This window comes from Rhincodon typus, chromosome 5 (assembly GCF_021869965.1).
Source record: "Rhincodon typus isolate 14 chromosome 5, sRhiTyp1.1, whole genome shotgun sequence".
NCBI lineage: Eukaryota > Metazoa > Chordata > Chondrichthyes > Orectolobiformes > Rhincodontidae > Rhincodon > Rhincodon typus.
Window position 1 is genome coordinate 85902440 of NC_063336.1, and position 127141 is coordinate 86029580.

A 127141-nucleotide genomic window follows, 5' to 3' on the forward strand; every position below is an offset into this window, starting at 1 on the left:
ATCCTTCTTGATTTTGGTAATCTTATTGTTTTTTTTAAGAGTCCTGTTAACATCCTTTATAATAGACTCCAGCAATTTCCCTACTCCTGATATTAAGCTAACTGGTCTGTAATTCCCAGTTTTCTCCCTCCCTCCTTTTTTAAACAATGGTGTTATGTTCGTGACAACTCAATCTCCCAGGCTGTTACACAATCTACACTATTTTGGAAGGTGGCAAACAATACATCTATTATTTCCATGGCCACTTCCTTTAGGACGGAAGGATATGGATTATAAGCTTGCAGTCCTAGTACTTTCGTTTTGCCAGTACTTTTGCTTTGCTAATACTAATTTCCTTTAAATATTTCCTTCCCAAAGGACCCTTGCTTCCCTAGCACTTCACAGAATCACAGAAGTATTATGCCCATAAGCAGGCCATTCAGTCCATCTTGCCTGCACCAGCTTATTTAATGAGCATCATTACCTAGTGTCAATCTCCTGACTTTTCCCCATACCCTTGCATATTATTGTTATCAACTAATTCATTTCTGGAAAGATTTTTGTGTCTTCTTCTGTGAAGACAGAACAAAAATAATTGTTTTATTACTGTGCCATTTCCTTGCTGTCCATGATCAATTCTCCTATTCTACACTGTAAGGGGCTTACATTTGTCTTTACTTTTTCTTCTTTTTATGTACAGAGAAAGGCAGAGACAGCATAATTTCAATGGTGATAGATTAGGAAAGGTTGATATACAAACGTGGTTACCTTGCACACCACTGGTGTACACAGCTGGTCTTGTATACCTGAAAGGACTGGGAATACTGTAAATCAGGAACAAAAACAGAAGTTGCTGGAACTGAGGAACTGTGGAAGGCTCAACTGGACCCGAAATATTAACTCTGATATTTTTCTTCACAGATGCTGCCAGACCTGTTGAGCTTTTCCAGCAACTTCTGTTTTTGCCCTTGTACACCAGTCACTGAAAACAAGCAGGCAGGGGCAGTAAGCAGAGATAGTAGGAGGGTCTAGGCCCGAAACGTCAGCCTTCCTGCTCCTCTGATGCTGCCCGGCCTGCTGTGTTCATCCAGCTCTACACCTTGGTAGGGCAGGAAGCAGTTAGGAAGGCAAATGATATGTTGGCCTTCATTGCAAGAGAATTTGATTACAGGAGCAAAGAAGTATAAATGTAGCTGTACACAACGCGGTCTCCTCTACATTGGGGAAACAAAGCGTAGACTGGATGACAGCTTTGCAGAACATCTTTATTCTGCCGGCAAAAAAGACCCTGATCTTCAAGTTGCCTGCCACTTTTAACACACCACCCTGTTCCCTGGTCAACTTCTCTGTCTCAGGCTTGCTGCAGTGTTCCAGCAAAACTCAGTGCAAGCTGGAAGAACAACACCTCATTTTCCTCTTGGGGACCCTGCAACCCTCTGAACTCAACATCAAGTTCGGCAATTTTAGGGCCTGAACTTTCCCATGTCCTGGACCCCTACCCCACACACACCAGGCCTTGTTATCTCGTAGTCTGCCATTACACACCCCCTGTTGTTAGTCACTAATGGTCCCCATTAACAACTATTCACCCTCCTAGTCAGATCATTACCAACTCCTTTGTCTATCCAAATGCTTATCTCTCTTTTTGGACTCTATCCCCACGTATCCTTTGCTCCTTACACCCTCCCCCCACCCTATCTTCTGCACATAAACCAACACTTTCCTCACTACCATCAGTTCTGAAACATTAACTCTGACTTTTCCTAACAGATCCTGCCAGACCTGCTAAGCTTTTCCAGCAACTTCTGTTTTTTCAGCTGTACAGAGTCTTGGTGAGACCACGCCTAGAGTATTGTGTACAGTTTCAGTTTTCTTACCTAAGAAAATATATACTTGTCACAGAAGGACTGCAGCAAAAGTTCATCAGACTGACTTTTGAGATGGCAGATTTGTCGACTGAGGAGAGATTGGCTCAACTAGGCCTGTAATCTCTGAAGTTTAGAAGATGAGAGGGGATCCGATTGAAATGTTTAAAATTCTGACAGCGCTGGACAGATTGGATGCAGAGATAATATTTCCATGGCAAGGGCGGTCCACACAACTGGCCATGGTCTCAGCACATGAGATAGGCCATTTCGAACTGAGATGAAGAGATTCTTTTCACTCAAAGGATGTTGCACCTGAGGAATTCTCTACTACAGATGGCTGTGGAGGCAAAGTCACTGAATATATGTAAGAAAGAAATAAGTGGATTTCTAGAAGTTAAAGGTGTCAAAGGATATGAGGAAAGATTGGGGGGTAGCGTTGGGATAGAGGTCATGATCATGTTAAATGACGGAGTGGAATCAATGGACCAGACGGCCTACTTCTGCTCCTATTTTGTAAGTTTATTATGTCTTAGCCTGTTTTTTAAGTGCATAAGGTCTTTAGTGCCTATTTAAGGGCAGCCAGCCTTTGCATCTTAGCCTGCTTTTTTAGTGCATAGGCAGTTTAGCACTGAGTTACACGCAGCCAACCTTTGTGGGCTGACATAGCTTTTTGTACAGATGAAGCGGCAGGTAGTTTGTGGTGGTGGGAGCACTGAAGAGTAAATATATGTTAGACAGTGGATGTCACTATACGGCACCATGCTGTGTCAAGGTCACACTGAAACTGAGGCAGCATACATGCTGCATATGCTTTAAGTAAAGAGCGATGTGTGGCAACTGGAGCTTGGGGTCACGCTTAAGGATTGAACATGTGTTTATGGATCTTTGGTCCATCAGGACTCAAGTGAGAATGGGAAAATAGGCAGAAAAGTTATATTTAAATTGTTTCTCCTGAAACTATTGAGATAAAATAGTATTTGTATCTTAATTTGACAGACAGCGCTGCGATTACATTTAGATTTGATAGTGACACAGTTATTAACTTGAATTAGGATGTATTTCCACTCACTTCACATCCAGGATATTTGACTGGGGGAAACTGAATTATATCTTTACAGTTGAACTAAAGTGAAAACCTCGGTATAAAAATTTTTCAAAATTTAATCTAAATTATTCTCAGGTCTCTATTCCAAACAGACAATTGTTTGAAGGTTTGTTATGCAAAGTTTGAAGATTCTTCATATTGAATTGAATGGAACCTACATCGTTATCATATTTGAACTCTTAGTGGATGTCCAGCCTGTGTGGCTCTGCCAAAAATGAGTACATTCTAAGTGCAAGCGCAGAAAATGGGCAGCTTTGAGTTTCCTGCCAAGTGCTGACAAAACCTCAGATTTAATGAATCATTCTGGTTTGGTCATGTGCTTTTGCAGGCTGTCTCCAGTTGCAGGAGCAGGAAGTTGAGAGAGTTGTTTAATTCAGCCGATGAAATAAAACAGATTTATGGCTGGAGAGACTATAAAGAACGAAGAACAAATTTATGGATGTGAAAATGCCCCTTCCGACTCTGTCGCCTGCTGTCCCTGCCTTTGTGAAGCTGGGGTTGACTGTTGCTTACACTGCCTTTTACTCTTTGCTTTTTATTTTTGTGTATGCACAGCTCTGGCTTATTCTGCGCTACAAACACAAGAGGTTTAGTTACCAGACGGTGTTCCTCTTTCTCTGCCTGCTCTGGGCTGCTCTGAGAACCATCCTTTTTTCATTTTATTTCAAAGATTTTGTGCTAGCTAACTCATTTGGTCCCTTTGTTTTCTGGTTACTTTACTGTTTCCCAGTTTGCCTCCAGTTCTTCACCTTAAGTCTGATGAATCTATACTTCACTCAGGTGAGTAATGATGTCTTTGTTTTCTTGCCTCCAGAAGATTGCCAGTTGTTAAAATGAGTGGCTATCAATTTTCTGTTGAAATGTGTTTTTAAAGGATTGTTTTCTGAAGTTGGCCTGTTAAGTGGGAAGAAATTAAATTTGTTTTTCAAATACATTCTCTCTCTTTCTTATGACATTTCAAAAGCTGTCTTGCTCCTGTGAATCAGTTTGTGAGAAGATTTGTAACTGATCAAGAGATAATAGGCTTGCAGTATAACTGTGGTCCCACTGTGCTGGAGGGAGGCCCACAAATTTTGTGCAAGATGAGTTTGTGTCTGAAGGAAGTTTGCATTTCTGTAGCGCCTTTCACAACATCAGGCTATTCCAAAACACTCTGCAGTCAATGAAGCTCTTTTGAAGTATGGTCTCTGTAGTAATGTTTGAAATAAGGAAGCCAATTTACGCACAGCAAGCTCCCACAAACAACAATGAAATAAATGACTGGATCCTGATTGAGTGCCACCAGGAGAGTTATCCTTCTGACTGCAAATAACTCCATGGGATTTATCGCCTGAGAGGACACTACCATTAACACCCCTTCTGAAATATGGAGCTTCCATAGTAGTGCAGTGGAATGACAATCTGGATTATACTCTGAAGTTTTTGAAGTAGGTCTTTAATGATTTTCTGACTCAGAAGCCTGAGTAATGCCACAAGCTGCAACTGCAATCTTTCATCAATTGAGTGTTTCCAAGTCTAGAGACAGAAGGGAAATGGGGCGGGGAAGGTGCAAGGTAACCAAGAAGACAAATCCATGAGAATATTTGCCCAGATCGCTCTCTGAATATGAAACATCATCTATAAATTTATCAAGAAATATTTCCAGTCCTTCACCTGTGCTTCTTTCTAAGTTGGTGTCAGATAAAGGTTACCTTGCACTATATTCCACTGACTCCACATTTTTCCATGGTGTCTCCAACTGGAAGCTGCCCTCGTTAGCAGGATAGTGAACAGTGATTCAAATGCCCAATAGCATACCATTTCAGTCTGCTTTCATACCAACCTCATCCTGCTGGGTATTGACTCTCCAGTTTATTAGTTTTGTTGGTTGTTATGATGAAAGTACGAGTATCCAAAAAGTAAGCAGACAGATTTGCATTTATGACGTCCCTGGTTACTGAAGGTAGTAAATGGAGAGAATGTGTGATATGACTGTGGCTTGCAGGATTATAACATATTTCATACTGACACTGAGATGCAAAATGACAAGTACTTTGTGGTTTTTTAAGGATTGCGTGTAACCAACTGCAAACTATTTCCAGTTTTTAAAAAAATTAAAAACTGGATTTTCTTTTAATTGGAAAGATAAAGAAATGCAGAATGTGAAATTGATAAAGGTGAGGGAGACAATAGTAAATCACATTTAAAAAGCATTTTAAATTAAGAAAACATCCTGAGGCATTGTCACAGAAGCATAATTGACAGGAAATGGTCAAAAACTTGGTCAGAAAGAGATAGGTTTTAAGGTAAGTCATAAAAACCTAAAAAGAAGCTGAGAGGTTTAGGAAGGGAACTCTAGAGCTTAGGTCCTAGGCAGCTAAGAAATGGCACAAATGGCGAAGTGAAGGAAGTACAGACTATGCTATATAAACTCAAACTGAAGAAGTACACGTATTTCAGAGAAATGTGGGAAGCAGAGGTGTGGCGGGTTGGGGGTGTGGTGGTGGGTGCTGGCCTCAACAGCATTAATTACAGAAGTATGGTTAAGTGTTTCAAACACCATATGAGTTGAAGCAGGTTGAAAGAGGAGTGCTGTTACAATTCTGGTGGTCTTAGTGGTCTAGGGGATATGGGATTGGAACTTTAGATCAGGATCAATAGGATGCTGAAATTGCTGAAGAGATAGTAGCTGAGGATGGAGTTGACCACAGAATTCTTGTGAAGGGGCCACTAAATTGCTAAAAGAATAGAGTGTAAAACTATGGTAATGTTGCTCCGACCATTCAAGGCATTAGTGAGGCCACACTCGGAGTACTGTGTACAGTTTTGGTCCCTTTACTTGAGGAGGGATGTAGTTGCATTGGAGGCAGATCAGAGGAGCTTGACTAGACTGATTCCAGAGATGTGGACTTTGTTTTATGAAGAGAAATTAGGCTGTTTGGGCCTACACTGTGCAGAGTTTACAAGAATGAGAGGTGATCCAGTTGAGGTATGTAAGATGTTAAAGGGAATTTACAAAGTAGAAGTAGACCAAATGTTTCCCTTATTTGATCAATCTAAACCAAGAGGTCATTGTTTTAGGTTCTGGGGTAACAGATTTAAAACAGAAATGAGGAGGAATTAAATTCTCTCTAAGGGTTGTGATTCTGTGTGAAATTCATTATGCCTGGGTGGTGGATGCCGGAACACTGAATAAATTTAAGGAGAAGATAGACCCATTTTTAATCAGTGACAGGTTAAAGGGTTAGGGGGAGTGGACAGGAAAGTGGAGTTGAGGCCAAGATGAGATCAGCCATGATTGTATCAAATTACGGAGCAAGGTTGAGGGACTGAATTGTCTGTTCTGGCTCCTAGAGCTTAGACAACAGCTTTGACCTTCCCAGTGTTGAAGTGACTCAGTGATTCGGTGAAGGGAAGAATATTAATCTCTGACAGCCAGGATATCTGTCACTTATAACAAATTTTCACAGTTCTTGAAATCGCTGCAACACTTCTCTATTTCAAAGGATGTATACATGCAGATTGTACTTGCTGCAGTAACATAATCTCAAACTTCCTGTTGTTTAGATTGTGACCTACACTGAACTCTGAGAATGATATTAGACTGGTATTGGGAATTAGGTACTAACAATGCCATCAATAGTAAACATAAATCTATTTGTTGAACTATTTGGTTAACTGGAGGGAAGCACATTTTGTTAAGGGTATTTGTATGCTTGGGAAGAAGGACTACCAAATTTAGAGAGAAAAAAAATGATTAATTTGTGCAGGCGCAATGTTAAAGAATTTTCAAAGCTCAGTAGCTAAATAAAACCAGTCTTTATTGGCTAAAGCAAATCCATGGGAGGAGACAATATCACAAGAAAGTTATGGCAGGGTTGGGTGGTAATGTTGTTCAGATTCAACCTTCCCACGTTGGCTGTCATTACTGCTAATGAATTGGTAATTGCTGCAACAAGGATTGATAACATAGAAAAGGCAAGCTAGGTATGGTAAAGGGTCAGTTAGCTTGAACGGCTAGTTTGCAATGTACAGTAAGACCAACAGGGCAGGTTCAATTCCTGCACCAGCTGAGGTTACCATCAAGGACTCTCATTCTCAACCTCTCCCCTAACGTGAAACTTGGTGACCCTTAGGTTAAACAACCACTGGTCATCTCTCTTTATTGAGGGAACAGTGCCATGGTCTGCTAGGACTATGGTGACTTTACTTTTACAGGTACATCAATATAATCAGAAGACCTGAAAGTGTGTGTATGAAATAGGTTGAGAAAGTTTGTGAAAAGCGTTAAAGAGCCTTGGTTTTATAAATAGAGGCATGTGGCATAAAAGGGTTGAAAAAAACTCTGGCTGCGCCTCAGTTGGATTATTGTGACCACTTGGGCGACTGCACTTTGGGAAGGATGACAAAGCTTGGAGAATGTGCAGAGGAGATTTATTAGAATCATAGGGAGCATGCTAGACTTCAGTTATGTGGAGACTCTAGTGATTTTCCTCATTATGGCAGAAAATGTTAGGGTAGATTGAGTAGAAAGTTATATTTGGTTTTAAAAGGGAAGCTTGATAAGAGAATGGATTTAATGTCATTGTATTCTGGTAGAATATCACTAGGGGAAAGAAAGCAGAAGTTTAAACTGGGTTTTGACATTTCTCCAATGGCTGGTAATTTCAGGTCTGTTTTGTGCCTTCTGTAGTCTGTGGTGGATCTGTCTTGCTGCTTAACGTTGAAAATCATTTCTGCAGCTTGAGGACTTCAGTGCCTCCTCTACAGCCACTAGAGCTGGCTATTAATTCCAGACAGCACACAGAGGTCTGCACGGTCAACTTGTTGTTCTTAGAATGAAATAGTGAAAGCTTCAATTGGATAAATTTTGATTACCCTATGGCACTTTTTGAAAAGGAGAAGGGCTTCTGGTCACCTGACCAACATTGCTCCCTCAACAAACATCAGATGCAAATTAATTGAACATTTTTCTCGTTATTTTATGCTACACATGTAAGACTATCTCTGCAATATCATTCATTCCACTTGAAATGCTTCTGGGGATTTTCCAAGTTACATAATTGTTAGCAGGTATTCTTGGGGAATTCCGCTTTCATTGTATTCCACTTTAAAACAGTGGTTCTGGTAAATGATAGCATTTAATAGTGTTGATTACATACCTAAATATAACTATGGCAAAGGGATTACTGGAATTTTGGTCTGACATTTCCACTGACAGCAGACACAGGAACCTGAGCTAAATCCCTGTCAGAACCTCACTGAAAGCCTATGCAGCTCCTTAACACAGCCACGTGACCCTGCGTGCCTGTTTGCTAACCTGAATTTCACAATTACCCTTCACACTTGATCAGATGAGCCTGACAAAGTAGACTACCCTCCACAGGCAGCATGTCTTGATGTGAAACCCTTCTTATTCCCATCTCAGGCCAACATGACATGTACGTGAGATGGTAAAACTGTGAATTTATTGGTAAAGTCTTGACACAAACATTGAGACCACATAACCCACAGGCCGGACAAACTCTGATAGTGGTCTAATTTATTTTGTGAATCAAATGTGAATACCAAGCTTTATCAGCCTGGTTCAGTAGATTGTCCCCTCTGAGTCAGAAAGTTTGAACTTAAGGATCACTCTAAAGACTTGTGTACATTATCCAGGCTGTCACTTACAATGGACTAGATGAGTACAGGAAGAGTGGTTTGCTATTTTTCCACTCATCTGACTGCAGTAAATTTTTTCCATTTTTTTCTTCAATAAAAAGGTTATGCTTATGATTCAGTGAATGTTTAATTGTTGACATGACTATAAAAGACACAGGCAGACTTTTTTGAGTTTCTTAGAAAGAAGAGAATGACATTTGTTGTAATTAGCACGACTTAGGAAAATAAGAAAATGTTCCAACTTTCACAGATATAGTCAGAGTTCACACAAAAGGAAATGACAGTGTCAGGATAGGTTAAGCAACATAAAGTCTGGTAAAATAAAATGGTATATAAACAACATTAACAATAATTAAACAGATCTTGAAGATCAGTGGCTTGGTTGGCTCCAAGTTGAGCTCGGAGGTCCATCTGAAGTCAGCATCAGGGGTGGTTTAGACAAGATGTAGTCAAATGATTCATCTGGTGTTTTACAGAAAGCAGCTGCTGGAGTGAGCTCTTTTTAAAAATCTGTTGAGAGTCAAAAAACAGCAGGCAGGGTTCAAAATTTGCAAGTTATAAGGAGAAAGAAACGCCCACACAAGGATCTTGCTCTCTTGTGCAGAGAAAGTAAGTGTTGAAACAAAGGAGTAACTAATTTGTCACATGACCCTCTCTCCAACTACTCAATTACCCCGAATATGACAGTTTACAGTGGACTCCAGCTGTGTGGTTTACATGATTCGATGAAAAGTTGATAAATTCCTTCCATAGCAAGAGTCCCATTGTCCGATTCGTTACATCTAATGTAGAGGTAAAGTACAGCTGATCCTGGAGTTCTGAAATAGTAACAGAAAGCTCTGGAGAAAACTCAGCAAGTCTGGCAGCATCTGTGGAGAAAGAAACAGAGTTAATGTTTGGATTCTGGTATGACTTTTCTTCAGAACTGTGTCTAATAATTTGGCTTCACCCAGTTGAGTTTCCATGTGATTTTCTGGATGTTTTGCTAATGGGTTAAGAGATGGCTCCCATTCAAGGCTATTGTTCCTGGTGAGACTGTGCAGACATATGGGACTGAATCTTAAGGTTTTCTTTGGCTAAGTGCAAGCTACATGGAGTTTTTTTTTGAGAGATTCTTGCCACAAGGTCCAGTGAGCTTTCTTGCTATATCTTACCAAACCCTCCTCATTAAATACTTAACTCTCCACCAATGGCATCCCTCATAGCTGATTCCAGCTCCATCTTATCATGTGCCAGACCTGGAACAATTCCTCATCAGAACATATCCAGTGAAAGACTGGCCTCACTTATGACTGTGCCATCTTTAAAAGCCCACTGTGCACCTAGTCAAACACTGTCAGACCAGAGCTGTCCTGCATGGCTCTTGACATTTGCCCTCGATGTGGCAAAATTGTCCGCTTTACAGGCAGGGACCCGGAGGTCCTACTGGGTGAGGTAGTGCAGAGGCAGGACTTCCTCTTCCCTGAGGACCAGCAATGGAGGCCACACACCAGAATATGTCAGCCTGGTCTGAGGTTACCACCTGGGTTAATGCAGTCTCAGCTGTCTGAAGGAATGTCCAGCAGTGTGAGGAAAAGGCCAATTACCTTCTCCATCCCACCAGGTTAAGTATCTTCTCTTCAATGTCTCACACATACTCCATCTCTGCAATTGTACCCATTTGCCACCAAGGCCTATGCTCTACCACTCTCACCATTGCCTGCAACATTTTTCCTCCCTTGCTCTCACCCACCCAACCCTGATACCATTAACCCTGCACGTCATCTGCACTGTTTACTCACTCACTCAAGCATGTTACTTCCTTACCTGACCCAAAAGTGATAGCTATGACACCCTTAATTTCAACTCTCTTAAGACTGCCTCTCTCATTCTAGGAGAAAAACAGCCCACAATATGGCAGGAAGAGTTAAGATGGGTATTGAGCTGCCTGACATTTGCCTCTTCCTTATGTAGAGAGGATCTGACTCTGACCAGCTTAGCAGTAGTGTCAACATGTCCAAGTTCCTGGACTGGTACCTGAGGCTTCCCCTCACTTACTATGCTGGGAGCACCTCAGAAAAGCTTATCTCCTTTGACTTGTTTGACCATAAAATATAGGAACAGCAGTGAGCTATCCGGCCCCTTGATCTTGCTCCGCCATTCAATAGGATCATGGCTGATCCAACACTCCTCATGTCCAATTTCCCGCCTTTTCTCCATAACTCTTGATTCCCCTATTGAACAGGAATCTATCTATCTCAGCCTTAAATATGTACAAGAACTCTGCTCACACAGATCTCTGTGGCACTGAGTTCCAAAGACACTCAATCCTCTGAGAGAAGAAATTCCTCCTTACCTCAGTCTCAAATTGGCACCCCTAAATCCTGAGGCTATGTCCTCTTATTCCCATGAGGGGAAATATCCTCTCAGCATTTAACCTGTGAAGTCCTTAAGAATCCTATATGATTCAATGAGATCACCTCTCATTCTTCTAAATTCCAGTGAGTAGACCTGTTTAACCTGTGCTCATAAAACAATTCCTCCATACCAGGGAATTATCTTAGTGAACTTCTCTGAACTGCCTCCACAAAATAATATCTTTTCCTTAAATAAGGTGACCAAAACTGCTCACCGTACCCCAGATGTGGTCTCATGAGCACCTTGTACAGTTGCAGTAAGACTTACCTACTTTGATAGCCCAACCCTTTTGAAATAAGGGCCAACATTCCATTAGCCTTCCTGATTATCTGCTGCACTTGTGTCCTAGATTTCCATGTTTCATGCACAAATACCTTCAATTCACCTAGTGTTCCAACTTTCTGCAGTTTTTCTCTAGTTAAAGATACTCTGTTCCTTTTGTTCTCCCTTCCAAAATGAACAACTTTACATTTTTCCACATTACACTCCATTTGCCAACTTTTTGCCTAGATACATAACCTATCAATATCTCTCTGTAAATTGCTTATCTCCCTTTCGTAACCTGCCTTTCCACATATTCTTGTGTTGTCTTCAAATTTGGCAACAGTACATTCGCTTCCTTCCTCAAAGTCATTAATGTATATTGGAAACAGTTGATGTTTCAGCACTAATCCTTGTTGAATCCCACTGGTTACAGGACGCCAACCTGTAAAGAAACCCCTTATCCCCACTCGCTCTTTCATGATCATTAGTCAATCCTCTATCCATGCCAATATACTACCTCCAGCATTATGGACTCTTTATCTTATGACTTAGCCTTTTGTGAGGAACCATATCCAATGCCTTCTGAAAGTCCAATACAACTTCCTCAAAATCTCTAATAAATTAGTCAGACATGATTTCCCTTTGATGAAGCCATGCTGAATCTGCTTGACTAGATTATGATTCTCTAAATGTTCAGCTCATGCTTCCTTAATAATTGATTCCAAAACTTTTCCAACAATAGATGTTAGGCTAATCAGCTTATAATTACCCACTTTTCAGCTCCTTCCCTTTTTGAATATGGGTGAGAATCCAAGGATTTTTAAAATATTACAACCAATGCATCCTTTATCACTGTTGCTAACTCTTTTGGGATCCTAGGATGCAAGCATCAGTGCCAGGCTATCTGCCTTTAACTCCGTTAGCCTGTCCAATACTATGGGTGATGGTGATGGTACTTAATTCCTCCCCCATATTTTTTAGCATTAATCGGACATTCAAAGTACCTTCCACCACAAAGACTGATTTTTAAATAATTTTTAACTCCTCTACCATTTCCTTGTTCCCCATAAATGTCTCCACAGATTCATTTTTGAGGGCCTATGTTCACTTTGATCTCTCTCATCCTTTTTATATATTTAAAGAAGCTCTTACTGTCAGTTTTTATATTCCTCATAACTTTGCACTCATAGTTTATTTTTCTCTGTTTATTATCTTTTTAGTCCCCCTTGCTGGCTTCTGAATTCATCCCAATCTTTGGGGCTTTTACTGACTTTTGCCTCTTTATATGCATTTTCTTGCAACTTAATACTCCCTTTACTATCTTTGGTTAGCCATGTTTACTTTATGCCTCTCTTAGAATCTTTCCTCCTTACTGGGATGTACTTTTGCTGAGAGTCATGAGTAACCTCCTTAAATATTTGCCACTGCTTGCATACTGTCAATATTGCTAATCTATCCATGTTAGCTAACTGTATCTCATTTCATTGTAATTCCCTTTATTTCAGTGGAACACAGTTGTTTTCAACACAACTTTCTCACTCTTAAGATGAATATTAAAGTCTATCATGTTATGATTGCTGTTTCTTAGGGGACTTTTTTTACTCTGAGGTCATTTAATAAACTTACCACTTTACCCATTACCCAATGCACTCAATGAATTTGTTGTCATAGCTACCCTTTCCAATTTGATTACCCCATTCAACATGAAGGTTGAAAAACATAAAGGTCACCCATAATTATTATTCAGCATTTTTACATGCTCCTACTATTTGTTGTTTTATAGACTTTCCTACAGAGTGGCTACTGTTTGGGGTGCTGTATGTTACTGCTACCAATGTCTTCTTTCCCTTGCTGTTCTATATCTGCCTAAATCTACATCATCTGAGCCCAGATTGTCTCCCACAACTCATTTCATTTCTTATTAACAGTGTTATCCCACCACCTTTTCTATCTGTCCTGTCTTTCCAAAAGGTTAAATATCTCCGAACGTTACGTTCCTAGTTTTGATCTGCTTGTAATCATGTTTCCGTAACGACTATGAGATCATATTCATTTGCTTCAATTTGGACCGTCAGTTCATCTACCATATTCTGAATTCTGTTTGAGGTCTGCTGACAACCATGGCAACCTTTATGTCTGCACTAATTGGCAAAGTAAGACTAAAGTAATGTGAGCCCAGTATTTCAGGCTGAGGGGTAAAGTTCCCAAAGGCAAGGCAATGCTAAGCAGGGATGCTGTGAACATCCAGGCAAACTCAAATTGAGTGAGCTCTATGACAGCAAGTGAAGAGCCTCGGGATTCAGCTTGGTCCAGTCTGTGAGCTGGGTGCATGTCCCTGAGCACACAGTGCCCTTGCTTCACCATTAGAATGATAGTTCCTGATGCAGCACTGAAGTGCAAAAGTGTATTGTAGGTGGATCAGAGATGTGCAATGATGCTTCTTGGAGGCTAGCATATGTCAGGTGAAAATGTCTATGAATGTGGCGCACATATGGCCAGTGACCAAGGAGTGTGCTCTGAGCCGAATGTCCAACATGGAGGTCCTTTGGAGTAATTGGTAAGCTGAAGTCACTAGGTACCCGCTACAACTTTCAGGTCATGATTTCCTGACATCTAGCTTGTTTGATGTATTGGGAAGATCGTATGCTGAATATTAATTAATTGAGTCGTGACTTTAATAGGCTATAATTCCCTTAAATGACAACTCGTTGCTGACTTACGAGAAACTCATCATGCCGCACAGCAAAAGCATAAAAGATGAAGCAAATGCACCTGACACTGAGATAGGCCTTTGCTGGATTCTCATCTGATTCTGCCCCAAATCTCAACATTGCCTACATTGCTTACATCTCTTTAAGATTCCATCTATGGATTCAATGGATTTGTAATATAGAAGGTGTACTGGTGCTTAATGCATGGCTGTCTTTGAGCAAGATTGAAAGTCATCAAAATGGGGTTTGGTCTTTCTAAAAGTTCAGTTGTTGTTTTCCACCTACCTGTATTAAAAATTCATAAATTAATTTTTCATAAAGCATGGCTTCATAACAGCATTCAATGCTGAGGTAATCATCAGCAACAATAGCCCCTCACAGAAGAGGATGACTCTCTTCCACTCTCAGGGTGGCTGTACAGATCAGTCTGGCTACCACAGGCTCTGTTACATTTGGGGCAGAAGGTGGTCGAGGAAAGGAGTGGGTGGGGCATTAGTGTGGCAACGAGCTCATTTCGCTGTTTTCGTCTGGCTCCCGCTTTTTCTTGACTGCAAGTCTGAGGTGCTCGATGCTGTTCCTCCACTTTGGACAGTCTTGGGCCAGGTGTCTGTGGGAATGCTGCACTTTGCCAATGAGGCCTTGAAAGTGTCACTGAAGTCCTTCTTCTGTTCACCTGGGGCTTGCCTGGCATTTCGAAGGAATGTTGACGGAATACTGCACAGTTGCAGGTACTATCTTTTGGGTGAAATGTTAAACTGAAGTCCTGACTACCCTCTCAGCTGAATGCAAAATGGATTATCTGTTCATTTATCGAATCAGCTAGTTTGTGGAACTTTGTACAAAATTTGTTCCCCATGTTTCGGTATTGACTATAATTAAAATGTATAAAAAATGTTTGCAAAGAGCTTGAGGATGCCTTGTCATGAAACGCACTATACAAACAACAGTCTTTCTTTACAGCCTGAAAAAAGATTGAGGTCTTGTTTGAATATTTCCTGGTTAAACATGAACTGAAATTATTCAAGTGACTGGAATTAACCTATTCAAACTGTTTCATGCTAATCTACTGTTACAAAGGATATTTTGTATTCCTTGCCACACTAATTCGGATCAAGCAAATCAGATCGTTGAAAAAAAGTTAAATGGAAAACTGAAACGAAAGAACAGAAGGACAAGTTCTTTGGAAGTGTTCCTGCACAGAATCTCCAGAACAGGAGCATATGCCAGGAAAAGGGCAGAAAATTGTGGGTAGTATAGAGATGATTTCTTGAGGCTCAGAAAAAATAAAATATTTGCATTTCTAAGGCACCTTTCACAACCACAAGACATCTCAAGCTACATTCCCTCTAATTTTTGCTGGCACTGCACAGACCGAGGCCTGTGTGGGGCAGCTACTTCTGGGATGGGCAGTCAAAGTGTTGGCATGCACACAACCTCAGAGCGGCCACACAGCCATACAGTACGAAGGGGACATTGATTTCAAGGTGCTTTGCAGTCACTTTCAGTTCGTCTGAAGTACAGTCACTGTCTTACTGAAGGGAAATGCTGCAACCAATTTACAATGAGTGCCCACAAATAGCAAACTGATAAACTGATAATGACCAAATAAGATTTTCTCAGTGATGGTGCTTGAAAGAATAAATTTTGACTAGGAAATGAGGAAGAATTGAGCTCAGTGGTTAGCACTCCTACTTCACAGTGCTGGGAACGGAGTTCGGTTCTCTTTGTGACTCTCTTTGTGGAGTTTGCACATTCTCCCCATGTCTGTGTGGGCTTTCACCAGGTACTGTGGTTTCCTCCCACAGTCCAAAGATGTGCAGGTTCAGGGGTTAGCCATGGAACATGCAGGGTTACATGGATAGGGTAGAATGCTGTTTGAAGGGTTGGTCCATACTCGAAGGGCTGAATGGCCTTGTTCCACATTGTAGGGATTCTAAGAACTCCACTGTTTTTCATCAAAATTATGCCGTTGCATCTTTTACATTTACCTGAGAGGGCAGATGAGACCTTGGCTTCCTGTCTCATGCAGCGAAATAATTTCACACAGAATGTAGTAAATGAGATTTAGACTTGTGAATGAACACACACAGGCATTATTGGACATAACTATATATAGAGATGTTAAGAAGAGGCATTTTACTTGAAGCCCTGCAAACCCAGGCTCCACTTTCATATGATTTGACATCTCTATGACTGCTCCTTTTGTGCATCACAGCATTGGTAACTATATTCAGAGTAGAGGTGTAATTCTCTTTACTGTGTGTAATTAAGATCCGCAGTTTTTTTTTCTTTATTCATTCATAGGATGAGGGCATCACTGGCTAGGCAGCATTTATTACCCATCTCTAATTGCCCAGAGGTCAGTTAAGAGTCAACCACATTGCTGTGGGTTTGAAGTCACATGTAGGCCAGACCAGGTAAGGATGGCAGTTTCCGTCCCTAAAGGACATTAGTGAACCAGTTGGGTTTTTCTGACAATCGACAATGGATTTATGGTCATCATTAGGTTCTTAATTCCAGATATTTATTGAATTCAAATTCTACCATCTGCCGCAGCGGGGTTCCAAACCAGATCCCCAGAACATTTTCTGGGTCTCTGCATTAACAGGCCATTGCCTCCCCTGCCTAAGTGCACTGCCTAAGAGTGTGATGGAGACAGATTCAATCATTCGGTCAAAGGGAACTGGAATAATTACCTGAAGGGAAATGATGCAGGACTACAGGGAAGAGGTAGTGAAGTGGGACTAGCTGAGCTGTTGAAACTCAGAGCTGTTCATGGGTTTAGGGGATTGAATAGCTTTCTTCTGTGTTTTACTCACTCCATAGTTGTAAATATGACATCTGCAAAAGTGGAGGAAGGGACACCGGCCTAGATTCTGAGCTCAAGTCAGTGAAGTAGGATTTGAAAATTCTAATTCCAGTCACAAGAATGCTGACCATAAAACCAACACTGACCATCATTAGTAAGGCTTTGGAAAACTACCCATAACACGGAACACAGTTTTACTAAAAAGGTTGCAGGGTCAAGGTAGTTTACACAAGCCATTCATTATCTTAATGGAAATATATTGCCATTCCTTCAGGTCAAAATCCTGGAAATTTTGAGAAGTTCATAGAGGCAGCTTATCACTACCTTCTCCAAGGTAACTAGAGATGAGCAATAAGTGTTGTCTCAGCCAGTGACACCCACTCCCACGAATAATCCAGAAAAATGTGAGCTAATGCATTTTGGAAGGTCTAATCCAGATGGAAAATATACAGTAAATGGCAGAACCCCTAAGAGTACTGATAGGCAGAGGGATCTGGGTGTACAGGTACACAGATCACTGAAAGTGGCAACGCAGGCGGAGAAGGTAGTCAACAAAGCATATGGCATGCTTGCCTTCATCGGCCAGGGCATTGAGTTTTAAAATTCGCAAGTAATGTTGCAGCTTTATAGAACCTTAGTTAGGCTGCATTTGGAATATTGTGTTCAATTCTGGTCGCCACACTACCAGAAGAATGTGGTGGCTTTGGAGAGGGGACAGAAAAGATTTACCAGGATGTTGCCTGGTATGGTGGGCATTAGCTATGAGGAGAGGTTGGAGAAACTTGGGTTGTTCTCACTCGAACGACGGAGGTTGAGGGGCAACCTGATAGAGGTCTACAAGGTTATGAAGGGCATGGACAGAGTGGACAGTCAGAAGCTTTTCCCATGGTGGAACAGTCAGTTACCAGGGGCCATGGGTTTAAGGTGTGAGGGGCAAGGTTTAAAGGTGATGTACGAGGCAAGTTTTTTATACAGAGGGTGGTGGGCGCCTGGAACTCGCTGCCGGGAAAAGTAGTGGAAACAGGTACGATAGTGACTTTTAAAGGGCGTCTTGGCAAATATATGAATAGGATGGGAATAGAGGGATATGGTCCCCAGAAGGGTAGGGGGTTTTAGTTGTGATGGGCAGCATTGGAGGGCCGAAGGGCCTGTTCCTGTAGCCTGCTGTGTTCATCCAGCCCTGCGCCTTGTTGTCTCTCTCCAGCATCTGCAGTTCCTACTATCTCTATAATTTTCTTTGTTTGTTCTTTGTTCTAAATTTTGTTAAAAATGAAAGTACTCAACAGCAGCTAGAAATGCCCATCAGTAACATGGCTGGACTTGAGTAGGAATCCCCCGTTAGTTTATGTACAGGAGTTCTTGATTAGACTGTCCATCCTGAGAGCTGCTGGTCCAATCCGTGTGGCAGCAGCTTAGTAGGAACATCAGTTCCAATAGGACCCCTGAAGAGAGAAGGGGCCTTGGAGGCTATACCAGGTATGTCAAAGGAAATGTTTAAAAAAAAAATTATGGGGGGGAAACCCTTTGCGCTCAGCACAGGCTCCACAGAAGCTGCCTCCCTGCGCTTTTTGAATAAAATAATGTTTCCCTGGGAAGCCACCTGCATGCAGCTGGTATTCCTGCCCAGGCACTGAGGAGAGTTGATCTGCCGTCAGCAAAATGCCAACAGCCTGGTGAAGTGACCCTTAATTGGGGCATTTCAGCACTGAGATTTGTTTCATGCCCCCTTGTGACAGCAGGCCTTTTGGAAGCAAGATCTTAAGTCGTTCCTTGCTGCAAGATTTGGTCAGGGTGAAATTCCTTCATAGCTTGTTAAACTGCTGACAGCCAGTTAGTGAATTCAAATCTTTACTTTTTGTCAATCTTTACTTTTTAAAATGTATTTACAGAATGAAACACTACAAATGTATCACTTCTAACTCTATTTCCACACAAGTGTCAATAAGTATCTCCTTGGATGTTTGCCCTTATTCTCGGTCTCCCTCACCCTGGTCTCCTCACCCTCGCTCTCCCTTGCTCTAGCACCCTCATTCTTGCTTTACCACCCTTGCTCTCACTGTGGCCCCCTTATCCTAGATGTCACTCACCTGCTCTCTGGTCCTCTCGATATCGCTTTCCCTCTGCCTTCCTCGCTGTCCCACAAAATGCATAGGTTTAGGAGCACTGCCCCACCATCCTCTCTGAAATTCTTTCAAGAGATGATGCTTTTGTAGGAAAGAGTCAGTCTCGTCTTTCCCTGATCTGTTCCTTCACTTGGAGCCTTTTCCCTTCACCTGTTTGGCGAGTCAATTCCACCCCCAACTTGCTTCCTGATTGAATGCCAGTTCACTTGCTAAGTTGATGCCAACTCCCATACCCAACAATTACTGCCATCAGCCCAACAGGCATCATATCTCTTGCAGTCTCCTGTAATCGTTCCCTCTGTCCAAGCTTTGGGCTAAATATTGGGAGGGACATTCATACCACTTACTGCTCCTCCAATTAGAGGGCATTTCTGTTCCTACCAGCAGTAAAGGAGGGAGTGAAATCGCCTCTGGTTTGAGGAGTAGCTCCTTGCAGAACTTTCCATTTGTACTTGTATTTGGAGTCCCGGTCATGTACCAGTTAGAGTTCCTCATTGGGCCGCATTCTGGCTCATTGGCCCCCTCTTGGACAGACCTGTGAGAGATGATCACATGCCTCTATCTTCCGGTAAGGAAGTTGTCAGCCTAGCAACAGCTCAGATTTGTTCTTATTAAGACACTGTTCATTAAGTAGTGACTACCTTCTTTGGAGAGAGCTAAAGAGGAATCTTTGAGGTTGAGTTGGCTTGAAGCTTGAATATCTATTCCTCTCTGGCAAAGTGAATAGGCCTTTAATGGTCATTAAGTGGTCAGTGGACAGATAGGCCCAAGCTTGATCTTCCTGCCCAGAATGTAATTCAGGCAGAGTTATGAATGTGGCAGGGTTCTGGGTTTTGAATCCTGTGCTTTTGAAAGAGGCCTGTAGTGTGGCAACTTTTGTGATGAGGCCACTTTTGGAGTACTGTGTACAATTCTGGTTGCCCTGCTATAGGAAGGATATTATTAAATTGGAAAGGGTGCAGAAAAGACTTACAAAGATGCTACCAGGACTGCAGGATTTGAGTTATAAGGTGAGGCTGAATAAGCTGGGACTTTTTTTCCTGGAGCATTGGTGGCTGAGGGGTGACCTTATACAGGTTTATAAAATCATGATGGGCATGGATAGGGTGAATATATGAGGTCTTTTCCTGAGGATGGGGAGTGTCCAGAGCTAGAGGGCATAGGTTTAAGGTGAGAGGGGAAAGATTTAAAGGGGACTTGAGGAGCAATTTTTTCACGCAGAGGGTGGTGCATGTATGGAATAAACTACAGAGGAAGTGGTAAATGCATTTACAGTTACAACATTTTAAAAAACATTTGGACAGATACATGAATAGGAAAGGTTTAGGGGGTAATGGGCCAAATGCAGGCAAATGGGACTAATTTAGTTTGGGAAATCTGGTCGGCATGGACAAGTTGGACCGAAGTGTCTGTTTCCATGCTGCATGACTCTAAGTAATCATCCAATTACTTTCCAAACCCAGAACCACTACCACCTAGAACAACAAGGGCAGCAGATATATTGGAGTGCCACCACCTACAAGTTCTCCTTGAAGAGACTCACCATCCTGACTTGGAATTATATTGCCAATCCTTTATTGTTGCTGGATCAAAATTCTGAACATTCCCCACCAGCAGCACTGTGTAGTTGCCTACACCAATGGTCTGCACTGGTTCAAGAAGACAGCTCAATATCATGTCCTCAAGGGCAACTAGTGATGGGAACTTGATGTTGACTCAGCCAGTTGTGCCCACATCCTATGAACAAATAAAGCAAAATGCCCTCCACTTGAAAGCGTTTATTTAACCTCAATTTGTACAATTACCATTTTACCTCCTGTTTCAATACCTCCACTCCTGCTGTGATCCCACCTTGTGTAGACCTGTAAAATTTTGTGGTGGTTTCAGCACAGAACTATAGATGAAAGCCAGGAAGAACTTGTGAGCAGACTGAGTTCTGAATCACAGAAATAGCAACATCATGCCTCTTATCAAAGCAAATTCTATCGTTGGAGTTGTTTACCGTAATACTAGTGTCTTGGTTTTTCTCCACATTCTTTATATGCTTCCTTTTCAAATGCTTATCCAATTCCCTTCTAAATTTCATTAGAGTTTCTGCATCAATAGCCACTTATGTGTTCAACAATTCAATATTCTAATAACTCTGTCTAAAGAGCACGAGATGACAAGGTAATTATATAAACCCTTTCGACTCATCAGTGGTAATTCATCCAAAAAGATATTACAGCTGGAAGATCTGTTACCATGTCCAGTCAGAATCTATCAATCCTGTCTTCAATTCTCTCCAGGAAAATTTGGAGATCTGAATAAATTGTGCATCATCTCTCTTTGGATTGATGCTGCATCTTAATGCCGTACATGTACAAATAATACTAAGAATGAAATACTAATCTCTTGAGCACCTCAACTTTTGGTATATTATTCTACCATTGGTAGCCATGCTTTCAGTTGTCTAGGCCTAAGCAATGGAATTTCCTCATAAGTGTCTTTGCATCTTGATTCCTTTTTTCACTCTTAAAGTATTCCTTAAAACCTCGCTTTTGATTATCTGTTCGTATACTTTATTTTATTCTTTCATGGGATTGGGTTCGCCATGCTGAAATGGACTTTCAGGTAGTTAAGAGATGACCACGTTGTTGTGGATCTGGAGTCACACGTAGGCAAGCTAGGTAAAGATTTCCTTCTCTGAAGGTCATTAGTGAGTCAGATGGGTATTTACAACAGGCTGGTTACCGAGACTAACTTTCTTTTTAGATATTTTGAATTAATTAATTCTACTTACATTTCACCGGTTGCCATGGCAGAATTTGAACACATAACCTCAAAAAATTAGTCTAAACCGCTGGATTACTAGTCCAGCAATGTTATAACTCCCTCTTATGTGGATTCCTATCACATTTTGTTTGATAATATTCTTTTTTACATTAAACATACCGTATAATTACAAGTTGTTTCCCTTCCATTATATGCTTATATTCCAGTCTGCCACTGAAATGCTGAACTGTCTAAATAATTGCACAGAGATTTCTCTGGTCCTTCAGATGCTTTAAACCAGTTTTATAGCAATGGAGAGCATTAAGTGACAGAACAGAATTCTCCCCCTAGAAGCCACTGGTGGATGCAGCATGTTTTAAAAATACTTTGAGTTTTTTTTTAAATGATGCAAAGATGTACATTACGTGGACAGTCAGGGACGAAAACCTTTTTTCTAACACAGTTGAGTTAGATTGCCAGATCATGAGGGGTGCATCTCAGGAGTTGCATTGGTGGAATGTGGGGATGGAAGATGTTGGACCAGGGCAAGAGGTAGGTGTCAGGCCAGTGGGTTTGGGGTATCGGGTAAGAGCCAATGTCAGTCCAACAGGGTCAGATCCAGCAGTGTTGGGTCAGGAGCTGTCATGCCAGCAGTGAGTGGGTATTGTTGTGTTTGGTGGGCAGGGTTATTGGGTCTGGGAATATCAAGGATCTGTTTGGATGGTGTTGTAGGGTGCCAGTGGTGAGTTGGGGTCTTACTCAAACTTTAAGGGATGCTTTTTGGGGATGCCAGATGCAAGTCATTGTCTATCAGAACTTTCCACCTACCAGCCAATTCCCTCGGAGTAAGGAGTGTCAGGATTTCCACATGGATTCCGGATTTCCAAAAGGCAACTCCAGTTTATCTTGCTGCCAACTACTGCCTAGTCATCGGAATTTCTGGGTCAGCACATAGGTTCTAGGCCTTTAGCCTTGTTTATGAAGCATATTTTTAGAAACAAAATCTAGATGACTCTTTAAGATGATTAAAGGAGTTGACAGGGTAGATAAAGAGAAATTGCACATTGCAGTAACTAATATTTGATGGCCATATGGAGACATGATTGCAGATGCCAAGGATTTGGACCTGAGTATCAAGGGGTATATGACATTCAAGAAAAGTAGGAAGGATGGTAGTAGAGGGATTAATCCAGGATGACATTTGTGCAATGGTTAAAAAAGATCTAGGTTCAGGAGGTGAGGATATAGAATCAGTTTGAATGGTGATAAGGAACAGTACAGGCAAGAGGTTTGTAGTGGAATGGTCTACAGGCCTTTTGACAGTAACCACAATATGGGGTAAAGAATAGTCGCCGAAATATTGGATGCTTGGGATAATTGGATAATAATCATATAATCATGGGTTGGAAACATTGGATTGGCTATCGAAGCCTGGATGAGGAGATTATATATGCTTTTGAGATAGTTTCTTAGAGAAGCATGTTTTAGAACTGACCAGAGAGCAGATTATATTGGACTTGGTAGTATCTAAAGTGACAGGATTAATGAATTACCTCGGAGTTAAGGTACCTCTAGATGGCCGCAATAAAAAAACTTAGTTTTACATGGAGTTTGAAAGGGAGACATTTGGGGCTAAGATTAGTATTTTCAATGTAAATAGGGGTAACTATGTGGGCATAAAGATGAGATAGCTGATGTGAACTGGGATACCAGACTAAGGATAGATCAACTGAGTCACAGTGACAGATACTCAAGGGATATAGACAATAGAAAATATTCTAAAAGGAAGACCTCATGTCTGTGGATAACTAAATAATTTGGGAAAAGCATCAAACTAAAGGAAAAATCATATAACAGCACAAAGATATGTAGCAGGTCAAGTGATTGGTCAGAATATGTAGCATGGCAAAATATGACTAACCAGGAGGAAGAAATGAGAGAAAGAGAGGAAGATAGCTAGTAATGTAAAAGCAAGTAGTATGAGTTTCTGCAGATATTTAAAAAGGAAAACTATAAGTAAAGTGTGTTGGTCCTTTAGAAATTGAGAATGATGAGTTAACAGTAGATAATAAGGAAATGGACATACAGGCAGGCGATTCTGTAATTGTGAATCTGCTGATGGTCAGGATGGTGTGTTGCCTTCCTGGTGCCAAGGTCAGGGATGTCTCTGAGTGGTTACTGAAAATTGTTAAAGGGGAGATTGAGCAGCCAGAGTTGTACACATCGGTACAAATGGCATAGGTAGGAAAATAGATGAGGTTTTGCAGAAAGAATATAAGAAGTTAGGAGGTTAAAAAGCAGGATCTCAAAGGACCTCAAATCTCTGGATTATCCAGTGCCATCTGCCAGTGAGAACAGGAATAGGAAGAATGGGCAGATAAGTGGCTGAAGATATGGTGCAGGGAACAAGGATTCAGAATTTTGAATCATTGGGATTTCTTCTGGAGCAGAAGAGACTTGTTGAAGAGGAATGGGTTTCACCTGAACTGAAGAGGGAACCAATATCCTAGTGGGGAGATTTGCTAGTGCTACTCCGAGGCTTTAAACTAGTATGGAGGGAGGTTGAGGGGATCCTAATTAGTACCGAGAATAGAGAGAAACCTGAGGATGATACAGAAGTTAAAGAGAGAAAGTTAATTAGACAAGGCAGGCAAAAGCGTGGCAGAGAATGAGGTAACTCTGAAGAATTAAAATAGGTAAGGTGGATGAACTCAGGGCATGTATGGGAACATGGGAGTGGAATATCATAGCTATTATAGAAACATGGCTGAGGAAGGGACAGGACTGGCAGCTCAATGTTCTGGGATTTAGACGCTATAGAAAGGATAGAAATGGAGGTAAGAGATGAGGGAGAGTGGTGTTTTTGATTAGGGAAAATATTACTGCTATACTTAGCCAGGATATTCCTGGGGGATCGTCCAGTGAAGCTATATGGGTGGAGCTCAGAATATGAAGAGGATGACTGCCTCAATGAAATTGTATTATAGGCCCCCCAGTGGTCAGCAGGAAACTGAGGGGCAAATATGTTGAGAGATCTCAGGTATATGTAAGAATAATAGGTTTGTTATAATGGGGGATTTCAACTTCCCAAACATAGACTGGGATTGCCATAGTGTTAAAGGCTTGGATGGGGAGGAATTTGTTAAATATGTTCAAGAAAATTTTATTTATCAATATGTAGACATACCTACTAGAGAAGGAGAAAAACGACTTCTCTTGGGAAATAAGGCAGGGCAAGTGACTGAAATGTTAATGGGGGAGCACTTTGGGACCAATAATAATCAGAATTAGTTTTAAAATCGTTATGGAAAAGGATAGGCCTTGTACAAAAGTTAAAGTTCTAAATTGGAGTAAGGCCAATTTTAATGGTATGAGATAGGAACTTTCAAAAATTGGTTGAGGTAAACTGTTTGCAGGTAAAGAGATGACTGAAAAGTGGGAGGCTTTCAAAAGTGAGATAATGAGAGGTCAGAGGCATTATATTCAAGTTACAGTGAAGGGTAAGGCAGGTAGATGTAGAGAACAACTGATGAGTAGAGATATTGAGACTCTGGTCAAGAATAAGGAGGAGGCATATGTCAGGGATCAAGGGAATTATTTGAAGAGTATAAAAGGAGTAGGGGCATTCTTAAGAAGGAAATCAGAATGGCAAGAAAAGGGAAATGAGATAGCCTTGGCAGATAAAGTTAAGGATAATCCAAAGAGATTCTACAAGTACATTAAGAGCAAAAGAGCAACTAGGAGGAGAATAGGGCCCCTTAAAGATCAAAGTGGTTGTCTAAGTGTGGAACCACAGGAGATGGGAGAGATACTAAATGAATATTTCACTTCAGTATTTACTGTGGAGAAAGATATGGAAGCTAGGGAACCCAGGGGAGTAAATATTGATGTCTTGAAAACAGTCCATATTACAGAAAAGGAGATGCTGGACGTCTTAAAAAAACATAAAGATAGATAAATCTCCAGGACCTGATCAAGTGTACCCTAGGATGTTTTGGGAAGCTAGGGAAGAAATTATGAGGCCCTTAGTGGAGATGCTTGTATCATCTGTAGCCACCAGTGAGGTGCCAGAAAACTGGAAGGTGGCTAATGTTGTGCCTTTATTTAAGAAAGGCTGCAAAAGAAGCCTGGGAACTTTAGACCAGTGAGTGTGGCGTGAGTAGTGGGTAGGTTGTTGGAGGGGATTCTGAGAGACAGGATTTACATGCATTTAAAGAGGCAAGGACTGATTAGGGATTGTCCGTGTAGCTTTGTGCATGGGAAATTGTGTCTCACAAACTTGATTGGGTTTTTGAGGACATGACCAAAAAGATAGATGAGGGCAGAGCAGTAGACATTGTTTACATGGACTTTAATAAGGCCTTTGACAAGGTTCTACATGGTAGACTGGTTAGTACATGGGATTCAGGGAGAGCTTACCAATTGAATACAAAATTGGCTTGATGATAGGAGACAGAGGGTGCTGATGGTGGGTTGTTTTTCAGACTGGAGGCCTGTGAACAGCAGTGTTCAGCAGGGATTGGTGCTGGGTCCACTGTTGTTTATCACTTATATGAACAATTTGGATGAAGATTTAGGAAGCATAGTTACTAAATTTGTAGATGGTGCCAAAATTCCTGATATGGTAGATAGTGAGGAAGGTTATCCTAGATTACAAAGTGATCTTGATGAATTGGGCCAATGGACAGATGGAGTTTAATTTAGATCAATGTGAGATGTTGCATTTTGGTAAGATAAACATGGGTAGAACTTACACAGTAAATGGTAGGGCCCTGGAGAGTGTTATCGAACAGAGACACCTAGGGGTTCAGGTACATAGTTCTTTGAAAGTTGCATCACAGGTAGACAGGGTGGTTAAGAAGGCATTTAGTATGCTTGCTTTCATTGCTCAGATCACTGAGTATAGGATTTTGGATGTCATATTGTGGTTGTACAGAACATTGTTGAGGCCTCTTTTAGAGTTCTGGTTGCCCTGCTGTAGAAAGGATATTATTAAATTGGAGGGGGTGCAAAGATTTACAAGCATGTTACTAGGACTGGAGAGTTTGAGTTATAAGGAGAGGCTAATTAGACTTTTTTCACTGGAGCATAGGAGGTTGTGGGGTGACCTTATAGAGGTTTATGAAATCATGAGGGCCATTGATAAGGTGAATAGCAAAAGTCTTCTCTAGGTAGGGGAGATCAAAACTAGGGGCATATTGAGAGGGAAAAGATTTAAAAGGGACCTAAGGGGAAACATTTTCACACATAATGTGGTTCGTATGTGGAATGAACTGGTGGATGAAGTAGTAGATGCAGGTACAGACAACATTTAAGAGACATTTGGATAGGTACATGAATAGGAAGGGTTTAGAAGGATATAAGCCAAGTGCAGGCAAGTAGGATTAGTTTAGTTTGGGAAACCTGGTTGGCATGGGTTGAAGGGTCTGTTTCTGGGATTTATGACTGTGAATGATGGATGAAATAGCAACAAATCAGGATGTGGAAGGGTTAGAGGAACTTATAAATATTACAATCATACAGGAAGTGGTGCTAGACAAACTGGTGGGAGCCGTGCCCTGTCAAGTCTCCAGGTCCAGATGGACTTTATCCTAGGGTTTGAAAAGAGTTTGCTCATGAGGTAATATATGCATTGGTGTTGACTTTCCAAAATTTCCTAGATTCAGGAAAGATTCCATTGGAGTGAAAAGTAGCAAATTCTAATCAAGAACTGAGGGACACAGAAAACAGGAAGCCATAGGCCAGTTAGCTTAACATCTATCATGAGAGTATGTTGGAATTGATCATTACAGAGATTATAGCTGTGCTTTTAGAAAATCTTAAGGTAATTGGGAACAGGGTTTTATCAAGGGGAACTCATTGGGAACAGGGTTTTTATCAAAGGGAACTCATGTTTAACCAATTTACTGGAGTTCTTTGAAGGAGTAACATGCACTGTGGATAAAGGGGTGCCTGTAGATGTATTGTAATTTGATTTCCACAAGGCATTTCAGAAGGTGCCACATCAAAGGTTATTATGGAGAATAAAAGCTCCCGGTGTAGGTGTAACATATTGACATGCTGGCAGAAAGTATTCATAAATTACTCTGTCTGATTGGCATGACACTTGGAGTACCTCAGAGTGTGCTGAGTCTAAACCATTTCACAATTTATATCAATTACTCAGATGAGGGGAGTGATGGAATGGTAACTAAATTCACAGACGACACCAAGCTACGTAGGCAAGTATATGGTGAAGAAGACATAAAGAAGTCACAGCTACAGAGAGAGAGGTTGAGTGAGTGCACAAAAATTTGGCAGATCGAATATAATGTGGCAAAATGTGAAATTCTTTACTTTGGCAGAAAAAAGCAGAGTATTACTTAACTGCGGAATTCTGAGGTACAGAGGGATTTAGGTTTCTGGTATATTAGCCACAAAACGTTAGCAGGTAAGTGTAGGAGGTAATCAAGAATGTCAATTGGATGCTATCCTTTATTACAAGAAAAAATGAGTATTAGCATAAGAATGTTGCACTTCAGTGATACAGGGTATTGGTTACACAGTATTTTGAATACTGTGCGCAGTTTTGGTCTACTTCAGATATTGCTCAATGGTTAGTATGCTTATTTCTGCCTGAGGCAGAAGGTTGTGGGATCAAGTTCCACTCCAGAAATTTATGCAAATAATCTAGGACGACATTTTAATTCAGCACTAAAAGACAGCTACTCTGTCGGGGGGGCTGACTTTCAGATGAGATATAATTCAAAGCCCTGTCTGCTCCTTAGGTTAAATGCAAAAGATCCTGTAGTACTATGGAAAAGCAGGCAAGTTCTCCCTGATATCCTGTCTAATAATCACTGACACACAGTGTCACTAGAACAGATTATCCGATCATTGGTGGTTATGGGATCTTTCACTGAGAAAAGTGACTGCTGCGTAACTAATATGACAACAATAACTACACTGCAAAAGTACTTATTTGATTGTAAAGCATTTTGAGGTAGTGTGTGGCTGTAAAATGTAATATGAATATGTTTTTATTTCTTCACCTCTGCAGAATATATTAAGAATGATACATCTATGTGAAAATGTTAAATTGTTCACTTTGGAAGGGAGGACAAAAGAACAGATTGTTATTTATGGATAAAAACTGCAGAAAGCTGCAACACAAAGGGACTTGGGCGTATTTGTGCATGAAACATGGTGCAGCAGGTAATCAGGAAGGCTAATGGAATGCTGGACCTTATTTCAAGAGGATTGGAGTATGAGAGTTGGGAAGTCTTACTGCAACTGGACATGGTGGTGGTGAGACCACATCTGAAGTACTCTGAGAAGTTTCGTCCCCTTATTTGAGGGATCGTATTGTTTCATTTGAGGCAGATAAGAGAAAGTTCACTATTACGATCCCTGGTATCAAGGGATTGTCTTATGAGCAAAGGCTAAACAGGGTGGCATGGTGGCTCAGTGATTAGCACTGCTGCCTCACAGCACCAAGGACGTGGGTTTGATTCTACCCTTGGCTGATTGTGCAAACTCTATACAGACATTCTCCTCGTGTCTGTGTGGGTTTCCGCCCACGGCCCAAAGATGTGCAGATTAGGTGGATTGGCCACGTTAAATTGCCCACAGTGTCCAGGGATATCTAGGTTCGATGAATTAGCCATGCGAATTACAGGGACAGTGTTGGGGTGGATGCTTTTTGGAGGGTCGGTATGAAATTGATGGGTTGAATGAACTACTTCACACTGTAGGCATTCTATGAGTTTGTGATCTACTCACTGGAGTTTAAAAGAATAAGAGGTGATCCCATTGAACTATATAGGATTCTTAAGGAGCTTGACAAGGTGAATGTTTTCTTTCATGGGAGAGTCTAGGACCAAAGAGCAATCTCAGAATAAAGGGTGCCATTGATGAGGAAGAATTTCTTCTCTTGAAGTGTTCTAAGTCTTTACGACTCCTTGCCACAGGCAGCTGTGGGGACAGAGTCCTACTGTATATTTAAGGTTGAGGTAGATTTTTGAACAGGAGGGGAATGAAGGGTTATAGGGAAAAGGCAGGAAACTGGACAAGAAGAATATCCAATCAGCCATGATGGATGGCCAAAGGGTGTCAAAAGGCTAACTCCTGCTCCTATTTCCTATAGTCTATCTTTCTAGTGGACCACCACTACATAAACATCATTTTTTTGTAATTGGTATAATTTGGTTATGAAAAAGGAAATTCTCCAAAAATCTACTTGTTGTAGTTGTCAGGTCTTCAACAAATGATCAAAATGCCTGAATTAGCTTTGTACAATGAAACAAGTGAAGCTGCTACTATTCCTATCAGCTACTTAACCATCAATAGCATTACACATGTTTAAGCAAATTGTGTAACTGCCAGACATATTTCAATACATTTGGGTTAATTTTACCAACAGTTTGAGAGTGAAATAAATTCTGAATATTGTAAAGTTTAAATAGCTAAACAGTTTTTTTTATAATTCCAGGTGATTTTCAAAGCAAAATCTAAGTACTATCCAGAGCTTCAAAAATACAGGTATAGTTTACTCTTTATTATCATTTTATGATAGTCCTATTCTACACGATTACTATTGCATAATAATCAGTCCATACTCTATAGTAACAATCTATGTTTTATCACTATTATATAGTACAGTTGCAATTTACATCCTTGTTAGTGTTATATGCTAGTCACGGCATAGACTCTACTGCCATGATATAATAGTCTATATTACCCTTATATAGTCATCACAGTCTAGAATTAATACTCTACAGTACAATATAGTCTGCTGTACAGTCACAGTCTATATTACCTTTACATAGCACAGTAACTGAATAAATTACACAGGTGAACAGGTCAGATCTTAATTATGCAAACTGAGAGGAAAAATGTAATTTAGTATTATTCTGAAGGAAATAACATTTACTATAAAATGATAAACAGGAATATATGAATGCTTTGTAAATATTGCAAGTTGAAAACTCAACAAAGTTTATACAGGGCTAGTAACGTTGCAAACCATCTCAAGGTGCTTCAGAGGAATAAAAGTTTTCGCACTGATTTGCATAAAGAAATATTAAGGCAGGTGATCAAAGGTTTGGTCAAATTTTAACATGGAGAGACAGAGAGGTTTGCAGAGAGAATTCCTGTGCACAGGGTCTGGACTGATGAAACTATAACCACAATAGTGAGTGGTGTGATGAAAATTGGGATGTGCATCGTGGCTGGAATTGGAAATAAGCAGAAAACTGTGGGCCTGGAGGAGGTTAGACAGATAGGAAAGGGTGAGAACATGGAGGAATTTGAACTTAGGACAAAAATTTTAAATACAAATTGTTGTTGAACTGTGGGACCAATTTGGTACAACCAATCCAGTGGTGATGGGTGACTGAGAGGTGGTGAGATTTAAAGTATGGGAGTTAAAGTTTCAGGTGAGGGACATGGATAAGATCTTTTCCCTGGGGTAGGGGAGTCCAAAACTAGAGGGCGTATGTTTAAGGTGACGGGGGAAAGATTAAAAGGGTCCCAAGGGGTAATTTTTTTCATGCAGAGGCTGGTGTGTGCATGAATTACCAGAGGAAGTGGTGGAGGCTGATACATTTACAATATTTAAAAGGCATCTGGAAGGGTTTAGAGGGATATGGGTCAAATGCTGGCAAATGGGACTAGATTTATTCAGGATGTCTGGTCAACATGGACAAGTTGGACGGAAGGGTCTTTCTCCATGCTGTACATCTTTATGATACTATGTGTCCAAGTTTAAAGAGGGTCAGTTGAGAGGCTTGCGAGAACTTTGGAGTTGCTGAGTTTGGAAATAATTAAAGTGTGGATGAGGATCTTAGCAGCAGATGGGTGAGGCAGGTTCTAGCAATGTTTAAGTTGTGTTAAATTGATGTTTCTTTTCCATTTTAGGTTGCCCCTTCAGCTAATTTTCCTGTTGGCCAGTCTCCTATTTCTTGTGGTTAACTTGACCTGTGCATTGCTTGTGAAAATCGCACATACTGAAATGAAGACTGTTGTGTTTGTCCGTGTTGCAATCAACGACACCCTCTTTGTGTTGTGTGCAATCTCACTGTCTGTGAGCCTCTACAAGATTGCTAAAATGTCTCTGGCCAATATATATTTAGAATCTAAGGTTTGTTTTCTCATATAAAGTTATCAGAAATAACTTCATTTTCCTGTTAAGACTTTACAGAACATTTTCTTGTGATCATTTCCTATCTTCTCAGAAGTGAAATATCTACAAAAACATCAAGTCATGGTGTTTCAATAGAAACAAAATGATTGGTAACATTGGTGACATCTAATATGTTGCAGGTGGGTGGGAGGTGGCACAGATGGAAAGTCACAGACATTTTGTCAATGCAGAATCTAATTGAGATGGTTCTAATTTCAGTGTCACAGTTTTACATTTACCGCAATAGCATGATTTAACCAGAATGAACTGAAACAAACTAGTGAAATAAAGAATTGTAGATGCCGGAAATCTGAAACAAAAGCAGAAATTGCTGGAGACCTCAGCAGGTCTGGCACTACCTGTGAAGTTAAAACAGAGTTAATATTTTGAGTCCAGTTACCTATCTTCAGATGAAGGGTCACTGGACCTAAAATGTTAACTCTGCTTTCTCTCCACAGATGCTGCCAGACCTGCTGAGTTTGTCTAACAATTTCTGTTTTTGTTGATGCAAATTGCTACTTGTTTCAGAATCAGCCTATTGGGATTAATACTGAGGAGATCTTTTTTGGCAAGTTGTGTGTTAAAACTTCTAAATTGGTGCCCTATACCATCTCTTCAGATCACAATGTGCTTTGGTTTTATATCTGTAAAAGTGGCTTGTTCTCATTGTATTTATAATTTCAAACCTGGGAATCTTAAATTCCTGCTTTCGGACTATATTTCAGTAGTGAATCTGGCATGAATAAAAACATGTTGTAAATACCCAGCAGGTCTAGCAACACCTGTGAGGAGAGAAACAAAATTAATATTTCACGTCACTGACCCTTCATCAGACCTGGGAATGGAGATGTAACAGAAGGCAGTTGTGGAGATGGTGATTATGTGAGATCAAGAATGAAAGGGAAAGTCTATAATAGGGTGGAAGGCAGAAATTGAAACAGCTTTATTGTCAGATGTACTCAAATAAGTACAGTGAAAAGTTTACAAGTCACCACTTATGGCACCATCTTAGGTACAAGGTACCTAGGTTACAAATTCTTCAGTATAAGTTCTTAGGAAAAAACATTAGAAAAATGAAGAAATAAAAAGTCCAGTGTTACAGATCATGGGAATAAATTAGAAAACAGAAAAATAAAAAGTTCAGAACAATGGTCCTTCCAACCTAGCCCATGATGGCAACTAGCCTCCAGACCACGCTGGGCCTTGACCCCATAAGGCACTGGTCTTCACCTTGAGGCTCGAGGCCTGGAGACCTCTCTGCAATCACCTCAAGACTGGAAATCCAAATAAGAATAAAGGGTGACAATGAAATTAGTAAAGAAATAAAAGATGTATTGGGGAGGTGAGAATAGCATTATTACAAATAGCTACTTTCTAAAAGCAAAGTGGCGTAAACAATGGAGAAATAAGACAGAAAGAAAACAAAATCAGAAAAGAGAAATAAAATGAGATTTCAAACACGATGATCAAGAGAGATTATAATCTAAAATTACTTAACACAATGATGAGTCCAGAGGATGTGAGCTGCCCAGTTAAAAGACGAGCTATTGTTCTTTATGTTGGTACACTGCAGGAGACCAAGGTGAATTAAATTGACAGGTGACTAGAAGCTCAAGATAACACAAAGCAGTTACTCATACTGCATTTGTCTCCCCAGCAGCAAATACGGCATAGTAATGGAAAGTGGTACAAATAAATACTTGTTTCAGCTGAAAGGAATGGTTGAGGCCTAAAAGTGAGAAACAAGATTAAAGCACCCGATGTTCCAACTCCTTTGTTTATATTAAAGGGGGCCATGGGAATGTTGGGCATGACAGAGGAGTTGACAAGGCTATTAGGAAATTTGGGAACAAGTATCCAATTGGTTTTGCAGAAACATCACTCCAATGGATCCATTTCATTGCTTGGTACAGGAAATATTTCAATTCCATTTTAGGGTAATTTCATGATGCCGACAAGCCAAAGCATCTTCTCTCCCTCTCCTTGATACCATCAGTTTAACGGAACCATATCACCTCCTCAATTTCCCATATTTCCCCTGAAGAATATTTCCTATTTTCCCAGAAAGTAAAACAAGTAAGGCTTGCAAATGATACACAATGGTCTGATTAATCTTGTATACCTCAAAAATGGAGCTTCAGAATGACCAGTACATTCATTTCCAACTATTGCTGCCTTAATTTTACTGTTTTTGTCCCCTCTGAGATATCATTACATCTTGATGGTGTTTTTACCCTTATTCACATTTTGATACAAATTATTCACGAAACCAACTCAAGCACCTTTCTGCCCTCAGGAATACAAGGAGTATGGTTTCTTCCTATAGCCACCATGCTCAAGTAGAATATGCTCCCTCAGGCCTCAAGTTATCATCTGTCGTGTCAAACGATGATCTAGTTTCTGAAATTCAGTTAGAATGATGGGATTATGAACAATTCCCAACAATTATTCTGCCTCTTATAACCCAATGGGGAGAGCTGGAATAATCTTCTACACTGGATGTAGAGTCAGTAGGCTAGTAATGTTGGGACTTGTACAGTCTGCACTCTTGCAATTTGTAGTATGTTTATTGAAAACTGCAAACTAATTGCATGAAAAATTCAGGACACATCAGTTTTGAAATCGCCTGGTATACAGAAGTATTACACTCCTGGTATTAACGTGCTTCATCTTGATGCATACAGAATCAAAAAAATTCTGTTTTCTCCTTGAATTATCATTGTTGAAACCAAATCAGAATCAGAGTTATTGCTTACTGAAATAGTTCACTGTACTGAACCTACCAAGACTCCAGACCCACCAAAGAGCTTCAAGTATTATTGACTATAGTGTGAAAGAAGTAACGATAATTTGTGCATTCCAATGGCTAGAGCACTGTGTAAAATGCTGGGTGCTGAACTATGGAAAGAATGAATGTTAAAGTAAGAGATACCAAACATTCATTAGGATGATTCCAGAAGTTAGAAACTGGAGTTATGGAGAGAGATTTGAGATACAGGGGCTTTTCCACTGGAACAAAGATAGTTAATAAGCAACTAATGCTTTGTTTGGGTTGGTGGATAGGGAAGACCTTTTGATTTGATTTAATTTGATTTGATTTAGTTATTGTCACACATATTTTGTTATAAAATAGTGAAAAGTGTTGTATAGCGTCACCGCTCTCCCGTGCCAAGTTAAAGCAAAAATAAACTAAAACATTGGATATAGAGGCAGAAAAATGAAGAAGTATATTTAAAAAGTGTTCAGTTTTACAGTCCTTTTTAAGTGCTGCACCATGGGCTGTGGACCTGGAGGCCAGGCACAAGTCCCCTTCATCATGCTGATGCCGCTGTAATAAACATCACCGCTCTTTGGCACCAACTTGCCTCCACTGTTCTCACCAGTACAAGTCCTCGCTGGACCATTGATGCTGCATGGTACCACACCAGCCCAAACTCGAATCTGCTGCTGCCTCCATGAATCTGCGCTGGATGCAGACACTGCCAGGAACCCAAACTCGCCTCCAACAGCGCAGCCATGAGTTGAAGCTAGGACATCAAAAGCTGCTGGGAACCCAAACTTGTCTCCAATGCCACCACCACAAGACTGCGCTTCTGGGCCTATTTGAATCCGGCTGCTGGGCCTGTTCACCACCACCAATGGATGCTGGTGCCACAACTGAGCTTTTCCCAAGAGGCAGGTAAAATAACAGGGAAAAAATGAGAAGAGAGAGGCAAAAACAAAAATGAAAAATGAAAAGAGGCCCAGGCTCAGAAGATTTACTCCACCGCCATCTTACCAGATCTGTATTTTGTGTGTCAATGACAAGGGTCCAATTTAAAATTGTCACCAAGAGAAGACAGGCTGGGAAATTTTGTTTGTGTTCACGTCAGTTATTCATTTCTGAAATCTTTTACTGTAGGATGTGATCGAGGTGAAGGCCATTCTTAGAAGACTACTAGTCTGACCTGAACAATGCAAATTAATTTCAGTTGAAGACAGAGGCTACAACTCCACTGCATCACCAAGTGCTTAATATTTCAAAACAGAACACAAATATATTTTTTGAAAGTTATTTGGTATCAAATATTATTATTTGCCTATTTCAATGCAAATGTAAAAGGGACGGTATTGGATATTGAAGATCCTCCATTGTGTTTCTATTTTCAGGGGACCTCTCTGTATCAGACTGTAGTGGTGGGAGTGGTAATTATATTGCTATACACATCAAGGGCCTGCTACAACTTGGTTGCAATTGCACTTACCTCCTATAACCACATCAACACATTTGATTACGACTGGTACAATGTGTCTGACCAGGTCAGTATTTATCTGGGTCAGGTAAGTCTGGAGCTTATAATGAAAAGTTTTCATAGAATCACACAGCACTGATAGAGGCCATTTGGTGCATTATGCCTGTTTGGCTGTTGACAAAATCTATTCAGTTAGTCTCAAGCTCCTGCTCTTTCATCATAGTCCTGCAATTTTTACTCCGTTTAAGTATTGCAGGGGTATGTTAAAATCCCTTTTGAAAATGGCTAATGAGTCTTCTTCCACCACCCTTTCAGGCAGATTCTAGGATGCACTAGAGCACAGCAAATCAAAATGCAATGTCTCATCTTTCATTTAGCTTTTCTGCCAATTACTTTAAATTTGTATCCTCTGGTTACTAACTCTTCTGCCAGTAGAAGCATTTTCTCCTTATTTGTTAATTTTTTTAAAAACCCACAAATTCAAATATATCTACTAAATCTTTTCTGAACCATTGCTGCTCTCTGGAATAATTCCAACGTCTGTAGAGTCTCTCAAAACTGAAGTATCCAATTCCTGAGACAATTCCGGTGTATCTTCTGAATCCTTCGACAGTGTCATGCTCGGAATTGAGCACAATACTCTTGGCAAAGTCTAACTAGTGACTTATAGAGCATCAGCATTACTTCCGTGCATTTATATTCTGTGCCCTCCTTTATAAAAAGGTCAGAATTGCTTATACTTTTTGTTAGCAGCTTTCTCGACTTGTCTGGCACCTTCAACCATTTGTCAGCCCTCAGGAGTTGCTATTCTTGAACATTTTTCCAAGCCTCAATCACTGTTAAAATTGTACCAGAGTAATTCTGAACTACTGATTGAATGGTTGGAACCATTCAGTCATCACCTGATCATGGAAACCAAGCTGATGTCTTGGGTGTATTTGTTGCAAAAAATATTTATGGATTAATATTAATTAGTTCATGGATGTTTTAGCTGATTACAGCAATTGCTGCCTGGTGCAAATTAAATTTGTACCTTTTTCTTTTCAGGAGAGAACTAAGCAATTAAAAACCTACCCAACATATTTTGGCCAATACTTCCATTTTTATAAATTGTCAGGTGAAAGCTCATAAAGCAAGATTGTCAATCAATATAGTCTTAAAACTGAACAAACATTGATTTAAACAATTCAGATAATGCTTATTAGTTACAAAGGATATCAAAATATGTGGCAAACATGTGTCCTGGGCCTGAGATTTGCAGAAATGGTTTTGATTTCTTCTATAGACATGTCATGAGATTGATAGCAATAAGCCCGGATAAATTTTAGTTACACAAATAGTCATTTTTTAAAAAAGATTGTAAAGTCTCAGTAAAATGTATATCTCTGTTTTCCAAAGGGACATCCCCACTCATCAGCAAGCCTGTTATAGAGTCATACAGCAGAGAAACACACACTTTGGTCCGACCAGTCCGTGCCAAACATAATCCCAAACTAAACTAGTCCTACCTGCCTGTTCCTGACCCATATCCTTCCAAACTTTTCCTATTCATGTATTTATCTAAATGTCTTTTAAATGTAATTGTACCCACATTTACCACTTCCTTAGGAAATACATTCCACATGCGAACCACCCTCTAAAAAAATTTGCCTCTCACATCTTTTTTAAATCTCTCTCCCCTCACCTTAAAAATGTACCCCCTAGCCTTGAAATCCCCCATCCTAGGCAAAAAGACAATTACCATTAATTCTATCTAGAGCTCATTATTTTATGAACTTCTACAAGGTTGCCTCTCAACCTCCAATGCTCCAATGAGAAAGGTCCAAGCCTAACCAGCCTTTATTTATCACTCAAACCTTCCATACCTGGCAACACCCTGGTAAATCTCTTCTGAACTCTCTCAGGCATGATAATATCCTTCCTATAAGTGGGCGACTAGAACTGGACACAGTATTCCAAAGAGGACTCACCAATGTTCGGTACAACCTCAACATGACTTCCCAACTCCTATACTCAAAGGATTAAGCAATGAAGGCAAACATGCCAAATGCCTTTTTAACCATTCTGCTTATGTGTGATGTAAACTTCAAGGAATTATGTACCTGCACCCCTAGGTCCCTCCGTTCTACAACACAACCCGAGGCCCTGCCATTAATTGTATAAGCCCTACCCCTTGTTTGTCATACCAAAATGCAATTCCTTGTGTTTATCCAGTTTGAACTCCATCTGCCATTTTTCAGCCCATTGACCCATTTGATCAAGATCCCTTTGTAATCTTGGAAAACCTTCTTCACTGTCTGCAAAGCCACCAATTTTGGTGTCATCTGCAAACTTACTAACCATGCGTTCTATGTTCTCATCCAAATCATTTATCTAAATGATAAACAAAAGAAGACGCAGAACCAATCCCTGTGGAACACTGCTGGTGATAGGCCTTCAGTCCGAAAAGCAACCCTCCACCACCACTCTTGGTCTCCTGCTGTTAAGCCAATTTTGTATCCAATTGGTAAACTCACCCTGAATCCCATGTGACCTAACTTTGCTAATTAGTTTACCAGGCAGAACAATGTCTACTGCTCTGCCATTAATCTTTTTGGTAACTTCCTCAAAAAAAAAACTCGATTGAGTTTCAGACACAATTTTCCTCACACAAAACTATACGGACTATGCTGCGGAGGACAAAGTGTTAGAAGGAATTGTTCTGATCAGTCTTTTTGTTTGCTGACCTATATTGGCTCCTGGTTCACTAACGTCTCAATTTTAAAAATTCTTATCCTCGAGTTCCAATACCTACACCTCACACTCCATTTACATCCATGTCCTTTTCCATAAAACCAACCTGAACTCCTCCAATGTTGGCACTTTGTCCAGTCCCAATTGTATAACTCCATTACTGTAAGCCGGATTTACAGATATTGTAGCTGCAAGTTCTAAAACTCCCCCTCACTTCTCTAAAATCCTCCTTAAATGATTTCTCACTGGGGAATCACCTCGGTTAAAAATCAACATCTTGGGTACAATTTTGTTTTGTCTGATTACACTTGTGAGACACCTTAATGTATTTCATTATTTGAAAGCAATATTAATGTCAGTTCTTGTTGGGTTACTGATGTTATTTAATCTCACACAGGCAGATCTACAGATCCAATTGGGAGATAAAGGATACCTGGTTTTTGGGGTGATTCTATTCATCTGGGAACTGCTGCCCACATCTTTAGTTGTTCTCTTCTTTCGTGTAAGAAGACCTGTCCAAAGTCTGGTAAGTATATTAGAACTCAATCTTCAAGTCCTCAGCCCTTCCTGAAATGCATTGTGTGGTATTTGAGATTGCACAAATTTCCAGTACCAGAAACACAATTCAGACATTTGGGTATGGGAAATGTATGAATTGTAAGACATTCATTCTTGTACATTACAAGGGAGGTTCAGAGGAGGAATAAATAACAAGGTCATTCATTGCACCACAGACACAGAATGATTTGGAACATAGAAACAGGAATAGCCTATTCAGCCCCTGGCCTACTCTGCCATTCAATAAGATGATGGCTGATCTGTGGCCCAACTCCATGTGCCTGCATTGGGCATGTATCCCTTGATACCATTGCTTGTTAACACTTTGTCTGTCTTAGATTTAAAATTTAACAATTGAATTAGCATCAACCACTATTTGAAGAAGAAAGAGTTACAAACTTCCTCTACTCTTTGCGTGTAGAAGTGCTTTCTAACATCTCTCCTGAATGGCCTGGCCCTAATTCTTAGACAATGCCTCCAGTTCAGAATCTTCAACCAGTGAAAATAGTTTATCTAACCAGTCTTTTCTTGTTAATACCCTGAAGACTTCGATAGATCACCCTTTAATCTTCTAAATTCTAGAGAATAGAGGCCTAATTTGTCTAATCTCTCCCATAACTTAACCCTGAAGTTCAAGTACCATCCATGTAAACCTGTATTGAATTTCCTCTGGGGCCAAAACATGCTTCCTGGGGTGTGGTGCCCAGATCTGCTCACAGTACTCTAAGTACGGTTTTGTGTAACTGCAGCATAACCCTATCGTTTTTCAGACCGAAATGGATAACCTCACACTTGCACATTATAATGCATCTGCCATAGCTTTGCCCATTTACCTAATCTATAAATATCCTGTTATAATTTTATGTTGTCATCAACATGGTCAACAATGATCCCAATTTTGTCATCACCAAATTTGGATATTTGACTTTTTATACCATTATCCAAGTTGTTCATGAATATTGTGACTATTTGAAGGCCCAACACAGATGCCTGCAGACAGCACTAGTCATGTACAGCCAATTTGAGTACTTACCCATTTTTCCAACTCTGTTTCCTGCCACTCAGTTTCCTGTCCATGTCAGTAATTTGCCCTTAGTTCCGTGCACTTCCACCTTAGCTAACAATATCTTGTGTGGAACTTTATCAAAAGCCTTCTGGAAGTCCATATAAACAACATCCATTGAATTCCCTCTGTCCACCACCTTTGTCACCTCTTCAAACATCTTTGAGGTTTGACAGGCATGACACACTCTTCATGAATCCATGCTGACTCTTCCCGATTAACTGAAAGCTATCAAAAGATGATCAGTTACCCATTTTTGTTTATAGATTTCAACAGTTTCCTCACCACAGATGTCAGGCTAACTGGTCAGTAATTCTCTGGTTTCCTTCTGTCATCCTTCTTAAGGACTGGAGTGACATGAGCAAGTTTCCAATCCAGAAGTACAACTCCTGAATTCAGAAAATTCTGGAAGATTATGGTTAAGGCATCAGCAACGTGCTGTCCTACCTCCTTTGGCACCTGTGTATGGAAACCATCAGGCCCTGTGGATTTGTCACTCTTCAGTTCCTTTAATTTCCCCATTATTGGAAACTTACTTAAGTTAATTTTATTCAGACCATACCCCGATCCTCTGTTAATTTCATTGGGATTTTTGGCAGGCAATCTGTCCTTCTTTTCTGCTGTGAATACTGAAGCAAAATAAGCCATTAAGCATCTGCCAATTCCCCATGGTCATTGATTATATTCCCACTCTCAGCCTTTAGTGGGCCAATAATACACTTAACCAGCTGCTGTCCCTTTATGTAACTATAAAATCTCACTGTCTTTTATGCCCTTGCAAGTTTCCTTTTCTAATCCTTTTTAACCGCTCTTTCAAGCTGTTTTGTGGCCTTTTGGTCTTTCTATTTGTCCCATTCTGTGGGATCTGTACTGTTCTTTGCATGTTATAAACCATTTCTTTTAATTTTATGCCGTCCCTTACCTCCTTAGACATCCATAGCTTTTCCTTCTAGTGGGTACAAACTGCTTCTGAATAGCATTAAATCTTTCTTTAAACACCCTGTTATTTTACCTAATTAGCAGATCTTTCCACTTTGCTGTGGACAGTCTCTGTCTCACCCCTATTAAAATGTGCCTTATTCAAAAGCAAAAATCAAATACTAGAATTTTGGTTACGTCTTACAAATGCAACATGAAACTCAAATGCGTTATGATCACAATTTGACAACCAGGTCACTGATTCAATCAAGCTCATTGAATCTCGCAATGTTGCTTGTCCTTCGTTGCGTCCAAGACGTTGTTTCTTATGGCAATATCATAGACACTTGAGAAATTCACAACCTTTCTGGCAGATGCTCTCCCAGTCTAAGATTAAAATCCCCCATTAATACTACTCTGCCTTTGCTGCATAGATTTTATAAACACTGAAATTAAGCAACTAACACTTCTCACCTGCTACCAGGTGGTCTATATATGATACCTATTGTGGCTTTAGTTCCTTTACGGTTCCTCTATTCCAACCATAAAAGGTCTCCCATTGGGTGCTTTCCCTCATTACATCCTTCCTCACCCTAGAAGTCTGTTTCTAATCAGTAATGCTACTTCACCCTCTGCCGTTTTCTCTATTCCACCTTATAACCTAAACTATGTTTAGTTCCCAATCCTGACCATCCTGCAGCCACATCTCTGTAATGGCTGCTATATCATAGTTTCTAATTTGAATCTGTGCCTACAGCTCATTTAATTTGATCCTCACACTGTGAATTTACATAAAGAACTCTAAGAACTCTATCTTGTCCTTCAGCATCTTCCTCCTGTCTTACTAGAATTTTTATAGTGCCCCCGCCCCCCCATCCCCATTCATTAAATTGGCCCTGTTTTTTGTTCACCCCAATAACCTTTACATTCTCCTCATATGGTGACCTGCTGCTCTGGCTCCCATTCCCCATCACACTAGTTTAAACCCTCCCCAGTGGCACTGGCAAACCTCCCCAAAAGGATATCAGTGCCCCTCCAGTTTAAGTGCAACCCGTCCTTTTTGTACAGACCCAACCTTGGAAGAGATCCATGTTCTAGATATCGGAATCTCTCCCTCTTACATCAGCTCTTTAGCCATGTAACCAGTTGTACTATCTTCTTAAATTTGCATAATTAACCTTGCAGAATAAGCCAACATCTTGTGAGAATGGTGGCCAATGATTACAACAATGTTTATTTTTTTCAACATTTCTAATCTGAACAGGGATAAATGGTGTTTTATGGTAATGATGGCTTAAGTTTGGGCGTACTATTCTGCTAGTCTCACTGCTCAGGTTTTCTGTTGTTGCAGACAAAGAATGGCATATCGTCCACTCATGGATTCACCACCAGGGCCTTTTTCTTTGATAATCCTCGACGTTATGACAGTGATGAAGACTTAGCCTGGAATGGCATCTATCATAGTGCACTCAGCAGGTAATTGCTTAAAACTCTGGCTCCACTGGAACAACAGAGGGATGGATGGTACAGCATAGAAGGCCATTTAGCCCACTGTGCTTTTATCAGTTGGGTCTCTGCAAGACCATAAAACACAGGAGCAGAATTAGGCCATTCCGACCATGAAGTCTATTGTGCCATTCAATCACAGCTGATTGGGGTTGAGGAACCTTTCTCTTGCTTTCATCCTGTAAACTTCGATTCCCTTATTAAATCAAAAACCTCTGTCGTAAATACACTCAACGACATGGTGTCTGCAGCCTTCTATGGCAAGGAGTTCCACAGATCCAACATCCTCTGGTGGAAGAAATTCCTCCTCATCTCAGTTCTAGAGGGCTGTCCCTTCACTCTGACACTCTGATTAATCTTTCATGACCAGGATCATTCTTGTAATCATCCTGGCAAAAGCCTCCAAGGTCAACACATTCTTCCTTAGATACTGGGCCCAAAATTGCTCTCAATATTTCAAATGCTATTCAAGAGCTATCCAATTAACCCTACTCCTCATTCACAGGCCTATAGTTGAAGTGCAGTCTCCTTTTCAAGTATGTATCAGGCTTTATCAATGGGGATAAAATGAAGAATTTGATTAGGTGAGTTGCTCTTGCAGAACATGGGGACAACAGGCTCTGAAAGCCTTCTTTTTGCAATTCTATGACTACTGTTTAAAAGTAATGACTGAAAAGCTGTTCGAAGCAGATTCAGACAATGCATTTCAGATCACAATACACTGTGTTAAAACAAGATCACTTCCTCCTGTTCTTTTGCCACTTATCTTAAATCTACGTCTTCTGTTTACCAACCATCCTGCAAGTGGTGACTCTTTCTCCTTAATTACTCCATCAAACTCTTGAATGGCTTTGAAAAAAAATTGTTAAATTTCCTCTTGACCTTCCCTACTTGACAGAGAACAACAGTAACTCTTCCAGCATCATCTCAACTGAAATCTCTCACCCTTAATTTCATTCTAGTAGATCTTCCTGAAGTGATGTACTCAGAAATAAACAAACACACACTCCAGTTGGGACACAATAGATGAAAAGCTAAATACTCCTTGAAATTTTTTAAAATTTCATCCTATCCAATCTCTCCCAAAGACAATGGGCAAGTGTACAGTTTTGCAGCTAATCTGCCACATCCAATTTTTGGAATCCTGGACAGCCCAGTCGCTCTCAATGTTGATAACTGTACAGTACAAAGCAGCAGACTTCCCAGGCAGTGCATTCCAGATTGCCACCAGCCCTGGAGTTAAAATATTTTTTTCTCAAAAACTCCTGCCCTTTACCCTAAATGTCCCCTCATGGATTGGCTCCTCAATCAAGAGGAACAGCTGCTCTCTACTCACCCTATTCATACTCCTCATAAATCTCCTCAAACACCTCAATCATGTCCCCGTGCCCCCGCCCCCAGCCGTCTCTGCTCTAAAGAAAAGAATCCAAAGCTCTATGGTCTCCCCTTATAGCTCAATTGCTCCATCCCAGGTAACATCCTGGTGAACCTCCTTTGTACCACCTCTATAGTGCAATCACATCCTTGCTTAATGAGGTAGCCTAACCAATGCTCTTCCCACTGTTATTCCACTCAATAGACCTCTTGTATATTAGTCAATCTTTCTCTGCACCTTCTCTGTAGCTGTAACGCTATATTCTGCATTTTGCTCTATTACTATGGTGTACTTATATAAAGATACGATTTGTCTGGTTAGCATGCAAAACAATACTTTTCACTGTATCCCACTACATGACAATAATAAATCAAAATCAAAATCAAACATTATGTCTTGCTGTTATACTCTATGCCATGACTAATGAAAGCAAATGTCTCATAGGCCTTCTAACTATGCTATTCATGTGCACTACAGACTTAAAAAAGGACCTGTGAATAATTAACCAAAGTCCCTGTTCTCTGAGCTACCCAGTGTCCCACTATTCATTAAATACCCCCCCATCTTGTTTCTTCTTCCAAAGTGCATCACTTCACATTTATCAGGGTTAAATACCATTTGCCACTGTTCTGCCCATCTGACCAACCCATTTATATCTTCCTGTAACATACAACCATCTTCTTCACTATTTACCACCATACCAATCTTGGTTTTGTCTGCAAACTTGCTTAACATTTCCCCCTACATTTTCATCTACATCGTTTATAAATGGTCCCAGTACTGATCTCTGTGGTACACCACAGGACACCAACATCCAGTCACTTAAACAGCCTTCTACCACTACCCTTTATGTCCTATTACTAAGCAGTTTCTCATCCAACTTGTCAAGTTATCCTGAACTCCCTCAACCACACACCCAATCACATTTTTGAAAATTTCTAACAAGATTTGTTGGGTATGACCTCCCTCTGACAAAGCCACGATGGCTATCCCTAAATAACCTATGCTTTTCCCAGTGTACATTAATTCTCTCCTTCAGAATTTTCTCCAATACTGATCATCTAGAATCTAACCTCTACTGACGTTAGACTCACCAGTCTGTAATTTCTGGGTTCATCTCTACCATCCTTCTTGAAAAGTGAAGCCATATTTGCCATCCTGCAGTCCTCTGAAACTTGCCCAGTGGTCAGAAAGGAATTAATAAATCATGTCAAAGTCCTTGCAATTTCCTGCCTCGTCTCCCACGGTGGCCTGGGATGCAGTTCATCTGGGCCAGGGAATTTGTCCCTTTTCAAGCCCAAAAGAGCTTTCAGTACCTCCCAATTTCCTCAGTCCCTTTTCCTGAATTTCATACCTACTGCCTCCTTTTCTAAGAGTAAAGACTGAAAAGAAGTATTAACACCATTCTGATATCCTGCAGCTTCACACAATTGACTCCTTCATTCTCAATAGGTCCTACTGTTTCCCCAGTTAACCTCTTCCCTTTAAACGTATTTAAAAAATATTTTAGGATTCTCCCTAATCCTGCTCACAAGTCCTTTTTCATGCCCCATTTTTGCTCTTCTAACTGCTTTCTTAAGTTCCTTTTTGCACTTCCTATATTTCTCTAGTGCTGCAGCTGAATTGTTCCCTTTGGACTTGCTAAGAGCCTTTCTCTTCTTCCTTATCCAGCCCCAAAATTGTCCTTGACATCCATCTCATTTTGAGAAGATTAACTTAAAATGTGTGAATATAGTTGCTAGTCAGACGGCACGTGCCTTGGAGATGGCAATGCTCGCATGCATCAGCTGCCCTTATCCTGTTATAGGATGAAGGTCGTATATTTGGAAGGTGTTGTTGAAGGAATCATGTTAAGTTGTTCCAGTACATCTCAACAGTAAACACTGCTGCCACTGTTCACAGTGATGTCCCAAGGTGACATGGATGAAGGGCCTTTAACAGCCATAATTGTATTACTCCAAGCACAAGATAATTATACTCTAGACTCAAACGTCAGCTTAGAATTGATTCAGAGATAGTGGGAACTGCCGATGCTGGAGAATCTGAGATAACAAGGTGTAGAGCTGGATGAACACAGCAGGCCAAGCAGCATAGCTGACGTTTTGGGTCTAGACCCTTCTTCAGAAAATTAGAATTGATGGTGTTCAATGATGATTTAGGGTGTCTGAGATCATTCACACCACCTCAGATACTGAAGTAGTCTGCAGGCATACGCAGTAAGACTGGCACAACATTTAGGTCAGGGTTTAAGTAGCCCATAACATTCACATCATGCAAGAGCCAGCAATTATCACATCCAGAGAATCCACGTTTTTTTCCCCCCCACTTGCAATTCAATTGCCGAATTCTGCACCAATGGTCCAAGGCAGGATTTGGAGCCATAACCCCTAGCGGGGTGGCCTGCATCCCACCCCCAACTCCACGAAACATGTTCATTACTTATGTGGCATGTCAGGATTATGCCGAATACTCTCCGTTTGCCTGGATAGGTGTAACTCCAAAAACTCCTCATCCACAATAAGACAGTTTGATTGATTGCCACTCACATTAAAACATTTATTCCTTTCACACCAGTATCTACAAAAACCATTGCAGCAATTCTCCATGGATCTTCAACAGCACCTTCCAAAGCCCAGCCATTTTATTAGCACAACAGGGCAGCACACACATGGGAAGCCAATTACATGGGAGATGCCACCCAAATCATAGATCATTGTAACTTTATCACCATTTCTTTATTGTCACCGAGTTCATTATTTATTTATTCACCAGAACACCATATTCTAGCTTAATGGCCTGGTTTTGAGCTAGTGATATGGGGATCCCTGATGAGTGACCTGTAAAGTGAAAGCCATGTTAATATGGGTCACTGAAGCCAAATGTTTCACATTTAATGACTGTAAAAGCCAATTCAACTCCCATAACAATCAAAGATCACAGATCAAATTTAAAACTTTCAAAAGATCAAAACTTTCCCGTAGTCTGGCTAACCCAGGTGACTTTACTGTTAGAGCCATGTCAGAGTTCACGACAGGTTACTTCACGGTATTCTGACATAAAACACTTAATCACAATCCCCAAATTCACAGCAGTCTATCTTTTTAGCTCATCAAGCATCTCCCAAATAACCGATTACTATGGAACCAAGAACCAAAGTTACAATTACGAAGAATTTGCTTCCTTCGCTTCAGATGCCCATGTGTCAACACACGCAGAGATTCATTCATAAAACTCTCCTTCACTCATGATCTGGACAGGGATCATTTTTCAATAAGCTAATTAAAGACTACGCAACTATCAAATATTTCTAAAACAAGAATGGATGACAAATTGGTTTGTACAATGTGAGAAAAGTGAAATCTTGCACCAAATGCTATTATTAATGTAATGCTATCTTGGTAAATACAGTTTTAAAAATGGTTTTCCACATTTATAATTAAATAATAGACTTTTCAGAGAAATGTGATTAGGATGCTTCTGTAAATATTGTACAGTTACCACTTCAGAGTCTATAATGCAACGAATCATAATAAATTTTAGCCAGTTGATAATACCTTTCTGGAATTCATTATCTGTTTTATAAAGGCCTATAAAAACTACACTCAACTGTCTCTGACTGCTCTTACATTTTGTTAATGATTGGGTATGTAAAAGATTGTGAAATCTACCGAATTGCAAAACACCCACTTACCTTCAGAAAGGACATGAATTTGCATAGTACCTTTCATAACCTCAGGACATCGTGTTTTACTGCTCATTTGTGAACAGCAACATGGCAATAATCACATTTTGTTTTGAAAATATAGTGCTGTTGAGACAGTGGGAAAAACTTCCCAGTTCACCATTTAACATAGCCAAGGGGTCTTCAACAGCATCAATGACATGGGACCTTGATTTAAATGTGTCATGTCAAAGAATGCAACTTGACGAGTACACTGGTGCATTAGCCCAGAATTTCTGCTGAAATTCTTGGAGTGAGGCTTGAATCTGTAACTTTTTGACACTGACCATAATAATGCACTGACAGTGTGAAATAGTCTTGAGCTGCTTTGTTGTGGTCTGTGCTGCAGTTGGTGTACCTGAGACATGTAAATAATATATTACATTTGGGAAACCCTGCTTGATGGTAGTAGGCTCATGAAAAGAAAGGACAGTGGGTGCTCCAGAGTCCACAGCTCAGAGGATTGGTCTGTTGGCCAAATTTAAATTTTCTTCATATTGTCCAGTAATATTCCAAACTGCAAGTACATTTATTAAATATTCCATCTTCCTGGATAAAGGGAGTTTACATTCTTTAATTAATACTGTGACTTAAATATTCTTAACTACACCCTCTCTCAAGTTCTTCCCAAAAATCACTAAAATCTTTTACAAGTTTAAGAGCTTCACAAACATTGAGTCAATCTTCTCATTAACAAACCTTGATATTTTATTCTGATAGTGCACAATATGATCTTTAATTCTTTACACTAAGATAGGAAGATTATTCACAAACATTCAAAATTGACACTAAAAGGACCAGCCGGTACATCAACTGTTTCCCCAAATGATTAAATCATTTAACTAGTCTGGCACTTACAGGGGAAAATATTCAGCAAGAGGTGATCAAAACCAGTTTGAATTCACATTGTCCAAACCGTAACGATGAAAGTGCATTGTGAACTGGCATCTTAACCCTAAACATTTCACGAGGAAATTAACTTGTGATTATTTTTTAAAATGCTGCAGTGATAGTTGGAAGAGTAATATTTAAAAGAGATAGATTGCTGGCTAGGCTAAATTGCTCTAAGTTATGCAGTTAAGAGAGCTGATTGAGGTGTCAGGGGGTACAAGGCAGTTTCAGACTTGATTAATATACACACACACAATTTTCCAGTTTATTACTGCAAAAGGAACAATATTCAAAACTATATGAATTCATAAAGTAACATGCATCTCTAAATGAATGATGAAATGTCATCATATTGCTTGTAATATAGATCCTTCAATACGCAGTTCTTCTTAAAACAAGGTATCAGTTTTCAAAGTGGATAGCGAGGAAAATTTATTTTTCTTTTTAAATAAATACATCTGACAAGTGCAGTAAACACAAGGGGTGCGATTAAATATTTTCCAAACAATTTCAATCTTTATGCTGAACAGACATACAGTACATAATAACCAGGAAAAATAAATCAACTCATCAAGGTTTGGAACACAGGCAACTAGTGATCAAAGATTTTAAAAAAAATTACAATCAGTTTTGTCACATTGCTTAAGGCAGGGTACAGATGCACCAAAATATTAGTGCTGATCATGCAAAGGAAAGTCAGAAAGAACAACTTGGTGCAGCATCTGCAGCTGAAGGTGATAATTCTTGAAAGGAAACGTAAGAAGCTGTGAAGCAGTAGTTGCACAAAGGAAACGAAAGCTTGGTTCACAGTGCTCAGGTTATTCCAGTCAGCATTTGCAAGTATTCAAAACAAATTAATGATCAGTATTTTTTGTAGAATCTGCTGCAATTTAGAGCAAATATATGCAATTTTGTTACTCAGATTCCTGCTGTTCTCCAAGGAACTTCAAATCAATTAAAAACTGCACAATGCAGAAATTACAATGTCCCTTCATTGCTAGTTTCTACTGAATCTAAATGATGCAAAAGACTACAGAAAAAGACATTTCAGGATCTGGTTTGCTCCCCAAATTGATAACTTAAGTAAACTAATAATAACATTTGTTGCATTTGCTTGTTTAAATTTACATATTGAAAATATTGTGCGTGTAATGTTAAATTGTTTAGGTGCTTCTCAGTACATTGCCACCTATTTATATTATCTGCCCACTATTAAATTTATAGATGACTTCAGCAACTTGTTTCTCCAAACAGGAGAAGATATTTTTCACATTTCAAACCATAGCCGATCATTTTAAGGATTGCCATAAATGATTAATTGAATGATCTAGGATAGATGATCGTAAGTGGAGAAAATGGACACTTCCAATTGTAGCCTGAACCGACATGAATTCTCCAGTTCTTTAGAATCAATCTGTGCCATTAGGAAAAGAAAAGGTTCATTTAAACAACTTGTTTTAAGTAGATCATGGGTTGTAATAAAAGAACTTAAAAAATTTTTTTGGAACAAAATTAAGTTTAAAAAATGGCTAAACTCATCACTATAGACTAACGTCTCATTTAAAACTTGATTTTTCTCTAATTTTTCTGGCCGTTCAAATTACTTCTTTTTAAGAGCAGACTTTTGCTGTTCTCAGTGTACCATTCTCTAATGGAGATGCTGCCCGATTGGCCACACTTCCTAGATACAGATGTATGCATTTATGAAGGAGGTCAAAATTAGAAATGATAAATAAAATGGTCACTGATAAAGAAATTTGAGCAACCTCTTTAACCAGACTGTGGAACTTATTTCCAAATGGAATAGTTGAGGTGAACAGCATAAATGCATTGATGGAGAAGTAGACAAGTACCTCAGGAAGGAGGAACACGAGGAAGAGAAGTAGACTTCATCTCTAATTAAACATGCCTCGATCTACATTAACTCCCAATTAATTACATTTCACTTAATTAAGGCAACCTTTTATTATTCGTCTAGCATCCCCTTAAATATATTCATGCTATTCACCTTGATGACTCGTTGTGCAGTAGCTTTCCAATCATCTTCCTGCTCCAAGTCCTTTCTTCTGAATTCATAATTGAATTTAATAATGACCATCATATTCCTACTTTTCCCTGGATGATAGACTCAGTTTAGCATATGATGGGCATTATAATCACAATGGGTGATTGCTTTATGATACATGCGCAAGTAAAAATACAATGATAAAATTAGAAGAAAAAAATAGAGGGAAGCTCTTTTGCTGCACAAACTTGGACACGAATTAGATGGGGAGAATAGCCTGTGCTGTACGTTTCATGGAATTATAGGTTAATGGGTAAAATGAATAGCCCGGAGTAGTTGAGGTCAAATGACTTATTGTCTCCCTATGCCACAATGGCCAGGCTCTACTAGTACCAAGCAATAATCTAGCCAGATTGAAGAATACTCAGTTCAACTGATAAAGTTTGTAGTATTAGTTTATCGATAGAAAGGATTAATAGATTCAATCAACAAATTTTTTAAAGAGTAAGGTATACATGTAATAACTTATGAATGGTATAAACCTTTTTAAACTTTTATAGTAATGTTTTGAGCATGTGTTCAAGTGGACCAGGCAAAAGTTTCACACCAACAGTACAATGGCTGAACAGTTTCAGCAACCATCAAGGGGTTAAAACACAAACATACAGGCACAAAAGTACAGGTAACACAACAAAGCATGGTCACTATTATTTGTGATATATATATATAATATACATACACACACATATTTTATATATATATGACATCCTTGCTGCAGATGATCCAACAATAACTTGTGTTTTACCCACAAGTAGCTTTTAAAACACACAGTCACTTTGCTTTGATCCTTGCTTCCAAATGATTACTGCTCCTCAAGTACGCCAGCCGATGAGGCAGCTATATTTGGTCAATTCAGAGAGTAACCTACTTAATACAGGATACTAAAATATAAAATTAAAACAATCATTGGAAACAAATTACATGATATTGACATCTACCTGATGTAGAAAGCAAATATGAAGAATATCTGTACTCAAATATTATTGCTTTTTGATTTGAAGAAGTATTGTAATTTAGAAGTACCAAATTGCAATAGAAATATTTCTTCTATTTCACATCTGAAGAATTCCAAAAGATCCCTATGACACTCACAATGTTCTCTGAAGTGGTCTTAAAACCCTGTGTGAATTACGCAGATTTCCAATATTCAGAAACTGTTCTCATTTCTCCACAGGATTTATCTATACACAATCTTTTCTAAAAGGCCCATGTAGCACATTGTGCTGCAGCTCAAATTACACATTTTGAACAGTTGCTTTTATTTTTAAATTTTTTTAAATTACAAAAGTCTTGTCCTTAATGTAAAAGTGATAATCAACAGTCAGGCACGCTAGAATAACAGGGGTCATTTTTGAAGGGAATCTGATCATTTTAACACGGTCATTAAAATTTTTAGACATTGATCTGAAATACTGAAGTACTGTCCAAGAACATTCAGTTTGCAATACTGACACAGTTAAGCTCCAGGAAGTCCCCTCACGCCATTGGAGTTAAAAATAAAATTCTGCTTGAATTTTAATAGATTAGTGCAGACAAACCTAGAACTGTTCAGTTAATAATTTTCTTAATGAATAAGGCTTGGTAATATTTGAAATCAAATAAATTCAAACACATGGTTAGTTAACTAGAAAAAAAAAATGATCACAAAGAAACGCTATCAAATAAAATGCAAAAGGGTACACACTATTACCAAACCAAATTCATCTCTTTCATTCAATATAGTCCAGGCCAATGCATTACTGTAAAAGTGTGTAACAGTTAGCTACTGAATCCCTGAAGAGCCCGAATTTTCATCGAGTGCCAGGGACCAGGACAATATTAGAGTCTCTACCCAGCACCCATCTTGGCTGTCTCCACAGCATTTGTTACCTCTTGTCCTTTAACAGCATTTTGAAATTCTGTAATTCTTGAATACTTGTTGAAAGCCTGAAAGAGCAAAGTAGCAATACAAAAAGTTAGCTACTGTATATAACCCCTTGGTTTTGAGAATGACAAAAGTGAAGGTAACTGGAACGCTTCATTCGTTAGAAATTCTCACCCCACTTCAGTCTTTAAAAAATCTGCGCAGCTGATGGTACAATTAACAGATGTGTGATGCCTCCCTAAAGGTGAATGAGCACATGAGCATTGAGTATAGGAGTTGGGACATCATGTTGTGGCTGTACAGGACATCGATGAGGACACTTTTGGACTACAGTGTAGAATTCTGGTCGGTCTGTTACAGGAAGGATGTTGTTAAATTGGAAAGGGTGCAGAAAAGATTTACAAGGACAAGGACATTACTGGGACTGGAGGGTTTGTGTTATAAGGAGAGGCTGGGACTATTTTTCCTGGAGCATAGGAAGTTGAGGATGACCTTAGAGGTTTATAAAATCATGAGGGGAATAGATAAAGGTAGGTGACAAGGGGCTTTTCCCTACAGTAGGGGAGTTCAAAATTAGAGGGCATAATTTTAAGATGAAAAGGGAAAGATTTAAAAGGGACCCGAGGGGCAATTTTTCCCACAGATAGTGGGTGCGTATATGAAATGAACTGCCAGAGAAAGTTGTAGACGCAGGTACAGTTACCACATTTAAAAGACATTTGGACAGGTACATGAATAGGACAAGTTGAGGGATATGGGCCAAATGCAGGCAAACGGGACTACTGTAGTTTGAGAAACCAGGTCAGCATGGACTAGTTGGACCCAATGATCCATTTCCATGCTGCATAACTCTATGACTCTATAATTTAAATGATGTAGCAAATATTCTGGTATAAAGGTGCATATTTCTTTGATAAAATGGAACCTTGGAAGAAATAGTGTTCGAACTTTTTACACATGTTCCCTCTTTCCAACATGTTATTTGCTATTTGAGTAACTGGTCATCATGAAATTTCCCATTTGTCTTCTGAAAAATCTGTTACATCCAGAACACTCTTCAACACAAGATCAGCAGTGTGACTGGTCTGAAATAATACTCAGTTTCAACTTAACTAGGCAAAATTAACTTAAATCATAATGTATGAAATGAGATGACAGTGCTGCAAATTTAGATCAATGGTTAGAAATAAAATCTATTTAGGACAGCATGCCGAGCCACGCATAACTGTATTCAAAGTTAGTGATCATATCACCGTCTAAGTGGCATTATAACAGTCACATACAGCAATGGTGCATGGAAGTAGGCAAATACATGCCATCTGTTTCTTCTGCTCTCTCAAACTTGTATGCTCTGGTTACTGATCCTGGCAGTGGAAACAATTTGGTCTTATTTACACTGTCATAACAATAAACAGTGCTACTAAAGCTCTCCCTAACCTTCTATTTCCAGAAGAACAATCCCAATATCATTGCTGTTTTGAAACAGACTTGTGATCAGTTTCCAAATGTTGCAATATTAATGGAATCTTGAAATGATGTGAAAATATTGTGAAGTTACATGAAACTTGCAGATAACATTGACAGTCAGACCAAATCTTGAAGTCAATTCCATGTAAGACAGTCCTTTTTAAAAATAATATCCCCGCTCTCCAGAAAGAGGTTTTCACACTTCCATAAGCATCTATAAAATAAATCTTAAAAACACACTAAAGGGAAATTTCAGATTAGGAAAAGCTCATCTGTCAAGCTGTTAACTGGTCTCATTGTAAATTGCCATTTTAAATCATGGCTAGCAGTTTACAATTTTTTTTTTCCAGATGCAAGAATGGTTTCAGGGGTGTGAAGAGATCAAACAAGCATAATTCAATGACCAAAATGAAGGGTCTCAAAGGCCTCTCTCAGAAATCTTGCAAGTTACAATAACAGAAGCACAATTTCCTCAGTTGTGTGTGAATTGCCCACTACCTCTAAATCAATTAAATAACTAAAGTCAACTCCCCTGCTTTCCTAAAATTAAGTTTGCAAAATAAACAATACATTAAATTTAACATAATTGAAAATGTATTGTTGTCCAGATTTACTCTTTTGTTTTTCCTCTAACATTGGAGAGGAAGCTAAAAACAGGAGGACAGAAAGCAAAACAACTTACAGATTAAAGCTGCATGCTACAGATTGCATTTGAAGAAGTGAGTGAAGTGGATAGATTGATGGCTCTTTGAAAAGATGGCTCGCTGCAGACTGCTTCCAAGCTGAGGATTGACCAATCAGCCACAGCACAGTGCACAAATTCTATGCAAATGTTGACATGCAAATCCTAAGCAGCAGTAGAGTTTGTAAACATGGGGTCGTGCACCTTACTGATGTCCCTGTTCTTTATCTTTAATATTCTGATTTATTTTTTAAAAAATGTATTTATGGTTTATGCACCAAAATATGAATGAGCTAACAAAAAAGGTTTATGAGAAAGTAAGCATGGTATATGGTGGCACCTGGTATTGCTGTAAAACTAGCCAATGCTGATCCTCAAAAGGTGGAATACCCTCATTCAAGTCTATTCTATTGACATCCAGATCTCCCTAGCAATGCCTGTTGCGTCAGGCTCTCAAATACAGGAGCAGACATCAATTACCAGCTGCCAATTATGCCACCCAGCTCATTTCCCATTCTTCCCTTCCTGAACCTGGTTTAGGTCAGCGTGGGAGTCTGTTGCTGCCACAGGAACGCAACTTCGAACCTATCATCCACAATATCAGCTAGTAACACTGTTCAAATTATTTATGTCATGGCAACTTAAGGCCTCAGATCAGCTTGCAGGAAATACTCCAGTCTGGCTTCTTCTATCTTCGGTCTGCTGATGGTTTTCCCAAGTGGTGGAATACTCAGATGGCAAGTGTTAAATTTAAATCAGGATCCCGACTGAAGTTTACTTAAGGACTCTGTCTTAGAAAGGCAGCAATCATGGATGGTATGAATCCCCACAAGCAAAGACAATAGGTGCTCTGGTAACAGAATGACAGGCATGCCTGGTTTTAAATTTCTTATGCAGCTTGGACAATTACTAACATTCCCAATAAGTCAATCCAAACTATTCAAATCATTTCTCTTGATGTCTCTGCTCATCTTGGGCTTCTGGTTTAAGTACTACTTAAATGGAAAATGACCAAGGCATTTTGAGGGATATGGGCCAAATGCTGGCAAGCGGGACTTGATTTATATAGGCTATCTGGTCAGCATGGACAAGTTGAACCGAAGGATCTGTTTCCATGTATATCTCTATGACTGTAGAATTCTGAGGTACAGAGGGATAGAGGTGTTCCAGAGCATGAGAGGAACAGAACCATAAGTAAGGATGGTATGCTTCAGTTACACAAGGCATTGGTGAAACTACATAAAGTCAGAATCGTACAGCATGGAAACAGACCCTTTGGTCCAACCAGTCCATGCCAAACACAATCCCAAACTAAACCAGTCACACCTGCCAGGTCCTGGCCAATATCCCTTCAAACCTTTCATATTCATGTACTTTAAGTGTGTTTTGAATGTTGTAATTATGTCCCCATCCACCACTTCCTCAGGAAGTTCATTCCACACAAACCACCGTGTAAAAAAATTTGCTCCTCATCTTCTTTAAAAATCTCTCTTCTCACCTTAAAAATATGCCCCCTAGTCTCGAAATCCCCGACCCTAGGGAAAGGACACCCACCACCAACCCTATCTATACCCCTCATGATTTTATAAATCTTAAAAGGTAACCTCTCAACATCCTATGCTTCAATGATGGAGTCCAAGCCTATCCAGCCTTTCTGAACTCAAACCTTCCATACCCGGCAGCATACTGGTAAATCTCTTCTGAACCCTCTCTAGCTTAATAATGTCCTTCTTATAACAGGGTGACCAGAACCAGACACAGACAGACAGTACTACAGAAGAGGCTCACCAATGTCCTATACAACTGCAACATTTCAAATACACAGTGTGTATCCTTGGTCTCCATACTTAAATATGTAAATACACTGGAGGTAGTTTAAAAGTGCAATAGATTGATAGCAGGAATGAGTAGGTTGTCTTATGAGGAGAGGCTAAACAGGCTGGGTGTATTTCCAGTGGAGTTTAGAAGAGCAAGGGGTAACTTGATTCAAGTGTTTAAGATTCTGAATGGTCTTGACAATGGTGGACATTTCAGAACCAGGAGACATCGCTTTAAAATTAGGAGCCACACATATTTGACAGAGTGGAATTTTTTTTTTATTCATTCATGGGATGAGGGTGTTGCTGGCCAGGCAGCATTTGTTGTCCATCCCTAATTGCCCAGATGGCAGTTAAGAGTCAACCATATTTGCTGTGGATCTGGAGTCACATATAGGCCAGACCAGGTGAGGATGGTAGTTTCCTTCCCTAAAGGACATTAGTGAACCAGATGGGTTTTTCCTGACAATCGACAACGGGTTCATGGTCATCATTAGATTCTTAATTCCAGATATTTATTGAATTCAAATTCCACCATCTGCCATAGCAGGATTTGAACCCAGGTTCCCAGAACATTATCTGGGTCTCTGGATTAACAGTCCAGCGATAATACCACTAGGCCATCACCTCCCTCTAAATACCTCAGAGGGTTGCAAGACTTTGGAACACAGTCTCAGAAGGCAGTAGAAATGGGGTCATGACATATAGGTAGACAGATTCCAATGCCTAGCGAGAATCCGTGGTTATCAGGGGTAGTTAGGAATGTGGAAATCGAAACACAAACAGATCAGCCATAATCTTATCGGATGGTGACACAGGCTCGAGGAGCTGAATGATCTACTTCTGCTCATAATTCATGTGGTTCACATACCTTCACATTGTGACCTGGAATCCAAAAGTGGCAAAGCTACATTAAGTCTAAAGGAATGTTTTTGCCTCGTACATTTCTTCTCAATGCTTTTACAAGTCTCAAAGTTGTGTTTATGGGAGCTGCCGTATTGGGTAGGTGCAATGTCTAAAAATCTCGTGATGTGCTTTGGATAATAAACCTGAGTGTTTGTTCACGATTTGATAAATTAGAGAAGAGGGTTGAATGATTGATCACTGGAACCTGCAACTTGAGACCACCACTGGAACTCAATGAGGAGGTCCTGTTTTTTTTTAAACTATATATAGACTTTATGGTCTTAATGGAATACACAGAAATAGCTGGCAAGGCATTGAACTATCCCTATATTATTTAAAGTGGGCTACAGGAATGTTCGCAAATCAAGCTCCAGGTTACATATAGGGTAAAATTTGACTTAGAAAAACAGATTTAAATGTTTCAAAGCCCAGGGTAACATGCCACATATAGACTGCATTGTTGACAGATAGTGTATTTATGCATTGATTGACAGCACACACAGTTCAGGCCACACATTACCTGTACATTGGAAGAAAGATCATTAGAACAAGTATTCAGTCAGTGGAGGTAACTCTTTGAACTCACTTTACATTGAAGAGCTTTCAGATATAAACTTTGCTTCTCACCCTTCCTGAATAAAATGAGCTTGTTTTTGGAAGCTGTGGCCTACAGTAGGTCTCCAGCATCTCAAAGTGGCAAGTAACTCTAAGCCAATCAACTGTTGATGCATTACTGTCAAGCCGATCAAGTCTTCACTGGATACCCATACATACACTATACTTTCAGCAGCATTGCAAAAAAAAAAAGTGTCCAATCTTTTCTTAGAGATTACAGTGCATTTTTAAACTACTCTGCAACTGGGCTGTACAAAATCAGCTAACCCACGGTTGACCATGCTCTAATCAACCGAGTAACTACTCAAGGTCAGTAATGAGCGTAACTGCAAATTGATAGGATAGATAAACTCTATTCCTATGATAACTCAATATATGAAAACTCATTTTGGAAGTATTTCTTACCTGCCAAACGCATTCAAAAGAGCAACAACCTCCTGTCGGGTGAGCTGAAAACCTGCTGAAGGACTCCGCTCAGGAAGATTCTTGATCTCCCGTTCAGAAAATAAAATCTTTAGAGCTGTACCCAAACCCTGAGTCTGATGAGGAGACAAGAAAATAAAAGTATTACATCCTAGTGCTTTGCTCTCTTTCCTAAAATGGTTGTGCATTGGAATATCTTTCACATTTTTAGTCCGATTTTGGATCTTCTGCTACTTTCTTGAAGAAATTTAGCTTTGACACAATTTGACCTGAAAAGTTAACGTTGTCATCCATCCATCAAAATGTTCCTCTGGTTAGGCTGCATTTTTTTTTGTTCTTATTCCATTTTGAAATACAAGTAGTTACACGTTTAAGCAGTATTTTGTTATTGGATCAATAAATGCTTAATACTATATATCGGTTATATACTATTCTATATTGTAGATAACATATCTAAATAGATTTAAAAAAAATTCTTTGATGGGATTAGAGTTTAGCTGGCAAGGCCATTACTTGCTGCCTTGCTGTAGTCAACCACATTGCTGTGGATCTGATGTCACATATAAGCCAAACTAGTTAAGGAGGACAGATTTCCTTCCCTAAAGGACATGGGTGAACAAAATGGGTTTTTAAATGACATTTATTATCATGATTGATATTATTGAGACTAATTTTATATTCTAATTAGAAATCTAACCAGAGTATCAGCCTGGGTTCTGTGGATTACATCATCACTACACCACTATCTCCTGAGTGATTATCTATGTTTCACTAATGTCTACTACTTTGTGTGTTAAACTGGTACGTAGTTCTTCTGTGCCCTCTGATGCTTTTATAATATTCTGGAAGGACTGAGAGCCATTAAGCATTAAACCATGTTTAACTCTTTGCAGTCAGCTTCAATTTATGAGCTCCTCACTTAGAGGTATAACTGCTGACACTGAGCCATGACTGACAGTAGAGGACAAAGGTTGTTATTCCACAAATGTTTAAGTAATTGGAATCACACTGGTCAAGCACAATGACAGAAGTTAAAAATTTGAGATTCTACAATGCTAAATTAGACATTTAAACCACAGAGGTAATATGAATAAATCTGGTATGTCCTTTTCTTGTAAACAGAAGTCTGAGGGATAACCTTAAAGTCGGATTTCGAAATGTCTTATTACATTAGACATCATTCCATAGTGTTAGATTCCGTTGTTGGGACAGCAAACCCAGAGGTGACGATCAGACTAAGACAGTCACCAAAGAAATCAAACAGGGAATTAAGACAACTTTTTCTAACCCAGAGATGATAACGTAGAAATCACTACCAATAGAATACTGATCTCACCAGCATTATTCCCTTCAGAGCACATGGCCCGACAACATAGTTAGAAGTTAAAGTGCATGCAATGCTCAAGCCTAACCAATTAAGATAATATGCATGCTTGGCTATATAAAACAATTTTAAAAAGATATCAAGCATTTAAATGAATGGACTGCACATTGTGAAAAAAGGCATTGTTTGTTGCTCCAGGGAGTAGTTGAGGTGAATAATATTGATGCAGTAAAGAGAAGCAAAGAAATTGACGGCAGGTCAATTAATGCTGATAACATTCGTGAGGGAGGAAGGGACGTGTAAGAGGAGTTCAGATATTTTGGATCAAAAGGCCTATGCTGCATGTTTTATGTAGCTGCATGCAACATACCAAGTAATTCTGATGGTGACTCTAACTAGGTCTTTAACAAATGGAATGAAAAATGCCTTTTATTTTCCATAGCCATGTTTGCGAGTTACTTTGAGAGAACGTTTTCCCACACATTCAAATGACAGAATTAAAATTTAGGTTATTAAAAAAAGCATTTACCTCCCAGAACAGTAGAGTGGAGTGCCTGTCAGTAGTGTGTCAACTTGAAGTTGTTAATATTTTGCAAAAAGTAAACTAAAATGTTCACTGGAGGGCCTTTATCAGTCATAAATGAAATTAGGACGTGGCATAAGGGAACAAAAAAAACCCACGTATCCTTTAAATGGCAGCATCTCAAAGTCTGCATTCCAAATTGTACTTTCAGGCATATTTACTCGAATAACTGGGGCACAGGGTTTTGATTTGCTCCATTTCTCATCTCAGCGTCCCTTAAAAATGAGGAATACTGATTTGCCACAACATAAAACTCCATTTGCTCCCACAGTTTTTTAAGAAACAGCATAGTTGCACTCCAAATTGCTTGCATTACTTGGGAATATCATTTGAAACAAACCTGAAGTTTACCCCACAATCTGCACTTGTCACATCCAACACAATCCATTATACGGGAGATATTTTTAAAATGAAGTCTGAATTCCTCCTATTAAAAAGGATTAAAAATCATAACTCATTACTTGAATTTAACCTTGTACAGAGTCAGGCATGATTGATTTAAGTCAGCACAAGTTAAGCAGGCAATATGAAAGGTACCATACAGAATTATCTATATCCTTTGATCTCAGATTTTTTGCTAATTTTAAAAAGGAATGCATGTATTTCAGTAGAAACTTAAGTCACAATTTACGCCACTTCTGAGTCATCTTTACTTTTCCGTTGTTTCAGTTAGGCACACAAGAGCCTAGCTACGAGGGTATGCTGTCCCACACTGCATGTACTGTTTCGAATGCTAAGGCATAAAATATGGAGCAATGGCAACAGTAACATTTATACAACACCTTTAACCGAGAACAGAGTCCAAAGGAGCTTCACAGTTATTAATCAACTAAAAGCGGATACCAAGCCAAAAGGAGAAATCAGACGATGTTAGCAAAGCAAAGTCAAAGAGGTGAATCTTAAAAGGAGGAAAGAAAGTGGATAGGTGGAGACATTTAGAGATGGCAGTTGAAAGCTTACAGCCCAAACTGAAGACACATAGCGAAGAAGGAGATGAGGGCTTGGTTGAAAAACCCAACAGATATGAAAATACAGAGAGGATCAAACGGACGAAGTTTGATGATACAGTTGAGCGAGTTACGGCACATTTGGAGTAAAATTGGTTTGGAAGATGATAGGAGAAGCCAGATGTTAAAAGATACAAGGAAAGAGTTAGAGATGAGGAGAGCAGGAACGCCAGGCAAGATGGCAGAGGGGCTGGCCATAAATATGGTTAGAAGAGTTCATATAGAGGTAAAGCTTAAGTGTGAGAAGTAATTTCAGAGAGTGAGATGGATACAGAGAATGAGGAATTCCTCAGTGCAGAGGCAGAGAGATGTTATGTCAAAGAGAAATCCAACAGTGGATCTTGGGTGGCAAGGCCATGAGTTTCTTTTTGCTTTAAAAAAAAAAGGAAAAAAGGAAAAAAGGAAGAAGTCTTAGGAAGTCAAAAAAGTCAAAGAAATAGAATTGCAAAGGGAAAAGTCCAACCAGTGATATAGTGACGTGGTCCACCACTACAGCTTGGGTCGATCATGTGATAGAAGCTAGTCAGGCAGGGAGAGAGGCATAGAAGGAAATGCTAGGCTTATCCAGGAATTGAATCAAAACTTGAGATAGTGGTGGTAAAACAGGCAGAAGAATAGAAAAATAAAAGGACTAAGTTGGGAATTGAGAGGGAGCTTTGGCAGAAGAGGCAAGAGAAAAAAAAATAACTGTGCAATCAGAAAAAAATTCAGCTAAAAATAACAACATTTGCTTGAAAACCATTTTGCAACAATAACACACAAAGATGGAAAATCTGAAGAGAACATTTTTCCTACATCAGTAAACATAGGATTATTATAGGAACAGAGTAGATCAGTTGCCCCTTTAAATCTGCACTGCCATTCAGCAAGATCATGGCTGATCTTCTACCTTAACTCCATCTTCCTGAACTCTTTCTCACTTTGTACTCAAAAATCTACTGCCCTCCGTCTTGACTAAATACAAAAACTGAGTAAACATTACGCAAAAAACTTATAATTAACAAAATTTTAGGAAAAAAACTTCAGAATTTCTTTGCATAAAATATGCAAAATACTACGTCGACATTTTACCTTTAGTGTTTTAGCTTCTTTCTTGTTGCCTGCAAACATGGACTTTTCATCAAAATGCATAGGAAATGACCTATTACAAAGGAAAGTTATATGTATTCTGAATACTGTAAAGTTTAATTTGAATTAAATTAATTGCCCAAGTTTTGAACATGCAGGTCAATTAGTGAGAAGATTAAAAAAAGACCAACTTTTCAAATTTGTAATTTAAAAAATTGTTTTCAACATTTCGAAAAAAGGAACACAATAATATTGCATTTTAAGGTCTACACATTACAGATTTTTAAATGGAAAACTTGTAAAGTCAAAATATAAACAACAATCCTGAAACTAATTCATAAAGCTCTGCAGTAATGCATAACAAATATCAAAAGGCATAGTCTAAGGGATGGATAGTTCAAACTTTCAATAGCTTATGAAACTGGAACTTTACAGAAAAATCAAAACACCATTAATTCCCAAACAAATTATATTTTCCAGAAAATAGGCAAAATAATGCATAAAACAAACAATTTAAAAGGAAAGGAAAACAGGAACAAAGCAAAGCAATCCGAATTGGGATCCCTGGTGTTTTTCTCTGCACACCCCCAACCCCAACAGCCTAACCCGGAGGAACATAGCGCCATACAAAGCACTTGTACTGATTGCTCTAAACCAAGCACAATAGAAGTTGGACAGTCAAGTTTCTAATCGTGATGGTGTACTCATACCATTGGTCAGTCTAGCTACAGGACTGTAGAGAAAGGCACTACTACTTTAACAGTGTTAATTGTAGCAACCTTATTCTAACAAATTGGATAAAAGTAACTCCATACAGGTGAAGGAGAATGCACTGGGAATATACACACACAGGAAATAAACACCAAAATGGCTGAGGTGAAAGAAATGATCCTGGTGAAACACAGATTCAGATTCAATCAAGAACAATTTAAGTTTGCGAAGGAGAATGATGATGGAACCAGTAATATTCAATTTAGTAATCATTAGTATAATTTTGTGCAACAGTCAAAAGACAGTGGCTGTTCTAAATTGAAGAAATGCTGGTGGTCTACCATTAACAAAAGCTGCATTTAATCATTTGTAAGGAATTCTCTGCCATGTCATCTCCACCTCCTCTCACACCAATACTTCTGATGTCCAAGGTTTCATCCTTTGTCTCCAATTTCTCATTTGTGGGGTACCCCTTGGTGACAATTTCCAAAAACAAAAAAAAGTGTCAGTTTCTGCATGTACACAGATGACATCCAGCTCTACCTCACCACCATTTCTGGCCTTCCTAAAAAAAAAACTGTCTCACTGCCAGTCTGATATCCAGTACTGGATGAACAGAAATTTCATTCAAGTAAATACTGGGCAGACCAAAATCATTGTCCTTGAATTCTGCAAAAAACTAAAATTTTCTAGAGTGAGCAGACAATTGCACATAAGAGATAACAAGGTTTAGAGCTGGATGAACACAGCAGGCCAAGCAGCATCAGAGGAGCAGGAAGGCTGGCATTTCGGACCTAATTGCACATCAGAGTCATCACTAACAAGGCTCATTTCCACCTCTACATCATCACTTGACTCTATCCATTTTCACTCACTTATTTTGTTAAAACCTTCATATATTACTATTCTAATACACTCCCAGCCAACATCCCACACTGCAACCTCCAAAAACAAGGTCATCCTAAATTCTGCTGCTCAAGTGCTAACCCTACACCAGATTCAGCTCATTTATCACAGTAGCTTCTTGTTGATCTACACTGTCTCCCAATTAGGCAAAGCCTCTATTTTTCATGGACTTTAGCAAGGCCCTCAACGAGGCTCCGCATTGTAGGCTGCTTAGTAACGTTAGATCACATAGGTTCCAGGGACAGCTAGCCAAGTGGATACAAAGTTGGCTTGAAGATAGGAGACAGATGGTTGTGGCGGACAGCTATTTTTTGGATGGGAAGCCTGTCTAGTGGTGTGTCGCAAGGATCAGTGCTGGGTCCACTGTTGTTCGTCTTTTATGTAAACGATTTGGATGAGAATATAGGCGCCTTGGTCAGGGGGTTTGTGGATGACACCAAAATTGGTGGCATAGTGGACAGTGATGAATGTGATCTAAGGAGTACAATGGGCTCTTGATTACAACTGGGCCAGTGGGCTGAGGAATGGCAGATGGAGTTTAATTTTAATTAGACAAATGTGAGCTGTTGCATTTTGTTGAGACAAACTAGGACAGGACTTACACAGTTAGTGGACAGGCCCTGGGGAGTAGTGTTGAACAGAGAGACCTAAGGGTGCAGGTATATAGCTTTTTGAAAGCGGCATCACAGGTAGACAGGTTGGTGAAGAAAACATTTGGTACACACCTTCATCGGTCAGAGCATTGTGTACAGGAGTTGGGGCATTGTGCTACAGCTGTACAAGATATTGGTAAGGCCACATTTGGAGTACTGCATACAATTCTGGTTACTCTGCTGTAGGAAGGATGTTATTAAACTGGAAAAAGGTGCAAGAAAGATTTACAAGGATGTTACCAAGACTGGAAGGTTTGAATTATAAAAGGAGAGGCTGGATAAGTTGGGACCTTTTCCCACTGGAGCATTCAAGGCTGAAGGGTGACCTTATAGAAGTTTATAAAATCACGAGGGGCACAGATAAGATGAATAGCCAAAAGGTCTTTTCCCCGGGGAAGAGTCCTCAACTAAAGGGCATAGGTTTAAGGTGAGAGGGAAAAGATTTGAGGAACCCGAGGGGCAACTTTTTCACAAACTGGGTGGGTGCATATATGAAATGAATTCCAGAGGTAGATGCAGGTACAGTTACAACATTAAAAATTTTTGGACAGCTACACAGAAAGGAAAGTTGTTAAAAAGAGTGATATGGGCCAAATGCGGGCAAAATGGGCCCAGCTCATTTTAGGAAAAATTGGGCCAAAAGGTCTGTTTCCATGCTGTATGACCCCTTGACATTCAGTGATGATACCATCACTGAATTCCCCACTGTAAAACATCCTTGGAGTTACCAATGATCAGAAACTCAAGATCTGTCACATAAACAGTGACTATAAGAGCAGGTCAAAGGTTAGGAATACTCTGGCGAGTAACTCACCTCCTGACTCCCCAAAGCCTGTCCATTATCTGAAAGACACTGGTCAGGAGTGTAATGAAATACCCTGCAATTGTCTAGATGAGCATCAAGCAGCACTCAAGAAGTTGACATCATTGAGGTCCATCCTAAGCCAGGAGTGTGATGGAATACTCCCTCCTTGCTTGGACGGTGCAGCTCCAACACACAAGCTTGACGCCATTCAGGACAAAAAACAGCAGGCAAACATACCTTCCATCCTAAGTCAGTTACATAAATTGCAAACAGTTGAGGTTCCAGCACCAATTGTTACATCCTGTCAACCTGAAAACGATGCATTTACATAAATTCTCTGGTTCCTGTTAGCCAGCCAATCTTTTATCCATGTTAATACAATACTCCCTACATCAGGAGCTTTTACTTGCTGCAACAAGTAAACGGGGATATCACTCACCAGTAAGTGAAATGGACTAATTGTGGAAATACTGCGACTACAAGAGCAGGCCAGAGGTAGATCCTACAGTGAGTAACTCACCTCCAGGCTCCCCAAAGCCTGTCCACTATCCTGAAAGGCACTGGTCAGGAGTGTAATGAAATACCCTGCAGTTGTCTAGATGAGCATCAAGCAGCACTCAAGAAGTTGGCATCATTGTGGTCAAAGCAGCCCATTTAATTAGCACATCCACAGAGATTCAAATCAACCACCACCGATGATCAGTAGCAGTAGGTAGTACACACTACAAGATGCACTGCAGAAATTGACCAAGGCTCCTTAGACAGCACCTACCAAATACACCACCACCACCTAGAAGAAGAACAAAGGCAGCGGATACCTAGCAACACCATCAGCTGCAAGTCCACTTCCAAGCCACTTACTATCATGATTTGGCAACATCAAATAATTTTCATTCCTTTAGTGCCACGGGCTCAAAATCCCGAAACTCCCCAAGAATTATTGTGGGTGTATCTATCACAGAAAGGACTGCAGCAGTTAGAGAAGGTTGCTCACTATCATCTTCTCAAGAGCCAAAAGGGATGGGCAATAAATGCAGCCTAGCCAGCAATGCCCACATCCTGTGAATGAACTAAAAACAAAAAACAAAACCCTCTGATATGGCACCTTATTAAATACCTTCTGGAAATCTAAGTTCAGTATACCCAACAGTTTCCCTATTCTTCGCTTGTGTTACTCACTCAAAATACTTGAATAAATTTATCAAATATCATTTCCTTTCCATGAAACCAATTCTACAAGATTGACTTGAACTTATCCAAGCGCCTGCTATGACACCTTTAATGATAGCTTTCGGCATCTGAGATAATAAACGTTAAGCTAACTGGCCTGTAGTTTCCTAGTTTGTTAGCTTTCTGTCTCCCTCATTTTGAATAAAGACATTAGGTTTGCTATCTTCCAATCTAATAGGACTGTCCCTGAATGAAGGTAAGTTTAGAAAATCAAAATCAATGCATCAACTCTCTCACTGGGCACAACAGTGAAGTCTATCGACACCCAGACACTTCTCAGTCTACAGCTCCAACAATTTACACAGTACTATCTCCGGGGATTGCGATTTTCCTGAACTTTGCCCTCCTTCCATTTCCTGATTTATAGCTTCTTCTGGGATTCTACTTGCATTCTCTAACAGTGAAAACAAATGCAACATACTTGTTCAATTCATTTGCCATTTCCTCGTTTTCCATTTTTAAGTCTCTAGTTTGACTTTCTACAGAATCAACAGTCACTAAAAAAGTTATGGAAACTCACTGTTTTGAGATTTCTGGTTAGCCTTCTCTCCCACTCCAATTTTTCGTTATTAATTTTTTGGTCATTCTATGATGTTTTCTTATATTCTGTTCAATTTTCTGAACTGCCACCTGTCTTTGTACAATTACATACTTTTTCTTAAAAAAAACAGAATGGCGAGTCCCTTGGAAAACTTCTTACTTGTTGGAATGGATCTGTTCTGTATTTCAGAAATATCCCCTCAATGACTGCCATTGCATCTCTATTGACTTTTCCTTTAGGATAAGGTGTCCACTCACTTTAGCCAACTTGGCTTTCATATCATAGTCACCACCATCTAATTTAAAAATGTGTCTTGGACTCACCTCTCTCTCCTCAAACTGAAAGCATGCGGGTTGTTGTGGTGCCGCAATAGTATTCCTACCTTTGAGCTAGGGGGCCTAGGTCCAAGTCCCACCTGCTTCAGAAGTGTGTTATAACATCCCTACACAGGTTGATTAAAAAATACAAACTAAATGTAAAGTTTCCACCCTATTATAGTCACTGCTACTTAGGGGTGAATACACTAGAAGAAAAACATTAGTTAATTATCTCTCATTATATAACACCGTGTTTATTATAGCCTGCTCTCTGGTTGCCTCCAGAACATATTGTGCGCAGATACTACTAAACACTGAACTCAAAGCTAGATTTGTTCATTTGAATTTTTCTGTCACTATGTAGATTAAAATCTCCCAGGTTATTTCTGTGTCTTTCTGACAAATCCCCATTATTTCTTCCATTATATCCTACCCCACTGTGTGGTTACTGTTAAGGCCCTTGTACATCACTCCTACAAGTGACTTGCTTTCATCATCATTTCTTCTGAAATTGTTTCCACAGCCTGGGTCCTGTGCTATCATTTATGCAACATAGCTACCCTTCCACTTTTTCCTACTTCCCTATCCTTCAAGATTTAGGTCCATGTCATCCTGGAGTCATGTCTTTGTAATAGCTACCAGATCGTAGTATTAATGTTTGCTGGAACTCATGGTTCAGACATTTTGTTCCAATGGCTACTTGCATTTGGATACGAAGCCTTTAGTTTTATCGGTTGATTGACTCTTGGATTCAAATACTCTACACCTCTCGAACACAGTCTGTTTAACATTTTCTGTGTTAATATCTTTCTCACAGGTTTGGTTTCCCAAATCCTTCCCAACTTAGTCTCTTGCTCTCAATATTCAGTTTCAAATCCTATATACGTCCTTGGTTATGTGGTTGGCAAGAATACTGGCTTCAGCACAGCGCAGACTGTCCCATCAGGACAGATCTCCACTTTCCTAGTACTGGTGCCAGTGCCCACAAATCAGAACCACTGTGTCATGCATTCATCCCTCTAATCCAACTTGCCTTCTGCCACTTTTCACGTGGTTCAAATAGTAATTCAGAGATTAAACTTTTGAGGTTTTTGCCTAGCTCTTCACATGGACTACGCAAAACCTCCACCTTTGTCCTGCCTATGTTGTTGTTACCTACATGGAACACGACAACTGGATCCTCCTCCTCCTGCTGCTGTAAATTCCTCAAGCCCTGAGCAGATGTCCCAAACCCTGGCATTGGACAGGCCTCTTATTTGCCTGGATTCAAGGTCTTTGCTGCAGAGAACATTGTCAATTCCTCTCACTAAACTGCTCTCGACTACCACTACAGTCCTCCTTATTCCCTCAGTTTCGTGTACTATGGTGCTGTGATCAGTTAGGTCATCCCCCCCCGTAGCCCTCGCTTCCATCCGAATAAGCTGAGAGAACCTCAAATGTGTCAGCAATTGCAAAGGCTGAATCAGGAAAAGAAGGGTAAGCACAGAAGTCTTTTAAGTAGGTAGCACACAAATGTGAAGTAGAAAAGTAAAAACAGGTTTCTGAAGAAAACAAGTCTGCAATACCAAGGCCACCTGAAGCGAGCAGCCTATGATTGAGAAGGTTTAAAAGTTCAAGGTTCACTTAGGACAAATGGTGAAATGTAAAATGAACAAAGATGAGATGGTGCAGCAACTGAGAAAGGAGAGGAGTAAAGAGATTATAATTTGCAAGTTATTAGGGCAGTGGGGCATGGGGTGATTATGTAATCCCAGTATCTTTTAAAAAAAAAGGGAGGTAGAGAATATAAAGGGAATTATAGACCAGTGAGCCCGCGTTCAGTTGTGGGGGAAGGATGCGAGAGTCCATTACCAAGGTTTTTATAGCAGAGCACTTAGAAAACAGCAGTAGAATCAGAAGGATGACTTTACAAAAGGGAATTATGCTTGACAAATCTACTGGAAGTATTCAAAGATGTAATTATTAGACTTGATCAGAGGAGACAGTGGATGAGAGAGTTTGGAGTTACAAAACTCTTGACAAAAATCCCACAAGGAGATTAATACAGAAAATTAAAGTGCATGGGATGGGAATGTAGTGTATTCAGGTGGTTAGAAAATTGGTTAGCAGACAGGAAAGAAAACAGGTCTTTTTTCTGAATGGCAGGCAGCTCCTAGTCGGGTACCTCAGGGATTGGTATTAGGACCCCAGTTATTCACAATATGTTAATGATGATTTAGACAAGGGAACTAATTATATCTCAAATTGCAGATGAATCAAATTGGGTGGAACAGCAAATTGAGAAAGGTGCGGAGATGCTGCAGTGTGATCTGGACAGGCAGAGTGAATGGGCATAATGTATGACAGATGCAGTATAATGTGGATAAAATGAGGTCATTTATTTTGGTTGCAAAAATAAGGCAGCAGATTATTATTTGAATAGCTGTAAACCAAGAGAGGCAAATGTTCAACGAGACCTGGGTGTCCTCATGCACCAGTCAGTGAAAGGAAGTATGCAGATGCAGCAGGTAGGAAATGTGGCAAACAGTATGTTGGCCTTCACTGCGTGAGGTTTCAAGTATGGGAACAAGGATGTCTTGCTGCAGTTATACAGGGCATTGGTGAGGCCACGCATGGAATACTATGTACAGTTTTAGTCTCCTTATCTGAAGTAGTATGCTCTTGCCATAGAAGGTGTGCATCAAAGGTTCAGCAAATTGATTCCTGGAATGGCAAGACTTGACATATGAGGAGAGATGGAGTCAGTTAGGATTTTACTGGCTGGATTTTAGAAGAATGAGAGAGAATCTTATAGAACCCCATAAAATTCTTATAGGGCTAGATAAGTTACATGCAGAATGGATACTTCCGATGGTGGGGAAGTCCAGAACCGGGTCATAGTTTAGGAATAAAGGAGTAAACCTTTTAGGATGAAGGAGAAACGTCAGAGAGTAGTGAGCCTGTGGAATTCATTAGCACAGAATGTGGTTGAGGCCAAAACATTGTGCATTCAAAACAGGTGGTAGATATAGCTCTTGTGGGTAAAGGGTATTGAGCTTGATTATCAGCCATGATCGTATTCAATGGTGGAACAGGCCCAAGGGGTCAAATGGTCTACTCCTGCTCCCATCGTCTATGCTTTTAAGTATGATTAAAAAACAAACAAACAAATAAAAAAATCAATGAAGCAATGAGGAATACAGTTGAGAGATGCTGACAAGACTATGATAGAGAAATAAGATGTCAGGTCAAATAAAACTTTGTAACAAGAGGCACATCTCCAATATCAAGATTTGGTACTGTCCCAAACTTTGTTGGACTGAACTAGATTATGGATAAAACCCCTCACTTTCAAGGAAGTGTGTGTTTTTAAACAGCCTGCATGGAATGGCAGGAAACTCTCAGAGCTGGCTGACTAGCAGAAAGGCTGTGGCCCAGTGTCAATTTTTGGTTGCTGTGAAAATTCTTCGAACATTTTACTATAATGAAGACTCTATATAAAAGCAAGTAGTTCCTCTTATTGACTGGTCAACTCTCAGGATAGCAAACAGTAGATCAAATCTTGAACCTATCCCCATTTTAGATACTACATAGAATTTCTCAGTACAAAACCAGCCAGCCATGCACTTCAACAAGTCTGTTTTGGTGTTTGAGCTCATAATATGATATCAACTTAATCTCAGAAAAAACGTAAATTTAAGTCTCATTGGCTAGAATAACTGGATGACATCTCAAAGTCCCAGCAATACTGAAATCACTGGATGCCCACATACTAAGTCAGTATTCCCATCCATAAAGTGTACATGATATCAAAAAACTAAATTTTAAAAATAAAGTGCTAAAATTTAGTCATGCAGGGCACGATAAATATTAGCTGCCAATTCAACACTCGACTTTCTTTAAGGCAATGCAAGAGATCAACTCTCTTGTTGCTAATTCTTTCACACTTTCTGCAAGAGTTTTAAAATGTCAGCTACCGAAAAATAATTTTATACAACCATTCTTGTGTCACATGCCATTAAGTATTTTTCTTACTTGGTTTCCTTGAGAACTTCCAGCAGCTGCTTTTTGGTAATTGCATCTTCTGTTGCATTTCCAGTGTATAAGTCGACAATTGAACGTTCAAAATATAGAGCTACTTTAGATAAAGCTCTTAGTTGAATTAAGTACAAAAAATAGAGGTTTTTCAACCTTCTTGGACCTTCTCCTTTTGTTTCAGTAGGATGAAACCGAGATTGGAATTCTTCTAAGTTTGGTCCCCATTTATTTCTTCCCCACCCATCTGAAACAACACGTTAAATAATAGGTAAAGTGACAAATTAGGAATGATGCTTTCAGTTAATGCATTACAACTGGTAATACCTAGATTTAAAAGAAAAGATTGTTACTGGTCAATGAATACACAATTTCGTAGTACATGAAGAAAGTAATCATCTGGCCAGGTAAAACACATTCACTGCACACTCTAACCGTCATCCTTCATTCCAGCAAACCACATTCATAAAAAGGCAGTTCCCATCAGCAATAATTATTGCTCTTTTGCATCTTATTTTAAAAAAATTCAGTTGTAAAAGTGCATTGTGGTGAGACTGAAAAGATATCAACTGCTACAGTGGAATTAGTAGAACAACCATAAATTTATGAAATATGGGTTCCTTGAACATCCTCTGCAATTCAGTGAAAGCTGATTGGGGCCTCAGCTTCCCACTCCTGCCTGATAACTAATGAGATGATCAAAAGTGAAGAACTTATTAAGTGACCCTACATCCATCTCTCTCCAGGAAAGAATTTCAGAGACTGGAAGCCTCAAAAGTTAAAAAAGTTTTTGAGAAGATTTGTAGCTCAAGTTGTGGATGAGTTCCCTCAGACCCCTACCAGGCACACCAACATATAGACTAGCCAAAGAACTGCAGAAACTGAAATACTTTAGTTGACAACACTACCCACTCCATCCAATCTTCCTAAGAATTCTTCAACATCATCAAGGACACCAGGGCAGAAGAGGCCGAGATGAGGATATCCTTCAACATAACAGCACTATTTACATCCGTAAACATCGACTTAGCCAAAGGGACAATTGCCACACTGCTGGACGAATTAGAAAGGCAGGCACCCCACAACACCAACAAGGACAGAACACTGAAACTGCTGGATCTGTGTCTCACAACCCACTTCGCCTTCAACGACCGTATATTCAAACAAATCAACAGAACACCAATGGGATCCCCCACATCAGGGCTGATTTCAGAAGTGGTAATGCAAAAGGTTAGAACGGATAGCACTCCCCACTATACAACCCAAACTCTGGGTCCGCTATGTAGATAATATCTTCGTGATTATCAAATGCACAAGACTAGAAGAAATCCACTGACACACAAACAACATCCTTACCGGAATAAAATTCACAAAAGAAGGGGAGAACAATAACTGACTACCCTTCCTAGGCAATGGTAGAACGTAAGAACAGGGGGCTCCAGACTAGTGTATACAGAAAGACCACATGTATGGACCAGATATTCAATTACACTTCAACATCCATTAACAGAGCTACATGAGGATACTAACATTGCAACAATCTGGAACTGCGCAAAGTGAACAGGAGCACTTATACAGAGTTTTCAAAAAGGAATGAATACCCAAAAAGCACAATCTGCCGTTACCTCCGCGACAGACCACAACAAGACGACACAAACCCGGCCAGACTCACTAGTCATCCTACCATACATCAGAGACTTATCAGATAATGACTACAAGACTACTCAGACTCCAGGGTAGCCCACAAACCAACAACCACCCTGCAACAGCTACTGACAAATGTAAAGGATCCCATACCCACAACAAATAAAATTAACGTATTATACAAAATACCATGCAAGGACTGTGAGAAACATTACATAGGCCACACTGGAAGAAAACTGACAATAAGGATACATGAATACCAGCTATCCACCAAGAGACACGACCAAGTCTCACTGGTCTCAAAACACACAGACAAAGAAGGACATGAATTTGACTGAGACAACACATCCATAGTAGCACAAGCCAAACAGACATACCAGGGAATTCCTGGAGGCCTGGCATTCCAACCGGAACTCCATCAACAAACACATTGAATTGGACTCGATATACAAACCACTGAAAAACAGAACCAGAAGTGATGCCAACCACCCCAGCAAATTGAGGCATTTAAATAACAAGCTGGACAGAACACCAACACTTCACTGCAGGCACATTGACAATGCTACCTGGCAGGGTGGCAAAACATCTGCGATCAAACGCACTGGCTCGGCGAGCAAGTCTACAACCTCAGCCTCAAAGTTATTTTCCTCATCTATCTTAAAACGGGAAATCCTTCATATTCAAACTGTGCCCTGCAACCATCCTGTCAAGTTTCCTCAAGATCTTCTCTATCTCACTATGATGCTCACAAGTTCATCTAAACTGCAACGGAAACAGGTCTTATCTGACCAAACGTTTCTTGAAAGCGTTACCCTTCTCCCATCACCAAAACCAAATCAACCTTCTGCAAATTGCTTATAATGTAATTAGATCATTTCTTAAATAAGGAGACCAAAACTGTACAACAGGAGCAAAACATCCTTACCTTTCATAGAATCGTAGGATCACTACGGTGTGGAAGCAGGCCTTTCGGCCCATCAAGTCCATACCTACCCTCCAAACAGCAAGCCACCTAGACCCACCTCCATACCCTATTGCTGTAACTCTGCATTTCCCATGGCTAAGCCACCTAGCCTTTTATATTCCATTCTTCTAGCAATAAACAATAAAGTGCTATTTGACATTCTAATCATTTGTGTTACTTGAATTAACTAACAACCTGACTTCTCATGATACATGAGCCAGAGCAAGTACCTGTTACCCCTACAGTTTGACTGTATTTTCAGTATGATAGCTGTAATTTTAACAAATTTGTTAAAGAAACAAGCAGAAGTGGTATGGTCAGCAGAATGCCAAGCAGCATTTAAAATGAAGAAGACCACCTTAATGAATGAACCAGTGTTAGTGGTCCTGATTTTCTAAATCTTTCAAAATGGCAATTGATGCTCGCGATCTAGGAGTAGGTGCTGTCTTGTCACAGTACGATAAGTGAAAATAGGTAAGTTAGTGGATGCTTCTCTAAGAAACTAAACCAGAAGTAAAACCAAAGTCCTACTGGACCAAAGGACTGCTCTCTCTCAAATGACTGACAGTGGTTTGACCTGAAGATCATCATGGCTCAGGAAAAAGGGGCAGGTTGAGAAAGCGAGATCCTCACGGTAATCTCAACTGATGTGAGAACCGAACCCACATCACTGGCATTACTCTGCCTCACAAACTAGCCATCCAGCCAACTGACCTAACTGATCACCTACCAAAAAAAAAGTATTCTGCTGCAGAAGCAGCCACTTTGGGACTGTTAGCTCTTCACCTTTCGAAGTCTATATCCAGCAATGAAAGAAGGAAGAAGTGATAACTTACACTGATCATAATCCACTAGCCTTCACTGAAAAGGTTTAAAAATAAGGATGCAAGACAATTCTGTCAGGAGTTTTCTGTTGCAACCATTTCATGTAAAAAAAAGAATTACTGCAAAAGATAATGTAATTCCAGATTCTTTATCCTGAAAGTAAAATGTTAGAATAAGTTGAAGGTTTTAGGAATACTGAGATTGTGTAAAGGGTGGGGAGAAGACAGAGGGAAAAAAAATGGATTGTCCTGTTTTGTTGTTTGTCACATGCCTTGTAATGAAAAAATTTTTTGAAACGGTCTTTCAATTCCTCAAGAACAGAGGCATGTAAGGAGTACATCTTTTTATTTTTGCGCTTTGCAAAATCGCAGACCAAAGTGAGAAAGATTAGTTTTTTTTAAAAAAAGTGTTTTGTAAGAGTGCTGTATGTTTTGAAAGGAAGTAATCGGACATCCAGGCCAAGCATTGTTCAAACAGCTGATTGAACAATCAGTAATTGATGCTTGGTTGGAGACAAATTGAAACAGAGCGGGTGTACGGATGCATTTCTGGCTGGCGACAAGTTGAATGGTCTACGGACTAATGGCTAGTTATCAATGACAGAGATTTCTTGCCTACCAACAACTGAGAGATTGGTTCTTTGGCACCTAAACAGCTCATAGATGGGTACAAGATACAGAGACAAGTGCTTAGTTCTTCCCCAGTTCAAAAGCAGCCTTTCTATTCTCTGCATCAAAATGAACTTTAAATCTGAAGAATACCAGCTTAACTTCCCTGCAAGTTGTTGTAATCTGTGACTTTTAAGTCAGAGCCTTTCTTACGTGAACCAGCCACCTTGTCCTCTCTCACAAATAATTGACAAAGACCTGGAAAAAGACAACTGAAGGAACACACTAGCTAGCAAAAGAGTCATAAGAATCATTTCAGCAACAGAATCAGGGAACAAACCCCACTGAACTGTCTTTCAGCTTTCACACTGCCAATAACCTGTTTTCCCTGTATATTTGTCTGTGTGCTTGTAAGGGGGGGGTTTATAACAGGATTTGTAGTGTTACATTCTGACAGTTTATAACTGTTTACCTTTAGCTACAGTCTAATTACTTGCAATGAATAGTTCTTTTGATTAGTTCAGAAACTTGGACCACGCTTTCTATGAAACTTGATTTGAAAATCAAGTAAATTGGAAGACTTTCCATACTTTTTAAAATCTTTGAGTTTTGTGACGACTTTGGAAATATTAAGGCTCAATCGCCAGCGCACTACTCCGGTGAGTTTGAGTTTGATTTATTATTGTTGTGTTTCAAGATACAGTGAAAAGAAAGTGTTATTTTGTGTGTTATACAGGCAGATCCTACCATATAAAGGTGCATCAGGGTAGTGGAACAGAGTGCAGAATACAGTGTTACAGCCGTAGAGAAAGTGGAGAGAGCAGGAGATCAGAATTAACCTTTGAGAGGTCTGTTCAAAAGTTGGGGAACAGCAGGGAGGAAGCTGTTCTTGAATCTGTTCATACATGTATTCAAACTTTTATATCTTCTGCCTGATGGAAAAGAGTATAACCAGGTGGGAGGGGTCTTTGATTAGGTTGGTTGCTTTCCCAAGGCAGCAGGAAGTATCGATGGAAGGCTGGTTTGCATGATGGACTGGGCTGTGTTCATAACTTGCTGTAGTTTCTTGCAGTCTTGGGAAGATAGGATGCTTTCCATGGTGCATCTATAAAAATTAGTAAGAGTGGTTGTGGACATGCCAAATTTCCTTAGCCTCCTGAGGAATTAGCAACATTGAGAGTTGTAACACAAAACTATATATTATTCAATCATTATGATCACTGCAATCAAGTGGGTGCCTTCATTATGAAGCATAAATTAATCTCATCTGATTGAACAAAATCAACAAATTTTGAGAAAACCAGACACTCTGAACTAACATCTTAATATTCCAATACATTGATACTTACTGCAAGTTAACCAGTAAATAACTCTCTGGCCTGAACAAAATGTTCTAAATTTTTAAATTAGGAAATTATTTGCACTTACCATCAAGGAGATACTTTGCACTGAGGTGTAGATTGATACTAGCATGAAGCCCAGAAATCAGCCTGTAAAAGACTCTCTTTTCAAGGCATAGACCTACAAGCATAAACATTCAGATAATCAGTAAAATCAGAGTACAGGTGGTTTATTTTGCACCGCAGAAAAATGTACCATTTTATTTACAGAGTATATACATTTACCTTCACATTAAACTAGAAAACTTCTAATGTTTCATTCCAAAGGAGCTCAGAAGGACGCTTGAGAGATTAAAATGGTTCAGAATTCTTCCATCAATCCTTTCACTAACTCCAGCATCTAGCTTAGTATCGATATCTAATCATGTTTTATTGAAATAAAACCTAACTAATGATTAGTATTTCTCTGTATAGTTATTTCTCAAATACACCACACTAGTTTGCTTTTTGAACATCAGAAAGCATACACCATAACTGTGAAAATTAATTATGGCCATAAGCTCAGAATTAAGTAAGCTCACTACTAATCTATCACCATTTACAGAATAATCTGTTCCTGCTTTTACTGCTAAAGTGGATAGCTTCATATTTATCCATATTACACTTTGTCTGCCATGCATTTGCCTACCAACTCAACTTGCCCAAATTACAAAGAAATATCATTGCATTCTCCTCACCAGTTCACCCTCCCACCTAGTTTTGTATCATCTGCAGACTTGGAGATATGGCAAACTTTGGTTTAACCGGCACATTATGAAACAGCACTCTAGATGAGCCAGTAAAAATTATACATCTGAAATACCGGAGGTTTACCATATTATCACGATCTCTGCGAACGTCCAAGTAGTCAGTTGTGGGTCAGAGCAAGAAGGCTCTCTGCCAGTAAGTTTTAAAGCAAGGTTACATTATTATTTAAGTGATTCAGGCTGTAAATAAAAGTATAACCCCTGCATTATGTTCCCATTACTGTGTGTTTTTACTGTGCGATTATGTGGACCTCTTGATCAACTGGAATATTTGTGCAACCAGCACACTCCTGGTCCCATAGATGCTCGTTAACAAAAATATCTAAATCATTTATATATATTGTGAATTGTTAGGGTCCATACACTGATCCTTGGTGCTGCTACCACTAGTCTACCACTTATAAAGATCTGTTCATTCCTACTCTTTACTTCCTGTTCACCAAGCAGTTCTCCATCTAGGTCAGTACTCTACCCACCAATCCCATCTGCTTTAATTTTAACATGCTAATCTCTTGTTTGGGACTTTAACAAAAGGCTTCTGAAAGTCCAAGTAAACCACTTCCACTGGTTCCCCCTTATCAATTCCAAAAGTTACATCCTCAAAAAATTCTAGTAGATTTATTAGGCATTATTTCCCTTTCACAGTTACATGCTGACTCTATCTGATCCTGTCACTGTTACTAAACATTTCATAATGGACTCTAGCATATCCCCGTACCATGTCAAGATAACCTGTCTATTCTTCAATTTTCTCTCTGTCAGCTTTCTTAAATAGTCGGGTTATATCAGCCACCGTACAATTCACAGGAACTGTTCGAGTCTATAGAATCTGGAAAGATCACCAATGTATCCACTATTTCTAATACTACTTCCTCAAGTACCTTGGGTGTAGATTATCAGGTTTAGTGATGTATTGGATTTTAATCCCAATTTCCCCAACATCATTTCTCTGCTAACAGATTTCCTGCAGTTCCTCCCTCTCACTAGACCCCATGTTCCCCAATGTTATTTGTGCCCTCACTTGTGAAGACAGAACCAAAGTTGGTACTTAAATGGGCTGCCCTCTTTGTTAACCATTATAACCTCCCCTATTTCTGACTGTAAAGGGATCTTCATCTGCTCGCACAGATCTTTTTCTCTTCACGTACTGATAGAAGCTTTTACAATCAGATTGCATATTCTCTACAAGTTTATTCTTGTACTCTATTATCCCCCCTCTGAATAAATTCATTTGTCCTCCTTTGCTGACATTTAAATTGCTCACAAACTTCATGTCTGCTGTTTTTTTTGGGATCAATTTGTATGCCCCTGCCTTGGATTTAATACTACCCCTAGTTTTCCTTGTTAGCTTTGTCAAACCAGCTCTCCAGTTTTATTTTTGTGCCAGACAGGAATGAACAATTACTGCAGTTTCTCCATGCACTCTTTAAATGTGCAATAGAGTTTTAAAATTAAAGCTTGGATCTCTTCAGATATTGATAAAGACTATTTAGAAAATGAGGACTGTACTGAAATATTAAAGCCTCTGAGGACACTTACTACAAAAAAAAAATGATTTACAGTAAATTGTAGAGACATCAACTAGCAGCACTAAACTGCAATCCAACAAAACCTTTGAACTTATAATGATTAACAAAATGTAATTTATTTTTGTCTGCATCACCTGTTCCATTACATTAAGAAATCATGATCATAAAAGATATTGTTACTCTCACATTTGAGTACCTAGCGAACCATGGAAGCTCAGAGCTAGGTGAAAGTGGATTTGGAAGCCACACAAAAATGTTGGCTGTATTCTTTATTTACATTTCCAATTTGCTGAACAAACAGCTCAATTAGGCTGCTCCAGGTAGCTTTAACTGAATTGATTTTTTAAGCATTTTGTGCACATATTCAGTTATTACCTTCCAACCACTTGTAGAAAGACTCGCCTGTGGATATAAAGATAGTATCATTATCTATGGCAAAAGATAGGAAATATCCTACCACAGTTAACATAAAATATAAATGATTATTCCACCATGTTTCTCCTTCCCCAAAAGGTTCAAAATTTATACTGAAGTCAGTACCACTTGCACCAGTAGCTCCGTGGAATCTTACCAAAAAGACTCATTTGTAAGCCAAGACAGAAAGTACTAGGCAGGCTATTTTTTTTCCATGCATGGATGAAGGCAACAATAACTGTGCCAGCATATATTGTCTATCTCTACTTGCCATTGAGAAAGTAGTGAACTACCTTCTTGAATTGCTACAAACCATTTGGTGCAGCTATATCCAGTGTCATTAGGGAGGGAATTCTAGAATTTTAACCCAGTGACACAGAAAGAATGGCAATATAACTTGCAAGTGGTGTTTCCATGTATCTTTTACCCTTGCCCTCCTAGATGGTACCAGTTATTGGCTTGGACGTTGCTATCTTAGCAGCCTTGGTTAATTTCTGTACTGCATCTTGAAGATGCCACTCACTGCTGCTTCTGAACATTGGTGGTGGAAGAAATGAATGCTTGTACATATGGTGCCAATCGGGTTGGCCACTTTATCCTGGATGGTATCAAGATTCTTGAGCTTTTTTGGGGCTGCACTCATCCAGGCAAGTATTCCATCATTATCCTAATTTCTGCTGTGCTGATGGTGGACAGGCTTTGGGGAATGAGGAGATGAGTTTCTCACTGCAAGACCCATAGTTTCTGATCTGCTCTTGTAGCCATGGTATTTGTGTGTGGAGTCCAGTTTAGTTTTTGATCAATGGTAACCTCCAGGAAGTTGATAGTAGGGGGATTCAGTAATCTTTAAATGGCACGGGGCGATGGTTACATTGCCTTTTGCTGGAGATGGTAATTGCATGACATTTGCATGGTAATATATTACTTGCCACTTGTCAGCCCAAACTTGGGTATTATTTACATCCTGCTGCATTTGGAGCAGACTACACGATGCGCTGGAACATCACAGTTGACTTTAAAGCTGTTCTTAAAAATGTAAAGATGTAGGCATCTTCCAATAAAAGTCACTGAAACCAACTAATAGAACCCTAACTTTCCACACCCAAAATGAGATGAGGAGATCAGTTGTAATATCACCAATGCCATCCCAGCTGAGATTAGCTAGCTAAACATAATTCATCCATCAAACTAGTAGTTTTTCGCCTTTGTACAGCTTTTTGCAACACTAGCTGACGTACTTATCCAAGCCAGGGTAACCCTGTAAGACAGATTTATACCTTTCCTTTAAAAGCCATCAAGGGTGCCAAAGTGACATATTTGTTTAATCAACTTTGCAGAGCTGTTCGTCAAGACAATAAATATAAATAAAAAAGGTAACCAATTAAATAAATTTCTTGAGTGCTGAATTTTTTTTTAAAACTCATGTTAGTGGCAACTTTTATCTCTGATCAGAATCTATTAAGAACTAAACTGCAAGCAAATTTGAAACTACAACTTCCACCCAACCCAAGTGATACTTCTCTCACTTTGCACTTGGAATACTTTTTTCTGATTAAAACTAACTGAAGGAAGATAATTAGATCCACTCCTAAAGGAGTACTCGTCTTTTTAAGAAATAAAAACAGTAAGTATTTTACACCACAAACTAAACTGTAGAAGTTGCATTACTAAGTTAGTTCATACATATTTGCATTCATTTCATCTCCTCTTACCATCGTCGTTTCCTGAGAAAACAGAAAATGAGAATATTTAAAAATAAAAATCATGTCAATGGATATTTACTATAAATACAAACTAATATTTTTAATTTTATATAGATATGGAGTTTGACTGGCTTAGTTGGTTACCTCGGAATAAAGACTTCAGTCTCACTGTAACCCAAGGCTACAATCTAGGCTGGCCTTGCAGTGCAGTACTGAATATGTATTATAATACTGCAGCAGCCATTAAACTGATCCCAGATTTAAGGGGAAATAAAACTACTATGACACTACTTAAAGGAACACAGAGTTTGTAGAGTGTTCTGGCCAACATTCTTCCCTTGAAGTGACAGAAAATAAGTTAGCTGATCATTCATCTCACTACCATTCGTAGAATCGTGCTGCAAGAAAAATAACTGCCACATTCTACTAATTATTCAGTGTACTTAGAAGCAATCTAGTATATGTGAAAATTTTGATACAGATAACTCGGGTACATTATACTAGTGCATTGGGTTGTTTTCTCATTTTATGCCTCCCTAATTTTAAAAGCAAAACCAATTTTAATTATGGTTACCACGTTCGCCTTTTCTTATATCCCAAAAGGAATGAGTTACAAAAATAATTCGGTAAAACTCTCAAAGATGCCACTTGTGAGCTGAACTTAAGCAGGCATTTTAAAGTAGTGGGGCAACAGCAAATTGCATTCATAAATCATCGTCAAAAACCAGAGTTTTCCATTTTATCTCAGTCTTATCTCAAAATATACATGGTCTTTTCTCAACACACTATGATAGTGTAAACTTCAGAACTTTAATAACTGTCAATGCCAAGTGCAATAAGGAACAAGGAAGCTACTTCTGATAAGAAGGGAAGCCACAGACTTGCAATATTTTGGACAAAAGAATCTAAATGATCATCAATATCATACCATAAACTTGAAAGAGAGAAAACAGTACAAGAATTTAACTCCAAGAATCTTCAGCAGCAGAGCTCCAGAGAATAACAGTGCACAAATATCGAAACATGTTGGTTGGAATCATAGCTAAATTCCACCATTAAATCAGGTAATAGCCAAGTTGGGTTGTGAGGCTTAACTTGCTTACTTGAGAGGTCTTACTTTGGTTGCTACTGCAATAAAGTTTAAAATCATGGTTTCAGTATTTGATTGTTTGAGAGATTTCTTAATAAGAAGCCAAATTAAAGATAGCCTGAAGTAATTTACCCACAATGACATCCTAGTATTGAGAACATTCAGGATTAGGGATTAGGAAACCTCAGAATCCCTAGTGTGGAAACTGGCCATTTGGCCCAACACGTGCACACCGACCCTCCAAGGAGCATCCCACCCAGACCCATCCTCCTACTCTAAATTTCCCATGGCTAACACCCCTAACCTACACATCCCTGGGCCTTATAGGGCAATTTAGCATAGCCAATCCACCTAATTTGCACATCTTTGGACTGTGAGAGGAAACCCATGCAGGCATGGGGAGAATGTGCAAACTCCACACAGACTGTCACCCAAGTATGGAATTGAACCCAGGTCCCTGGTGCTGCGAGGTAGCAATGCTAACCACTGAGCCACTGTGCCGCCCACACGTTTCATTTACTAAGGTCAAACAGACCAGAAATTGAGAGTATCACCCTCTGATTTTCTAATAAGTCACCTGGTCTGTCTAAAAAAGTATCACAATCAATTTCTCAGGGCAATGAGAGATAAGCAAGAAATACAGCTTTGCTAAGAAATGGGTTAAAACAACTTCTGATCTGCCTGAAACAAAGTCACTGGTGAGCAAGCTATAATAAGTCAGAACAGATTTTGTACATAAACTCACCTCTACTAGGTGCCAGTGGATTCAGAGGACGATATACAGATCGAGGCCTGCAGATGATACACAAACTTAATTGCTCATAAAAGTAGGTTTCAACAATACTGCAGTGTTTTGGTAAAAGTTGAGTGGCAGTCAAACTTCAGTAACGACAGCTACCATCTCAGGTTACATTTTGCTTTAATCTAAACTATACTCCATTTTCACCAATTGAGGTGGATGTGAACATAATATTGGGAGCAAGAGATAAAACAGATGAATGGCCTAACCAACATTCTTCCTTCAAAATGCACAAAAAGGCTGTATTGACTGATATTGCAACTGAAGACGAGTGCTTACTGCACATTTATTTTGCAGTCATTAACATGATAGTCAGCATCATCCTGTCTAGATTACAGAATTAGTTTTACAATAAAATACACCAATAACTAAAGCATGATGGTTGAACAGTTTGGGCAGATAAGAACAAAAATCATAAAAGTTTATGGAAAGTGAGATTCAAGGCCAGACAGGAGACATTCAACAATGGAATGTTAATGGTAGAATTTTACTGGACTTTTTTCAAGAATGGAACTGTTCAGCTGATGTTCTGAAAGCAAATTGGATTGGATGGCTGATTTGCAATACAGAATGATATTGGTAGAGCAAGTTCAATTCCATTTCTGGCAGAGGCCATAAGAAAGGGTACAGTGTTTGAATCTTTGTCTTTGCTGGAGGCATGATGACCATCAGGTTAAAAACACCAACAATCAAACCTGTTGAAAGAGAGAGCAGCACTCTGGGGCTTTTTTTTGGGTCAGCATAAGCCACACACTCAGAATGGGGGTAAATGGCAGAATGGGAATGAGCCAGAGTAACTGGGAATTTGGGTCAAAGTGGATATTTGACCCAGAGGAGGAAAGATGTGCTTCAATTAAAGTTTATGGCAAGAAATAATAAACAAACATCGCCAAGGTGACAGCACTGAGACATCACCAGTGCATAGAAAGCTGGTAAGTAGGTTTTTTTTAAAAACTTGTATTTCTGATCTTTAAAGCGAAAGTTCGGTACTTAGTTTGTGTTTTAAGTCTCTAAACTTGATTTCTCTCTTTTACTGATAAATATAGTAAATTTATACTTATTCTTAATGAATAGTTTTTAAGCACGACAGGATGGCAGGTCAGAAGGGAGAAATGGAATGTACATTTTGTGATATGTGCGAAGTCATGGACATACTGAGAAACACGATGATGCAGAGTCTTCATTAAACTTGGATTGGACAAATCACATGCCTATCACACACAATATGAAGAATGAAAGAAATAAGAACACTCAGTCAACACAAGAAGCCAAATTGTGGCTATCAACATTAACATATACAGTTGAAAGCCATATCTCAAATATGTACTTGAAGCAGTTCTCTTCATAGATGCTGTTCCACACCCTCCAAGCTGATGGTCCCCTGTATCCAGTGTAACGTTCCGGATTCAGGAGGAGATCCACATATTCAGCATCAGGCGATAATTCATCTGCAGAGAGAGATATTATCCATCATTTTCAGGCAATAGCCTTTAGCTTATTTGCAAGCAAAAACATCAGGTGAATCAGCATCTATGAATGACAGCATTTTAATTTTGGTACTGAATGGGGGAGGTTTGCCTTTAAGTTCTCAAGTAAACTTGCTAAATTTGAAAAAAAAGAGAAAATGGAAAGCAAATCAAACAGAAACGTCAATGGTGACAAGGAGGTTAAATATATTTAACAATGTGAAAACTGCTTATCAAACACAAGTGGGAAAAAGTAGAAAACAGAAAAGAATATTTAAAAGCACTAAAAATGAGGGGAGGTTGAGCAGTAAGGAGAAGGGGAAAGTAAGCTGCAAATGCAGAAGTGGAATTTAAAAAGGCAGCTTAGAAACATGTTAGGTCATTTCCAACTGTACTACAGTTGCCTTTTCATCTTCAAGAGGTCTATTCATGTGAAAGGAACACAACAAACATCAAAATCCATCTTTTCTCTTTACAGATATTGATCCTGCTAAGATAATCTTTTTTTTGTTTGACTTCACTGCACAGTTCACAGAGATTCAGTAATCAAATAATGAGGTAGTTCATGTCTGCATGCAGCACACCTTGCACAATGAGAGATAAAAGAGATAAATGCCAGACAAATGACCCTTTACAACAAGAAAGTCTGACCGCTACCTATGCCATTTAATGACATTAACACAACCAAGTCTCCCATCATCTTGGGACATTACCAATGACAAGAAACTCAGTGGACCAACTGACTGGGTGCCAGTTCAGACAAGAAACAACACATACTGTAACAAGTAACTCATCCCCCAACAACTCAAAGCCACTGGTTTCATCACAGGACATGAACATCACTGGCTCAGCCAGCATTCAATGTCCTACATGTCTTGGAGAATCTCGAACTGTAGTTCTTGGGGGAAGACACCCACAGTGGTTAGAAAGGGAGTGCCAAATGTTTGATCCAGCAACAATGAAGGAAAGGCTCCAAGTCAGGATGATGTGCAGCTTGAAAGGAATTTTCAGGTTGTGATGCTCCCATTATTCTGCTGCTCTTGTCCTTCTAGGTGGTAAAGGTTGAGAGTTCAGAAGATGCTGTCAAGAGCGTTGATGAATTGTTGCAGTGCATCTTATAGATGGTACACACTGCTGCCATCAGTGATGGTGGGAATGAAGTTTGAAGGTGGTGGATGGGGTGTCAATCAAGCACAAGGCTTGAAGATGTTGAGTTTCTTCAGTATCGTTGGAATTGCACCCATCCAGGCAAGTGGGGAGCATTCCAACACCTTCCTGATCTTGTACCTTGTAGATTGTGGACAGACACTGGGGAGAAGAGAGAAGAATTGCTCCCTTTAGAATGTTGGGAATGGAGGATTCAGTGATAGCAATACCACTGAACATCAAGTGGCACCGATTAAATTTTCTCCTGTTGGAGAAGCATTACCATTAACTATTAACTAATGTCACTAATTAGCCCACCTCCAAGTGTTGTCTAGATCTTGCTGCATTTGGACCGCTTCAGCATCTGAGGAATTGCAAATGCTACTAAATATTGCCCAACCAACAGCAAACATTACTCCTGATCTTATGAAGGAAAAGCATTGATGAAGCAGCTGAAGATGGTTTGGCTAAGGAGACTACCCTGAGACACTTTTGCAGTGATGTCCTGAGATGATTGACCTACAACCACCTGCAACCAGAGATTTTCCATCCTATTCCCACCAAGTTCAGTTTTACTACAGCATCGATTTTCCACAATTCACTCAAATGCATGTCAATTAACAGGTAATTACTATTGTTAATAGTACTGTCAATAACACCTTTCATTATGCCGATAATCAATTATTGACTCAAGAATTGTCTGTGCGTTAATTGGTCAGATAGGATTTGTTATTTTCTATTGGGAGGGACATATTTCAACAATTTTCCATATTACCAGGTAGATACCAGTGTTGTTATTGCAACAATTGGTTAACAGTATGGCTACAGCACATCTTCAGTGCTACTGCCCTGATATTGTCAAGGATCATAGCTTTGATATATACAGCGCCTTCAAATGTTACATGATATCCCGTAGACTGAATCAAATTGGCTGAAGATGGACATCTGTGATGATGGGGATCTCAGGAAGAGATGGATCATTCACTGAGTACCTCTGGTTGAAGATGGCTACTGAAGGATATGGGTTTTACTCACTGGGCTAGCACTTTTTGGCCATGTCAAAGGATGAAGGAAATCTGCTCTCTTGAATGACTACAGCCTACTTATGCTTCTGGCATATTCTCTTGCATTCCTCACTTAATCAGGTTGATCTTTTTGTTGGGATGAAAATAGCAGAGTGAGGAATATTAAATCTGATGGTCCACAGTGACTCATGTGCATCTGGTTTTGAGCTACCAGATCTACTTTATATCTAAATCAACCTAGCATGGTAGTGTCACTCCACTAAATGGAGATATTCTCAGTGTGAAGCCGGGACAATGGTGGTCAGGCTGACTAATATCATCATAAACGGACGTAACTGTCAGGCACATTGTGGAGGGCAAGGTCTAGTAGGTTTATACCCTTCACCTTCTGTCGCAGACCCCGTTTGGCAACTAAATCCTTAAGGACCAGACAGTGCATTCAGCACTGGTGCAACAAAGCACTCTGGCTGATAAAACAACGAAGCAGGATACATTCTGCCCTCTAGTTATCTTGAATGCTTCATCCAAGTGATGCTGAACATTGAGGAGTTATGATTCATCAGCTGATAATGGGTAGTAATTAGCATGAGACTCCCTTGCCCATTAACCTAATGGCATGAGATTTCCTAAGTCCGGAGTCAAAATGTGGTGGACTCCCAAGGCATCTCCCTCCCACATGTACAACCCTGCGGGAGCTAACATGGGATCTGTCTAAAAGGGAAAAACACTCAATGCATGCACACAAAAATAACTGTTTGATTCTCAAAAAGCTCAGCTGAAAGATTAAAGGGTGTTTGTGTAATCTTTAGACAAAGTGAACTGAAAAGGTAAGGAATAACAACGAAACTACATTAAGGAAATTCAGATTCCAATTTAGAGCCATACTTCATGTCTTTACTTTTATATAATGCTTTTTCACATAGATGTATGCATATTTAGAATAGAAATTACAAATGCAAGTATCTGCACTGGAACCATACCATGCTTCTAATGCCGCTGGTGACTGCTATTGTCTGGAATCTAACAAATTATAAGAACCAATAAGGGAAGTTTTTTTTTAAAACCACTGATTATTATTGAGCCCATATAGTGCTTTGTTTAAATTTAATGTAGTCATTAAATGACTTATGTCAAAATATCCTAGAACCCTTAGACATAAATGTTGTATCAGACTTTCATAAGGTCCTTACCATCAAGTTCACAAAAGTGGTCTTGTGCATCATCATATCTTGCCCAATCAATGAAAGCTTCTTTTGTTTGGTTACTAAAGGATGAAAGAAAAGTGATTGGATACAGGAATACAGGCATTACCAACCAAGTAATACATTATAATTCTATGATTTATTTACACAGTACCTACAGATTGTTTCTGATGTTGCATAATTTGATGAATGCAAGCTTTGTTTGTTTAGAAAGTACTTCTTCCAAGTGTTGCTCCCTTACAATCTTTAGAAGCTCACTTCACAGGACTATCTAAAAATGGCCAAACATGCAGCTATTTTATGACAGCCATTACAAAAATTGAAAGAATATTGTTGAAGAAGTAAACAAATAAAAAACTTGAAGTATATTTGTAGACAGGAAGTGTGCATCTTACGGGAAACATTTTAATAACATTGATAAAAAAGATAGCATATCAGAGACAGTAACACAGGACTGTAGATTCAGCAGAGGCTGAACAAAAATTCTGAAGGTAAAGTTAAATAAATATAAATGAACAGGAAAATTATTAAACATCAGTACACATAGTCCCTTTAAATGGAGGCCAGTTAGCACAGATGGTTTATAATGCAGAGTAACACCAACAATTCTCAAATTCTCCCCTCAGTATAGTGACCCTTCGGTTAAATCAGCAATCATTTCTCTAATGAAAAAGCAGCCCTATGGCCCAGTAGGTCAATGGCAACTGCACTTCCTTTTGTTTGCATAAATATAGGACTGGGAGAAGCGGATACAGAGGGAGCAGAAGGGAAAGTGGGAATGAGATAGGAGAAGATTAAAAAGTGGCGACGGTAAAAAAAAAAAATCACACGAAATGGGCAGGAGGCGAGCATGCAGAGAATGCAAGGGCAAAAAAGGGAGACCAAAACCCAATGACGCTTTTAAGCGCAAATACATTCTGCAGAAACACTTTCCCGAATGCATCAATCTGCATTGCAGGAATTCAAAATCATCTAACGTTGTTTACCAATACTAAAAGTGGGGACCAACAGTAAAAACTGCACGTTTTCCCCCAGGCTCTCCTTCTCCAATGATATGCAAGAAGTGCTGTTTCAAGAAAAACTTTTCTTTGAACCGAAAATATATTCAAGATTTGAAATCTTGAAGATCAGTGATTTTTTTGCAGTATTAAATAGCCACAATACCATCTTGATTTCTGCCGCCTCATTTGTGCTGAAGTGAGATTCAGATTTCTGACATTCCAATGTGGAACTGCAAGTAAAAGTTGCAGGACAACTCCTTTTGGATTACTCAGCAGTAAAATATAGTAACAGTACAACTAGTTCAGAACCAGAAGCTAGTTTTGAGTTCAGTGTGATTTGTTTCTTTGGTAGCATTTTGCCTTCCATTTACTGGAAAAAAAATCATCATACAGCACAGAAACAGACCCTACGGTCCAACCAAGATCCCAAACGAAACTAGTCCCGTCCCACCTGCCTGTGCTTGGCCCATATCCCTTCAAACATTTTGTCTTGTACTTATCTAAATGCCTTTTGAACATTGCAACTGTACTCACATCCACCACTTTTTCTGGAAGTCCATTGCACACAAGAACCACTAAAAAAATTGCTCCCATGTCATTTTTAAATCTTCCTCCTCTCACCTTAAAAATATGCCCCCTTGTCTTGAATCCCCCACCCCATGGAAAAGGCACCTACCATTCACCTTATTTATACCCTTCATGATTTTATAAACTTCTCTAGAAGGTCGCCTCTCCTATGCCTCCTAGCCTGTTCAGCCTCTTTAAAATTCAAACCGTCCATTTCCAGCAACATAACAGCTCCTATAACAGGGAGACTGGAACTATACAAGGTAGTCCAGAATTGGCCTCACCAACATCTTGTACATCCTAAACATGACATCCCAACTTCTTTACTCAAAGGTCTGAGCAATGAAGGCAAGCATGCTAAACACCTTCTCAACCACCCTATGTGTGATGCAAACCTCAAAAGAACCCTACGTCTCTCTGTCCTATACCACCACCCAAGGCCCTACTTTTAATTGTATAATTCTTGCCTTTGTTTGTTTTACCACAATGCAATACCTCGCATTTATCCAAAGTAAGCTCCATCTGCCACTCTTCAGCCCATTGACTCAATTGATTAAGATCTCTTTGTAATCCTAGATAACCTTCTTCATTATCCACTAAACCACCAATCTTAGTGTCATCCACAAACCTACTAACCATGCTTTCTCATTTAAATCAATTATATAAGTGACAAACGAAGCACCGATCCCTGTGGATCACCACCAGTCACAAGTTTCCAGTTCTAAAAACAACTTTCCACCACTACTGTCTCCAGTCGTTAAGCAGTATTTTGTATTCAACTGACAAGATCAACCTGAATTCTATGTGATCAAACTTTAATTAGTCTACCATGCGGAACCTTATCAAAAGGCTTGATTAAAGTCTACCTCAATCTTCTCGGCTACTTCTTCAAAAAAAAAACTCAATCAAGTTTATGAGATTTCCCTCGCACAAAACTAAGCTGACTATCCCTAATTATTCCTTGCCTCTCCAAGTGCATAGAAAATGCATTACTTATTTTTTTTTTTTAAAAGAGGTAAATAAACGAGGGACTAAAAATGAGGAATTCCACAATGAAAAAAAATCAAACAGCACAAACTATTAACATCCTAACATGCAGAATCATAGTGCACGTTTGTCAGAAATGGTGGGCTACATATATTCCTAAACCATAACCAAATTTTCCTAATGTTTACCACACAGAGAATTCCTAAAATGTAAGCAATAGGAATACAAAGATGGAAATAACTGAAATCTACAAGAACCATAACCAGAGTTAATGTTGTAAAAAACATTTAAAAACAAAATGCAAAAGACTGAAATCACTTAATGCGTGTCACCTCAACGTGCTGTTCACAGCTCCAAGCTTATTTGCTTCCTCACAGTCTTGCAAATCTTCATCTGTATTTGTTTCCACAGAAAACTAATACAAAATCAAAAAAAATCAGTAAAGTTAAACCACGCACCTGAAGGTAAACCTAAATTGACCATATTAACAGCAAAAATGGCAAACATAATAGTGGAATCAGTTTATTATGTGCATATTTTCATTTTACATCAGGAAAAGTACAGACATGCTAACCAGTTCTCCAAACACTTGGTTGAGCAACAAGATAATTCAAATGTATTTACAGAAAATATTTTCAGTTATTGACTTACTTTGTTGAAATTAGCTGCTTTAATCCCAATTGGAATCTCACTCTAAAAATGAAAACAATGAGATACAATAGATAACTGCTCAAACTGAAATCAGCAATACAAGACATTCTCTCAGAAATGCCCTATAAATAACTGAATTAGAATTTTCATCTTTGCAAAAAATTGATTAAAACATTAGTAGCTGTAGTATTAACACATTAACAAATAGAGTAACCACACCACAAAACGGAATATTTGGCAATAACAAACGTGAAAAATGCTTGTTCTAATAGAAGGAATTAAAGAACGGGACATTAGTAAAAAAAAGTTTTAAAGTTAGCCTGTAAAGATTGGGATGATAATATTTAAATACATTGTTCATTTCAATTTACTTGAAGATTTATTCCAGGGATGTCTGCCACCTGTCCTGCTACAACTACCTCTTCAGCTTACATGTTCACCATGGTCTGCCAGTCAGCCCCTTCAGGTCCCTTCACTTTTGTTCCCCCGACCCCTGCTCAATTTGGAAGCTCGGTTTCATTAATATGCTATCTGACTACATTGCTATTTCAAATCTTCTTGCTCCCATGTTTCCTGGGCATCCAGACTGCAGGTAACAAATGATAATCAGATTAAGAATCTCTAAGGAAGGATCTGTCATGTAACATTTGTTAAGTGTTTCGATATTCATGTGTAAAGGCAAATTTCATTGATTGGCAGAATTGGCTTGAAGGCCTTAAGTGCCTACTCCTACTGCTAGACTTTGAAAGCTGATACAACACAAATATTACAAGATTTGCAACTCAAGTATTCCATTGACTGAATCAGCAATTTCTATTTAATACAAAATATTAATATCTCCTCAAATCAACTTCTGTAAAACAACTCCAGACACTTTACCTCAGAACAAGGCTTGACATGGCAGTCCTTAATCGAGCAATGCCCATCATCTAACCAGAAGGGACAAGGTCTCTTCAAATTAACCTATTGAAATGAAATGTACATTGTAATTTAAGATGAGCACATTATACTTAAATATACTGCACATTAGAAAATTTACAAGACCACAGGGAAACAGAGGTATGAGTTTAATTAGATAGATCTTTCAAAGACCACCATAGATATAAAGACCATTCCAAAGTACTGATTTAGCCCGATTGATCAGCTTAACTCAGTGACTAATGCTTGCACCTCCAAGTTAAAGGATTGTGGGCTCAAATTCCACTCCACGGATATAAGCATAAGGAAATCTAGGCCAACACCCCCTCAGCTCCAGGGTTTTGACCCAGTGATAGTAAAGGAACAGCAGCATTGTTCACAGCCAGGGCAATGTGCAGCTTGGAGGGGAACTTGCAGGTCGTGGTGCCCCATTTGCTGCTTTTGCCCTTCTAGGTGGAGGAGGTTTGGTTTTGGAAGTTTTGCTGTTGAAGGAACCCAGTTAAGTTCTTGAACTGCAACTTGTAAATGGAACACACTGTTGCCACTGTGCATCCCTCACTATATCTTCCTAGATCTATGTGACGATAAAAATCATTAAGATGTGGAGACAGTAAATGCTGAAGGCGTTAGATGTAGTGACAATCAAGCTGTAACAAAGATTGTTAAGAACGAGGTCATATACATTTTTCCATATTGTTCATCCCCTCAACACCTGCTGCTGAGCCAGTGTTGCAGCTATGTTCTTAGGACTCAGTCAGCAGTGCACCACCAAGGCACTCTTGATGACTGCCAATAAAGTCCCCCATCCAGAGTACATTCTACACCGCTGCCACCATCAACAGAGTTCCAAGTATTAAATGTGGACAAAGACTGATTCTTAAGGGGAGACGGCAGGTGGTAATCAGCAGGAGCTTTCCTTGTCCACGTTTGACCTGATGCCATGAGACTTCATGCTGTCCAGAATCAATGTTGAGCAGTCCCAGAGCAACCCCCTACACACCTGCCGCCCCAACTGTTTAGCAGAGTGTCACAACCTCTGGTAGATCTGATCTGTCTGTGGAACAGGACCATCCCCAGGCTCGGGTGTGCCTTGTCTGAGACATATCTGTCAGCTATGATTCTGGGAGAATGACAATGGCTATTGCTTGACTAGTTTGTGCAGAGGTCTTCCAATTTTTGGCACAAGACACGGCTATGTGGAACACAATCATTTCTGATGCCTTAGTTAATTTAAAATGATCTGTCTGGTTGCATTCCTTTTGACAGTTTACGTGGCAGTGAGATACAACCCTGTGGCTTTTCATTTCAGGATCAAGAACATTGATGTGCATCTGAAGCCTCATGCAGACCACACCGAGTGATGATGGCAGACTTTCCTTCCCTAAAAGGGCATGTGTGCACCAGACTGTTGATTATTGTAAAAGCCAATGGTTTGATGGTCACAATTAATCAAGTTTTCTTAATTCCAAATTTAAGAACTAAAACTAAATTTCACCACCCTCATGGTGGTAATTGAACCCATTTGCCTAGCTCTCTAGGTTACTAGTCTAGTGGAAATTCAACCATGCTACAACTTCCTCCAGAACAGAGGTTTAATGTAACAGGTCGAAGGATTGGGGAGGGTTGAGCATGGTGTGCATATAGAACTCTCCACCTGAAGCAGTTGTTGATAACAGAGGCTATTTACATATTACACAATTTGAAACAATTATAAATATATCATAAAAATGCATTATTTCATCTATCCCATCATAGACTTTCACACTACTCAAAAATGGGAGAACTCTCTTCATCACCTCTATAGGTTCACCTTAATTGTTTTTCAATTCCCAGTCTTGGAATGTTTGACAGCCTCTTTCTGGGGTATTCACACAACTGAGCTCAGACTTTCTCAGCCTCAATAACCATCCCAGGGTTCCAACCAAACACTTCTGATCTGGACCTTTAAACAAAACCTTTACACTGAAGTCAACTATTTTAAAAATTTTCCTGAATGAACTTTCTCTAGCACAGTGGTGTTACATTAACTTCAACCATGACTTCTACCAACTACAACTAAAAAGATTTCCTCCAAAAAAAAATCCTGATCTTTCTAACAGAAAGCAGCCTAATACTGTCCAATGTTCACTCTGCTTGTAAAATGCTCACCAAATCAAACAAATTCCCATTAGCATTCTAGAAAGTCCCTCTCTAACGGTTGTTTTAAGAAAAACAGCGAGACATATTGACAAGGTAATCATTAAACTCCCTTATACACAGACCAAAACCCACTAGTTCAAAATTCAAATTTTAGAATAAAATGTTATTTACAGAATAAAGGTCATATTTTCATATCTATATACTATGATACCTGATACCACAACATGATATCTTGCAGCAGAATCAATGTAATACTGCTTCAAATCTTACAAAGATTACCAAAGTCTCAACACAAAAACAAAACCCTCACTGGTCCAGAAGCTCCAATGGGAAGACAGTCATAGATTCATACAACATGGAACTAGACCCTTCGGTCCAACTCATCCACACTGACCAGACATCCCAATCTGACCTAGTCCCGTTTGCCAGCATTTGACCTATATCCCTCAAAACCCTTCCTATTCATATACCCATCCAGATGCCTTTTACATTTTGTCATCGTACCCACCTCCACCACTTCCTCTGGCAACCCAATCCATACACACACCACCCTCGGCATGAAAAAGTGGTTTTAATATCTTTCCCCTCTCACCTTCATCCTATGTCCTCTAGTTTTAGACTCCCCCAGTCTAGGAAAAAGACCTTGGCTTTTCAACCTATCCATGCCAGTCATGATTTTATAAACCTCCATAAGGTCACCCTTCAGCGCTCCACAGAAAAGAGCCCCAGCCTATTCAGCCTGTCTCCATAACTCAAATCCTCAGTCCTGGCAACATCATTGAAAATCCTTTCTGCACCCTCTGAAGTTTAACAACATTGTTCCTAAAGACGACAGACCAGAATTGTGCCCAGTATTACAAAAGTGGCCTCACCAATGTCCTATATAGCTGGAATATGACATCCAAACTCCTATACACAACACTGACCACAGAAGGCAAGCGTGCCAAATGCCTTTTCATCACCCTTTGAGGAACTATGCACCCTGCACCCCGCACCCCAAGGTCTTTGTTTGGCATCACTCCCCAGGGCCCTACCATTAACTACATAAGTCCTGCCCTGGTTTGTCTTACCAAAACACAACCCCTTACATTTATCTAAAATTAAATTCCATCTGCCATTCTTCGGCCCGTTGGCACATCTGATCAGGATCCTGTTGTACCCTGAGATAACCTTCTTCACTGTCCACTACACCATTTATTTTGGCGCCATCTGCAAACTTACCAACTTTTATTCACATCCAAATTATTATATAATTTGTCACCTTTTCAAAAAACTCAATCAAGTTAGTAAGACATAACTTGCCACACACAAAGCCGTATTTACGATTCTTAATCAGTCCTTTACTTTCCAAATGCATGTAAATCCTGTCCCTCAGAATCCCCTCCAACCACCGGCCCACCACTGACATAAAACTCACTGGTCTATAATTCCCTGGTTTCTCCTTATAGCCTTTTGCAAATAATGGCATCACATTAGCTAACCTCCAGTCTTCCGACACCTCACCCGTGGCTGTGGATGATACAACTATTTCAGCAAGGGGCCAAGCAATCTCTTCCTTAGCATCCCACAAAGTTCTGGCAAAACACCCGATCAGGTCCCGGGCATTTATCTATCTTTACGTATTTTAGGACTTCCAGCACCTCATCTTCTGTAATATGAACTTCTTTCAAGACAATTTATTTCCCTAAATTCCGTAACTTCCATATCCATATTTACAATGAAAAAGGTCATGACATATTCATTTAGTATCTCACGCATTTCCTGTGGTCCCATGTTGATCTTTAAAGGGGCCCTATTCTCTCCCTAGATGCTTTTTTTCCCTTAATATACTTGTAGAATCTCTTTGGATTCTCCTCAACCTTTTCTGCTGAAGTTCTCAAGTCCCTTTTTTGCCCTCCTGATTTCCCTCTTGTCTACTGCTACTGCCCTTATACTCTTCTAGGGATTCACTCAATCTTGGCTGTCGATACCTGGAATTATGCCTCCTTTTTCTTGACCAGAGACTCTTTCTCCAGTTATCCAGCATTCCCTACACCTACCAGCCTTGCCCTTCACACTAGGAGGAACATACCATCTCTAGACTCGCGTTATCTCATTTTTAAAACATGTCCAATTTCCCAACCATCTTCTACCTGCAAATAGCTCCCCCTAAACAACTTTTGAAAGTTCCTGTCTAATACCATCAAAAATTGGCCTTACTTCAATTTAGATTTTTAAGTTTTCCATCAGGTCTATCCTTTTCCATTTTAAAACCGATAGGGTTACGATCACTTGCCCCAAAGTGCTCCCCAACTGACACCTCAGTCATTTGCCCTGCCTTATTTCCCAATATTTACGAGGAAGTTTTCATATACACACTTAAATTCCTCCTCATCTAAGCCCTTAACACAATGACTGTCCTAGTCATTGGAAAGTTAAAATCCCCTACCATTACAACCCTGTTATTCTTGCAGGTATTGGAGATCTCCTTACATATTTGCTTCTCCATTTCCTGCATACCTCTTTTTTTGGGAGGGGGTTGGAAACAGGGGATATAATAGAATCCCAACAAGGTGATCATCCCCTTCTTATTTCACATTTCCACCCATATAGCGTAACTCAGGTCATTCATTGTAATAGCATAGACGGGTTATATATCAGCACCATGAGAAAGACCTGCTGCAGTCAACTTCGTGAGAAATGCTTGTGAAGTTTAAAATTCTGGGTAACTAAAACTGATTCCTCTCCTTTCCCAATCAGCACCCGTTCCAGAACACCAGCCTGCAACATCCAAGCCAGATTGTCCCCTTTACGCTGGGCGCAACCTGACCACACAATCCCACCCTTGGACTAGACCTTACTTTGAGCCCTACTAAAGCTGTTTCTCCCCAGCTCAAAGAAAAATATATTTGCCTTGGATCAGAACTAAACAAGAGCTCAGCTACCATTAATCATTTATTATTAAAAAAAATTTAATGAACCTCTATATAAAAAAAAACACAACTGGATCGACTTAGTTTTTAGCAAGTTAGAGATCTTACTTTATAATATCTGAAGTAATCCCTTTCTAGCAATTGCTGTAGTTTAGGGAAGATCTTGTAGCTGTTGAAATCATCAATGCTTTCTATGTCACAGAAGCAGTCATCCAAGACACCTGTCAGCTGCAAAACATTAGATTTCATTTCAAAAACATATAAAATTAAAGATATAAATTTATTAAAGATTTGCAGATAATTGCCTGCTTGGTTTATTGCTAACAATGAAAAATGTTGGAGACATGACAGGTTGGCCAGTATCTCAAAACAGATCTTATCACATACCTATATTAAATACTAAATATGTATAGTCCTTACGGGAAATTCCAAAACTACTTTTCAGCAATGGTTCATCTGATTCTGAAATTAGATAAATTACAAAAATAATTTTAAAGATGTATCAAAGCAGAAAATCTTGATTGTGCATAAGGGTGGTAAAGTAACAAAAATACAAAAGAAATTTAGACGATGTGCCACTCGATTTGTCCCATATTATGAACTAAACTGGAAAATTTTTGTCACTTACAAAGCAACAACCTAATAGCTACAAAACACTAAACGGCAGCTTCGCCTGCTCTCAAAAATCAAACCTTTTAATCAAGACAGATCCTGAATTTTGAAATATTTCAGGTAAATGAAACAGTTGAAGATTGCAAAACTAATTTTTGACAAGGCAAATGAAAATCTCTTGCTAGTCAAACAAAGAGGTCTATTTTTCACCTTTGTCAAAATTGCAAATTTAAGTTAGAGTTTCCACACAAACAAGAAAGGAATAAAATGCACACAATCCCATTCTAAAAGTACAGAAATATGAGGACAACTGGGTTGAGTGTATTAAGCTTCCAAACCCTTGAATTTTCTTGGTCATCCTATCCCCAAGAAAACTGTTCCTTTCTACCACTACCACATTAGAAACGTATAGCTGCAAGGGTGGTAAAGTAACAGAATTTGTTGTTATATACCAAATATTTGTCTAGAAAGTTATGACCAAATCACCACTACTTCATTCAACATGGCAAGTTTACTGGTAATCTCTTACAGTGCTAAGCAACTTAGAACAACTCGTCACTTGGGGAGTGATATTGAGCATTTCAAAATGTGTCTTAATAGAATACTTTGTTCAGGCACTCAAACTGCTCGTTCTGTGCTAAAGTTGACATATGCTTAGATGAGCTCCTCTTCTTTGACCCCTTCCCAAGGATCATAAGGATAGACCCAGGACCTACCATCTATCCCTCAGGCCAAATAGAGATGGGTAACAAATTCTTCTTCAAGAACAAACCATAGAAAAGAACCCTCTTCTCTCTCCCACCATTAGTCACTATCAGTAAGATCCTTAAATCAACCAACTCTATCCTACATTTTGCTGTTAATTGCTGCACATATTCAGTGCACAATCTTTATCCCTCAGAACCCTTGATGATCCAGAGGTAAAAATATGAAAAGAAATTAAAAGGACAAATGGAATGGTGCTTATCTCGAAGAGGTTGGCATTCAAAAGTCTGGAAGTGATGCTTTAGTCATAGATTCTTGGTCAGATTTCATCTGGAACATTACACCCAATTTTGGGTGCCAACCTGCAGGGTGTATTTTGCCTCACCAAAGACAACAGGTGCAGTCACCACTCACCAGAGCTAAAGAATTAAATTGATAACACATTCTGAAAACTCGCTATACCCTTCACATTTAGATGGTTGAGGGAGACTAAATTGAAAAATTTAAAACAACCTGGTGATTTGTTACAAGCATTAACAAAAATACTGCAAATACTCTGCAGATCATGCATTGTGTAGAGGGAGAAACAGGGAGAAACAATAACCTAGCATTTAATAATTTGATAGTGACTGCTTTTCTTTAAAAAAAAAGAGGTGATACAGTAAGCCAGTCATCAGCTGAGCTTTGTGGATGTGACCACAAGATTGAATGCATGTTCCAATTAGTCAGTATTATAATACATGTGCAGCAGTTTAAACTGGAAAGTCTCAGTAACAGTTTTGCTTTTACTCAGTCATTTGAAGATATTCTAATAGGGCCATTTGTCAAAAGGCTATGGATTGACATATACTATAAATTTAATATTTAAAAGCAATCATATATAAAGTTCTCATAACTTTTGGTCACTTTTTTAAAAGATTGAATAAAAAAAAAGTAAAGTAATTTTAAAGTAGACATGTTATAAAAATACTTAAAAAAGAACAAGTGCCCAAGAACATTTTACAATTACTCAGCTTCTGTGCATATATCTGAAACTGCACAATACATGAAATTTTAAAAGAATATTCTGAAGGAATTTATCATGCAGAATAATTACCTTTTATTGTTTAACACAATTTTAAGACAAGTTTGTAAAACAATGATAAAATATAATGATTACTATCCACGTATTTTAAGTGGATTAAAGCTGATGTTACATGATCCAAATCAGGAAATTAGGTGTTTTGCTGGAGAAAGGTTTCAACGTGGAAAACAAAATTTTGTTTAAGCTAGAAAGGTGAATGCTCAAGCAACAAGTGAAGAAATGCTCTCTTTCAAACTTGCTAGATCTTAATTTGTTATGCATTATAACCAGAATTAGAGCAAGTATTTAAAGTTTACCATATGGAAAACAAACATGTGAACTACCACTTGCACATGAGAGAATCATATTTGCGTCTTAGAGTAGAAAGGAGGATGGCAAGAGTGGGAGAGATGAGTGCAACAGGTACCCAACATCTGAAGGGACAGCTATTGGACAGTTTTAATGCTTGACACAAAAGCTGATACAACTGTCCATATTTAGAGAATGATGGCAATAGCATTCACACTTCACAGGATTATCCTGGAATAGTAGAGTGTCCCTGAAGATAGGAAGAAACATTACAGCTCAAGGTGGTCATGTCAGAATTGGCAATGGGAGTCCAATCAAAGCTTGGTGTTTTAGTTTGATAGCTTTTCACCAGAAGTAAAAGAAAACACAAAGCGCTGGAGCAACTCAACAGGTCTGGCAGCATCTGTGGTGATGGAAAAAACAGAGCTAGTGTTTCTGTCCACACACTGTTTCTCTCTCCACAGATGGTTCCTCCAGTATTTTCTGTTTTTATTTCAGATCTTGAGCAATTGCAGTACTTTGCTTTTACCTTTCATCAGAACGAGTTTCTTTCCCTATAAACACTACTAAATCACTGATTATTTCCAGTATTTTCTTGTTTTTATTTCAAGGTTTCCAGCCCCTACAATATTGTACATTTGTGTGCAATACAACAGTTCTGCTTTATGGAAACGGATGTCTAAAGTGTTGTATTCTTTAAGATTGCCGAAATATACACTTCTGCTATTTTACCCTTTAAAACTTCAGTAATGACAAAAGCACCCACTTCACTACATACCAGGATAAGACTCCCCAAGGTAAGTTTGTTTATTATCTGGCAATTGTGCTCAAGTTACCAGGTGGTGACTGCAGTGCGTATCCCAATACAGTACTACACGGCAGGATACAGTAAACAAAAACAGTTTGTAGAAGGCCTTGGGAATTATTTCAATCCCTGGTGTACATAACCAAGAGCACTTCCCTACTACTGTTTTTGACAGTCACTTACAAATAGCAGTTAGTGAGTTGCACCAGTGATGGAACAGACATACAGCGGTGTCTTGGGACATCTGAGCCCAACCTAAACAATAACTTAGTTCCCATTCACTGGGTGAAAATGTAACTTACTAATAAGCAACTTATTATCCATGTGTAATATACACCAAGGTACAAAGCACGAACGAGGTGGTGTTTAAGTGAAAGATGTGTCACCAGAAAGTCTCAGGTGAGCCCGACTTTGTCACATTAAATTGAACCCAGCCTGGGTAGTAACCGAGTTGGGACATTACAATCTTTGCTGGGGAGGTGCAAGGAATGAGCAACAGAAAAATAAAAGCAGCAAGCAGCAATCACCAATATATAATTTGTGTCTTTAACAGAGGAAAAAAAGGGTTCTTTAAGCTTGGAGTTCTATAAATAAAATAACTAGCAAGTCAAATTCTAAAATAGTGGAAAGGTTTACACAAACTTGATTATTGGCAACATTTAAGAAGGGTTTTTAAATAAAGATGGAAAGGTTGAGAAATGCACTTCCAGAGTGAGGGGCTTAAACAGCTTGTAACAATTGGGGTAAAGAAGGGGAAAGGGAGTTTATGATGTACCACCGGAAAGAAAGTCAAAGGTTTATAGGTTGGAAACTACCTTTCCAAGTGATTGGGTTAGTTAAAAGTAACTATGAATGTAAAATTGTATATCTTGCATTAAGTTTACAGAATTCAGCTTTAAAACCTTATTACTGAGCTGTATTTTCTGCACTGTAATAGAAAGGACTTCAGATTGAAAATCGGACAAAGCATTTTTTATTTGTGGTTTGTCTATTCTGAAAGTAGACATTTTTCAACATACAACGTTGCAGTTCTTAATCCAGTGCAACAACTACTTAATACCAGTATATCGGCTTCGCAACACGTTTTTGCTATACATGAATTTAACATTATGAGGCGTTTGATAAAGTTGTTTTTGATCACTTTCTATAGTATTAACACACTATTTAATATGCCGATCTGTACGTGTTCCGTGCGTTTTCGGCCGATGGACTAGTACGAATTGGCACCAATGCTTGAGCGATTCCCATGCCTTACATCAATAATTAAAACGCATTCAATTTAAGATCGTCATTATGATTAAATGAGCAATCCGAATTTTCATTGAAAATATTTTCAAATAAACCTCCACAACCACCTACAAACGATAAAACGTTCTTAGTTAGGCTAAGGTTATGCACAAGATATACACCAATTCTTGACACATCCACACAGTACTGAAAATCATCCCGGTTTATTAATTTTGTGCTTCAACCTTTACCCTAGCTATTTTGGTTTAAACAAATACAACCCCCCGTGACTCATACTTGATTATTTTGACAAGATAAAACTAGATGCACATTTGACAAAATTCACTTTACTTCAGAAATACGTGGGAATAAAACACTGAAGAGTAATTTTCTCGTTTTCGTTATGATCAATTCATGGTGATTTTTAAAATCACCCTAAGAGAATGGGGAAACGTCGCTTACAAAGCGGTTGCTGACTGAATGGAATCAATAACAGTCTCGAACTGGAACAAGCAGTCCTGTTTTCATACACCTACTCAGAGGACAGGGTGAGATCCCACTATAAAAGTGGCAGTACAGTACCTGGCTGGTGATGACGCTGCCGCTCTCCGAGATCGAACACAAGCTAAAGACGGCGGCCAATGCCGCCGGGACCGCGCTCATCACCGCCCTTAACGGTAACTAAGTCAGAGGTAGCAGGCAACTCCTCAGAGCAACTCGGCGACGGACAGGGACAGGGACCGGCTATCAGACCAAGATGCTCAACGCCGCCGCTGCCGCTGCCGCTGCCGCCGCCGCCTCCTCCTCCTCCTCCTCCTCCTGTCTGCCCTGCCTCCTTGGTGAGGCTGCCCAACACCTCCTTACACACGCCCACGCAATACCCCAGCGTGGTGCGCACGCTCTAGCGGCTTCTCGCCCATTTCAGCGATTCCTTCTGCCCTTCTAATTGACTGCGCAGGTGCGCACGCGGTGATCATGGGAATTATAGTTGTTTTTCCCTTTCGTGCACCGGCTCCAAGTACGAAGAACTACAATTCCCAGCATCCTACGCGCCGCATACACCCACCGCCCCCGGCACCCCCCCCCCCCAAAAAAACACAACCCCCCCCCCCCCCCTCGAATAGGCGTTCACGCGGCGAGCCAATGTCTGTTGGCCACATTTCGCACGCGACAGATGCCGAAGATCCCCTCCCCCCTAAAAAAAAAGTTTACCTGAGCTATGCGAATGAACCTGCCTCTCAGGCACTGTAAACCACCCTAACCCTAAACCTTCCCCACCCCCCGGGGGGGAGAAAGAGATAAATGACAAAATCGATACGACTCCCTTGACTTGAAAGTCAATGAGAGGGGTCAACCTTAACTTAAAATGAGAAAATTCTAGAAATGCCACGTTCTGATCAAAGGGCAAGGAGAATGGGACGAATTGGACAGCATTAAGGGTTGAATAGTTTCCTTTCGAAAATTACCAAGTTTCCCCGCAGGTAGGTCAGTCCACATCTAAAACAAATGAAAGGCAAATACTTGAGGGCTACTCACGCTGCTCCCTTCCCAGAACTTGTCCAAAAAGAAAGCAAAGAAACTACCAAAAAAAAAAGGAAAATTAGAATTGGGGAGAAAGCCAGAAATATATATATTTTAAAAAGGTTTCTATAAATTCATTGTAGAAGATACAAATAAGATCTCAGAAGCAATGATAATCAGGACATCGAAAGGGGGGGGGAAAATCAAGAAAAATCACAATCAGAATAAATTGTTGGATCTACGGGTTAACAGCTCTTGGACTTCATCCTTAAAAGAAATGGCTAGTGAGATGGCAAGGTGTAAAGCTGGATGAACACGGCAGGCCAAGCAGCATCAGAGAAGCAGGAAAGCTGACGTTTCCGGCCAAGACCCTTCTTCAGAAATGGGGGAGGGGAAGGGGGTTCTGAAATAGATAGGGAGAGAGGGGGAGGCGGACAGAAGATGGATAGAGGAGAAGATAGGTGGAGAGGAGACAGACAGGTCAAAGAGGCGGGGATGGAGCCAGTAAAGGTGAGTGCAGGTGGGGAGTTAGGGAGGGGATAGGTCAGTCCAGGGAGGACGGACAGGTCAAGGGGCGGGATGAGGTTAGTAGGTAGGAGATGGGGGTGGGGTTTGAGGTGGGAGGAAGGACAGGTTAGGGAGGCGGGGACGAGCTGGGCTGGTTTTGGGATGCGGTAGGGGGAGGGGAGATTTTGAAGCTTGTGAAGTCCACATTGATACCATTGGGCTGCGGGGTTCCCAAGCGGAATATGAGTTGCTGTTCCTGCAACCTTTGGGTGGCATCGTTGTGGCACTGCAGGAGGCCCAGGATGGACATGTCGTCTGAGGAATGGGAGGGGGAGTTGAAATGGTTCGCGACTGGGAGCTGCAGGTTGTCCTCGCCTCCCTAACCTGTCCTTCCTCCCACCTATCCCCTCATCCCACCTCAAGCACCACCCCCATCTCCTATCTACTAGCCTCATCCCGCCCCCTTGACTGACCTATCTCCTCCCTAACTCCCCACCTACACTCACCTTTACTGGCTCCATCCCCGCCTCTTTGACCTGTCGGTCTCCTCTCCACCTATCTTCTCCTCTATCCATCTTCTGTCCGCCTCCCCCTCTCTCCCCATTTATTTTAGAAACACCTTCAGAAATGGGGGAGGGGAAGAAGGGTCTAGGCCCGAAACGTCAGCCTTCCTGCTCGGCCTGCTGTGTTCATCCAGCTCTACATCTTGCTATCTCAGATTCTCCAGCATCTGCAGTTCCTACTATCTCTAGCTAGTGAGATGGTTGATGCAGTGGTTTGAATTTTCCAAAATTCTCTTGATCTGGAGGGGTTCTATTAGATTGAAAGATAACATTCAACCCCTTTATTAAAAAGAGCAAATCATAAACCATGAAACTACAAGCCAGTTAGCTTAACATCTGTCATAGGGAAAATGTTAGAAGCAATTGCACTGATACTTTTGGCTTTAAGAGGTGTATTTTGTCCTTTTTTTAAAAATGAAGAAAGGTTGAGGCAGAGATTCAGAACACTCTGCTCCAAAGCCAATAAAAAGTAAACAGATGGTGAAGCCTTGGGTTTAATTTTAAAGTTGGAACAATAGAAGCAGTCTGAATGAGCAGGGTCAAGCTCCCACAGAACAAGGATTTTTTCAGTTTTAGCCTTCAGTAGCAGTTGCTGGGGCCTTGAAGACGAAAAAAGGAAGCTCTATGCCTCTCTATTACAGCTAAAAGCTAGGATTCTCCTCCTGCAGCAAGAGGATCTAACTTACTGAATTTGCCTTTGCTAAGGGTGTAGGGTTTATGGGATGTTTCTATATTGGGACAGTAACTGTTCAATAGTTAAATAGTCTATTATTCTGTTAATTTTTCCACTAAAGTTGTTATTCCACTTCTTTCTTTTGTCATATTCTAGTTATAGGTGTGTGAATAAAGTTTGTTTTACTTCAATACTAGTAGTTTGACCAAATTGCATCTGGAACACAACACCTAACAGTAGCCTTTAAAGTATGAAAAAGTTAAAATCTAGGCTATCTTCATATTTTTTGAGGGGACTTGGTCCGGTCCATGACACTATGATGGGAAGGAAATTGTAGCAGGACTCTTAGATAAGTTCCAAGGTATTCAGGCCAAGTCCATATGGTTTTGTGAAAAGGAAGTAATGCTTGACAAATCTACTGGAAACAAAAACAGAAAGTGCTGGGAAAACTCTGCTTTCTTTCCGAAGATGCTACCAGACTTGCTGAGTTAACGTTTCAGATCCAGAGACTCTTCTTCAGAACTGATTGTAGCTAGGAAGGAAGTGGATATGTATGATAAAGATTGGTGAGGTAGGGGAGTGAATCAATAATAAATGGAGATGGAGGCCAAGGAGAGCACAAAACAGTTGGGTAGCCAAAAGGAATGGATAAACGTCAGCCCAGGAGAATGAATAGCTGCTAATGGGGACCATTGGTAGCTCACATTGGGCTGTTTATGGTAGCAGCCCACGTGATGACAAGGCCTGGTGTGCGGGAGTGGGGTAAGGACATGGGAAGAAGGTACTCAAGCCTTATAAAATTGTTGTACTCGATAGAGTCCAGAAGGCTGCAGGGTTTCCAAGCCCAAAAAAAAAAAGGTGCTGTTCTTTCAGCCTGCGCCAAGCTTCCCTGGAGCACTGCAGTGAGCCCAAGACACAAATGTTTGCATGGGAACACGGTGGCATGTTGAAGTGGCAGGCAACCGGAAGCTTGGACTTTTTTTGCGGACAGAACCTTTTGGCTTTTATGCGGACAGAACCTAAATGTTCTACAAAGTAATCACTCAGTCTGCATTTCATTTCCCCAATTACAGGAGACCATATTGTGAGCAGCAAATACAGTAGACTAGATTGAGTGAAGTGCAGGTAAATTGCTGCTTCACCTAGGTGGGGTGTATGAGCATTGCATAGTGAGGAGGGAGGAAGTAAACGGGCAAGTATTACACTTTCTGCCATTGCCAGGGAAGGTTTTTTGTGGGGTATGGGGAAGTGTTGTAAGTGGGGGAGGAGTGGACTAGGGTGTTTTGGGGAAAAAAAAAACAAACAATCCCCACAGAAGATTGACAAGGAAGGGGAGGGGAACGTGTGTCTGGGTGGCGGAAATGGCGATTAATGATCTTTTGGATGGGGATGCTGGTGGGATGGTAGGTGAGGATGAGGGGGACCTTTGTTGTTGTTGGAGGGATAACTGCCAAAAAGTGAGTCAGACACAGCCGGGGACCCTGTCAACCAGTGTGGGGAATCTTCAGTTGAGGAAGAGAATGGACATTTCGAAGGCCCTCTTGTCGAAGTTGGCATCATCAGAACAGATGCAATAGAGACGAAGGAACTGGGAGAATGGAATGGAGTCTTTTGCAGGAAGCAGGTTGTCAGGATGTATAGTCAAGGTAACTGTGGAAGTCAGTAGGTTTGTAGTGGATGTTGGTGGCCAGCCTATCCCCAGAAATGATGTCAAGGAAGGGAACAGAAAGGAGAACTCAGAAACGGTCCAGGTGAAGGTGAGAGCAGGGTTGAAATTGGAAGCGAAATAGATAAACTTTTCCAATTCCAGATTAGAGACAGAAGCAACACCGACAATGTCATTGATGTTCCGGAGGAGTTGTGGGGAGGGACCCAAGTAGGACTGGATTAAGAAATGTTCCCTATACCCCATAAAGAGAAGGCATAACTGGGGCCATGGGGGTGTCCATTGACACATCTTTGAACTAGAGAAAGTAGGAGGAGTTAAAGGTGAAGTTGTTCAAAGGGACTAGGAGCTTGGCCTGGCAGAGGAGGGTAGTGGTGGGTGGGACAGTTCAGGCTTGCTATCCCCCCAGAAAAATCAGACAACCCCGAGACCATCCGGATGGGGGATGGACGTGTAAAGGGATTGCATGTCCACAGGAGGTGACTGGAGCCCACGAACTGGGAATTCTGAAACTGACAAAGCATCAGAAGAATTGCAGATGTAAGTGGGATGGGACTGGACAAGGGGGACTCTGCTGGAGTTCTTTGAGGCAGTAACATGTGCTGTGGATGAAGGGGAGTGATGAATGCACTGTTATCAGATTTTCAGAAGGTATTTGAAAATGTGCCACATCAAAAAGGTATTTGTGGAAACTAAAAGCTCATGGGTGTAAAGGATAACATGTTGGCATGGAGAGAAGATTGGCTGGTTAACAGAAAGCAGAGAGTAGATACAAATGGGTATTTTTCAGGTTGGCTAGATGTAATGAGCCTTGTGCCACAGGGATCAGTGCTAGGACTTCAACTGCTTATTCATACAAACAATTTGGATGAAAGCACAAAAAAGCATAGTTGATGATGAAAAGATAGTAGAAAACTAAGTTGTGAGGAGGACATAAGGATGCTGCAGAGGGATATGTACATAAGCTAAGCAAATGAGCAAAAACGTAGAAAATGGAGTCTAATGTAGAAAATGTAAAAAATGTAAAAAAAAAAGTGTCCATTTTGGCAGGAAGAATAGAAAAACATATTATTCTAAACAGTGAGAGACAGCAGCTTTGGATATCTTTGTGCATGAACTGCAAAAGATTAGTGTGCAGATAAAATAATTATGAAAGCTAATAGAATTTTATAATATATCATGAGGAGAATTGAATACAAAAGTAAATATATTGTGCTTCAGCTTTTCAGGGCACGATGAGACTGCATTTAGATTGCTAAGAACAATATTAATCGCCTTATTTAAGGAAGAATGTAAATATATTGAAAGCAGTTCAAAAGATTTATCAGAGTAATACCAGGAATAGAAGGGTTGTCTTAGGAGGAAAGATTGGAAAGGTGAGGCTTGTATCTGCTGAAGTTAGAGTAAGGGCTGACTTGATTGAAACATAAGACCTTGAAGGATAGTAACAGGATGATTGTAGAGAGGCTGTTTTCTCTATTGGGAGAATCTAGAACTGGGGATAACTGTTTGAAAGTGATTAATTGTCTATTTAAAAACAGAGATGAGAAGGCAACATCTTTTTTCCCCCTCAGTCATGAGTCTTTGGAGTTCTCTTCCTGAAAAGTGGTGGAAGCAGTGTCCTTGAATATTTTTAAAAGGTAAAGGTAGATAGATTTTTGTTAAGCAAAGCAGTAAAAAGGTTATCCATGCAAGTGGGAATGTGGATTCGAGGTTACAATCAGATCAGCCATGATCTTCTTGAATAGCGAGGAAAGCTGGAGGGGCTGAATGGCCTACATCTGCTCCACGTTTATATTTCTTTCATTTGAATAACAGAGGCTGCATTGTGTTTAACCAAGTTACCAGTGCTGACTCAGTATGGTAGCATTTTGGCTTTGCCAAATCTTGTAAATTTAACTTCTTTTTCAGAGGCTGGAGCACAAAGCCTAAAACTTTGAGTTGAGTGCGGAATGCTGCAACTTTACACATTCGATGGGTTTGGTGGGTTGTGGTAGTATTCCCATTGCCTACTCCATTTCTCTGAATTACCACTTCAATATTTGTTAGATGCTCTGGGACATTCTAAAGTAGTGAAACATGCTGTATTTCTATCTTTCCACATTCACTTCACAATCAGATCAAGCGCTGAAACAGTATTACATAACAAAGTCATTGCAGCTGTGTTACAAAAAAAATGAAACCCCAGTGAGATAAATCCTATATAGCAACTGTAAAAGCGATCGGTAGCTGAATTTGCCACAGACCATTATGTTAACATCTTTAAAATTAACCTAAAAAGAGACCTGTGTAACTAAAAGAGAAATAAAATTTGTACCAAAAGATCCAAATTTGACTTAATCTCATCTGATGTTTTCTTCAAAAAAAAAAAAAAAAAAAAAAAAAAAAAAAACTTATTCACTTACACAAATACCTTAACAATTTGCAGCTTGAAAAATTTCTGCACTATGGAACTGACAGATTTCTTTGCTCTTGCATTGCAGTTATACTGTCTCCCCATATGGGCTCCTGCAAAAGTCATTATCATTGGCAGTCCCTCACAGACAAGGATGATTCTCTTCCACTCTCGGGGTGAGTCCACGGGTGGCTGTACAGACCAACATGGCTTCCGCAGGCTCAGTTACATTTGGGGCAGAATTTGGTCATGGGAAAGGGTGTGTGAGGCATTGGTGTTGCAGTGCGTTCCTTTCGCCTGACTTCTGCTTTGTCCTGACAGCAAGTCTCAAGTTACTTGATGCCTTCCCGGACGCTCCTCCCTACTTTGGACAGTCTTGGGCCAGTGATTCCCAGCTGACTGTGGGAATGCCACATTTCAAGAGTGAGGCCTTGAGGGCGTCACTGAAGCGCTTCCTTGGTCCACCTGGGGCTTGTTTTGGAGCTGGGAGTACAATATCTGCTTGGGGAGTCTCATGTGCCCCGCCATTCGTACCCAGTCAAGCGTGGTCAGTGCCTTGATGCTGGGACTGTTGTCCTGGTTGAGGATGCTGGTGTTGATGAGTCTTTCGTTCCAATGGATTCACAGGATCTTGCACAGACAGCACTGGTGGTACTGCTCCAGCACCTTGAGGTGCCTGCTGTAGACAGTCCACGTTTCAGATCCATATAGGAAAACAGGAACCACCACAGCTGTGCAAACCATAATCTTGGTTCGAAAGTGCATCACTTCACACCTACCCGCATTAAACCTGCCATGTGGCTCCTCATGTCCTCCTGCAGTCTGCTTTAAACCCTGTTAATTCTTTCTAATGTTACTGTATATCTTACATATTCTGCAAATTTTTAAACTTACATTCCCTATATTTAAGTTCAAGTTCAAGTACCTGATGTACAAGGAAAATAATTAGCCTAATGCTTGTCTCTTGGAGAGCAATACAAGCTTCTGCCCATTCAGAAAAATATACATTCATCTCTACACACTGCTTCCAATCCTTTGGTCAATTCTATACCAAGTTATCACTGTATTGTTAATGGTACGTGCTTCTATTTTTGAATAAACTGGCAAGGATTAATTTCTCAAATTGCTCCAAATATTCATATATATAATATCTACTGCCTCACTTTTAAAAATTTATTAGTGCAGTAACAAGAGTTCATGAAAGTGATTGAATACGTGGAGTCTTTGCTTAAAGCTTCCCTTTTTTAAAATAAGGGCGGTTCCCCATTTTAATATAACTTCCTTGTGCTGTCTTGCACCATCAGCAAGCATCCATCCTGCCCCACCCTTCCCACATGCACTTCTAGCGTTGGTGTATTTCTGTCTGTGCCGTGCAGTCAAAGATCAAGCATTTTAAAAAAAAGTCCTGTGCTTAGGTATTAAAATTTAAAATAAAGATTAAAAATAAAATTGTTGTTTATACCTGTACTAGAATTGTGTGGACTTCTTCTAAAAAAAATTCTCTGCTGTACTACAGATTAATCCACAGTATTTTATTTGTACAGGTACAATAGTAGAGGAACCTGCAATGTAAATTTCTTTAAAGACTTTTCTGCAAGCAAGAAGCCTACTTTAGGGGCAAATTACTGTAGATGCTGGAATTTGTACTGAAAACAAAATATGCTGGGGATCACACTGGGTCAGGCAGCAGCTATGAAGAGAGAGCAAGTGAATGTTTCACATCTAGATGACTCTATCAGAGACTACATTCTTTGCTGAAGCTTTCCTTGTTTTGTTTTGCAAATTATTTCAGCTAGGTATATGGTAGTACACATGTATGAGAAGTTATTTTATCTTTTATATTGGCTTTTCCATGTGACCTCAGTAACCTAACTCTAACTTACCATTGATTGCTATGGGATTCCATTCTTTTAATGTCATTTCACTTAAAGTTGGTGTATTCCAAAAAATTCCAACTAAGTGAGGACACCCTGCACTTATCTACCTGACAACTAAAGCTGTCATTCTGGAACAGATTGCTTAATTCACCGATTACTAGAGTTGAGCTCAGAGTTTGTCTCCTAGGGAAATTCATGAGAGCTACAATGAGTTGAGGCATTTCTGCTGAAGTCCATTCATGTAATATCCCTGCTTCTATCCAATAGAGACCTGAAAATCTATAATCTCTAATTTCTTTTAAAAGAAAGCAAGTTCTTGTATTTATACAATTACTACCTCAATTAGATTCCACAAAGACTTCTCAGCTAGATTGTGATTCCCCAGAATGGGGGTCTATACACTGAAGGAAGACACAGAAAATAAACTGAACATAGTCTGGCAGAGTCTAAAGCAAAGGATGTAATTACTTTTCCCCGCCCAACACCAAAGGAACCTATCTTAAAGCACTGACTATGAATGCTAGAATTCAGGTGAAATTTTTAAAAGTAAGATCATTCGAGTTTTGTATGACAAGAAGATAAAGAGATATGGAAGAATAGCAGTTACTTGGATTTGAGATATAAACCAACTATGATCTAATTTGGTGGCAGAACAAGTACCAGGCCCTGCTCCTGTTCCTGTCAGGTGCTGGTCAAGATGTCCATCGATGCTAAAACAATCTTTTACTAAAAAGTAAACCAATTAAAAGATCTCCACTTAAATACTAAAGTTGAGTTATAGAGAGAAGACAAAAAAAAAATTTATAAACACAGCGTACAGAGCAGAGAATATTTTCAAGGTGCTATATAAATGCAAGCTCTCCTGTTAGAAAAAAAACCTAACTTGCAGTGTTTAAGAATAGACAGGAGCAAACTATGCCAAATCCTTGTCAAGGATTTAACAGAAAAAAAGTTGTTTCACATCTCCAAAGGACACCATCTTTTATCGATGTTTTAATGTTGACAGGCTCAATCATTTGAATATCGGAAAAACCTTTGTTGCCCAAAATTACAGAACTCTGTTACAAAGCAGGTACTCTTAGCTGAGATCTTAACACATCAAGACTATATATAGTTTGATGTAATCTACAACTTGTATGGAAATAGTGAAACAAGGCATTGGCAGAGGGAAAAAAACACCTACTATAAATCAGAAAAACAATAAAATGTAAGCAAAGTCATTGACACAGTTGCTCTAAATTTTCCTTTTCACACACACTTTGGATAATACTGTTCAAATATCTTATTTGGCTCAAATGTCAGTCGTCGTCTGGTAACGTGACAAGCGACATTTTACTTCATTATAAAAAGGTGCGATTTGAAAGCAGGATGTTGTTTGATAAAAAAAATTAATCATAGATTTTGCATTTTAAACAAATAACCTGAAATAAAAGAACAGATATAGCCACTGAATTTCAATATTTTCACAAACCACAATCCTATGAGAAGAATTGTATTGACCCTCCCAGCCTGATCCACACACCAGGCCTTGTTACTGCATAGCCTGCCATTACACACCCCCTGTTGTTAGTCACTAACAGTCCCCATTAACAACTTTTCACCCTCCCAGAGATAGTAGGAACTGCAGATGCTGGAGAATCTGAGATAACAAGGTGTAGAGCTGGATGAACACAGCAGGCCAAGCAGCATCAGAGGAGCAGGAAGGCTGACGTTTCAGGCCTAGACCCTTCTTCAGAAATGGGGGAGGGGAAGGGGGTTCTGAAATAAATAGGGAGAGAGGGGGAGGCGGATAGAAGATGGATAGAGGAGAATCACCCTCCCAGCCTGATCGTTAGGAACTCTGTCCAACTGTCTCTCTCTCTCTTCGTGCTCTATCCTATCGTGTACTCCCTACCCCACCCATCTCCCTATTTTCTGCATACAAACTGACAATTTCCCAGCCACCATCAGTTTTGAGGAAGGGTCACCGGACCCAAAACATTAACTCTGTTTTTTCCTTCACAGATGCTGCCAGACCTGCTGAGTTTTTCCAGCAACTTCGTTTTTGCTTACAATTTGTAATGTTGGTTTTTATTCTAAATTGACTATTTATTTGATGTAGTCTGATCACAACCACAGCCAACTGTATATTAATGCAAATTTACTAAAAATTGCACAGTCACATTTAAAATCAGACAAAAATTGACATTAAGCTAAAGAAGGACATATTAGCACATATGGTACATTTTAAAGGAGGTACATCTGGAGAAAGCAAAGAGAAACTATTAAATCAAGAAATTCAAAATATTGTAAACATACAAAAAAAAACCATGAAGACACAGGGTCACTGAGGGATGTAAACAATAAATGCACATATGATGCCAGTGAATTATATCTTTTTCTTCCATGGGACATAGCATTGCTGGCTGGACCAGCATTTATTACCCATTCCTATGTACCCCAGAGAAGGTGAGGCTGAGCTGCTTTTTCAAATCCTGCAGTCCATTTGCTGTAAGTATATCCACAATGCTGTTAGGGAGGGAGTTCCAGGATTTTGACAGCAACACTGAAGGAACAGTAATATATTTCCAAATCAGGATGGCGAGTGGTTTGGAGGGGAACTTGCAGGTGTTGATGTATCTGCTACCCTCGTCCTTCTAGATGGAGGTAGTCATGGGTTTGGAAACATTCAATAATTACTTTCCCTTAGTATATAGCAGGGCAAAGTAACAGCTTGGGGTGACAATTTTTTTTTAAAAACTCTTTAACGACATTTAAGATAGACAAGTAGATAAGAAAGGAGATGCTTGATAAACTAAATTAAAGAGCAGAGAAGACCCAGGAGTGCACGGATTGCATCCACAAAAATTCAAAGTAGCCATGGAAAAAGGTATAGTGCCTCTGTTTACATGTATATGTATATATGTATATGTATATGTATATGTATACATGTTTGCAAACAGATTCATACTCAGGATTTAAAAATACACAATTTCAAAATTTATGGATGATGCCAAGTTAGGAGTTGTAGTTATGACAATGATTGTAACACTATAACAAATAAATTTATAGAAAGTGTGCATAATTGGTAGCTCAGCTTCAATATAGGTGATACATTTTACTATGAAAAATAAGTCGATCATACCTTGGAAACTGTGTCTCTAAATAAGGAAGGGGAACAAAGGGCTATGAGATACAAATACAGCAATCATTAAAAGTAGCTGCACAGGTTAATAAAATAAAAAAAACCCTAAAGCTCGAAGGTTTATTTCTGGAATGTGACAGACAGAACTGAAGTTCTCTTTCCTGTTTGGGTTTCATTTTCTTTACTGTCTGTCTGGCATGCCTTACCTTATTCTTGGAGAGTAGATCTCAAATAAAATAATTTCAGCATCAAGTTTTTGTGATTTTAAAAACAAAGGAGGTTATTATTCTCATACAATAATCCAAATTTAAAACATGGCATGTCACACACTTCTTGGCACATGGACGCACAAAGATTGATTTGAGGTAAAGATTACTGTTAAAATTATGGTTATTTCAGTCTCTGGGTTATAATCTCATATTCTGATTAGCAGGCCAAGTTTTTTGAAAGATATTGAGGCTTTGAAGTTGGAGTATGGGTCTTGTAAAGTGAAAGATTTTCTTGAGACATAGGGAGTGGTTTCAGCCCACAGAATCTACCTATGGGGGTGGCCATACTTTTCAGCCTTTTATGTCCATTTTTAAAATTAGCTGGAAGTCTGTAATATACTGGGGCACAACAAGAAGAACAGAATTAAAATAGGAAAGTTAGGTCAATCCTATATCAAAGCTGGCTTAGCCTGCACTAAGGAGAAATGTGAAGAATTCTGATCTTCACATTATAAGAAAGATATAAAGGCACTTAGACTTAGACTCCCTACAGAGTGGAAACAGGCCCTTCGGCCCAACAAGTCCACACTGACTCTCACAGCATCCCACCCAGGCCCATCCCCCTATAACCCACCTAACCTACACATCCCTGAACACTATGGGCAATTTAGCACAGCTAAATTGGTACAACAGAAGAGAATTACTAGGATCATACAAAAACAGAGATTACACCCATCAGGAAAGAATGAATGGGCTGGGGCTTGTTTCTTGATAAAAGTGAAATCTGAAAATTGACCTGATGACATTCTTGGTTGAACTGACTGCAGTCTTAATTCCTATTTCTTGTCACCCCCTCTCCCAACTCCCTTAATCTTGCAGATCAAAATCTAAGTCAGCCTTGAATATATTTAATGACCTAGCCTGCACTGCTCTCTGGCGAAGAGAATTGCAAAACATAATGACCCTCAGAAAAGATGTCTTAAATGATAGACCAAAACATTTTTGAAATCTGTCCTGCCTTATGATTGTTTCCCCTTGCGGGGAATGTCTGTCAGCAGCTACGTTGTCAAATTTTTGGTTTCAATAAGATCACGTTCTATACCATAATGAGTATTGGCCAAACTTATTCAACTTTCCTAAGTTTACCCCTTCAAACCAGGTATCACCCAGTGAGCCTTCACTGAGCTGCTACCAGTCCTTAAGGAGATCAAAACTGCACACACTACTCTTGGTGTAGACTCACCTATGTCTTGTACAGTTATAATAAGAGAGTTCCCTACTTTTATGCTGTACCTCTCATACAATAATAAAAGTTCAACATTACATTTGCCTTCCTGATTACTTGTTGTATCTGGAGACTAACCTTTTGTGATTCATGGACACAGGGTCCTTTCTGAACCACAGCATTTTGCTGTCTCTCTTCATTTAACTAACATCCTACACTTCTCACCAAAGTAGACAACCTCTCATTTTCCTACATTATGCTGCATCAGCTAAATTTGCCGCCTGTTCACGTAACCTGTCAAGATCCTTTCATAAACACTTTCCATTCTCTTGTGTGTGGCACCTTGTCAATTCCTTTTAGGGGGAAAGAGCAGGAAATTGTCCTGATACACTGACCATACCTGATCCCCTCTCTCTTCAGCTCCGAGCAGAGCTAGATGTAAAGCAGTCCACATAACCTCCAAACGGACAGGCATAACTCTGGCCTGTGCAGGTACCCACTGCATCATACTGTACTGGAGGTGGTGAGAAGTTAAAAGAGAAGCTGTTTAATGAGATAACAAGTTCTGCCAAGCGGAAGTGGATAGTGATTCATGGAAATTGATGGACGTCTGTTCAAGAATGAACGTCACCCTAGTGGGGATGAGATATAGAGACTAGATGTCCATGTGAAGAGAAAATTGTTAGGACCAGAAAATTGGAAACTGTTGAAGGGTATCAGAAGAGTAGTGGAGATCAGACAAGGAGAGAAAAGAAAGTCAGGATAGGAAGAAAGCAGTTTAATCGGGCCAGATCAGGTTGAAATGAAAGATCTACCAGAGCAGTTCTGTTTATGGATCTTGGGAAGAAAGGAGAAGCAGGTTGTATTGCTTTGGGGGATTGTAAGGTAGAAAGCTGTGGAGGAATAAACTCCAGGGGAGGTCCATGAACACCTGAGAAATAATGTTTCTTGATGTTTGATGGAGGAGTCATGGTCTAGGAGAGGTAGATGGAGAGCTTAGAATTGGCATTCAGCCTTTGCTCAGTAGTGGCCAGCATGCCAGACATCATCACTGTCATCAGCAGGTTTGATAACAATGTTACTGTCCGACATGAGAGTGCAGCAAATTCAAATGGAGCCAGGATGTAGTGAGACATTAGAGAAGTTGAGACAGCTGATGTCACACCAGCATCATTTTTTCTTTATTTTTTGAGGAGATGTAGCATCGCTGGCATGGCCAGCCAGTGTCCTTAACAGAGGGCAGTTAAGAGTCTACCATGAGATGAAGGAAATTAGTGAACCAGATGGGCTTTTACAACAATGACAGTTATGATGATCATAATTACTAAGACTAGCTTAATTTCCAGATTTATTTTGTGGAATTTGAATTCCACAAACTGCCGTGGCAGGATTTGAACCTGTACCATCAGGCAATTAGCCCGAATTACAAGTCCAGTGACATTATTACAACATCCATTAAAATAAAAAGAAAGATCAAGAGAGGGTCAAGAGATTGTGGGAATCTTTGACTTCTTTACTTGTCTCCTTGCTAATTCCTTTGGCTCTGGCCCAGAACTCTTGTCATTTAATGTCCCCTGTCTTCCACCTTCTCCCACTACACAACTTAAGACCCATTACATTTCTAACTTTTCCCAGTTAGAATGAATAGCACAGCCATAGAGTCAGAGTTACACAGCATGGAAACAGACCCTTCAGTTCAACAGTTCAGCTGACTAGACATACTGGACTGATCCACTCCCAGTTGCCAACATTTGGCCCATATCCTTCTCAGCCTTTTCTATTTGCGTATCAATCCATGTTGTGATAAATGTTGTGATTGTACCAGCCTACACCACTTCTGGCAACTCCTTCCATATATGCACCATCCTCTGTGTGAGGAAGTTACTCCTCAGCTCCCTTTTAAATCTAACCTTAACCGTATGCCCTATAGTTTTGGCCTACCCTACCCTGGGAACAAAAGACTTCGGCTATTCACCCTGCCCATGCCCCTCATGCTTTTGTAGACCTGAGGCTCCTGAGCCTCCAAACCTCCCAGGAAAATAGCCCCAGCCTATTCAGCCTGTCCCCATAGCTCAAACCCTCCAATCCTGGCAACATCCTTGTAAATCTTCTCTGAACACTTTCAAGTTTAACAACATCTTTCCTATAGCAGGGAGACTAGAAATGAACGCAGTATTCCAAAAGGAGACTAACCAATGTCCTGTACAGCCACAAAAATGACACCTCAACTCCTATACTCGATGCACTGAACAATGAAGGCAAATGTATCAAATGCCTGCAATATTAATTATGTTAATTTCTCCAAATGCTGCCTGACCTGCTGAGTAGATCTGCATTTTCTATCTTGATTTCTGATTTTCAGCATCTGCTCTATTTCTGTTTTGGAAATCTAAAAATATGCAGGTATGTCAAATCAAAAACAAAGTTATAAAGGTGATGAGAATTACAAAAAAGAAGATTGATGAAAACAGATCTCAGCCAACCACCACCACTAAGATAATTGCAATAACTGCAAAACAAAATCAGAACCATGCAAATAGGAAAAAATATTGCACATGCTAGGAATGTGAATTTAAAAAAATCAAGTGTTGAAAGAACGCAGCAGGACTGCTAGTACCCATGGAGAGAGATACAGTTAATGTTTTGAATCGAAGTGTTCCAAAGAAGAGTCATATCAAACTTGAAACGTTAACTCTGTTTGTCTCTTCACAGATGGTGTCAGACCTTCCGACTTTTTCCAGCATTCTCTAACTTTATTTCAGAATCATACAGTATCCTCTTTGACAAGATAATATGTAGACTCCCGTATCAACCTAACCAAACAGCAATCAACACAGCAGACAGAAGTAATCTTACATTCATTTGAAAATTGTGGTACTAAAAAAATGAATAAGTTAGTGGCAGAATGAGCATCATCAAGCATAGTGGAATTCAGCACACAAATATTTGCATCAAACTGTAGGATATGTAAGCGTCCAGCTAAAAATATCAAATTAATGATTCCATTCAGCTTCCACCAGTACACAGCCAGATCCAGCCAATTTGTTTCACGCCATATGGCATTAAAAGATGTATTGGCCCAAAGCTGCCAGTTTGGCAAATATCAACATGTGATGAAAAGTGAAATGACTTGCAATTCATTATTGATGATCATCTCTTCAAGTTAGCCAGAAGTGAGCTTTTACTGTACTATAACACAAGTCTCGCTGTCAAATTGAAAAATTTCAGCTAAGAATGTCTCATTGAGAAATATATTGCAACTCAGTAAAAAGCTTCAGTGCCAATTTTTCCCCAGTGATAACTGTGGCCAACAATTCAGCAGCAGGTCAGTGCTTTTAATTGGTCTGACTGATTATATGCAGTTGGCTCAGTACAAACCATTATATGCCAACATTCAGAATGATTGTGTGCAGTCAAGTTAGTCCAGCAGGTGCAACGTGCCAATTGGACTCCACATTCAAAAGTCAAAAACCATGGAGATCTGATGATTGGCATTCACTTTTATCAACACCACTCCAAAGTGGATCTACAAAAACAAGCTGGAACCAAAGCTTCAGCAACCTTCTAAAGCCTTCACTTTAATGTGTAAAAGACCAACTTACCACTAACATTTACATGACATAAATAGTTATCCGGCCATTCTACATTTAAGCAAAATATAACAGTACATAAATCTCAAGCAAAATGTATTTCACAAATTGCCCCCTTGAGAATAATGCTGCATTGCATCAAGGGAATAATTAATGGATCATCAAGAGGACAATTAATGGATCAATTAAAATGAATAAGAACAAAACATCTGAACAGCCCAATAAATAATGAAACTATACCTAGGGTACAGCACAGAGATTCATATATTCTGCATATTTAAGAAAGGATGTACTTGGATTGGAGTTGTTACAGGCAAAAGTTCACTAGGTTGGTTCCTGAGAGAATAATTCAAGTGAATTGGGCCTATCCCTTTTGGGTGTTAATAAGAGTGGATCCTATTTTTGGTGAGATTCCCGAAAACATTGTGCCTAGCCAACTGAAAGATGACACCTTCAACAGTGCAGTGCTTTCTTGATACTGTTTCTCTCTCCACAGATGCTGCTGTACCTGAGTTTCTCCAGCACTTGGTTTTTAATTTCTTATTTATGTTTGTTCAGTTCTGTCTTAAGAGTCAGAGTCATTAAATAACTATGCAAAAGGCTGCAACAAGCAGTAGCCTAGGTGGAACTCGGTGAATTTTGTTATTCCCTCTAATAAAACACTGCTCTTCTGATCAGTAAAGCAGCAAGTTGTTAATGACATATGGGCAATAATGTTTTTAATCCAATAACTGGGATACAATATGTAAATAATTTGAGATTTAGAGTGTATAGCATGCTCAGAAGGAAGAGCAGACCATAGTCCCCAAGAGATTTCACCACATTCAAGACTGTTGCAGGATTTTAAAAAATATTATTATACTTCATGTTAACTCTTTCTCCCTCTCCATAGATGCTACCAGACATGCCGATTTTCTCTAGCATTGTTTTTATATCTGATGTAGACTAATTGATAGAGGTGGATTGCTATAATTATTCAACATCTACGTAATCCGTGTATCATGTGACTTTCAGGAGAGTCTTTAAAAATGGAGTCTTTCCTCCATCAATCCTTTTTATGTTAACACCTGAAATTCTCATTCGTTCCCAATTCTCCAGCTGTGAGTAGTTCAGTGTAATATAGCAACAGATGCACCCACATTGCTGAACTGAAAACCCACTGCAGCACACTATCCGTGCCTAATGCTGCCCTGAACAAGTGTGGTATTGTTTTTAGACAAAACGTTACAACCAGGACTCGACGGCTCCCGAAGATGATAGTACAAGATCCTGTGGTTCTTTTGCAGAACAGCAGGGGAATTTTCGACAGACTCCTAGCCAATATTTACACATGAACTACAGATATCACCAACAGGAAAAAACAGATTGTGGGATCCTTTTGTGCGCAATTTGGCTGGTGTGTTTCCCTGTATTACAAGATTGTTAAAGACATTTTCAAGATTACTTCCTGGGCCTTAGAGAGGAGTACTCGTAGTGAAATTAAAGAAAGTTGCATCCTCTGAGCCCCAGTCAATGGAAAAAAACTTACATGACAGAAGCAGTCCTCGGCCTCGGGGCCGGCGTCGATCGGGGACACGGGCTGGTTAAACCCGGCGCTTCCGCCTGCGACACTGCCCAGGAGGATGATCAGGACAGCACCGCTCCTCATCGCCCCTTCGGCCTGCTGAGCTTCAGATCATCACACGCAACAGCCTGGCTTTGCACCGTCCCGCTTGGTGCTGAGACGAGGCCAGCAGCCCGGAACAGGAAATTGGAGGGGATTCTGTGGGGAGCTGTAAGACCGAGTGGCTCTCCCCACAGGCGAAGGAACAAGCGGAGTATCAACAATTCAAGGCCAGCACCACCCACACACCCACACACCCACAAAATGATGCTGCGGGGGCGCTTTATATTTCACGCATGTCTTTCATTGTTTGTCCGCTGTGGGGGTGGGCGAGTAATGCTTTATGGGTTTCTTCTTCCTTACGGTTCCCAGAGGTTCAAAATAAACATACAATTCTGAAACTTTATCGAATGCATTTTATATGTGTTACCATACATTGCGAATGATATTTTGTTCATTGGCTCCTTGACTGCAATGTTAGAAATCATAGCCAAAGGATGACAGGTAGCTCAGTGTTCCTAGGTACAGGAAAGATAGTAGGGGAAGCGAGAGTAAATTGGGAAGTACAGTTTTTGATTAGGGGAAAAATCACGGCAATACTTAGGATATACCTGAGAGATCGTCCACTGAAGCGATATGGGTGGAATTGAGAAATAAGAAGGGGGTGATCACTTTGATGGGGTTATACTTTAGACCCTCCCAATAGTCAGCCGGAAATTTGAGGAACAAATAAGTAGTGAGATCACAGATAGCCGTAAGAATAATAGGGTTTGTAATAGTAGGAGATTTTAACTTTTCAAATATAGACCGGCGCTGCCTTAGTTTTAGGGGCTTGGACGGGGAGGAATTTTTCAATGTGTTCAGGAAATGTTTCTCAATCAATGCATTGATGGCCTACTAGGGATGGGGCAAAACTCAACCTCCTCTTGGGAAATAAGGCAGGGCAAGTGAATGAAATGTTAATGTGGGAGCACTCTAGGACCAGTGACCATAATTCTATTAGTTTTAAAATAGTCAGAGTCATGCAGCATGGAAACAGACCCTTCAATCTAAGTCGTCTATGGTGACTAAGCTTCCCACTTGCCTGCTTTTGACCCACATCCCTCTAAACCTTTCCTATTTGTGTACCAATCCAAATGTCGTAACTGTACTTACATCTGCCCCTTCCTCTAGTGTTCTTCCTCATTCCACGTACAAACCACCATCTGTGTGAAAAAGTTGCCCCTTGGGTCCCTTTTAAATCTTTTTCCTCTCACCTTAAAAATATTCTCCTTAGTTTTGAACTCCTCCACCCTTGGGAAAAGACCTTTGCTATTCACCTTATCTATGCCCCTACTGATTTTACAAACCTCTATACGATCACCCCTCAACCTCCCAAGCTCCAGTTAAAAAAGTTCCAGCCCATCTTTGTAAGGGAAACCCTCCAGTCCCAGCAACATCTTGGTACATCTTTTCTGCACCCTCTCCAATTTAATAATATCCTTCCTATATCAGGGTGACCAGAACTGCTCACACTATTCCCAAAGAGACCTCACCAACGTCCTGTATAACTTCAACATGACGTCTCAACTTCTATAATCAATGGTCTGAGCAATGAGGGCAAACATGCTAAATGCCTTCTCAGCCACCCTGTCTACCTGTGGTGCAACTTTCAAAGAACTATCTACTTGAACCCCTTGATCCTTCTGTTTGACAACAGTCCCCAGGACCCTACCATTAACTTTATAAGTCCTGCCCTTGTTTGTTTTACCAAAAAATGTAATACCTCACATTTATCCAAATTAAGCTCTATCTGCCACCCCTCAGCCCATTGGCCCAATTGATCAAAATCCCTGTAATCTTATATAACCTTCCTCACTGTCAACTATACCACCAATTTTGGTGTCATCCACAAACTTACCAACCATCCTCTGTTAGCCAGGAGGCTGCAGAAAGAGAGAGGCACCAGCCACCAACAGACTGCAGAGACAGAGCGGTACCAGCCACCGACATGCTGCTGGGAATGCTCAGTGTAAAACTGTTGACACACGCAGGGAAAAACAATTGTGAACTGAGAACGACCTGAGTCCAAGTGCTGGTCTAAACCGATTGAAACCCTTTCGTACCAAGATGTGCAAAAAATTAAGAAAGAAGGGGTAATATAAAAGCCTTATTTAGACAAGGAGCAGTGAGGTAACGCTACCCAAGTCTTTGGTCCAGGGCTAATAAGGTAAAGGCATGTGATAAGCGGATGAGCCTGAGCCAACAGGAAGGAGATAGCACAACTTGAGAGAGATAAGAGATACAATAAAAAGACCCTCAGGGCATGCAGCCAGCGAAAACTCCAGCCACCAACCATCACAGAAGCAGACCCTATGTCAAGGATGTGGTGACAACACCGAGAGAGAGAGAGAGAGAGAGAGAGAGTTCAGCGCCTGGCCAGCATCAGCCCTCATTAGCAGCAGCAGCTATCCCACTTGGGTATTAGCTTATATATTCTGTGACTACTCATGGAATGTCAGAAAATAGGTTCTAGTTCAGTTTGTGGGAAAGTATATAAGCTCTAGTTTGTAATAAAACATACAAACAATATGTGTCTTGCTTAACACATTAATAAAGTAATTTGTGAAGTTATGAGAAATTACTCTTCTCCTCTCTGTACATGTCAGCACCGCAGCTGGCAATTGTCAGACTCAAACAGATTGTAACACCTCCAATCCCTATGGAATGTCACTGGTCACAGGCCTCCAGTCTGAAAAACAATCATTCACCACCCTCCTCTCCTACATCTGTCTCCTACCATAAAACCAATTTTGTATCCAATGGCAAACTCTCCCTGAATCCCATGTGATCTAACTTTACTAATTAGTGTACCACGCAGAACCTTGTGAAATGTTTTACTAAACTCCATGTGGGCAATTCTACTGCTCCGCCCTCATAAATCTTTTTGGTTATGTCCTCAAAAAACTCAATGAAGTTTGAGCAAAAACTGAACTGGACCAGCTCCATAAATACTGTGGCTATAAGAGATCAGAAGCTAGGAATTTTGTGGTGATTAATTCATATCTTGATTCCCCACTACCTGCCCACCATCTAGAAGACACATATTGGAAGTATGATGGAATATTCCCTACTTACATTGATGATAGCAGCTCCAACAATACTTAAGCTTGACACAATCCAGTACTAAGGAGACATCTGATTGCCACCACATCCACCACCAGTATTCACTCACTTCACCACAGTGGCAGTAGTGATGAAATCTACAAATTGCATTGCAGGAATTCAAAGCTTCTTTGGCAGTACCTTCCGAACCTATCACCATTACCACCTATTTGCCTTTTTCATCACTTGCCCACCATGAGCTCCCATCTGCCAGTTTTTCCAAATTGCAATCTTAAAGTTATAAACAAGGTGCATCTACACTACCCAGCTCTGCCACCTAATTTAGTGCTATCAGCATACTTGAATATCTGAGTGTCTCTTCATTTAAGGTAATTGGTAAGCACTGTATAAAAAAAATTAAGGCCCCCCGAGGAATACTGTCAATTAGCGTGTATACCCATTAAATCCTTTCTGTTTTGTACTTTATCCAGTTCACTACATTGATTGCTTAAGACATTTTCCACTCCTTCCCTCTTGAATCATTATTTATTTTCTGTTCATATTGTTTGTTCCTCTCTTGAATCTAATTAATGCAGTGGGCTGGGGAGGATAGAAAATGATGTGGAACACGTTTTTCCTCACTTACAAAAGTATGAAGATTTTTCCCCATTTTGTTTGATAATCAGAATGATCTTCTGTGAAATTCTTATATTGCAACACTCAGGAAGGCTACACATAACCAATGACACTGGTGGAACAGTGCCAGCACGGAACAAAGAGTTTTAGAAACAGGATAGTTCTAGTCCCCAAGTTAAAGTTCCAAATTGGGGCAAGGCCAGTTTTGATGGTATGAGACTGTTCACAGATAAAGGGATGTCTGGTGAGTAGAAGGCTTTCAAAAGCAAGTTAGTGAGAGTCTGGGCCAGCATGTTCCTGTTCCTGAAGGGTAAGGCTGGCAAGAGTGGGGATACTGGATGATTAGAAATATTGAGGCTCTGGTCAAGAAAAAAAGAGGAGGCAAAATTCAAGTGTAGATAGCTGGGATCAAGTGAATCCCTTGAGGTGTATAGGAAGGTGAGGAATACACTATTGGGAAATCTACAAGGCTACAAGGGGATATGAGATACCTATGGCAGATAAGGTAAAGGAGAATCCAAAGAGATTCTACAAGTATATTAATGGCAAGAGTAACTTGGGAGAGAATAGGATCCCTTAGAGATCAACAAGGCCATCTGTGGATGGAACCACAGGAGATGGGTGAGATCCTAAACAAATATTTCGCATCAGTATTTACTGTGGAGAAAGACACGAAAGCTAGGTAACTTGGGGAAAATAAATGTGATGTCTTGAAAAAGAATCCATGTTACAGAAGAGGAGGTGGAGGTCTTAAAATGCATAAAGATAAATCCCCAGGACCTGATCAAGTGTATCCTGGGACATTGTAGGAAAGTAGGGAATAAATTGTGGAGCCCCTAGTAGAGAATTTGTATCATCAGCAGCTGTAGGTAAGGGGTTGGAAGACTGGAGGATAGCTAATATTGTGCTGTTATTCAAGAAAGGCTGCAAGGAAAAGCAGAGAATTACAGCCCATTGGGCCTAATGTCAGTGGTGGGTAATTTATTGGAGGCGGTTCTGAGAGACAAGATCTATGTACATTTGGAAAGACAAGGACTGATTAGAAAAAGTCAGCACAGCTTTGTGCATGGGAAAACATGTCTCGCAAATTTGATTGAATTTTTTTGAAGAGGTGGCCAAGAAGATACATGAAGCCAGACCAGTAGACATTGTCTACATGAACTTTAGCAATACAATGTTCTGCATGGTAGACTGGTTAGTAAGGTTAGATCACATGGGATCCAGGGACAATTGAATACAAAATTGGCTTAATGGTATGAGACAGAGGGTGGTGACAAGAGAGGATTACTGTTCAGACTAGAGGCCTGTGACCAGCATTGTGCCACAAGGATCAGTTCTGGGTCCATTGTCGTTTGTTATTTATGTAAACAATTTAGATAAGAATATAGGAGGCATTGTTGGTAAATTTGCTGATGACACAAATTGGTGCTCAAGTGGACAGCGAAGTTAGAGTACAATAGGATCTTGATTAACTGGGCCAGGGATTGGTTGATAAGAGTTTAATTCAATAAATGAGACATATTGCACTTTGGTAAGACAAACCAGGGCAGGACTTACACATATAATGGTAAGGCCTGAGGTAGTGTTGTCAAACAGAGAGACATTGGGGCGCAGGTACAAAGTTCCTCGAAAATGGAATCACAAGTAGACAAGGTAGTGAAGAAGGCATTTGGTACTCTTAACTTCATCAGCCAGAGCACGGAGTCCAGGAGATGGGACGTCACGTTACAGCCGTATAAGACCCTGGTAAGGCCACATATGGAGTACTGCGTACAATTCTGGTTGCCCTGCTAATAGGAAGGGATGTTAGTAACTGGAAAGGGGGCAAAAGATATTTTCAAGGATGTTACCGAGACTAGAATGTTTGAGTTATAAGGAGAGGCTGGAACTTTTTTCCCTGGAGCAGAGGAGGCTGAGGCATGACCTTTCAGAGGTTTATAAAATCATGACGGGCATAGATAGGATAAATAGCCAAGGTCTTTTCCTATGGTAGGGGAGTCCAAAACTACAGGGCATACGTTTAAGGTGAGAGAGGCAACTTTTTGACACAGAGGGCAGTGCACAAATAAAACGAGGAAGTGGTAGAGGTGGGTACAATTACAACATTTAAAAGACATTTGGGCAGATACACAGATAGGAAAGGTTTAAAGGGATTTGTTAAGTGCTGGAAAGGTTCCATCAGACTGGAAAGCAGCAAATAT

General features: G+C 39.8%; 2 protein-coding genes across 4 annotated transcripts; one reads left to right on the plus strand and one right to left on the minus strand.

The window, feature by feature from the left end:
* The first annotated feature begins 3295 nt into the window (after positions 1 to 3295).
* Positions 3296 to 47768, plus strand: gpr137ba (G protein-coupled receptor 137Ba). Its single transcript, XM_020510947.2, has 7 exons — positions 3296 to 3732; positions 30124 to 30173; positions 31551 to 31773; positions 35965 to 36114; positions 39178 to 39306; positions 42671 to 42795; positions 47306 to 47768. The coding sequence occupies exons 1-7, from the start codon at positions 3388 to 3390 to the stop codon at positions 47427 to 47429; spliced, it is 1146 nt and encodes a 381-aa protein (XP_020366536.2). The 5' UTR covers positions 3296 to 3387; the 3' UTR covers positions 47430 to 47768.
* Positions 47769 to 49218: 1450 nt separating this feature from the next.
* On the minus strand, positions 49219 to 121614 carry ero1b (endoplasmic reticulum oxidoreductase 1 beta). 3 transcript variants are annotated; one of them, XM_020510691.2, is made up of 17 exons: positions 121146 to 121614; positions 97655 to 97774; positions 92457 to 92540; positions 91578 to 91619; positions 91259 to 91341; positions 88360 to 88433; positions 84860 to 84980; positions 83479 to 83525; positions 81653 to 81664; positions 79902 to 79928; positions 77280 to 77372; positions 71811 to 72057; positions 62637 to 62706; positions 60899 to 60985; positions 58634 to 58767; positions 52747 to 52803; positions 49219 to 50226 (listed from the first exon to the last, which is right to left on the minus strand). In XM_020510691.2, exons 1-17 carry the CDS (start codon positions 121263 to 121265, stop codon positions 50127 to 50129), a joined length of 1518 nt encoding a protein of 505 aa, XP_020366280.2. In that variant the 5' UTR covers positions 121266 to 121614; the 3' UTR covers positions 49219 to 50126. The 3 variants fall into 3 exon arrangements, with proteins under 3 accessions (XP_020366280.2, XP_048452708.1, XP_020366353.2); XM_048596751.1 differs by having other exon boundaries at positions 49219 to 51758; XM_020510764.2 differs by lacking the exon at positions 121146 to 121614 and adding an exon at positions 102850 to 103188.
* Positions 121615 to 127141: the final 5527 nt, after the last annotated feature.

Bases quoted from the DNA above. Each gene is read 5' to 3' on its own strand.
- gpr137ba (XM_020510947.2), top strand. From the start codon at position 3,388: ATGGATGTGAAAATGCCCCTTCCGACTCTGTCGCCTGCTGTCCCTGCC. The intron at 30,174-31,550 runs GTATAGTTTACT...TTTCCATTTTAG, and splicing joins CCAGAGCTTCAAAAATACAG to GTTGCCCCTTCAGCTAATTT. The intron at 42,796-47,305 runs GTAATTGCTTAA...CTATCTTTTTAG, and splicing joins TATCATAGTGCACTCAGCAG to CTCATCAAGCATCTCCCAAA.
- ero1b (XM_020510691.2), bottom strand. From the start codon at position 121,265: ATGAGGAGCGGTGCTGTCCTGATCATCCTCCTGGGCAGTGTCGCAGGC. The intron at 77,373-79,901 runs GTAATAACTGAA...TTATGCTTGTAG, and splicing joins TTTCTACAAGTGGTTGGAAG to GTCTATGCCTTGAAAAGAGA. The intron at 72,058-77,279 runs GTAAGTGCAAAT...GTGTTGTTTCAG, and splicing joins TGCAAAGTATCTCCTTGATG to ATGGGTGGGGAAGAAATAAA.